This window comes from Pinus tabuliformis, chromosome 4_2 (genome assembly GCF_031772625.1).
Source record: "Pinus tabuliformis cultivar Carrire ecotype Pingquan chromosome 4_2, CPIR1, whole genome shotgun sequence".
Classification (NCBI taxonomy): Eukaryota; Viridiplantae; Streptophyta; class Pinopsida; order Pinales; family Pinaceae; genus Pinus; species Pinus tabuliformis.
In genome coordinates, this window is record NC_142304.1 from 891,451,677 (window position 1) to 891,595,855 (window position 144,179).

The following is a 144,179-nucleotide window of genomic DNA, read 5'->3' on the forward strand; positions in this document are numbered from 1 at the left end:
TCTGGATCTCTGGGATGAGGGATCCATATATAGATATTTGTAAGGGAGATGAGTCAGCTTGTGGTTGGATTAGTGTCTTCCCTCTAATAGTTCTTGCTTCCACTTGGAGATTGATGATCTCTTACTCATCCTTGGTCGAATTCAAAATGGCAAGTGTCACAGGAGAAGTTTCTATAAGATTCCACGCTTCTCCACCTCGCGGATTGACACTGCCATTTGTCTCTTCTCGCCCATCGCACCCCATAGAAGGGCTTTTTGAAATGCAATGCACCCACTGAGTGTACTTAGGTGAGATGCAACACACTTTGCCTATGGAGCAGGTGAAGTGATCCTGTTTTGACCAGTTCTGAGTGTTTTTTCATGGAGAACTTCTGGGAGAAGTTGTAATCAGTTGACCTTGTTCCTTTAGGGGTTGGAACAACACTTTTGGGGACTTAGGAGCCCTTGGTTTATGGACATTTTATGCTTGGGGTTGCAGTGCCCAAAAATGTCTATAACACTCAGGTTGCATTAGTATTCACTGGTTCACTTGACAGTTGATCCTGTTGCTTCTAGTTGATACCACTCCACCTTATATGTTGCAGTCATTCACGACGACATTCTATATGCTGGCACCTGAGTTTGCAGTGGAGTACCATCTTACCCATCATGTTCATTTGGTACTTGATCCACCTGGATCAGTACTTTTGGGATTAGTCTTGGATATCAGTGATCCGCTTCATCCTTCAGCATCATTGACATTCTTATATGTGATATTCAGACATGTACTTGTTCGATCATGATCAAATGATCCATTATGTATTTTCCAGTCTTTTATAATTGTATACTTAGTGGATCTTCTTGTACTTGATATGCATACATGCTTTAATTTCTCTAAGCATGGTTATGCCTGCCTCAAACAATGTTTCTTTCTAATCTCCTTTTGTGGCTTGGCAGGCTGAACTCTGGTGAAGTCCTTCTTAGTTTTTGACAGGTTTCCTTTCCATGCACTTACTTAATACATTTCAGCAATCATGTACCCCTTCTGACCTCATATATTAGGGGGCATCTGTTATAGCTCCAAATCTCACTTTTGATGTTTGTGATGCTACACTCATGGCCTAGGGCAATCCCTCCTTCCAGACCTGGTCCAAATACTTTAAAAACAGTGTTTTACTCCCTATACGCGACATTTCCCTGAGCTAAACGCGTGTGTACGCGGGTCTGTGTATACCCAACCTGCGTATATGTCTTAAAACACTTAAAAAAATTAAATCTCCTTAATTTCAGGCAGAGATCATGGGTTTTACCTATTTATTACCTATTAGTGCTTGTGGCCCAACTGTTCCCAACAAGAAGTATAAAAAGGCTTCAATGGGAAGGCCTAAGGGAGAGAGAGGAGAGAATAGAGAGAAAAATCACTCTGTTGAGATTATCCCTGATCAGGTCTGAAGATCCTTGTGCTTCTAGTACTTCCCCCATTATAGAAAACCCTTGTTTCTTGAGTTATGATGCCTCACCATTGATTGAGATATCCTTGAGTGAGCCATGGAAGGAGTTTTTTGAAGGCTTGAGATTGGACGAATCCAGAGGACGGTTTCGCTTGGAGCCTGCGAAAGGAAGACTCAGGTGAAATCATTCCTTACTATATTTTAGTTATCTATAATAAAAGAAACACTTGTCTTGTTCCTGATATTAATCTTCTTCATGCTTATGAGATCAATGTTATGATTTACATATGAATGGTTGTTTCAATTGTATAACTAACTACCTTTCAATATGCTATGAAGTTGATTTTCTTATGATGCTTGGTCCATGTACTGCTATGCTTCCTTGAATTGATTGCCTTGCAGGTTGAAGGATCGAAAGGAACTCCGAGAGGGTTTGGACCCTGGCTGGATCTACCCAAATGAAGGACCCCCAGGTGCACCTCTCTTCGTGTAGTTTGTTTATATTAGTATCATGGCTGTATGGAATGCTTGTTTTTCTTTATAGATAACCCCCGCTCTGCTAGGGTATTAACCCAAGACCCTAGGGGACCTTTGTCCCTAAACAGTAATGCCATGTGGTCCAGGAGGACCTCCCTGAATTGTAGTTGGTGCTGACGACTTTGCAAGGTAGCGTTGCTACTTGTCTTTCTCTATGTTTTACGTTGTTGGTCTTTTAAGGTTTCATTGTCTTGCTAGTCATGGTTTTATACATTTTGTTGGAATGTAATTTCAAGGAGGCTCTCTAGTTTCTCCTTCATGAGTAGAAACCTCCCCACATCTATCTTCATCTTTTATTTTCCCTCTCTTAGGCCCATGTTCATGGCCAATCACTATTGAGATCTAATTCTCTAATGAATGTAATTTTCGTAACTCTATTGTAATATAAAGTCCCCTTACTTACAAATATAATAGAGGAGTTACACCTTCTTTATTAGATTACAGACAAGTTCCTGTGATGCATTAAGGGCATCCTTGTATGTGTTGGACAGTTGGAATTGCTTAGATGGCTAGTAGCAGAGAGCGTGTTTGCATTAATGTTAAGAGCCATGGGGGAGATGTGTTGGAAAATTAACATTTTCTGATTGGTAGTGACAACAAGTGTGTTTGCATTGATTTAAACCATACTAGTATGGATGATGGTGGCAGCATATGTGCTAGCATTGATGTCCATTGGGCTAGAATTGATGTGCTTGGCGTGTCAAGCTCAGGGGGAGTCCTATGGTTGTTGCAGTCTCTAGTAGAGAACCATCATAGTAGCAAGCTTATTGAAGAAGCTATAATAATATGACTATGATGGATTGGGATTATTAGGCTTTAGAGGCACTCAAGGGGAGCTCTATGGTTGCTAAAATCTCTTGTAAAGAATCATCATCATAAAAGGCTTATTGGAAAAACCAAAATATAATGATTATGATGGTGGGGAGTCCCAAAATTTGGAGGAGATTATGCCTTAGGAGATTAGCTTAGATGATCTTGTTTATGGCATTGTTGGATAGTTCTTGGAAATATATTTCCAATGGTATGTTGAAGTCAACAAATGGCCCCTTGGATCAAAAGTTATTTCTAGTAAAAGTAAGGAGCTTACAACCATAAGAACAATCCTCGAAAGAACGAAAGCTCAAAAACTTGGAAGCTAGCTGATAGCAAGTGGAGGTTGCTTAGAAGCTTGAAATCCCGAAAGTTTAGAAGCCCAAAATTTTATTTAAAAGAGATATGGGATAGCATTGAGTCAGGGTAGCAATAATAGTGTCCCGAAGCCAGTTGACAACAAGCAGAGGTTTCCTGGAAGCCCGAAATCTTGGAAGCCAGTCAACAACTAGCGAAGGTCAGAATCCAGGAATGCCCGAAAGATCAAAAGCCCGTAAATTTATTAAAAGGTGATCTAGGATGGAAAGCTGCCAAGCTAGCAGGGGACAACAATTGATGGACCGTCATTTGACGAAACCCATAACATAGATTTCTTAGAAGGTTTGGAAGCAATTTCAATTAAGTGTCGGGTAAATAGGGCCAAGAGATGAATATTTTGTTGGCAGTTGACAGTTTTGTCAAATAATGAAAGACACACCCAGGTCTAGGTTTTTTGGTGGTTTCATGTGTTTTGGTGACCAAGGAACTTCAAGCTATTAATAAAGCAAAACCAATGCAGGAAAGCGTTTAAAGGATTTCGAGATAAATATAAAGAAAAGGGTATCAGGATAGGCTAACATTGGAAGTGGTGAATACTAGTGGGCCAGTGTCGAGAAGTGCATAAGCCCATAAGTCTTATGAGATGTTATTTAAGAAAAATTTACGGGCACAAGGGCATCCAGGCCTCCAACTCAACAGTATATGCATTTACAGTGGGACCTAGTGAATGGCTAAGTGCTAACATGAGGTATCATGTAGCGAAAGACCAAGGGCGCGAAGCATGTTATAAAGAGAATAAACCCTCGAGGCTATAATAAGGAGAGGTGCCTAGGAGCTATTTTGTGGTGGTTTCATATGTTTTTTGTGATCAAAGGCCATGTGATAATAACAAAAGGAATAACATCACGGGTGTATGGTTTAATGGAGACTATGGGCCATACCGGGAGCCTATAGCTCAAAAGTTTGAAGGATTGCTTTCTATAAGAGGTTATGCGCATGCGGGCCTCTGGGTTCATGTTTTATGTTGTGATATGTGTTTATTGGATGAGTGAACAACTCTTTGGCCTATGTGTCATACTTGGAAATGTGCCACAGTCATGGATGAGTTGACAGTTAGATATGCAAATTGATGGCATTTGTGATTGTAAAGAAACACCAAGTCAAGGCAGTAAGGACCATGACACGCAAGAGTAAATCAATGGAGCCTAACTTGAAATAGAGTTAGCTATCCTTGATATTTCTTACATCCTAATGAAGAACTAAATGGAAAAGATGGCTAAGAGCAGAAGCTCTAATTACAACTCATAAAAAAATGTCTTCAGTACACTTAGAGTTCTGTGAGCAATTAATAAACACAGAGTGCCTTTCTATAGAATACATATTTGATTGAGACTTAATTTTCAGTATGAAGAATGATCAAGTGCCCATCCTCATGTTTAATGCCATTGCAGTGGCCTTGTAATTCGATGTAACAACAACATGGAGTGCCATGAAAAATATTCTCTTGGACAACGTGAATGGCAGATTGATGGCTGAAAGAGACAACATTTATCACTATGTTTCAGTGAAACAAAATCCATGATGGTAGTTGGGAAATGTGGGGAATGCAACATTGTAATGAGCTGAGTGGAGAGCTCTAAGGGGGTGTGTGCTGCTGAGAAGAGGCCAAGTGTGCTTGGGTTGCAGAGAGAGGCCGAGAGTGCCTGAGCAGAAGAAGAGGGTCAAGAGTAGAGAGCTTTGTGTGAGAGTGTATGTTACTACAGAGTGGATAGAGTGCAAATATGGTTGTGTATTAGTGAATGTTGATCAGAAAAACAATGGGCTATTGCAGAGTGAGTAGAGGACAAAGGATGTTGCATGGGCCAAGGGTAGAGGATAACAGAGAGCTAAAAATAGGCAAAGAGGCCACCATATATAATGAGTATTAATTCCTTATTGAGTGTGGGTTGGAACCGACAAACAAGGGAGTTGGTGCTTCCATCTTAGTGGGTGTATGAAGACAACTTGGGGGTTGGTTCCTCCTACAAGTTGGTGCTTGTGTAAATCCAAGGAGATGCAAGTTGGTGCTTTAGATGTTTCTTCTGGTAAGATGGTTAGGTGTCTACAGAAGGAGGGAGTTGGTGCTTCCTATACTGGGTGTTAGCAAATAATCAAAGGGGAGTTGGTGCTTCCTGTGAGAGGTGGCTCACAAACAATTTTATGTAATAGAGTAGGAGATATTATTACATCAAATAACAAACAAGAATTGATGGTGTTTCTCCAGGAAGGGTTTCCATGTTAAACCTATGTGTCCATTGTGTATGTTACTCATGGTGCTTGTGTTTATGTGATTATTTATGTTGCTGCACATGATATATTATTAATTTATCACATGAATGGTTGCCATATTTGAATGTTAAATATAATTTGGATTTTTTTTTTAAATAGCCTTAATATTGATTCACCCCACTCTCAGTATTAACATTGTTTCCAACAATTGGTATTAGAGCCTGGTTCCTTCAGGAACAACTTAACTCCTCAAAGGTGGATCAAAGGGAAATAATGGCTAATAAAACTTGGTTTACATTAGAAGGCATTTCATTTTTAAATGGATGAGACTATGAGCTATGGAGGATTAGAATGGGAGCCTATTTTATGGTCAATAATGAAAATGTTTGGTTGCTTGTAGAGTATGGAGAGAAGAATGAATTCAATACAAAATCCAAGGAGGTGATCATGAAAGGGCTATCAAAGCTATATGCTGATGAAGTAAGGCATTGTGAGACAACTAAGGAAATGTTGAATAGATTCTAATGTCTACATGGAGGAGAAAGTTATACAACTCAAAAGGAGGTTGAAGAACCTTACTGCTCAAGTAGTTAACTGAACCTGTGAAGGCTGTTGATAATGAGAAGAAGAGAAGGAAGAAGAAGAAGAAGGTATCACAAAGGAGAGATGATCAAAGGATTGAATATCCTTCTTCCAGTGAGAAAGATATTGCGTAGAACTCTCAAGAGGATGGTGAAGACTCAGAAGAGAGGCAATGCTGCTCAGGAGGCATGCTATTTCTCTCTAATAAATTTAAAAAAATAGGTCAATCATTACCTAGATGTTCATGTGAATCACTTGAAGAAGGAAATAATGATGCATATATTAGTAGTAATGAATATAGGCCTACTTTATTAGCTATATAAAAAGATGGATCCTCTAAAGAATAAGAGAGTACATCCCAAGAAGAGAACAGGAGTACCTTTGGGAGTGAAGAATATGGAATACTCCTTAGACTTATGGAATATTCCATGTACACAAAGAAGAATTTAGATCATTGTGGTGGTTCAAATAACACCTCTGAAAGCGAAGAAAAGGATCTAGGTGAAAGGATCTACTTTAGAAAGAAGTTGATCTATAATCTAAAATAGATCAAGGAGTTATCAGAACCAAATCTCACTCAGAAGGAGAATTTGCAAGAATATGAGCTTGAGAATGAGAAGTTGAGCAAAAAAATTGTAGATTTAAATGCTTAACAATAAGAGGATGAAATATTGAATGGGATGTTAACCAATCAACTGAATGAAATAGAATCCCTTTGTGAGAGACTACAAGCCAAGGTTGTCTCATGGAGACATGACCTAGAAAGGGTAAGCAAATATTTATCTCAATATAAGAAGTTGGAGGAGAGTAGAAAGGATTTGAATGAGATGCTTGTTAAACAAAGAGCCCCTCTCATCAACGTTAGGTTAGGTTTCAAAGAAGATTCAAGCTCCAAGAAGGTAAATAATGAAGCGTCAGATTCCCAGGTAAAGACAATTGGAGGTTCCAAAGACAACAAAGGAAAAGAAGTTGTTGGACCACAACAATAGCGAGGAAAGAAACAACAACAAGAGAAGAACATACAATAACAAAATGTTAAGCAAAAACAACGAGAAGAGAAAAACAAGAGAACTAAGTAGTTGTAAGGAAGAATGCAAGGAAAAAATATAGACAACCATGGAAGGCACATGAAGAAACAACATAGGTCCTTTCCTCCTCAAGGACAAAGTGTTATAGACATTTTTGGGCACTGCAACCCCAATCATAAATGTCCATAAACTAAGGGCTCCTAAGTCCCTAAAGGTGTTGTTCCAACCCCTAAAAGAACAAGGTCAACTAATTACAACATCTCCCAGAAGTTCTCCATGAAAAACTACTCAGAACTGGTCAAAACTGGACCATTTCACATGCTCCATAGTCAAAGTGCGTTGCATCCCACCTGAATACACACAGTAGGTGCGATGCATGTTGAAAAAACCTTCTATGGGGTGAGATGGTTGAGAAGGGACAAATGGCAGGGTCAATCCGCAAGGTGGAGGAGCATGGAATCTTCCAGAAACTTCTCCTGTGACACTTGCCTCTCTGCATTCGACCAGGGATGAGTAAGAGATCATCAATCTCCAAGTGGAATCAAGAACTATTAGAGAGAAGACACTAATAAGATCTCAAAAGCTGACTCATCTCCCTTGCAGACATCTATATATGGATCCCTCATCCTAGAGATCCAGAGGCTGGAATTTTGTATCTTGTAAGGAAGTGCTGTTGGTTTCTTGGTGTAACTTCATACTGTTGGGTGATCTAAGCTTTTCATGAGGTGAAGAAGGGCTTTCTTGCTGAGAGGATGATGCTGGGTCAGAACAATTGGTTTTAATCCTCTTTTCTCTTTCTTGATTATCAATAAAACTATTCAAGTTTTCCTCCACATTCTTGTATGATTGATGATTTATGCATTTGTGTGGTCAATATACATCTGGTCCTGTATTGTTTATGATAATAGATCTATGTTCTTGGATAGTGTTATGCTGCTTTGATTCTATAGGTACTCTTTGAAGCTGGGTAGACAAGGAAGTGAGTGGAAAAGACCTACCAAAAGAGAGAGGAACCGAGCAAGGAACCAAGCGCAAGACAAAGGTTGGTCTCCTTATTCTTCTCTTATCTATTTCTCATAAAGGAAAAGGAAAGTAGTTTTTAGTTTGTTTGTTTCTAAGGTAGCTACCAACCTTAGTGGGACTAGCAGCTCTGCATAGACACTAGTTTTCCTGATAACAAAATGGCGACTCCGCTAGGGAGCGAATTGATTGATTGTTTATCTACATTTGTTTACTTTATAAACTTACAGATGGAACCTGAAGTCAAGCCATCTAGCCTTCGAACTGCATTTTCTATGCAAGTGCAAAGTAGATCAACGCTGCTTCAGTCTATCTCTGGGTTTTGTTTATGAATTAAACGATTGATTAGCAAGCTCTCTAATTGCCCTCGTGGTGGCTCTAGTAACCTCCTTAGATCTACCCCTGTGATTGATTTACTGATTACTGCTTGCTCGGCCTAAATCCCTGAACTGAACTGCAAACTGTGACCTGGAATCCAATCAAAGTCTCGTCCCTGGTCCAACGCACTGTCTGTTCTGTGAACTTCAAATGCATCGCACTTCCCGAGTGTAGTAGGTGCGTTGCATTTCAGTTTCACTGTGTTACAGGTGCGCTGATCAGACAAGGCCTTGTTCCTAAATTTTGGTTTCTGTGTTCACTCTTTTCAGCTCTATTTAGGAGTTTTGCTGCCTGTAGTCAGTACACCTCTGTTTAAAACCCTTTCCTTGTTGTTATTCTGCCTCCATTGTGCAAAGAACTGTAAATGTTTTTATGTATTTTTGAGTCATTTTTAGTTCTCCTTTACAAAGAAGTAGCGTAATTGTATTGTCATTTCTTGATTTGAAAGTGTCGCAAGTGTCATTTTCAGCCATAGAAGAGAATCTGATTGTTCTTGATAGTTGATTACACTGTTACTCTTGTATTTTATTTGAATTAGTAGTTTTTTAAGTGTCGAAAGCAAGTTTTCAATTCAAAATAACAAAGTGTCATCATTGTCCTCATTTTGTTTTGAAAAGAAACTTGATTAGTAATTTTCGCTTTGAAAAATAATTCAGATTTGTGCTTAGATTTCTTTTTATCATTCACACATTAAGAAGGCTGAAAACAAATACATGCATGTGCATTTGCATTTAGACTGTTTGTTTGTTTGATTTAGGATAGTGCATATAGTGTGTGCTCTCTGCTCTTTGTTGAAATAACGCCATTTCTCTTTCCTTAGTAGTTAAGATTTTCATTGCAAAAAGAAGATTAAATGACTGTTTATCATCTTAGATTGCATTTTAGGAATTGTACATCTACATCACACGGTGAACCCGAAAGGCAAATTTCTTAAGCAAGATCAACCATAAAATAAATTTAATAATCTAAAAACGCTTTGGAACCTAACGCACAACATTTAGAAGTCTAGGCTAGAGACGTATTCCGGCATCGTAAAGCCTGGTAACTGTTGTTTTCACTGTTGGTTGGGTGATTCCTCCACTTTTAGACGATAAGTGACAGTACGGACTTGTGCTCCCACGTACCGTTGAGTATATTTTGGGAGACCACAATAGGCTTAATCCTTTATCCATAGGAAGCCGTGTCTGCTGCCCTATCAATCGCAATGCACTGAACACAGCATTCGGGAAGATTGACTGCCGTACCATAAAAAGTATTCTGTAGTTTTGCGATTGGTTTGGTAATCCCTCTGTCTAGATTTCCAGAGTAGTCCCTTTCGTTCCTTTTCAAACTCCTTAACGAAAAAGGTCCATCTGAGCACTTGTTACTTCAGGCTCATTAAAAATCGAAGGCGACTAGAGTCATCTTTTGTTTTTTCTCAACTCTTAAAAATTGAAAAAACAAGTTATGTCAAAGCGTCTAAAATTTATTTTAAACGGAATAATCATCCCCTTTCCTACGTTGATCTTAAGTTGAGAAAAATAGAGTCCACCAACCAAGGAGTTCCCCTTGGAGGAAATCCTAGTCCCTTCTCCTCTTGGGGAGATGTTGGTGCACCCCATATGGCCACATTGTCTCTTCCAGGATTGACAATCGGCTTGCCCGTACAACTCTTCTCAACTTTTGTCGTTCAGAACACCGTGATTCCTGAACAATCAAGTCAACAACTAAACGATATTAGAGTTACCCACCAACCCTCTACTTCATCCAATTCTTCCTCTCCACCTTCCTCTTCACTTGATGAAGCTGGTAAACCCCAAAATCAAGTAACTGAGAAGAAGAAGGAGAAGAAGAAGAAAGAGAAGAAGAAGAAGAAGGAGCCAAAGGTGAAAAGGGGCAACCAAGCGTCGTCTAGTGAAAATCCACACACTGCACTGACCAGGCCTAAATCGCCATGTGTCATTTGCAAAGGAGACCACAATCATCGAGATTGTCCTTGCATCCCTCAGATCTTAAGGAACTGGTCTCCTCGTTTGCACAATCCGGTGTCATCAACCTCTGACGATCATGTTGAGCATACACCGTCAACTAGTGAAAGTGAAGCCCCTGGACAAAAAGGAAAATATAAATTTCCTTGTAAATTGTGTGAAGGCGATCACGCCGTCCACCGTTGTACCTTCTTAGATGAAGCTAAAAGAGTTTTGGATGACCGTCCGGTTTCACCGTTATGGCTTCCTTCTGGATATAAGAAACTCTTTCCGAGTCCATCACTAGTTGCAAATCCGACTGACATGCCCTTGTGGTCGGCCGAAGCGTCTATCATTGAAGATAAGCCATCTGAATCCATACCAGATGAAATTCAAAAGGTCGAGGTGGCAGTTGACCCGGTCTTGCCTTCAAAAGGTACATCTTTAGATGATACAGTCACCGAAGAGAACAAGAAGTACACCGTTCAAATTCTCTTCGTAAGCACAGACTCCGATGAACATCGGGGCAGTCTACCCGTTCCTTTACCACAGGAAGGAAGTTCGTCAGAGTCATATTCATCCGTCTATTTGGTCCCACCTCCAAGCAACCTGGTTGTTTCCTTTGACTGGAATCTACTAGGCAGACCCCGTTTACCGGCTAGTGTACCATTTTGAATCATTGCTCAAATATATAGAATGGTCATGGCCGGTACATCATAGATGAAGGGGCTTCTGTGAGTATCCTTTCCTCAACTGCTTGGAAAGCTCTTGGTTCGCCATCGCTTTTGCTTGAGATGAGAAATCTAACAGGTTTTGACAAAGGAACCCGTCAACCATTAGGGATCCTTCCCGATGTGCCAAAAACATTGAGAAGGAAAACCATTCACATGAACGTAATGGTAGTCCAAGGACCCCTGGATTATAATCTAATCCTTGGATGAGACTATATTTATTGCATGGGAGCCATTGTCTCCTCACTCTTTAGAGTAATGTGTTTTCTGTATGAAGGAAGAGTGGTCAAGCTCGTAGACCAACTTTCATTCCCTGGTTCACACATAGCAAATAGTCATACACCAACCCTGAATGGTCTTTTCACGCAAGGAATGTCTCATCAATCCCCAGTCTGTCCTCCTGATGAGCGCGAGTGATTCGGAGGATATGACTGAAACCCAGGAGGCATGCACCCTGGTCTGATTCGGCAGGAAAACCTTGGGTATAGGGTAGGTTTCCGCGGAGGATATATGACTAGTCTGACACACCCGTCCATTTAGGAAAATGGGATTAGAGCGAAATAAAATACCTTCGTTAGAAGGTAGGCCTTTCCCGATAGAACAAATGTTTTCTCTACAAATTGAAGGGTAACCTGGAAAAGGTAGGCCTTTCCCGATAAAACAAATGTTTTGTCTGCAAATTTAGGGGTAACCTCGAAACTCTGCTTCACTATACTTGGGGGCATGCAAACCTTTTGGCATGCAAGCGAAGAGCGACCATTTATTTTTTTAAATTTATAGGTCCTCTAACCCTTTAAACTTGTAGGATTGGTCATTTTATAACTTGCATAAAGAAAGGATGCGGGGCAAAGCTTTGAAAAAATGCTGTTTTTATATGAGACATCCTTATTATATGACTGGATCGAGTAGTTTTAACGCGGAATTCAAGCTCGTTAAAAAATAAACATAAGCAATGAGCAAGTGTTCCCCCCAGCGTTTAAGCTCATTAAAAAATGAACCAATTTCCGGTAAATAACCATCGTGAATGTATTAATTCAGCCTTTGAAGCCTTGGTCGTGTTTTCATCATCACCTCCACTCTGTATTGGCCGATCATTCACATCCACTTGATTGTTTACCCCTTTTGAGGAACAACTGCGAAGAGTGATCTTGTTAGCCATCCTTGTGACACTGCCGTGACTGGAAAATTCCAAACCTTACCTGGAATCAGCTGCTACCCGAATCTATCACTCGTTCCTAAAAAACGAGTCTCCTTTAAGGTCTTTTCAACTGACTCGTAAAATATGAAAAGATTACCGAGACATTGGCCTCTCCAGCTCGTTAAAGTGACCGGAAGTGCTATCCCTCTTTTATATTGAAGTGCTATCCCTCTTTTAGATTTTAATATTTTTGGACCTGAGGGATTATTACACAAAAAGATCGAGCGCTTGTTTTGATTCGGCTCGTTAAAATTACCAAAAAATCATCCCTTTTGTATTATTTTATACTTTTTCAGACTTAAGGGATTAGATGACGAAAAAGGATTTTTGGAGTTTCCTTTACGTCCCTTTTGAGACTCTCTAAAATCGAAAAGGACCGAGTTATCTTTGTCGTTAAACTCGTTAATATCTAATAACGACAAACTTGTCCATGACAGATAAGAACGAGTTTCACTATCGCTAGGCTTGTTAAAACATAGCGATGGGTTTGCCCGAAGGGAAAATTATAGAACAAGCATATGTTATCCTCCTCAATCTTGACAAAAATAAAGAGGTACTTGTCAGCAATGACTGGGGAAAAATTAGGAAGAAAACTTGAAGAAACTTTGTTGGTAGCAAGTCGCTCTTGAACATGAGACTTTCATTTCGCATCCGAGTCGGGTTGGGTTATTCCATTCACTAGTCACATCACCATGGTTCCATCACACCATCCAAATTTGGGGTTAATGCTACCAATCCATCATGTCAGTGTCGCCGATATGTTCAAGAGAAGTCGCTCAGAGAATTCACCTGTGTCTCACCCACTATAATACATTTTCGCTCCATTCTTTCATGATCGCCACCCTGAACCTTATATCGCCAGATCGTTTTCACCTCCATTAAAGTCATTTTCTCCATTCTGTGTCATTGATGTGGGATTCACTAAGGCCCTCCTATGACGGATCGCTTCTTGTCGACATTATCTCATTATCCAAGAAGTCGATCTAGGAACAACCCTTTCAGTACTTTGAAGCTTGCATACCTCAATGGCAAGTTTCTCACTTCCAGCGACAGGTTTACATCAATGGCCTTCGACCGAAATATTTTGCGTGGTGTTTGACGCCAAGTACCTTATTCACACCACGTGAATTGTACTGTAGTACCTTGAGGGTCATCATCATTATCGGTGATTCCTCTCGCGCTTGTTAACAACTTACATAATTGACTGGTAATCAGGCGATGTATTTCCATGTTCGACTCCAGAACATCTCTCACATGGATCGACTCGTACTTTGAGTGAAGATCGAACGAGATTGAAGACCCCGGATCTAGTTTCATCCATCCGGGCTGCGAAATATATTAAGGAAGATAAAGACATCAAATGTACATCACTATTGCACAACTAAGCATCCAATCTAAGGGATGATGGCTCTACCAGAATCATTAGTCTACACTCAAGATGATTGTCTGTCCTATGTACATGAAAATGAATTTATAAAGCTAAGCATGGGAAATTCACGCCTCAGCTAGATCATGAAAATATTATGAAGATAATGTATTGTATTGTATCTTATTACAGGTTGCCTTCCAGCTTGAAAAAACTTCGGATCCTCATGATAAAGCATTTCACCCGACATCAAAAGATTAACGACCTCATGCTTTAGGGGGCAACTGTTATAGAAATTTTTGGGCACTACAACCCCAATCATAAATGTCCATAAACTAAGGGCTCCTAAGTCCCTAAAGGTGTTGTTCCATCCCCTAAAAGAACAAGGTCAACTAATTACAACATCTCCCAGAAGTTCTCCATGAAAAAATACTCAGAACTAGTTAAAACTGGACCATTTCACATGCTCCATAGTCAAAGTGCATTGCATCCCACCTGAATACACACAGTAGGTGCGATGCATGTTGGAAATCCCTTCTATGGGGTGCGATGGGTGAGAAGGGACAAATGGCAGGGTCAATCCACAAGGTCGAGGAGTATGGAATCTTCTAGAAACTTCTCCTGTGACACTTGCCTCTCTGCATTCGACCAGGGATGAGTAAGAGATCATCAATCTCCAAGTGCAATCAAGAACTATCAGAGAGAAGACACTAATCAAATCTTAAAAGCTGACTCATGTCCCTTGCAGACATCTATATATGGATCCCTCATCCCAGAGATCCAGAGGCTGGAATTTTGTATCTTGTAAGGAAGTGCTGTTGGTTTCTTGGTGTAACTTCATAGTGTTGGGTGATCTAAGCTTTTCATGAGGTGAAGAAGGGCTTTCTTGCTGAGAGGATGATGCTGGGTCAGAACAATTGGTTGTAATCCTCTTTTCCCTTTCTTGATTATCAATAAAACTATTCAAGTTTTCCTCCACATTCTTATATGATTGATGATTTATGCATTTGTGTGGTCAATATACATCTAGTCCTGTATTGTTTATGATAATAGATCTATGTTCTTGGATAGTGTTATGCTGCTTTGATCCTACAGGTACTCTTTGAAGCTGGGTAGACAAGGAAGCGAGTGGCAAAGACCTACCAAAAGAGAGAGGAACCGAGCAAGGAACCAAGCGCAAGACAGAGGTTGGTATCCTTATTCTTCTCTTATCTATTTCTCATAAAGGAAAACAAAAGTAGTTTTTAGTTTGTTTGTTTCTAAGGTAGCTACCAACCTTAGTGGGACTAGCAGCTCTACATAGACACTAGTTTTCCTGTTAACACAAAGCCCCTAAAGAAAAGGTATCTTTAGTCCTCAAAAGTCCTTTTATGGATATTGTTTTTCGTGCAATAATTTTGGACATAAAACCATAGATTGTAGATGGCATGAAAGAAAACAAGACATGTTGGATAGCAACAACCTAAGAATGCACAAAGGGCCCACGAGAAAGAATGCTAGCCATGAGAGAAGGATTGACAATAATGCTGGCAGATATAGCAGAACAAAGTCTACTTCTCAGGAAATGAAACAAAATGTAGCATCTCAGGGTTTGAAGACAAAAAGGGATGATATAAGAGTAAAGGAAGTTGAGTTTATATACAATGCTTTGTGCCAAAGGGACATGCTAAAAGGAGGAGGAAATAATCAAGGAGTTTATGTTTCTTTGAAGGAAAAATAGAGAAAAATTAAAAAGGATAATCCTCATATATCAGTAATGAATCCCTCTATAATTTCCAGCTGTAATGAGCGCAAGTCTCAAGTGATGAATGGGAGAAACAACCCAATCAATTCTTCCTTAGAGATAAAGAAGAGAGGAAATTCAAAAAAGACTTGGGTAATGCAAGAGGAGTTAAAGGAGAAGTTCCCTCTAGCCTTGCGCAGTCAAGATAGATCTCAAACAAGGGCAAGGAAGAAGCTGGAAGGTAATTCTCCTGTTAGGAATCAACCATTGAAGGTTTGGAAGAAGAAGGAGGATGATCTGATTAGGGAGATTAGATCCTCCTTTTCTCTTCATTAAAAGAAGAGAATGGCATCAAGAGATGACGAACAAGTTAGATGCAATAAATTAGAAAAGGAATGAACGAGTCCCTATGCTGATTACAAGAATAAATTGGTTTATTTTGAATATATAATCATTGCAAAAGGAAGGATGATCCAACCAACATGGTCTCAAGGAGAGTGGACAACAATACTCTATGTTGTGAAGAAGACGAGCTGCAACAAAAGAGTGGTATGACAAGTGGCTCATATTCAAGAATTGGTGGTCTAGGTTTATATGGAGTAATCTTTTTGTGTAAATGGGCATTTCATTTTTAGGAGGAGCTATTAGAAGTTTTCTTGCTATATTGTCCAATTTGTATCAATATTTTGGTGCAATTGATATCATCTAAGCAAAATTCCATATTTGGAGCAATATGATCTTAGGATAAGAAGTTGTGACTATTAAGATGCTTAGGAAAAGCGAGCACAGTATCAGTAGCAACAAAAATTATGAAGAACAAGCTCGAATGCATCACTAATGGTTGGTATTTGCATGAAACAACAATACCATGAGAAATTTTATTTGTTATTAGTTTCTTTTAATTGGCACAAAAGATGCATTGGTAGAGAAAGTATTAAGACAACATCCTAAGGCATCCAAAAGTAGAGGATTATTCAAAGTAGAAAGCACATCAACAACCAGACCCTTTGTCATTGACAATCAATGGTTGTAAGGGTGAGAAGAAGCAACTTGTAGCCCTATTCCATTGATGTGAAAGAGGGATAGAACTTTATTGGATATGTCATGATGGCCGATGCGGAGGAGAGAAAACCATAGGTGGCTCATGCAAAGAGATGTGTGGAAGAAGCATGATGGTTGGCCATCAATGCCAAAGGGTGAGATTGTTGGACAATTGACATTTCCCAAATGGCTAGTAGCAGAGAGTGTGTTGCAATTCATGTCAACAACCATGGGGGTATGTGTTAGACAATTGACATTTCCTAATTGCTAGTGACAACAAGTGTGTTGGCATTGATGTAAACTAGACTAGCATGGATGATGGTGGCAATATATGTGCTAGCATTGATGTCCACTGGGATAACTTTGATGTGCTTGGTGTGTCAAGCTTAGGGGGAGTGCTATGGTTGTTGCAGCCTCTAGTAGATAACCATCATAGTAGCAGGCTTATTGAATAAGCTATAATACTATGACTATGATTTATTGGGAATCCCAGGCTTTGGAGGCACTCAGGGAGAGTCTTATGGTTGCTACAGTCTCTTGTAAAGAATCATCATAGTAGCAAGCTTATTGGAAAATCCATAATATGATGAGTATGATGGTGGGTGTTTTTCAATTTAATTGTCTTAAATTACTACATAAATTATCGACAGACGACGATAAACTTGTGAAGTGAAAGTGCACTATATATGCTAGAAGCCTTCAAATTATTAATGTGTATGATTGAGTTATTGAACAAATATTTCTATGGATGTTTTGTGTTCCTATTTTAATCTTTAAAGAAAATAAAATTAATATATTCAATCTCAATTAGATTCCTTCTCACTTCTTTCTAATGAAATAAAAAATGCTCTTCACACTTGCAAAATGAAACTAAAGAAAACTCATACTATCTCATTAAATTAAGAGAACTTAACCAATCTATTGCAACTCAAATTTAATCTCTATAAGCATAATTATTCATCTAATATTCTCGCAATCTTTTGCATAAAAACGAAAATGAATTTCACTTCTATTTAAAAAGAAAACTACACATTTTCTTATTATCAATCACTCATGCTTTGAAATGAAATATTGTAAAGAAATCACTCATGCTCTGTAATGAAATAATGTAAATAAATCATTCGTGCTCTGAAATGAAATCATAACAAAATTTGTGAAAAGCGATTACACTACAATTAGCATCATTGTAAATCAACTTGAAAATAATGATTAGTGAAATCTTGCTACCGCTACCTAATTGAAATCAACCCTGCAAAACGATTCTAAAACATGTAAATAATTGCAACAAATGATAAAGAAAAGATATGAAAATGAAAAACCTTCACTGTTTGCAGGGGCCCTCCACAAACAAGTGGTCACAAAACTTTAATCGAACAGTCAGCTATGCATCAAAACTTCATTCTTCATTAATAGGTAAAAAAAAGTTTAAAACAATAATGTTGCATATATAAATTAACCTCATGTTCATGTTTGCTGCACTGTATTTATAAAATCCTATGTCAATAACTATTCGAGGCTTTTACACCTACCCTAGCTAACATAGTTCTAATTTTAGCTTCTAACAGATATCAAAATATCGTTTTCTCATGATTTTCTATTTTGCAAAGCAAATCATGAAGCGCAATGATTTTAGACTCTCGCTCGCTTGTTCAGCAACATGTTGACTTTTACCCTTTGACCATGCAATCAAACACTCCTTTGATTATCTGGTTCGTATGAATAGGAGGAAATCATTAAAGGGATCAATATATACCTGTTCATATCTTTCTCCTCTTATATTGATCTAGATATTAGGGGGAGGCCCTCAAGATCTAAAAGATTGAAATGGATCTTGGGGGGAGGCCCCCCAGATCTGAAAAATTGAATTTTCCAGAAGAAAAAGAGTAGGATGCGAAAAAAAAACCTACATATTTTTTTTATTAAAACAGATAATAATTGTAAGGACTACATTGTGGTGGACAATCTATCCTTTTAAAAAATGCGACTTGTCACTTATAGTATTTTTCAATTACAATACCACGGGTGAAAGAATACCATGGGTGGATGTCACAATACCATGGGTCAATTCCATGTGTGAATGAATACCATGAGTGGATGTCACAATACCATGGGCAAATACCATGGGTAAATTCCATGGGTGGATGAATAACATGGGTGGATGAATACCATGGGTTGATGCCATTTTCCATTTGGATCATTCCTCCCTCCTTAAGAAGCAATGGTCCCCATTGTGTGAAGTTCCCTCCTGCAAAGCCTTTGTTGAATATGAAGAGCCACTGAAGAGAATGGTTTTATGTGGTTAACCCATAACCATGATGAACGAAGATCCGAGGATAGAGATACCCTGTAATGCTTGTGACCAACTGTGATAATGGCAATGTGCAACCTAGCAAATGGACTTCGATGAAGTGTGGGTTTGTGGATGACCCATAACCATGATGAACAAAGATCCGAGGATAGAGATACCATGTAATGCTTGTGACCAACTGTGATACTGACAGTGTGCGGCCTAGAAAATGGAATTCGATGAAGTGTGGGTTTGTGGATGACCCATAACCATGAAAAATGAAGATACAAGGATAGAGATACCCTGTAATGCTTTTGACCAATTGTGATACTAATAATGTGCGGCCTAGAAAATGGACTTCGATGACAAGGATTTTGTGCGGTTGACCCATAACCATGATGTTGGTTGTTAATGAAGTAAAACAAGTGCCTACATAGCCTGGGGTTGGAGGGCACGCCTCCAAATAACCCAAGCCGAACACTGCTATGCTGAAACTGATGAATGTGAAGCAGGTGCCTACTAAAGTGGGGTGGGAGGGCACGTCTCCAATGGGAACCCGCTCCGAATGTTGCTCCAGTATTAAAATGGACATAACTCAGTCAATATAACTCAGAATATTTACTATAACCTGTTTTTGGAAGGATAAGGACCCTTTTTCATCTTCCCATGTGTTGGAAATCCTTATTTGGACACTTTAGAATCTTAGATTTATGCTGCAATTTTTCCACTGTCACAAAAATTCTGAAAAAATAGTTGATTTTAAATCAACAATATCTCCCATATTCGAACTCCAATTTGACCCATTTTTATTTTGAAATTGGGTGATTTTTCAAGAGGAGCTAAGATTTACAATCCTTTTTTTATGAAATTCTGCAACTTTTTTTTCAAAAAATGATAGAAGAGTCGTCGTCCACTAGTTCTTGTCAAAAAACAATTCTACAACATAGCTGATTTTAAATCACCGATGTCTCCCTCATCCAAACTTCGATTCAACCAATTTCTTTTTTTGGTTTTTTTTCGCAAGGAATCCAGATCTGTTATTTTTTTTTGTAAACATTGCACCAAATGTTTTATATTTGATCTGCAAACTCACCGCCCAAAAAAAAATTCCTGCAAAAAAATGAAAAAAAATAAAAATTTCTTGCTTGGCCCAAGAAAGTGCTTTGTGGAGGTCACAACACGTGCCTGAATTTTGTTGAGTATTGCTACAAAAAATTGAAACTGAAATATGCATGAAACCCTCATTCCCATGGAATCGTAACCTACTCTGATACCACTGATCCAGATCTTGGGGGGAGGCCCCCAAGATCTAAAAGATTGAAATGGATTTTGGGGGAGAGCCCCCCAAGATTTGAAAAATTGAAATGCCAAAAGAAAAAGAGGAGAATGTCCAATAACCAAAACCACAAAGATTGTTTTTGGAGAATAACTGTAAAAGCTACATTGTGGTGGAAAAACCATCCTTTTACAAAATGTGACTTGTTACTTATAGTATTTTTCAGTTACAATATCATAGGTCAATTCCATGGGTGAATGAATACCATGGGTGGATGTCACAATACCATGGGTCAATTCCATGTGTGAATGAATACCATGGGTGGATGTCACAATACCATTGGCAAATACCATCGGTGAATGAATACCATGGGTGGATAAATACCATGGGTGTATGCCACTTACAATAACATGGGTAAATTCCATGGGTGGATGAATACCATGGGTGGATGAATACCATGGGTTGATGCCATTTTCCATTTGGATCATATATGGCAGCTCAGATCCTGCTAAACCTTGGAATCGACTACAAAAACATATATTAGTTGTAGAATTGCATGAATTCAATAGCTAATACAAACATTAATTCAATAATAAGGACCATTATTAAATATGAAAGATAAGATAATTAAATACCTTACCATACCAAAAACCTTGTAGTTTGATGCCTTTTAAGTTGATGATGATGGTCAAAGAGAGGAAAAATTGGTAAGGGAGAGTGTCCAAATGAAGCATTCATGAGGCTCTATAGTGGGGAGTCCCAGAATTTGGAGGAGATTATGCCTTAGGAGATTAGCTCAGATTCTCTTGTTTATGTCATTGTTGGATAGTGCTTGGAAAGATATTTTCAATGGTACGCTGAAGTAAAAAAATGCCCCACTGGATAAAAAGTTATAGCCAGTAAAGTAAGGATCTTAATGCCATAGGAATAGTCCCCAGAATCCCGGAAGCCTGGAAACCCAAAAACCAATTGATAGCGAGTGGATGTAGCTCAGAAGCCAAAAAACCTGAAAGTTTAGAAGCCTAGAGGTTTATTTAAAGGTGATCCCGAATAGCATTGAGTTGAGGTAGTAAGAACAATGCATGGAAGCTAGTTGGCAACAACTAGGAGTTTCCTGGAAGCCTGAAAGCCCGGAAGTTAGTCGATAACTAGTGAAGGCCGAACACCTGGAAGGCCTAGAAGGTCAGAATCCCGGAAGCCCATAACTTTATTAAAAGATGATCTGGGATGGCAAGGAGTTGGGCTAGCAGAGGATAATAATTGACAGGTTGTGAATTGACATAACTCATAACAGAGATTTATCGGAAGGTGGAAAGCCCATAAGTAATTTCAATTAAGTGTCGGGTAAATAGAGCCGAGAGATGAAGATTTTGCTGGCAATTGATAGTTCTGTCAAATGACGAAAGGTGAACCCAAATCTAGGTTTTGCGGTGGTTTTCATGTGTTTTAGTGACCAAGGGACTTTGGGCTATTAATAAAGAAAAAACACCACGGGAAAGCGTTTAAAGGACTTCATGCCGAATACAAAGAGAAGAGCTCTAGGACAAGCTAAAATTGGAAGTGGTGCATAGTAGTGGGCCAGTGCCCAGAAGCCCGGAGGCCCCTAAGTCTTATGAAATTTTATTTAAGAAAAATTTACGGGCATTGGGGAATCTGAGCTTCCAACTCAATAGTATATGCATTGCTAGTGGGACCGAGTGAACAACTAAGCACCAACATGAGGATTTATGGAGCGAAAGATAAAGGGGGTGGATAATGTTATAAAGAAAATAAGTCCTCATGTCTATAAACAATGTAAACTTTGGAACAAGAACTATAAAATCAAAACAAGGTCTCTAGCCAAAAAACCCCCAAAAAACATGAAAAACAATGCTAAAAACGAAAAGTGTGTATACTGGAATGGTGGCTTTTTTTAGGGTCAATTTTCAACATTTAAAAAAAATGGCAACATAGCTGATTTTTGTGTGCAAAATATAACTTTTTTGAGGAAAAAACACACACTAATGTTTTTGGTAGAATAACATTTTTCTTTCCTAGGAATAATTTCAACATTTTTTAGCAATGACGACAAAGATAAAATAATGGGATCTGAAACATATTAAAATTCTATTAGTTTTCATCCATGTTGTTAAACATATAATAACATGACACTAAACATTGCTAAAATTCTAATTGTTTTCAACCATAACATTAAAGATAAAAAATTTTGGAAAATTTTCAACAATAAAATTAAAAAACCATGACATTATGAACAAATTACATGACTAAATTAATCAAAATGTTATTACTTATAGATTGAATGAAACATACAATATATCTCTACGTTATTGTTGCATTGTAGATATTTTAAACAATAAAAATCATCATAATTAAAACATATAATCCAACAAACATAAAAATGACTCATAACTTCATTTAACACCATATGGAAATTAAATTTTTTGTTTCAAGATATGATGCAAACATCAGTTGTGTAAGCTGTCTTAGACAATTATTCAAAATCATTCATATTTTCTTACACACCATCAGAATTCACATCTTCAGATGAATGACTGGATGTAGATGAAGATGTTCCATATTCTTCTCTTTCAATCAACTAGTGCCCCATTTGAGTCCACATGCATGCCCACCATTTCAGTTTTCAAAATTCTTCTAGATCTATGACTAGTTTTAGTAGACTCCCATCTCAACGTTGTTCCTTATGGTAACAACCTCTTTAGAATCTCTATCGTCTTGAAGAGAAGAGTTCCTCTATTTGTTAAATTGAACTCATAAACAAGTATGTCAACATACTCCAATTTTAAGAGGTCTTTGCGGCGACGATTTATATTTGTACCCTTTCTTTTTGTCTTTCTACCTCTTTTTTATCAACTACCATCTCTGGCTTATACACACCATTGAATGGGTGTGTATTTGTGACATACCAATGTACTTCAACACCTACAACATATTCATTTTCTGTAATGACCTTTATAACCTTAATAACCCAGAATGGATAGCCATTAGGATCTCCATCTGCTAGCATTGCGATCATGCAACCCTCCTTAATATCCTATACTGAACCCATGTAAAAGTCTTCCATGGCTTCACGTTGTGCACAATGTTTCTTTCTTCATGTTCATTTGACACATTTTGTGGCCAAATAAATGAAATTTTCAAAGGTATATCTTCATTTGTTGTTCTTGAAATGATATCACTTTGATTATTGAGAAAATACTCCCACAAGACTGAATCAACAATATCAAAATACTCATATGTATATCTAATACATTTTTAAATTTCTTCTAGGCAATCAGAATAATTTATATCTCTATTATGCCTGCGTGCATTATGAACTTCAACAAATGATTGTAATAATAATATGTTTGATGCAAATATTGGATGATTTGGAATGAACTTCAAAGATGCCAAACCTGATGACGGTGCCCATTCTGCAGTAGTTGAATACTTCTTGCCCCATATTAGTGTTTTCCCATCAATTTTTTTGATATGAAATTGATGTTGGAAGCTAATGTCATTAAGTTGTTCAATGCATTTCTCCTCACCATGTGATCCTTGATTAAACCTTCGCATGTCAATAGTTTCCCCCAACACAAAAGTAGGCTCTGGCATGTATGATTTATTAATACATTCAATTAATGATGACAAGGTCCCAACTTCCTTCCTCCTCAATGTGACTGAAAAACGGCTGAACATCTCATCAATATGGCCATGTTATGCCCAACAAGAAGGAAACCAGCCTTTACCTTCTGGAAAATTCTCAATTCAACAAGCATGTTTAGATATCCAAAAACAATATGATTTTTGTTTTCACGACAAGTGTTGTCCAATTGTAGATACAAAACTTCAGGAATATTACCAAACCAATGAGAAAGCACATCATGAATTATGGTTATTGCCAGATTTGCATCATTATGAATATTTGGAGCTGTGAATTATACCCTTGGCAACATTTTCCCATTGAAGTCCATACAATCGACCAAATGATATTGAATAAAATTTTCGTCTTGTAAATTTTTGTGTGTGCAGAAAAAATGTGGTAGAAATGTTTTCTTCTGGTCCATACCATCAATTATCAAACCCAAATATTTATTTGGATTATCATAACACTTCTTTTGATGCTTGTACAACTTTTCCTTTCACTTGTTTGTTGTTCACGACGCTCTTGAAGTGCTTTGACAATGGAATCTACACAACATAAAAGAAAGTCATTAAGAAATATTTTTTCATAGTTAATGACTGTACAATTCTAAAAGTTAAAGTTATGAATGCTTACCTCTTTTTGACCCTTCACATTTATCCCTTTTTGATTTAAGAGAATCACATGTACTACAAATCCCCATCCTTGTATTCTTAGGAATACAGACATTGTTGAATTATTTCTTCCATATCTTCACAAAATATTGATATGTAATAAATCGACCATGTTCCTCAGCACCTTCTGCATATTCTTTGTATAAGTTGTAGATTTCTCGTCTTGAGAAATTATCTGGAATACGTATTGTCTCTCTATTTGGCATACACTCTCCATGCTTTGAAAATAAATATTTCATCCATGACATTGCAATATTTGATAATGTCCCAAACTGCCGTTTATGATGTACTTCTGAATAAAATGTGGGGTTGATCTGGGTCCAGGTGTGACAAAGGACCGTTCCAAGACCTTTTACTTTCGTGATGTGTTAAATTTCATTTTTAAAAGAACATAAATCAATGCATCTGTATGTTGTAAAGAATAGGAACATATCAATCATCAACACATGAAAAAATAAGCCGTTGATAATGGAGTTCGTCTAGGAGGGACTACGTCTCTGGGCTCTAGTGTCAAGATGGTGTAGGCCATTGCATTAAGTGTTGTCAATAGTGATGATGTACATAAGAGATGATGTCGCTATCATACAAGGAAAATGCCCTCATGCAGGAGTGGCTCCAAGATATGTTCCACTACAGGAACTCTCAGTCAAAAGATTCCTATCAGTATGACACAAACTCATGCATGATGATCATGAACATCCCACCGACATGACATAAAAGGGATTTCAATGCAATCATACATGGCGACACATGAGCATCCCATCAACATAACAACAAAGGGATCTCAAATAAACATGATGACTCATGACAACAAGTACATCTCACAAATGATTCTGCGTCACATCAAGTAGGAATCATGAAGCAAAGAAGAAAACAAGATCCCACATCAAACATCAAATAGGGATTTGTGCAGGACAATGCATAGAAAAGAAGTACATGAATAAACTGCGTATACCTTACAATTAGGGGCCATCTAGAAAAGCGAATGTCAAACTGATGAAGCTACTTGGACCATCAATCTCATGACATCAATCGCATGGAAATGGTTGCTCACACATGAATGTTGAAACCTGCATTCCACTTAGAAAAGTGGATAAATAATAGAATGAGAAAATGAGAAATTTAAACGCACCATCAGAATTGTGGTGCCGAATAGTGCAAAATCGACTGTCAAATTTCTGAATTCTGAGAAGTTGAGAATGTGGGCTCAAGGAGTCTTTTAGATTGCCCCTGGATTCCTTAAAGATTCTGCGCCATGGGTGGATTGGAAATCTACAACTCAAAAGGCAGTTCTGAACTTGCCATTGAGATCCCTGCGGAAAACCATGAAAAGCGATTGTAAACTTGACTATATTCCGACATGGAGAAAAATTACCTCCTCGGGAAAATTTCATGGATCATGGTTCCGCTCCCTGTTTATGTAGCAGTCATGGTTCCACCCTCATACAGAAAATGGCCGAAAAGTGCAGAACCTTGATGGAGACACGGATAGTGCCATTGCATTCATGGCATTGAGAAGTGCTGAAACCATATAAAATTTGTCAAAATCTGACAAAATGAAATTTCACCCCTCCTGCAAAACGCAACCTCGAACTACATGCCAAGATTCTGCCTGCTCTATCTCGAAATCTGTGTCCACTCCTGGTTCCTCCATCTGTCCCGTGCACTGTGAAAATGAGGTTATATATAAATTACAGGGCGGATTTATCAACGCTAGCCCTCGTGGCTCAACGGTGGCATTCTATGTTTGGTGGAGGTCACAAGTTCAAACCCCCCTCTGCCCTTCCGTTGCACTATTTTTGGATTTATGTTTTGTCTTGTATTAATTTTGGGGCCACCCGCTTAGGTGCTGGCCACGTGGGCTAGGCGGGTTCGATCCCCACCGACACCCTTATTGCCATAATGGTGTCTTAAGTATGTTGGGGCGGGGTTCCCGGTCAACCGGACCCCGACCCCGTTAACATATCATTTGGATGGTTATGGTGGTGGCAGGGTTTGACCACCTACCACCATATTTTAATATCTTTGTTATGGGAATTGAGGGGTGGCGGGGGTGGTGGCCCGCCACCATATTTAATTTTTTTTTTTCTTATTTTTTAAAAAGGGGGCCTTTAAAATTATTCGAATTTTTAGGCCAAAGGACACAAATTAGCCGGGCCAAAAATTTGCCTAGAATCTAGCCCAAGTTGGCCAGAATCCGGTGGCCAGTTTCTGTCCAAATTGTGGCCTCCTTAAGCTTGCCCAGTCAACAAAATTCAACCAAACTTTGACTGCTTCTAAATTTCACATATAGACTTGGTTTGACAAACCGTTCACACCACCGCGATAAGGATGACGAGATCTACACTTTGGTCCTGGGTTGAGCATAATCCAAACACTTTGATTTTTGAGCTTTCCTGAGTCCTCTTTGTCCTGCGTGTATCTCTAGAGTCACCTGGATCAATCCTCCCCATTGAGGAGCTTTTGGTCCTCCAAAAGCACGAAAACACTCTACAACTTTTTTGTACCTTGTCTACATCACAAGCGTCCTGAAAGGTCTTGCTTCCATCTCCTTCACCTTTGTTCTTCGGAGCCTTAAGCGATAAGCCAACACTTGCCACTCTTCAACCTATAGTACTTTGTTCTGCAAATTACATGCTTGACTTTCATGACCAACTAATGACCCAAGCGTCCTACGCTTGCCACAAGTTTATAACACATACTCGATAGTCAAGTTTACTTTAAGATGGACACAATACCCCAGCTACGAAAACAAGGCCAACATATCATTGTTGCTTCAACGAGTGATAGAAAACACATCATCACTACAACACATCATTTACAATCATAAGCCCAAAAACTATTGTCTTGACAAGTGATGGAAACATGACATCAATTTCACAGTTCAACATGCGACACAAAATAAGACCAGACATCATTGTTGCTGAACAAGTGATGGAAACACATCATCACTTTTACATTTTAAAATGCAACAAAGATTTACAAAAGCATGACCATGAAACACTAACATATCTAGAAACCATTTTTCACTTATCAAGGTGAATGGGTCACCTCCTTGTGGCGATTTTTCTTGTCGAACAATGGTCTCATCTGGTTCATGCACTGACACTTTGTCTTTAAGGTGCTGCTCTGGATAGAGCCTCCAACAAGTGGATTTTTGATGGCCACCTTTGTCGCCAAGTCTGCAATACTTTTTCTTCCTCCATATCTGCTTAACACGTTTCTTTACATGCTGTTGAGAGGGTCTTTCATGCCTCATCCTTTTGTGTGCTGCCATTCTTTTCCAACACTTAGAAAATGTATGGTTATGTAATCCACAAAAGGTACATGTTTTTCAATGCCAAGTTTTACGTTCATCATTAAAAACATGATTATAGTCTAACTGAACATTTGAATGTCGAGAGTGGTTATACATTTCCTTGATGTCTCTGGTGTAAGTATGGTGATGAGAGCTTGCCTTAGCTCTTTCCATGCAATGGAAACTGCCATGGGATGATGGGGATGTTTTCCCATCATTCTCTTTCCTCGATGATTTCGACAATGCCTTGAACGAATCTGACACCTTTGAGCATTCTCCTTTAGTGTATCTCAAGCCTATAAATTGAGGTCTCTGCACAACCTCCAATGGTTGAGTTACGCGTTGGTTATTAACACCAAGTTTTCCTTCCTCCTCGTGCCTCGTCCTTGTAAGGAGCCTCATGTTTGTCCCTTTAATAGGGATCTCCAAATCTCCAACGAAAATCATACTAATGTGAAGACAAAACTGAAAGGAAATCAACATATTTTGCCTCCTTTGTCGATTTGGAAAGAATTGATGAAGGCTGCTCATCATCTGTTATTGGTGGTTCACTAGCTGTCTCAGCACATTCCCCAACTTCCTTTCTAACATACACAAGTCCTGTTTGACACGGTAATTCCTCTACTTTGATTGGGTTAACAATGCCTTGGCCATTAATGCCCAAGCCTTTCCCTTCATACCCCATTCTCTTCAATAGTTTGGAGCCAATTCCTGTGGTATGATTTTCAAAAACAACGAAATCATCATCAGAAAACCTACGTGAATTCAGAGAATTACTTTTTACCTCACATATTTCACGCTGCAGCTTTCCCAAGGCCTCGTCCTTTGCTTGTAATTGTTGTAGAAAACTATGTTTCTCCTCTTTCTCTTCATGTAGACACATCTTCAATTCAACGTTCTCTGTTTGAAGATTTTTCTTGCTGTGTGCTTTAGTTCTTCCAGGGCCTCTTCCGTGGCTTGCAACTGAAGCTGCAATCACTCCTTTTCCTCTATCTCTTTCTGTAGAGTTTCATACATTATTTCCACTCTTTTGGAAATTTTGAGCATGGTCTCGTACATCGCTTTTTCATCCTCTGTCACTACACATTCCATTGTTCACACTGCAATTCACATCAACACAAAGACCGCTCTGATACCACTTGATTTAGGTCTGGGGGTGACAAAGGACCCTTCCAAGACCTTTAACTTTTGTGATGTGTTAAATTCCATTTTTAAAAGAACATAAATGAATACATCTGCATGCTATAAAGAAGAGGAACATGTCAATCATCAACACATGAAAACATAAGTTGTTGATAACGGAGTTCGTTCAGGAGGGACTATGTCTCCAAGTCCTCGTGTCAAGATGGTGTAGGCCACTGCATTAAGTGCTGTCAATAGTGATGATGTACATAAGAGATGATATCGCCATCATACAAGGAAAATTCCCTCACGCAGGAGTGGCTCCAAGAGATGTTCCACAACAGGAACTATCAATTAAAAGACTCCTATCAGTATGACACAAACTCATGCATGATGGTCATGAAAATCTTGTCAACATGGCATAAAATAGATTTCAAAACACAACATGACAACAAAGGGATCTCAAATAAACATGATGACTCAGACAACAAGTACATCTCACAAACGATTCCGCGTCACATCAAGTAGGAATCATGAAGCAAGGAAGAAAACAAGATCCCACATCAAACATCAAACATGGATTTGTGTAGCATGATGCATAACAAAAGAAGTACATGAATAAACTAAATATACCTCACAACCAGGGGCCATCTGAAGAAGCGAATATCAAAATGCTAAAGCTTCTTGGACCATCAATCTCAAGACATCAATCGCATGGAAATGGTTGCTCACACATGAATGCTAACACCTGCATTCCACTTAGAAAAGTGGTTGAATAATTGAATGAGCAAATGAGAAATCTGAATGCACCATCAGATTTGTGGCGTCGAATAGTGCAAAATCGACAGTCAAATTTCTGAATTCTGAGAAGTTGAGAATCTGGGCTCAAGGAATCTTTTAGATTCCCCTTAGATTCCTTAAAGATTCTTCTCCATGGGTGGACTTGAAATCTGCAACTCAAAAGGTGGTTCTGACCTCACCATTTCGATACCTGCAGAAAACCATGAAAAGTGATTGTAAACTTGACTATATTCCGACATGGAGAAAAATTACCTCCTCGGGAAAATTTCATGGGTCATGGTTCCGCTCCCTGTTTCTGCAGCAGTCATGGTTCCACCCTGTAGGTTTTAACCCCGTACAGAAATTACCTGCATATGAATTATAAAACACAGAAAATAAACAATGCGAGAGCATAACACATAAAACACATATACATAGAGATTTCCCCTGGATCCCAAAACTGGGACTACCAGCTTGATTTTTCATTATATTCCTTTCAATGTTACAATACATATTTATAAATGCCGAAGCATCCAATACTATGGACTGAAAACCATAGGCAGGTTCGCCCAACCTAATATAGGGTCCAAAAAACGTTTTCCTAGGGCACTACCCCTGACCCTGTAGAGGGGGGCTACCCACCCCGTAGAGGGGCGCTACCTGCCCCCCTCAAACCCCCCAGACAGGGGGGGCTACTGTACCCCCTGTGACCCCCTCACTGGGCAATTGGTGCAACGAAGGGGAGGCTCTGGCCCCCTCTAACCCCCAGTTCACTACATAGGTTAGTCATGGAAAGAATATAACACAACCCAACATTCTCCCACTTGTTGTTTTCTTTCCACAGGGGGGCACAAGAGAACTTAGTCATTTTTCCAGCCCTAAAACGCCCATTGTTTCTCTACACTAGGAGAACTTCTTAGAGCTCACAAATTTTTTCAATGCATCTGCAGTATTCTTCTAAGTGTCCACCTTTACTAGTAACATCTTTTTGTCTTCTATCATATCCCTCAAAAAGTGATATTGAACATCAACGTGCTTTTGTCTTTGAATGATAACAGGGTTTTTTGCCAAGAAAATTGCACTTTGGTTGTCACAGTCTATCCTTATAGCTCCCTGTACTAACTCCATACTTGAACACAATATTTGCAACGAAACTGCTTCCTTGCTTGCATGAGTGGCTGCCATGTGTTCTGCCTCTGTAGTTGATAGTGCCACTACAGATTGTTTCTTACTCATCCAACTGATTGCAGCTACAAATAGGTTAAACACATACCCACTTGTAGATCTTCTCTGATCCAAATCTCCAGCCCAGTCTGCATAAACAAAGCCATGAATATCCAAAACTTTGTCCAATCCTGGTCTTCCTTGGTATCAAAAACCATAATCACTAGTGCCACGCAAATACCTGAAAACCCGCTTCACTGCTGTCCATTGCTCCTTCCCTGGTTTTGACATAAACCTGCTCAATACTCCCGATGCATGTGCAATGTCTGGTCTATTATAGACCTTTGCATACATCAGGCTACCGACTGCACTTGCATATGGAACATGGGACATATCCTCTTCCTCTTCTTATGTCTTGGGACACTGTTCAACAGATAACTTTACACCTACAGGAATTGGAACCTTCACCGGTTTACTATCTTGCATATTAAACCTCTGCAGTATTGTTTTGACATACTTCCTCTGGTTTAACTAGAGCTTCCTCTTTGCTCGATCTCTTTTAATTTCCATGCCCAAAATATAGTTTGCAGCACCAATATCTTTCATGTCAAATTTGGAGGACAATTGGGTCTTCAAATCCTGGATAATTTCTTTGTTATTTCCAACTAGCAACATATCATCCACATAAGATACCAGATAAATAACACGGTCACCAATTAATTTAAAATACACACAGTGATTTGCTTTGCTTCTAGTGAAGCTAAGTCCCTGTATAAATGTATCAAATTTCTGATACCACATCCTTGGTGACTGTTTTAACCCATACAAAGACTTCTTTAACTTGCATACCAGTTCTTTCTTACCCTTCACCGCAAAGCCTTCAGGTTGCTTCATGTAGATCTCCTCTTCTAGATCCCCGTGAAGAAATGATGTCTTCACATCCATCTGCTCTACCTCAAAATCAAAAGCAGCAACAACAAATAAAAGTAACCTAATAGAAGTTACCTTGGCAATAGGAGAAAAAATATCACCAAAATCAATTCCCGACACCTGGGAATAACCTTTTTCTACCAACCGAACTTTGTATTTCTCCACCTTTCCGTTTGCATTTGTCTTCTTCTTGAACACCCATTTACTGCCAATGGGTTTCCTTCTAGCTGGCAACTCCACTAGATCCCAAGCCTCATTTTTGTGCAAAGATGCCATTTCATCAACCATGGCCTCTTTCCAGAGTTTTCCATCCTCTGAATCTGTTGCTTCCTTCACAGTTTTGGGATCATCATAAATAATAGATAAAGAAAAATTTGAACAGAAAGTAGATGGACTATAACTTTTTGGCTGCCTTCTTTCTTGAACTGATCTTCTTCCACTCGGAGTTTGTGGCTCTTCATCTTCTAATTTCTCCTCTGCCGTAGAGTCTGATTTTTCCTCCTTTAGCTCAAACTCTATCTTCTTAGGTTCCTTTGGTTAGACTTCATGTTTAATAACATCTTTCACCTCTTTGAACACCACATCTCGGCTGTACACAACCTTCCTTGTTGTTGGGTTCCAAAGCTTATAACCCTTTAAACCATCCTTATATCCAATAAAGATGCACTTTTCAGATTTACTATCCAACTTGGTTCGTTTCTTCTTTGGAACATGTACATATGAATCACATCCAAATATCCTCAGATGTGAAAGAGAGGGTTTCTTACCAGTCCATACCTCTTGTGGAGTCTTATCCTCCAACGCTGATGAAGATGATCTGTTGACTAGGTAACATGCTGTCTCCACCACCTCTGCCCATAAATCCTGTCCTAACCTGGCACCACTGAGCATGCTTCTTGCCCTTTCCATCAACGTCTTGTTCACTCTTTCTACAACTCCATTTTGCTGAGGTGTATATGGAGTAGTCTTCTGCCGTGCTATACCACACTTCTTACAAAATTCTTCAAATTCCTTACTGCAAAACTCTCCACCGTTATCTATCCTCAACACCTTTATCTTCTTCTCTGTCTGGTTTTCCACCAGAGCCTTAAATTCTTTAAACATATCAAAGACTTCAGATTTCTTCTTAAGGAAATATATCCATGTATTCCTTGGGAAGACATCTATAAATGATACATAGTACACAGACTTACCCAGTGATGGAACCTTCACAGGTCCAAACACATCACTGTGCACAAGCTCTACTATCTGTTTCGCCCTCTTACCACCAGAGGGGAAACTCACACGATTTTGCTTTCCGTATACACAATTTTCACAGAAATCAAAATCCTGAGATCTATTACTCATACCTTCTACCATACCTTTACCATGAAGTATTCAAAGGCCCTTCTTTCCAATATGTCCAAGCCTTTGATGCACAATCTTCTCTCCAGAGACCACTAGATTTTCAGCTCCACTTTCAGGAACCACAAAACTGTTGCACCCATCAACAACAGTGCTACCTTGCACCTTGTACAGAGTTCCAATCCAAACTCCCCGCATCAATACCAGTGCTCCCTGAACCATCTTGCAGGTATATTTCTCGAACACTGTCTTTACACCTGCATCATCCAGCTTGCTTACAGAGATCAAATTTCTAGCCAATGCAGGAATATGTAGAACACCCGGAAGTGTTCTAACCCTTCCACTGTGCAACTTCAACTTTACTTTTCCACGACCAACGATTCTAGCCTTCCTATCATCCCCCAAGAAGACATCACCACCATCGTATTTCTCATACTTGCAGAACCACTCTCTATGGGGAGTGAAGTGAAAGGATGCACCTGAGTCAATCAACCATGGCTCATGATCTACATGTGTACTTGAAGAAGCCAAGTACACATACCCACCTTCATCTGAGGTGGTTTTCGCCTCTACAAAAGGCACATCATCAGATCCCTTTCCTTTATCAGGAGCTTTAGATTTACAGTCCCTTTTGAAGTGCCATTCCTTTCCACATTTCCAGCACACCACCTTTACAGGTTTTCCTGGAGATTTAGATCTCCCTCTAGATTTAGATCTCCCACTCGATGACTTATTATTGTTTATATTTTAGGACCGTCCTCATACAAACAAGGCATCACCATTCTGGCTCTCCATATTTTTCTGTCTCATCTCCTCCGTCAGCAAGGCTGAGACTATTTCATCAAACTGCAAGGCAGTTTCATTGCTACCTATTGCAATAACCAGACTATCCCACGAATCTGGTAGAGAACACAACAAACTGATGCACTTATCTTCATATGAAATTTTAATATCAACAGACACTAACTGACTTACCAAAGTATTAAATGCATTCAGATGCTCTGTCATCGAGTCTCCATCTTTCATCCTCAGGTTATATCACTTTTTCCGTAGGAACAGTTTTATTCACCAGAGACTTAGATTGGTACAAAGTCCCTAATTTGTCCCATAAAGCTTTCGCTGTAGCTTCCCCTGATACATTCAACAATACTGAATCTGAGACACACAATCGTATTGTGCTCTTTGCCTTCCGATCCAACTTCTTCCATTCTTCATTGGACACTCCCGTTGGTTTAGTACCTGGATCTACCGCGATCCACTAATCTTTGTCCACCAACAGATCCTCCATCTTGAGCTTCCACAACTCAAAACTCTGACCATTAAATTTCTCGATCTCTAGCTTTCCACTGCTTGCCATATTCTTTCACCACAAAATTGATCCCGCAGATCTCCCATTGAACTGGGTCTACCACAGGCCCGAGTGAAACCCCTCAGCAACAAAGGTGTCCCCTTGAAGCCAAAACAACTCCGATACCAAATGTAGGTTTTAACCCTGTACAGAAATTACCTACATACAAATTCTAAAACACAAAAAATAAACAATGCGAGAGCATAACACATAAAACACATATACACATATATTTCTCCTGGATCTAAAAACCAAGACTACTAGCTTGATTTTTCATTATATTTCTTTCAATGTTACAATACATATTTATACATGCCGAAGCATCCAATACCATGGACCGAAAATCATTGCGTCCAAAACCATGGACCGAAAACCATAGGTAGGTTCACCCAACCTAATATAGGGTCCAATTTTTTTTTCACGGGGCACTGCCCTGGACCCCATAGAGAGGGGCTACCCGCCCCCCTCAAACCCCCTGGACAGGGGGGCTGCCAGCGCCCCTATGCAATTGGTGCAACAAAGGGAGGGGTTTTCCCTCCCTCTAACCCCCCGATTCACTACATAGGTTAGTCATGGAAAGAATATAACACAACCCAACACACCCTCATATGAAAAATGGTTGAAAAATGCAGAACTCTGATGGAGACATGGACAATGCCATTGCGTTCGTGGCGTTGAGAAGTGCTGAAACCATATAAAATTTATCAAAATCTAACAAAGTGAAATTTAACCCCTCCTGCAAAAAATGCCTCGAACTGTGTGCCAAGATTCTGCCTCCTCTATCTCGAAATTTGTGCCCACTCCTGGTTCCTCCATCTGTCCTGTGCATTGTGCAAATGAGGTTTATATATAAATTACTGGGTGGATTTATCAACGCTGGCCCTCGTGGCTGAATGGTGGAACGCTATGTTTGGTGGGCAGAGGTCACAAGTTCGAACCCTCCTCCACCCTTCTGTTACACTTTTTTTGGATTTCTGTTTTGTTTTGTATTAAGTTTGGGGCCACTCGCTTGGGGGTCGACCATGTGGGCCGGGTGGGTTCGACCCCGCCAACACCCTTATTGCCATAATGGTGTATTAAGTATGCTGGGGTGGGGTTCCTAGTCAACCAGACCTCAACCCCGTTAACATATCGTTTGGATGGTTATGGTGGTGGTGGGGTTTGACCACCAGCCACCATATTTTAATATGTTTGTTATGGGAATTGAGGGGTGGTGGCCCCACCATATTTTTTTTTTTAATTTTTTAAAAAGGGGGGCCTTTAGAATTATTCAGATTTTTAGGCCAAAGGAGACAAATTAACTGGGCCACAAAATAATATGGAATTTGGCTCAAGTTGGCCGAATCCGATGGCCGGGTTCTGTCCAAATTGTGGCCTCCTTAAGCCTGCTCAGTCGGCAAAAGTCAACCAAACTTTGACTGCTTCTAACTTTCTCATATAGACTCGGTTTGATGAACCGTTCGCACCGCCGCGATCAAGACGACGAGATATACGCTTTGGCCCTAGTTCAAGCATAATCCAAACACTTTGATTTTTGAGCTTTGCTAAGTCCTCTTTGTCCTGTGTGTGTCTTTGGAGCCACCTGGATCAGGGATCCTTCCAAATTTTCTTTGATTCTTGACAGATGAATATTACCCATTGAATGAAACATTTTGAAAGCCTTTCTATAGATAAATAAAGACCCAATATGATAATCACAACCTGACAATGTAGATTGCATGCGCCCCACTAAATATGAATTTTGCATGCTTTTATTCATTGACAAATATCTCTTCCTTTTCTCTAATGCAAACTTGAAATCCATATGTTTCAAGCAACATTTTTGACAACATTCACTTGAAATGAGAGCACTAATAGAACTTCTTCTCATCAGATATTCTTCTCTACCCCTTGTATAACTAGAACATCTTAGATTGATACGAAAATGTCTGCTCCTACTCCTCGATAAAATATATTTCTTGGCAACATATCCATCATTGGATCATCATTTGTATAAGCATTTTCATCATCATTATGAGGAATGTTATCCTCACTATGATCATATGTGCTTCTGAAATACTGACTTGGAGGATATTCTTCATCCGACCCTTCTTCAGTGCTACCCTCATAGTCCTTAGAATTATGACTAAATGGAAAATTTGACTCGATGTTTATTGGATATTCTTCATCATGTGCATTGTCAGTGCTGCTATCATAGTCCATAGGATTAGGACTACGTCGAAAATGTGACTTTACTTACTGAAAATTCTTCATCTTGCCCTTTGTCACTACTGCTCTCATAGTCCTTAGGATTAGGTCTAGGTGGAAAATGTGACTCAATTTATTGGAAATTATTCAACCTGGCCTTCATCATTGCTGCTCTCATAGTCCATGGGATTAGGACTAAGTGGAAACCACGACTCTTTATTTATTTGAAAATCTTCATCATGATCTTCATCTTTGCTCCTCTCATAGTCCACAGGATTAGGACCAAGTGGACACTGTGACACTCTATTCATTTGAAAAGATTCATCATGTTCTTCATCACTACTACTCTCATAGTACATAGGATTAGGACTAAGTGGAAACCATGACACTCTATTCATTTGAAATTCTTCATCATGTTCTTCATCACTACTGCTCTCATAGTCCATAGGATTAGCACTAAGTGGACACTGTGACACTCTATTCATTTGAAAATCTTCATCATGCTCTTCATCACTGCTGCTCTCATATTCCATAGGATTAGGACGAAGTGGACACCGTGACACTCTATTCATTTGAAATTCTTCATTACTGTTGCTCTCATAGTCCATAGGATTAGGACTTACTGGAAGATTTGACTCTATATTCATAGTGGAAGAATTTCCATTATATTCATCAATATGAATAGAGTTTTTATGCGACGAAGATGTTGATGCTTCACAAAGCGAAATTTCACTATCAGAAGAATCCATGCCTTTCAAATAGAATAGGTTGAATGATACAAATACACTCTCTCCTAATAATAATATATAGCTTAAAGAATGAAAGTTTCCCTCCAAAGTTTCCCTCCAAAAATTTCGTTTCATGTATTTTCCTCCATAATTTTCTTCTACAATTTATTGAAAATTTTTAACTAAAATTTTCTTATGAAATTAATCTTTTAAACTAAATCTTTAAATTAAAATTGTAAACTAAATCTTTTACCTAAATTAATTTTTTACTTAAACTATATAACACTTACTAGAAAATTGGATTATTTTATTTTATTTATTTATTTTTATCACACATTTAAAATAAATTGCTATATCACCATAACATGATTTATATGTTAAGTTTTTATAATAAAAAAAATTAATACAACATTCGCCATACTGTAAAACAATTCCATAATGTTCACTTTATCATAATTTACTATATCGCCATAACAAGATTTATATGTTAAAGTCTTTATAAAAACAAATTAATCCCACATTCACCGTGCAGTAAAACAAATCCGTAATGTTTGTTTTATCATAGTTCCCTATATCGCTATAATAAAATTTACATGTTAAAGTTTTTATAAAAACAAATTAATCCCACATTAACCATGTTGTAAAACAATTCCATAATTTCTGCTATATCATAAATTTCATTATCACTATTCCTCACATCACATCAAGGTTTTTTGAGGTTCATTAAAAGTCTTGGAGCGAATTTGTGGAGCAACTATAGTGTTATCAACAACATATTCAACGAAACATTATCGCATTTGAAAGGTTAGTTTCCCTTTTGCTGTGTGCAAGTTTTAAAATTCAATAGGTTTAATGTTTTTTTTTAGAAATTAGAAATTTGGATGAGCCAAATTTACCCGACAAACTCATGTCAGGCAGAAGGCCACTATGTCCGCAGTGGGCGTGGTGGGCCTGATCATGCTCGTCGACGACACTCAACCCCGTGGACCAATGGGTCCATGGGGGAGAGGCGGGAGGGGGTTGGACACAGGCCCTCCCGCCCCACCCTGGCGACCCAATGGGCTCGTTGGGCCACTAGGGGTGGGGCATAGAGGCTGGGCCATGGGAGTGGGGCAAGAGGGGGCTGCATTTTTTTAATTTATTATTTTTATTTTTTTTAAAAGGTTATGTTTTACAAAATTATTTATCATTTATCATTTTGTTTGTCAATTTAAGCTATTATTTTTTGTAGTTTACTGATTTATATATATGTGTATTTTTTTGCAAGAAAATGGAATCAAAGAAGATTTTTGTGAATCTTTCTGGGCTAAACATTGCTAAAATTAAAGGTGGATTCTCAAAAAGCACTGTTGAATGAACCAAACCTGAGCTGATAACTACAAATCTATCTAGTTCCTCTAACGATAAGAAGATGATTTCATACTGGAAGAAATAAAAAGAAGTGAAGATTACAGAAAATGTATGGTATGTGAAAGATAGATAAGGCGAAGATGTGCATATATATCTATATGTTGATATCCCTAACGATAGTGGAATTTATGAGGTGTTGGGAAAGGTCATAAACATGTGTTTGATACTAGACACTAAAGTTGTCTATGTACTTACAAAACTGCCCAAGTCACATGACAATATTAAGTATTAGTTATCATTGTCATTGTATGACACTGCAAAGGAATCTACAAAGTTGTGTAAACAAATCATAAATGAGATTGCATAATATATCGTAAGTATTGTTATTTATATATATTTTTTTGTTATTGTAACTGTCTCATTATATTTTTATAACTTAGTTTTTATTGACATATGTTATTTTGTTTGACAAAATTTTATTGAAAAATTTTCAATTATGTTGGGAGGCATTCATTTCATAGAGCAAGACATTATGAATGTTGTTTGCATTTTCTACTCAGGGTTAGAAGAAGATATGGCAAACAAGAAAAAAGTAGAAATTCATGATGCTACAAAACTACATCCAAGGGATAAAAAAATGCCTATAGTAGATAAATCTAGCAAAGGTAGACAGGTTACTTTTGAAGATGAGGAAGTTTGAAACTGACGCTAAATAATATGTTGCCATTACTGAGGATGATATTAGAATTGATGTTAGAAAGGAGAAGAGCCATAAAATACCAAAAGTAACAATGCCTAGGAATGTCTCTGTTCTAGTTAATGATGAGAATGTTAGGAGGAAGAAAATTAATGTTGAACATTCTCAAGTAGTCATTGCCAACAGTGAAGATCCTAGTGAAAATTCAAAAGAAAGCAAGGAAATAATTACACCAGGAGTTGATTAAGAGGATGGAATTATTAAAGCAAAACAAAATGCCATTCGATAGAACTTGACCAAGAGAAACCTAATTGAGGGTGGTCATACATTTTAGCTTAATGTGAGACAAATCTATAAGCCAATTGAAGGAAAATGTAAATATCAAATCAGAAAGCCACACCACCTACATGTTCACGACTTGAAGACATTTATGAGGTAAATCCATATGCTCATTTGCTTAATTATATGCTTCTTGTTGATCCAGTTCAAATTCCTAACAAAGAAACATTTGATAAGTCAAAATGTTTTGAATACAACTACTATGTGGTTGGGGGGAACCATTCTCTAGAAGCTTAAAGGCAATTGATGGAGGAATATCCTAATAACCCACGTTTTGAAACAATGAAATGTATCATTTATGATGGTTTATCAGATACAAAAGCAAAGTTATTAGCATGGGATCATAATTTAGATAATGGATATAGGATGTCTATGACTTTCATCCAAAGGGTTAGATTTATTCATAGTGAATTTGAAGAAAAATGTGGTGGGGATAAGATAAATGTTACTATAGAATTCCGAAAGGAATGTTGTATGGAAATAGGCTATCAAATTGAGGAAAAAATCAGTTCAGAAGGTAGTAAATGCTGATATATTCAAAAATATTGATGACGTTTTCCATTTGGCATTTAGAACTAGAGAGATATGGGAATTGACTAATGATATTTTAAGTATGTGGGAGAACATTGGCATTAAAAACTAGAAGGTCAAAAGGTCTAAACCATTGATATGTAGCAACAGTAAATCAGGTCTTGAAATGAAGCAGTTTCCAGAAGATATGACTATCACACCTTGGAGAGCATTGCAAGGAGTGAAGGATGAAAAACTTGTCAAAGTAATATTATCTCGTGTGAGGTCAGGGGAATTATCATTGGATGAAATGTATGAAGAATTTCAAAAGTATGTTTGTTGAATTATTTTTCTTATTTCTAGATTATAATTTTCTTTTAAATATAACATATTGTTCTTAGTAGTATTTGTTATACATATCATAATATTAACTTTTTTTACTTTATCTATTCAATCACAAAGTTTACATGAAAATACAAGAACAAATGGTTAAATTGTTGAATGAAGATAGTTGGGATGACGTTGTACGCAACTATCCAGATTCAAGTTCTACATCAACACTAAAATATTTTTATCTGGAATTTAAAAAGGTATGTTGATTTATACATTTTTATTTTTTTATTTGTATACTATTTTTATTTGATAACTTATACATATATTTTCTTATTTTATTAAAAATGAGGAAGGATGCAAATGGAGCACCAGATAGTTTCAGAACTTTTATTGAAAAAATTAAGACCGAAAGACTGAAGAAGCAACGTCTTAGGAATGTTGAGCTTGATCTAACTCTTACTCATTTGATTTGGAATGGGATTGAACCTATTCAATATCAAGTAATACAAGGTGACTGTGAAGACATTTATCAACTCATACCTAAAAGGGATTATTCCCTAATTATTGCAGATATTCCCCATGGTTTCAATATCCCAAACATTGACTATGATAGTGACCCTTATACTTATCAAGCTATTAGTAAAGTGGTTGCAGGATTTGTAGAAGTCACATCATCACCATTATGGATATTTGTGACATTTCATTCAGATACACAATTGACAACTTCAAGGGGAAAAAAAATCAAGGATGCAACTTACATGGTAAGACGTTGAAAATGTATGTTTGATTAATGTTAAAAAATTCATTTATATACTAATTAGTTGAACTTTTACTATTTCATGTTATAGGTAAAAGTCAAATCTTCTTAACTATGAAGATTAACCATTTATAAATGATCGTTATTTCATCCCTATTGATAGTTAGGCAAAATATGATAGCTATATGTCTATACTTTTTAATCAGGTAGATGGAAAGAGTCATAACCAAGTACTGGTTTATGATGCTGTTGTGAAAAAACTAACATATGAAGACAAAGAAGCAAAAGTAGAGAGTTAAAATTTATCAAAAACCACAGTGATTGATTAACTATCTTATAGACATATGTTCAAATCAAGGAGATTGGGTTCTGGATTTATTTTCTGGCTCATGTAAGTTTTATTATATAGAATTGAATTTCAATATCTTCTTTCTTAATTTATATGCCATTATACTATTTTATTTCATTATTTCTTTTGTGCTTGATAATTAGGTGCAACACTAGCATGTGGCCTACAAAAATGAAGAAATTGCATTGCCATTGAAAAAGATCCAATATAGTGCAAATTTATTCAACAAAGAATTAATGCTCTTCAATTTCTTCCAGATGCAATGGAAGAAATTGGGTTGAAGAAAGGGGATTTTAGTGAATCACGTGTGGCAAAAAAGGTAAAGGAACTGTTAGCGCTCAAATCTGCCTCAGGCTGAGGAAGGAAAAACTCAAGGCCACATCAAACCAAGCTCAGCCTCGTAGCTAGCCCTACGAGGACAGGAGAGGGCTCTATCCGGGTCTATCTCGATAAAATGAGCAATAGGGTGCGAGATGACTCTAGAATGGGAACTGATTTTAGGCTAGTAAATTGATAGAAAGTTTGTTTTAGATTTTTGATTTTTTTGTCGGAGAAATGGGAAAAACAATTTTGGGTGCGGGGATTGAGGTAAGATCTTTGCAGAAATCGAGTTGGGGCGAGGTAGGCAATAGTCTTGATGCCTTTGATCAAGTGTATGGATGGATCAGAATGACAAGGAGCTGAAGAGGGCAAAGGAGAACATGGATCCTCTCCAAACTGATGAAAACATGTAAAACTAAACAAATTTTAAAGGAAGAGCACTGTGAACAATGAATTCAACCTCATTTACTCATTCATTTAGTTTCAGAAGCATAAGAAGGAATGGAATACATGTAAACATGAATAAAATTACAATAACTGAGAAAAAACACCATCAAGAGCTGAAAGCCACAAGAATCCCAACAGGTGCTGCAAAATCTCTGATCTTTCCTTAGCCAAAATATGAAAAAATGTGTACAATAGTGTGCCAAAATCTTCCCAAGAGTCCAACTTGTGCTACTGATTGAAAATTTACATATATAGATCAAGCTAACCTCATTCTCTAACCTCTAGGGGTCGAGCTCCTCCTTCTAGGAGCAATTTCAACAAATTCTAAACATGGAGCAGGAATCTAGGTGACCAAAACAACCTGCCTCTAAAAAGAAGGAAACTGATTCATTACATTAATTTCTTGCTAATTTGTGAATGAATCATCTAGAAGAAGGTAGATAGGTGCCATGTTACCTTACATACATCAAATTACATCATTTTGGGTCAAAAATCACATCAAGGAGTGAAACTGGTGAAAACTGGCCGAATTCCTGAGCTGGAGGATGAAAACTGGACCAAAAACCCCAATGCGTAGTGCCCTGGTCCCTATGCATAGTGCACCTTTCAGTCTATTTTTGAGGCACTTCCCGACATCCAAATTGAGCTCATGATAGCTCGTTGGAAAGCCCTATATGTCTACTTTCCACCCCAAGTTGAATTTCCCAATTTGGAGCTCATTTTCCCCCTCAAAATTGCATTCTCCCAGAAGTACTTCCTGCTGTTGCAAAAGGTGGTGGCAAGGTGGTTTTCATGGTGTTTTTAGGCCTTTTGATCATCCAGAACTTGATGAAATTCCTTGGCAATAACTGAGCATGTATAATTCACCATGAAAAACCCAAAAATATAAGGTTTTTCTCCAGCAAGTGTCCCAATCAAAAGCGAGCGCGCTGACGCGCTACCCATAGAGCGGAAAAAACTGTTTTTTGAGACCAAAAATTTCAAAATGACAAAATTTTCTCCGAATTTGCTCAAATTCAGAGCGAAGACCCTCCATCATGTGTCATGCTCAGCCAGTGAAGCCTCGGCCAAAACTCGAAGTGGATCTAGCCTCTTTCGCCGTTTTAGTGCTTTGCTCAACCTCCTTTGCAAAATCTTCATTTTTGCTTTGCCAACATGCATGCGAGCCCAATAATGATTCTTCATGTGACGAAGCATGTCTTTGTCTCTATTGGCCTTCACCAACAACTCCTCCAGATGTCGATTGACTTTCTCAAGCCAAAATTTCCGCTCAACAGGTGTCAAATCACCAGGTCTTTTTCGGGCTAGCCTTCGGTCCTCACGGATTTGTCACAGCTCTATAAGTGTGTGCTCATCCTCTAACTGTTTATTGCACTGCTCCAAGTATTTTATTAGACATTCTGCCTTCAGCAACTTCTCATTCAAGCTATCAATCTCGGTCTTTTGCTCTTGGGTGATCTCTTTCAGTTTCGAGCTAGGAGAGCTCTTATCCACATCACCCAATGCAACATCAATATCATGACCACCTGAATGGCCCTCCTCATAAATTGGCCCCTTGCCTCTGTCCTGAACCTGTACCTGTTCTGAAGAAGAAGGCGAGACCCCTTCCACACCATGTGGAGATAATACTCCCCGCGTAGCTGCAAATAAGGCCCTGTGGCCTCGCTGATATATCACACATGCTGGATCATTGACATGCTCGGTCTCAGGAATGTCAAACTGATGTGAAAGCCCTCCCTCATCATGAACTATCTCGGGAGGTGGCTGTGGCACTGTGAAAAAGTCACGAGAAATGAAATCCTCCCAAGTAATGCCCTGCTGTACCAACTGATGAACCACTATGATCTTGATCAGCGCATAATGATAAATACTCCTATGCTGCTGTGCTGGGGTCTTCCTTTGTACTAAAACAACCATCCTCTCTATGTTGCGAAACATGAAGTATGGAATGTTCATCAGACGTACCCTTGTAAAATGCATCAACAAACGGACATGGTACGCATAAAGACGGGAGAATCTGCCCTCACAATTGAAATACTGAATGATGAGTTTCATCAAAGATGCAAACTAATCATTCAGGTATTGAAAAGGAAAAACCCGGCTCAAGTGCCTCATATACCCAGGTTTGATGTATGGCTCATAATAGGATTTCTCTAGCTCCTGACGCTTATTCCATTGCTCTCCAATATTTGGTATCCCAGTGGCCTCTGCAATAGTTTCTGGTGACAAAATGAAATTAACTCCGGCGAGGTTTACATGGCCATCATGTAAATGTAGAACAAACAAGCGAGCTAATTCACGATGATGCTGAATTTGTGAAATTAGCTCACAATAGTGATAGCATGACTGATGGCGAAAACAATCCATTGCAAGCGGGCAAGCCTGCAATTGAACCAAAGAAGTGGGCTCTTCTTTGAGATGCTTTCCACCTTTTCCACCTCTGTGAGGCCTCCGTGGCACATTACCCTCTGTTGTGGAATCACTGTCATTCTCCTGCTCATAAACTGAATCTGTGACTGACATGGCTTTAAAAACACAATGTCTGCAATATGTATGGTGTTTGCACGATTTGGAGGCGATTTGATAAGATCTGGCCGTATGAACAAAAATTTCGGTGCTGTGACTGAGTGCGTAGCGCGCGAACCCAACGCGTAGCGCACACGTCAGTGCGTAGCACCTGTGTATTTTTACACTGGACAGTGAGGCCCAATGCGTAGTGCTCAGCTCAGTGCGTAGCGCACACCTCCAATGCATAGCACACACCTCCAACGCTGTCCACGGGGTATGTAATCACTGTTTCGGCCTTCTAACACTTAAACACGATTTCACCTTGGGAATTTGTGAACAAATGGACTTGGTTTCCCTTTTATATACAAACAAAATATCTCACCAAATCTGATTTGATTTAAATTGATTCAATAACCCACTTTGTAATGTTTGGCACTTTTTCACCTTTGGTCTTTTAATACAATACTGCTTTTTGATTTTCTCATGCTTTTCTGAGGTTTTGGACTGATCATATTTTGTTGATTTTTGCAGGGATCTGGCATTTTGGCTTTGGAGAAGATCAGAGGCTTGCTCTGAAACCCTTTGAGATAAAACAAATACAATTATTTACAATAACAATTTTTAGGTCCAAAACAGAGTTTTGGACTAAAAATGTTTTAAAATGCTTTCTGAAAAACTATTAAATAAGAGTCTATTGAAATCAACCTCATGGCCTGCAGGCTTGTATTATGTATATGCAAAGGACTAACAACCCTAGACCCTAGGACTTTTTAACGAAACAAAACTTTTATGACAATGAATGCATGATTATGGACTTCAGTGATTTTTGAGAAAATTTGTTTTTTCACTAACCCTGCAGGGACAAACATGAGGAAACACAAGACAACAGACCCCCTCATCAGTCAATGGCATGCTCCTAGCAGAATGCAACGAAGTGGAACAAGCGAGACACCTAAAATGATATGCAAAAGCGAAAAGATCTCTGACAAAGGGCTGTAAGGACTGACTTTAACAGGAACCTCGACCACCATTACATGGAATGATTGGAAAGACATGCATTGGGAGATTCACATACATCAAAGATCCATTAGAAGAGGAAAATGAGGAAAATGAAGCAAAAAATATTGTGGAAGAAGACAATGATGAAACTCTAGAGGATGAAGAGTTTGGATTACATGATATTGTTGATTAAATTTAAGTTATGCTTGGAAATCAATCTCATTTTTTGTAACTATTAATTATTTATACTTGTAATGTTTTGACTTTGACATTTTATGAGAAGAACAAGCATTCAATTAATGTTTTTATGTGTTCAATATTTGTATTATGTGATTTTCGCTTTAATTTTTATGTGAATCATTATTTTTTGAAAAAACCAATGATTATTATTATTTTTTGACATGAAATTAATAAAAAAAACTATTATTTAACCATTTGTGGTTAAATTTTTCCTATAAAAATTGTGATTTTGACATGTTATTTCTAGCAGAAAATTATCAAAATGTGTAAATTTTTAGTTGTATTTATGTTCAAAATGGTTATTTTTATGTCAATTGTTAAAAATTATTGCTTTTTTTAGAGACAATTATTTGATGTGCATTGAAAAATTAATTAACGTAATATAAATATGTAGAATATCAAAACTTTAAAATATCGACCTTCTTCTTTAACTATGTAAAAAAATAAAAACCTCACTACAAAAAGAAATTAAAATAAAAACAAGAAAATATGATGAAGAAGGCCGCTTCAAAAATTGTTAAATTTAGAAAATAATTATTCACATTTAATACATTAGAAAATTTAAAGTAAAAAAATAGGTCTTTTAAAGAAAGGGCCTGATGCAGAATCAACACTTTCTAAAATCAAGATGCAAATCACTTACATTCTAAAAACTAATGTACATAAAAAATTTAAAGTGTCAAAAACTATGCTAAAAAAAATATGTGTACTCTGCATCACCCCTTTTAAAAATCGGGTCACGTTTTTGCTACCTCAACGAAACTGGTAATCGCATCAGTTCCCATTTCAAACTTTACATTGTTTATAATAAGGAGAGGAGCCCATGAGCTATTATGCAATGGTTTCATGTGTTTTTTGTGACCAGGTGTCGTGTGCTAATAACAAAATAAATAACACTGTGGGTGTATGGTTTAATGGAGAATGTGGGCCATACCTGAAGACTATAGCCAAAAAGTTTGAATAATTACTTTTTACAAGAGGTTAAGGGCATACAAGCCTCCATATTCATGTTTTATTCTGTGATATGTGTTTATTGGATGAGTCAAAAACTCTTTGGCCTATGTTTCACATTTGCCAATGTGCCAAATTCATGGATGGGTCGGTAGCTAGATTTGCAAACTGATGGCATTGGTGACTGTAAAAAAAACTGAGTCAAGGCAACAAGGACCACGACATGTAGGAGTAAATCAATGGATCATATCTTGAAACAAAGCTAGCCATCCTTAAGCTTTCTTACACTCTAATGAAGAATTAAATGGAAAAGATGGCTAGGTGCAAAATATTTGATCACAACTCAGAAAGCCATGCCTGTGATACACTTAGAGCTATGCGTGTTGAAAATGCAACAAGAAAATCTCAGTTTGACTTTACCTTGGTCAAACCAGAGAAATTTCGAATTTCTATTTCACTAGAAATCTTGGAGGTATTTAAATAAAGTGATATGGCACCTGTCACTCAGTTAACTTAGTTAATTCGAGTTGGGGAAGCTTGAGTTCAATTCAATATGATTGATTGATAATTTTTAGCAATTTGTTTCAGTTAAATTGAGTTATGGCTAGTTAAACTAGTTCTAACTGTTCAAATAAATAATGGAGGTCAAGTTATGGAAGTGGAACTTCAACCATAGTCAGTGATCAACTAGTTAACTGATCATTCAACCCAAAATATTTGTTGCATGCAGAGAATTCAAGTTTCCTTGTTGAGATAGAGATTCTAAGTCAATGTACTATCAGTTGTAGACTATTCTAATGTGTATAGGTGCTGCACGTAGTCATAGGAAGGACCTAGAGGAATTGTACAATCCAATAGAGGGAATTTCATAAATAATAATGACTAGTTTTCTCAAGGAACAATACAAGGAAATAAGAGCTTGGAGGGCTTGAAAATTGGCTAAGTGTTGGCTAGAGTTAGCGCATTAGGTAGAGGGATAGACTATACACTTGCAGGGTGTGCTTAGGATTGAGAAAGCATATGTATTCGATATCTATTCTCTGATTAATGCAATACAGATAGGAAGGGGTTTAGAGCAATTGATTTCCTTTTGAAAGTCTATGATTTGTGTTCTAGATTGTGAACTAACTTTCATAGATTAGTAGAGTATCTTTGGGTCTTTTGATTTAGTAAATTTCATGAGAAGTTATTAATATACACATTAATTTCTACATGGTATCAGAGCAGGATTCGTAATAGAGCAGAAATTTCGAAGTTGTTATTGTAGGAGGATCGGATTTGTAGGATCAATTCTTCAAAGCTAGAAGGATGGATTTATATGGACTAAGACTCAAGTATGCCCTTGAGGGAAGCTAAAATTATGTTGCTTGGAAGGACTGCATGGAGGTAGTGTTGGAAGATAATGGATTGAAGGAATTCATTGATAATGATATCCCGAAACTAGCAGCAGTTGATGCTCAAGATCTAGCAAAATGGCAGAAGTGTTTAGCCAAGGAAAGGGAAATCATATTGGAGGGAGTAGAAGACCATATTGTATCAAATATACATGGGAAAGAGACTCTGTATTTAATGTAGCAAGCATTTAAATATTAGTTCCAGAATAGTAGTGACCGCAGGAAGCTAACACTCAAGGATAAACTTCGAAATATCAAGATGCAGAAGAACAAGACTCATTCCGCATTACTTGAGGAGGAGCACACAATGTCGTGATGAACTTGGTCAAGTTGGTGTTACTATTTCAGAAGATGATTTGGTAAGCTTGGCCCTTCTAGGCCTTCCTAAGAGTTGGCACAACTACCAAGATTCGATGAATGGGAGGGATAAACTACCAAATTGGGAATGCCTATGGTTCGATTTGATACATGAGGAAATAAGGCATAATACCAAAGACGAGACTTAATCCAAGGATGAAGAAGAGGAAAAAATGTGCCTTGGTTAGAAAGAAAAAGAAGAGGAAATGGAATAAATCCCAATCCAAAGCAGAATCTAGTCAAGGGGGTAAGAAGGACTTTTCCAAAATCAAGTGCTTTCACTGTCATGAATTTAGGCATTGTGCCATGAAATGTACACACAAGAAAACAAGCATGAAGACCTCTAGAGGAGCAACACATGAAGCTTTGGATTCACAGTTTGAGCTTTACTTCACTCTCATTGCATGCATGTCCAACATAGTGATGGGTAGCATGTGGTACTTGGCCAACGGTACCTCTTCCATATGAAGGAGAACAAAGAAAGTTTTAGTGATTTGGAGGAGAAAGATCTCTAGATGCACATTGAAATAGGATATGATGGATGGTACAATGCGACTGGGATTGGTATGATCACATTTCAAAGGGATTCAGGCTCCCCTCTCAGACTCAAGGATGTGATGTTTGTTCTAGGTCTAAAGAAGAATATTGTCTCCGTTGTAGTTTTGGAAGACCGTAGTTATGACGTGATCTTCAACAAAGGAAAGGCATTCCTGAGACACATAGCCATGAGATAGGTGAAGTAGATTAGAGTTCGTATGAAGAACCTCTACAATCTTGATGTGGAGGATTGTGCTGCATTGGGCACAAAGGCAAAGAAGGTGCATAACTTTGATGCCAGTGAAATTTGGCATAGAATACTTGGCCATTTGCATCATAGCGCTTTGAATATCATGCAACAGATAACCACATGCCTCCCCATAGGAGCACTAGAAGAGTAGGATACATGCAATGGGTGTACCTTGGGGAAGTACACAAAATCCACTTTTCATGATCGGGATAACCGAGCACATGCAGTGTTTGAAAGGATTCAATCTGATGTCTGTGGACCTTTCTCGACAACATCCACTTCTAGGTACAAATATTTTGTCATTTTTATTGATGAATTCTCACAAAAGTGTTGGATCTTCTTCACGCAAAAGAAGGATGAGACGTTCTCCAAATTCATAGAATTCAAAGCACTGGTTGAGAAAGAAACAAGCAAGAAGGTGAAGGCTCTTAAGAGCGATAATGGAGGTGAGTATGTGTCGAATGATTTTTTTTTTTTTTGCAAAAGAAGGCATTCAACGAGAGTTGATAGCACCCCATAACCCACAACAAAATGGGGTAGCTGAGAGGAAGAACCGCATGGAACACAACAATATATTTATAGAACAAGAGTCCTCATAAGATTCTTGGCATGATTACACTGGAGGAGGCTTTCTCGGGGAGAAAACCGGATGTGTCACACTTCAGGATTTTTGGAGCCTCTCTTTACTTCCATGTCTGTTATGAAACCAGCTCAAGAAAAGATAGAAAAGATAGATCAACGCCTTAGAATTCAGCCTCTTTGAGGGGGCAACCTCCTTTACGTTACATAAATGAACAATTCTTGGATGATACAAATGAAAAGACCTCCTTTCTATATATAGGAGTCTAAGGGGTCATAACATAATCATAGCTGACATAACAATAATAATGTAAGGGCACAATAATAACAATAGTGGGCTTTCATGGGTCACATTAGTAATAATATGGGCACTACATGGGTACATCAATATAATAAGTGGGTTTTACTAATAACAATAAGGGGTTACACTAGTAGTATAGGGGCCTAACATGCCCCTCTCCTTCAAAAAGCATTGTCCTCAATGCTTGAGTAGTTCTTGATGCTTCTGTATAAAATTCTTGTCCTCCCATGTGGAATCTTCAGCAGGTAAGTTCTTCCACTTGATGAGATACTCTGAAATTGATCGATTTCGTAGCTGTCGGGTTCTTGTTTCTGTGACTGCTCCAGGTTCCAATATGATTTTTCATTCCTTTTCAATATCTGGCAATATTGTTTGAATTGGGATCTTTTGCAACTTTTGAATAAGTGGCCATACTTCTTTGTCCTTCTTCCATTGATCCCTTGCTTCGTTTATCCAATCTAGTTGGATAATAGAAATAGCACAAAACAATGCTTCCACATCCTCATCCTTGAAGAGTCTTCCCATTTGGTAAGGTCACCATTTTTTAAGTGCATGTAGTATTGCCAACATTTCCTTCTCATAAATAGCTTGCTTTAGATGTAGCAGTAAAAATACCCAGTCGCCTACATCAAAACATTTTTCACTATGATGTTGATCTACCTGTTGTTTCATTTGATTTTGCACTGAAGTGGCGTTATCCTTTAAAAGTTGGAGAACTTGTTGTTGATGCTCAATGTGATCTTTCACTGCTTGAACCTTTTTCTTCTTGATATGTCCTTCTATCTTTAGAGTTTGAGGAGTGGTAATTTCTTCCAATCCTTTACAAGATATGGTCGGATTCATTTCTTGACGCTCGCTGTGATCTTTCACTTCTTGAACATTTTTCTTCTTGATATGTCCTTCTATCTTGATAGTTTGAGGGGTGGTAGTTCCAACCAGTGAATTACAAGATATGGCTGGATTCATTTCTTCTTTCTTGATGTGATCTTTCACTTCTTTCACCTTTTTCTTCTTGATATGTCCTTCTATCTTGAGAGTTTGAGGAGTGGTCATTCTTTCCAATAGTTTACAAGATATGTTCTGATTCATTTCTTCTTTCTCTAGGGTGGGGTCCTGGCGTATATCTTCTTCTTTTTTTGTTTCTTGATCCTTTTCTTCCTCCTCTTCATATTCTATGTAAAATAATTTCTTCTCAGCACACTTATGACCTTTAGTGCATTTGCTATCACAATTGTAACAAAGCCCTTTTTCTCTTTTTTCTTCCAATTGTTGTGGTGTAACCCTTGTAGGTTGTGGAAGGCTAGGAGAAACAACACATCCATCTTTATAGTTGTGAGGGGTAGACTTCCTGGTTTCCATAATTTTGCTTTCCACTATGTCACAAAGCCCTTTTACTCTTTCCAATTGTTGTGGTGTTGCTCTAAAGAAGGTGTTGCTCTTTGTATCCTCATAATGTGCTATCATTTCCTCCATGAAAATTGACCACGTAACAAGTTGTTTACAAGAACAAAGCCCTTTGTACCATAAAAATTGATCTGTTTCTAAATATGAAGATGCAATACATACCTTTTGTAACAGTTGTACACCATGTATATCAAAATATTGCTCCATATGAAGTATCCAATTTATCGGATCCTTGCCATCAAACTTCCTCATCTTGCTTTTTCTTGATTTTAGGAGCTCTACCTTGAAACGCCTGTAACTCTGTACTTTCGGATCTTTAAGTTCTAAAATTGTGACCTGTAGTAGCCCTCTATTTCCTCTTTCCAATGCCACTAGTATGATCCAAATTGGATTCTCCAAGAAAGAGTTATGCACAATCTCCCAAGATGACCTGATTATAGACTAGTTCAGTAGAGTGAACTTGTACGACGTGCCACGAGTCACTGTTTCCACCTTTGGATCTGAAAAATGCATACAAGAAACTACAGTCCGTCATCTTTCTATAACTTCTTACGAAATTTCAATCCAATTCCCAGAGAGAAAGTTATGACAATTTTCCCCAGGTCATATGTTTTGAATGTAATTCAGGAGTCTGCAAAAAGACCAACTTCCTCAGATCATATCTCCGCAAATATCGTGCGAAAAGCTCTAAAATTCGGACCCAAGGTTCAACGCGATTTCTTCTCAAATGGGTTTTTTTTGCGACTTCTGAAACGTCACAAAAAAAAAGTTATAGCGAAAATGCCATGATGACCTGTTTGGAGCAGCGAAACCCTAGAATCCAAAGCTCTGATACCAAATGTTATGAAACCAGCTCAAGAAAAGATAGAAAAGATAGATCAACGCCTTAGAATTCAGCCTCTTCGAGGGGACAACATCCTTTACATTACATAAATGAACAATTCTTGGATGATACAAATGAAAAGACCTCCTTTCTATATATAGGAGTCTAAGGGGTCATAACATAATCAGAGCCGACATAACAATAATAATGTAAGGGCACAATAATAACAATAGTGGGATTTCATGAGGCACAATAGTAACAATATGGGCACTACATGGGTACATCAATATAAAAAGTGGGTTTTACTAATAAAAATAAGGGGTTACACTAGTAGTATAGGGGCCTAACAATGTCTCCAAAGAATCAAGGAAGAAGTTAGAGCTGACAAAAGAATTGGTTATATTTCTGGGTTACACAAAAACTTCCCACAACTACCATGTGTACATGTCATCCATCAGAATGATAGTTGTGCCAAGGGATGTAAAATTTGATGAAGAAATAGCCATGCGGTTCTCTCTTAAGAGGGAGCTTCAAATCCCACAAGAGGAGGAGATTTTAGTTCCAAAGGAGGAGCCTCAAGATGTTGTGGAGCAACCACAAGTTGACGAGAAAATAGTGGCGACAACCACTCAAGCAGAACCATCTAGAGAAGGTAGGAAAAGGAACAGGGAATCTGAGAGACATGTGCAAGATGCGAGGGAGAATGTGGGTGCTCCTTCAAATCAACACAGGAAGAGAAAGTCACCAGATCGGTACACTGACTATATGGCTATAATGCTTGATCTTGTAGAGACCGAGTCATATTTTCGAGGAAGTAGTAGAGAAACCTATATGGGTTGATGCAATGGTGAAGGAGCACAAATCCATTATAAATAACACTGTTTGAAACAAGCGTTCGTCACCCACGATATGAAGTTTTTGCAAGTATTCCTCGCAGCCTATCCTATGCATGAAATGCATAAAATGACTACCAAAATGAAGAGGAGGGACAAATATTTTACTTGCAACAAGAGACTCGATAAATGGTGTCCCAAATTGATCGTGCTCCTTACTTGAAAATTGAGGTAAAATGAGGTAAAAATGCTCTCATAATTGCAAATTGGTAAAATGGTAAAAATACTTTACATTTTTCCCTATTTATAAGTTTTAAATAACATTTTTACCAAATTAGGGCATATTTCACTCATTTTTAAATATTTTTCCTCGAAATCGGTAATGTGCATTTCCTTGTGTAGCAATAGGTCATATATTCTTGGTGATGGTGATTTATCTTAACTGATTCAACAAGTTTTATTTTATCTCTTTTTTGGAGCGACCCCTTGTAGTCATCTTTAAGACCTTATATGACTCTCAAAAAATTAAACTATTGCTGGGTACTTGTCGTTTCTAACTCATAAAAGTAAATAAAATGACATCTACTCAGTATAAGTTTACCCTTTTGCGGACTGAGATAGACTATTGTACGAAAAAGGAATACCTTATTCGAACATGGATAAGAGGTTCTCTTGGATATTTATTTCTACCTTTTCATGTTCAAGAGATGATTTACGAAAAGGGACCTTTGGAGTTTTATTTTTTGCTTCTTTTTCAAACTCTCTAAACATGAAAAGGATGTCGAGTTTCACCTCCGTCGGACTTGTAAAACTTGAAACAACGCAAGACTTGTCACCATGACGAGACCTAGTTTCTCCTTCCTAGGACTCGTAAAACTTACTAGGATGGATTCATCTAAAGGGTGAACTTATATGGCAAGAATATGTTATCCCCTTCAAGCTTGCGATACAAAATATATGGGGTACTCGCCATAAATGGTGGGGAAAAATGAAAGTGAACATCTCTTGTATTTTGTGTAAAGGAAGCACATCGTTCTTGAACTTGACACTCGTTTGTTACTCATGTTGGGTTTGGGACATCCTCACTTAGTCACTTGCCTTCCTAGGTTCGGGAAATCCATTTTGCCTCTCATTTGATTATACCACTTCGTCATCGAGACCTCTGATCCTATGTTGAGTCAAATGTTGCCAAACTTTGGATTTGTGTCGTCGATATGTTCAAGAGAATTCCTATCTGAAGTTCTTTAATACTTATACACTGTCCGACTTTCTATGACAGTCCTGGATTACACTTATCTACTCCACTACATCCTTTTGTTTCATGTCGATGATGTGGGATTCATTATGGCCCTCATTCGATGGATCACTTCCTGTCGACTTTAGCTCATTATTCAAGAAGATGATCTAGAAACTCCCTTCCAGTACCTTAGAGCTTGCATGCCTTAATGGAAAGTTCTTCACATTCGACGATAGGTTTACATCATTGACCTTCAATCAGATGATTCCATGGGTGTTCGACTTTAGCTTCATTATTCACATTCGTGGATTGTGCTGATTATACCTTGAGAGCCATTGTCATTATTGGTGGTTTCTCTTGTGCCTGTTAATGATTTAAATAATTGATTGGTAATCAGGTGGTTTTCTATCATGTTCAACTTCGACACATATATTCACATGATTATAATTCATACATTGATCGGGTTGAGATAGAGCACAAGACTGGTTTTTTCTGATACAATCCGGGTTGTGTGGAGTTATGAGTTATTCATGATTATACACATGTTTCCTCTGGACACATGGCTGCAACCATACCGTGGTTCCATATTCACGATCCTTTTTATTCTGATGGCTGTGACCATACTGAGGATATTTGCACATGATCTCTCCTATTCAGATGGTTGCATTGACACCACAAATTCATGTATTGTTAGATGCATATTCATGTATCATTAGGCATGATCATCAAAGATGTTAGATATGTATATGTATCTGTCTATGCTAGATTTGTAGGTCTCATGACAATGTTTTTTTCCTCCTTGCACTGAATTGTAAAGCATCTCAACCATCACTTGTTCTGCCTTCATGCTTTAGGGGGCATCTGTGTTATAGACATTTTTGTGCCTTACAACATAGGGCATGAAATGTCAATAATCTAAGGGATCCAAAGTCCCTAAACATGTTGTTCTTACCCTTAGAGGAACAAGGTCAGCAAACCACAACACTGCAAACCAGTTCTCCACTGAAAAACACTCAAAAACAGGTCAATTTTGGATCAAAGCAGCTGCTCCACTAGGCATCTGCGCTGCATAGCAGGTACAACAAAGGCTACCTGCTATGCATAGCAGGTAGAACAAAGGCTACCTACGTTGGGCGTACTTGGACATGTGGAGGAATCTTTTTCTCAAAGTTCCAGTGCCCAGGAAGCTTCTAAAAAGACACTTGATCATAAGATTCGCCTAATGATGAGTTAAGAGCTTCTAAAACTCCAAGTGGAAGGCAGAAACTCTGAGTGAAGGACTGAAGAACAACTGGAGTTGAAGAGGACAACAAGTCACACATCAAGATGACTTATCTTCACTCCAAAACTCTATATAAGGATCTCATCCCATGGGATCTGGAGGCCGGAATTTAGCGCGAAGAATTGCTGTTGGTTTACAGTTGTGAGCATTGGGTGATTGCTTGAGGGAGGTGAAGAAGAGATTTCTCTCCGTCGGGAAGGTGATGCTGGATTGGACCTCTCATGGTTGTATCACCGCCTGAACCTTACTTCTATATATTAATAAAGCATTTGAGGTTCTTCTATTCGCATGTGTTTCAATAGTGTATTGTCTTACTTGCGTCTTTGATTTATGCTAATCCTTGAATCAGTTATGCATGCATGCTTCTTGTAGTTTCCTTTTCTTGTCTTATTTGCAGGATCTCGTGTAGCTGGGCCCGTGAAAAGACTTGGAGCTGGGAGCAAGCGGCAATCAAAGGAGATTGGATCGACCATTTGCGCAAGACATCGGTAAGTGGATCTATCCTTTTTATCTCTTGCATGTCATAAAGAAGAAACTTTAGATAGCTTTGCTTTCAGCTGTTGCTAAGGAACTGTCACCCTTAGAGTGGGTTAGGGTCATTCCGAGTTGGATACTTTCCCCCACAACAGACTGGCGACTCCGCTGGGGAGCGTGTCTTGTTGGTAGCTTGTGTTTCTTGCTATTCATTTCTTAAACAAAAGAGTACCGAATCGAACTGCATGCGAGTCCTTTGAATGCAAAGTAGAGGGCAGCTACTCTAGCCCAGTGCTGGGCGTGTTTATGGTTTGAAGAGATGATCCACAAGGACTCTTTTTAGCTCTTTGTGATAGTGTTCATCTTCCTTTAATCATCCTCTAGTGTATACTTGACTGACAGCCTCTGATTTGGCCAAAAACCGCTCATTTTTGAGCAAACTGTGACCCGGAATCTGAGAGAGACGTGACTTGTCTCATCAGTGCAGCTGCCACAAAGGCTACCTGCACTGCAACGCAGGTCCCGAAGGGGCTACCTGCGCTGCATCTCAGATTGACAGTGCAGCACCTGCGCTGATCCAGTTTTGCCTTGTGCAACTTGGATTCTCCACTGTCTGTTGCCCAGTTTTCAGTTTGTTTTTGCAGCCTGTTGTCAACCTGTATACCCAGCTGAAACCACTTCTCTTTGCCTTCATTCCGCCTCAGTTGTATGAAGAAGCCGTGATTGTTCTTATTGTATTTCTTTCTTTCATTCACAGTTTCCCATAGCGAAAGCGAACTAGTCTTGCTATGACCTCTTGAATCTAGACCTATGAGAAAGTGTCGGTGTGATTCTAAGAGTTAGTTTATTGCTGTTCATAGCTGCTTGAGCATTTGATTTCGTTATATGGTTCGAATCTCAGTATTTCTTGTGATTGAAATGAGTAAATCTTAATGTGTTCTTTTGATTATTGGACAATACTTGTTTGTTTTCGCTTGAAATTGAATTCGAAATCGTACAACAGCTTTCTTTATGTCATACACCAAACATTAAGAAAGAAGAAAAGAAATACTTGCATTGTGCATGTGCATTTTGACAGCTTGCATGTCGATTTAGGAAAAGTGCATCAGTGTGTGCTCTATGATCTGTTTGAAAAGATGATGTCTTTCTTTTCCTTCAGTAGTTAAGGTTTTCATAAGTTGAAAGAATTGAAAAAGCTTGCTTATCATTCTTAGACTGCATTTAGGAGTTGTATCATACATCACGTGGTGATCCATAAAGGCAAACTGCTAAGCAAGATCAACCTAAAAAGAACTGAATTTATCTAACAACGCTTTGAAACATAACGAAACACAGTAGAGGTCTAGGTAGAGACGTGAACCGGCATCGTTAAACATAGTGACTGTCGATCTCTACGAAGGTGGGTGATTCCTCCTGAGGGACGATAGCACTAATACGGACTTGTGCCCCCGCGTACCGTCGCGTATATTGGGGGACCCCTATAGGAACAAAGCCTTTATCCATAGGAAGCCGTGTCGGCCGCCCTACTGATCGCGATGTAGTGAACACAGCATTCACGAAGATCGACCACTCGTACCGTAAAATGTATTTTGTGGTTTCGCGAAAGGTTTGGCACACCCTTGCCTAGAACTCCAGAGTAGTTTCTTTTGGCCTTTTTCAAACTCTATAACTGAAAAAGTCCATCCGAGCATTTGTCACTTCAGGCTCGTTAATACATCGAAGGAGACTAGAGTCATCTTTAGCTTTTCTCGACTCTTAAAAAGTGAAAAAGCAAGTTGTGTCTAAAAGCATCGTCATATAAAATTCATCTTAAACGGAACATAATCACCCCTAATTCCTACGTTGATCTTAAGGTTGAGAACATGGAACACACCAATCAAGGGATTCCACAGCATGGGACCCCTAGCCCTTTCTCCTCTTGGGGAGAAGTTGGTGCGCCCCACATGGCCACATTGTCGCTTCCAGGACTGACAATTGGCCTGCCAATTTGGCTATTTTCAACCGCTGTAGTTCAGACCACCACGGTTCCTGAACATTCGAGTCAACAGTTAGACCAGTCTAGAGCTACCCTCCAGCCTTCCACTTCTTATGAGCCTTCCTTCGATCCTTCTTCTTCGAAAGGTCAAGCCGCCAAAAGCGGAGCTCCCATAGAAAAGAAGAAGGAAAAGAAGCAGAAGGAGCCAAAGGCGCCTGGGGGCAAGCAAAAGGCATCTAACGAAAACCCACACACAGCACAGACCGGGCCCAAATCGCCATGTGTCATATGTAGAGGAGACCACCTCCACCGTGATTGTCCCAGTATTCCCCGGATACTAAGGGACTGGTCCCCTCGTTTGCACGATTCAGAAGCGTCAACCTCTGACAACCAGGTTGAATGCTTACCGTCGACCAGCGAAAGTGAAGGTCCTAGACGACGAAGGGGAATGAGATTCCCCTGCGAACTGTGTGAAGGCAATCACACCCTTCGCCGTTGTCCCTTTTTAGACGAAGCCAAGAGAGTTTTGGAAGATCAACCGGTGGCACCGGTGCTACTTCCTCCTGGATATCAAAAACTCGTGCCAAGTCCTTCGTTGGTTGAAAATACAGCTGTCCCGCTCATAGGGCCAGCTGAAGTGTCAGTCACTGAAAGTGAACCTACTGAATCCGGACCGGACGAAAGTCCAAAGGTCGAAACGGCAGTTGACCCGGTTCTCCCTTCAGAAGTTTCATCTTCAAATACCACAGTCACTGAGGATTCATCTTCGGCTGACACCCTCACAGAAGAGAGTAAGGATGACACCGTCCATATTCTTTTCATCAACACCGATTCTGATGAACATCAGGGCAATGTGCCCACTCCTTTATCGCAGGAAGGAGCTTCGTCAGGATCATATCCGGCCGTATATTCGGTCCCACCACCAAGCAACCTAGTTGTGTCCTTTGATTGGAACCAACTAGGCAGACCCCGGTTACCGGCCAGTATACCATTTAGAATTATAGTCCAAATATACAAAATGGTGATGGCTGGAACTATCATTGATGAAGGGGCATCTATGAGTATCCTGTCCTCTATTGCTTGGAAAGCACTGGGTTGCCCGACGCTTTTGCCTGAGACAAGGCATCTCTCGGGTTTTGACAAAGGAACCAGTCGACCATTAGGGATTCTACCTAATGTGCCTATTGCACTGAAAGGGAAGGCTTTCAAGATGAATTTGACGGTCGTCCAAGGACCCTTGGATTATAACCTACTCCTTGGATGAGACTACATATATTGCATGGAAGCAATAGTCTCCTCACTCTTTCGAATAATGTGTTTTCCATACGAAGGAAAAATGGTCAAGCTCGTAGACCAACTTTCGCTTTCGGGGTCACGCATCGCAAGTAGTTACATACCTATCCTCAATGGTCTATTTGATCAAGAAAGGTCTCTGCCTCTGGTTCTTCTTCCTGATGAAGGCGAGTGATTCGGGAAAGGAAGGCCGGAACCCAGGGGGCATGCATCCTGGTCTGCTCTGGAGGCAGAAAAAACCTTGGGTGTAAAGTAGAATTTCCGCGGGAGAATATGACTAGTCCGTACCCCGTCCCCTCCTTCTTCTTCGTAAAACAGAAGAGCCAGGAAGAGCTCTCATGCAGAAGAAGGGGCTGTTAGGAATGGGGTTGTTCTGGAAAAAGATTCTTTTGTTAAAGTTATGTGTTTGGCGCCAGAGTCATTCACCCTTGTCTATTTCGGTAGACATTGCTGAGGAGGTGTTTTGTTGAAAAAATAACGAGACAATCTTTGGGTAACCTGAAAGAGGTAGGCCTCTCCCGGTAAAACAAATGTTTTACCTGCAAATTGAGGGGTAACCTTGAAATCGTACTTTACACCTGGGGGCATGCGAACCTCTTGGAATGCAAGCGCGGGCGGCTTTTTAGTTTTAGGTAGGACTAACCCCTCTAACCCGTAGGATGGGACGATACCCAGCTTGCATAAAGAGAGGATATGGAGCAAAGCGTAGGGAGATGAAGCTCCTTAAAAAATAGGGATCTTCCATGAGACCTTCCTACTTTATGACTGGTAAAAACGAGCAGTTTTGGCAAAGTTCATGCTCGTTAAAAAATAAACGCAAGAACCGAGCAGTTTTAGCGCATAGTTCATGCTCGTTAAAAAATAAACATAAGATTGAGCAGTGTTTTGGCGCATTCAAGCTCTTTAAAAAATGAACCCAGTACCGGTAAATAACCATTTGAGACCGTAAATTCATCAGCCATAAAAGCCTTGGTCGTGTTTGTGCACCGTCACCTCCACTTTTCATTTGGCCGATCATTCACATCCACTTGATTGTTTACCTATTTTGAGGAACAGCTGCGAAGAGTGATTTCACCTAGCCATCCTTGTAATACTGCCGTGATTGGAAAATTCCAACCTGTACCTGGAATCTGCTGCTATCCCTGTTTATCACTCGTTCCTCAAAAGACGAGTCTTCTTTGAGCTCTTTTCACTGACTCGTAAAAAAAAAAAAATGAAAAGTTTGCCGAGTTTTGGCCTTCCAGCTCGTTAAAAGGACCGGAAGAGCTATCCCTCCTCTAGATTTTAATCTTTTTGGACCTGAGGGATTATTGCACAAAAAGATCGAGCGCTTGTCTGGTTCGGCTCGATAAAGATATCGAACATTCATCCCTTCTGTATTGTTTTATACTTTTTCGGACTTAAGGGATTAGATGATGAAAAAGGACCCCTGGAGTCCACTTTATGTACCCTTTTCAGACTCTCTAAAAATGAAAAGGACCGAGTTGTCTTTGTCGCTGGGCTCGTTAAAAATATTAGATAGCGACAAACTTGTCTTTAGACGAGAACGAGTTTCCCTATCGCTAAGCTCATTAAAAACATAGCGATGGGCTTGCCCGAAGGGCAGGTTATAGATCAAGCATATGTTATCCTCCTCAAGCTTGACAAAAATAAAGAGGTACTGGTCAGAAATGACTGGGGAAAAATTGGGAAGAACCTCAAAGCTTAAATGGTAGCAAGTCGCTCTTGAACATGACACTTTTGCCTCCGTAAATATCGGGTTGGGTTATTATCATTCACCGGTCCCTTCACCATGGTCTCGCCACACCATCCATACATGGGGTAATGCTACCGATCCATCACATCAGTGTCGTTATATGTTCAAGAGATGTCATTCAGAGAGTGTCAACCGGGTCCCATCCACTACCGTACATCATCTTTCATCCTTCCATGACCGCCCCCCTGAATCATATTTCACAGATCGTTTTCACCATCATCACTAGCTCCGTTCCGTGTCACTGATGTGGGATTCATTAAGGCCCTCCTTTGACAGATCACTTCTTGTCGACATTAGCTCACTATCCAAGAAGTTGATCTAGGAACACCCCCTCAGTACTTTGAAGCTTGCATGCCTCAATGGCAAGTTTCTCACTCCCGGCGATAGGTATACATTAATGACCTTCGACCAGGAGACTTTGCGTGGTGTTCGACGTCAAATCCTATATTCACACCACGCGAATTGTGCTGCAGTACCTTGAGGGTCATCATCATTATCGGTGATTCCTCTCGTGCTTGTTAACAGTTTACATTATTGACTGGTAATCAAGCGATGTCTTTCCATGTTCGACTTCAAGAAATTCTCACATGGATCGACTTGTACTAAAGTGAAGATCGGATAAGTTTGAAGACCCCAGATCTAGTTTCATCCATCCGGGCTGCGATATATATTCAGGAGATAAAAACATAGACATGTGCAGCAGATGATCATCCTACTAAAAAAGAATGATAATTAAAAGCAGAGAATTATCAGTCTATTATCAGACGATCGTCTGTTTATGTATAGCAAATGTATTTATAAAGCTGAGCATGGGAAATGCCCGCCTCAGCTAGATCATGAAAAGAAAGTATGAAAAGATAATGAATTGTATTGTATTTTGTTACAGGTCACCTCCCGACGATTGAATGAACTTCGGATCCTCCTAATAAAGCATTTCACCCGATAAACGACCTCATACTTTAGGGGGCAACTGTTATAGACATTTTTGTGCCTTACAACATAGGGCATGAAATGTCAATAATCTAAGGGATCCAAAGTCCCTAAACATGTTGTTCTTACCCTTAGAGGAACAAGGTCAGCAAACCACAGCACTGCAAACCAGTTCTCCACTGAAAAACACTCAAAAACAGGTCAATTTTGGATCAAAGCAGCTGCTCCACTAGGCATCTGCGCTGCATAGCAGGTACAACAAAGGCTACCTGCTATGCATAGCAGGTAGAACAAAGGCTACCTGCGTTGGGCGTACTTGGACATGTGGAGGAATCTTTTTCTCAAAGTGCCAGTGCCCAGGAAGCTTCTAAAAAGACACTTGATCATAAGATTCGCCTAATGATGAGTTAAGAGCTTCTAAAACTCCAAGTGGAAGGCAGAAACTCTGAGTGAAGGACTGAAGAACAACTGGAGTTGAAGAGGACAACAAGTCACACATCAAGATGACTTATCTTCACTCCAAAACTCTATATAAGGATCTCATCCCATGGGATCTGGAGGCCGGAATTTAGCGCGAAGAATTGCTGTTGGTTTACAGTTGTGAGCATTGGGTGATTGCTTGAGGGAGGTGAAGAAGAGATTTCTCTCCGTCGGGAAGGTGATGCTGGATTGGACCTCTCATGGTTGTATCACTGCCTGAACCTCACTTCTATATATTAATAAAGCATTTGAGGTTCTTCTATTCGCATGTGTTTCAATAGTGTATTGTCTTACTTGCGTCTTTGATTTATGCTAATCCTTGAATCAGTTATGCATGCATGCTTCTTGTAGTTTCCTTTTCTTGTCTTATTTGCAGGATCTCGTGTAGCTGGGCCCGTGAAAAGACTTGGAGCTGGGAGCAAGCGGCAATCAAAGGAGATTGGATCGACCATTTGCGCAAGACATCGGTAAGTGGATCTATCCTTTTTATCTCTTGCATGTCATAAAGAAGAAACTTTAGATAGCTTTTCTTTCAGCTGTTGCTAAGGAACTGTCACCCTTAGAGTGGGTTAGGGTCATTCCGAGTTGGATACTTTCCCCCACAACAATCTGTTACACAGTATTTTGTCACACCCCCTGTTCACTTCCTGTTCCATATACCGAAGTGCCAAAATGTTGACTACTGTGCCACATATCCATTATGATATATCGACCAAAACCTCCCTGAATAATCAAAGGAAAATTGCCCTAAATCCATTCTGAAGAAGGTTGCCTAAAAACATAATTTTTAGCATCAACGCATTTTTCTCCATTGCCTGCCCTTGCTAATGGAAGGTTGCTCAGTTATACAGTCACACTTCCAGTGCGGGTTTTGATAGGAAAACCCACACTGAACCTCACCTGGGAGGTTTTCCCAAGCTAGAGGAGAAGCTTCGTGCATTAGAACCTTCGAGAACAACAAGTTGGATATTGGTTATTGTTGATAGGTCGAGCTCCCCCTTTTGTACCTCTTGATCTTATCATCATGGGATTTCCCCTTGATATGTGGACCTTCCTCCCTCTTTTGTGGATCCCTAACTCCCTCTCCCTTCCTATAAATTCACTCCCTTCCATCCCCAAAGGGTTGGTCATTGATTGCTGCATCCTATGCTGAGATTATGCTCACATGCTACCCGTTCTATCTTGGAGAAGGAGTTCTTAAAGAGTGTTTGCTTGGACTTGAACATCCACCAAAAGGAGGTCTCCAACATTAAGGCATAGGTTGTATGCTTTCATTGTTAGCTCATTAATATGTACATATGATTTTCACTTTCCATAATTGTATAAATGTTTATGGTATTATCTTAATGTTCCTTGATCTGTTAAGTAGTTTATATTTGATGTATGCAATATATGCTCTTGTATCTTGAGTAGTACTTTGATCTTCCTTGCTGGAACTCGGATGTGAAGAATAACTAAGGAGAGAGGCTTGGAGTGAAAGATTCAAATCTATCTGCAAGGATCGAGCGATTAGCATCAGAGAGAGGTAGGTTTCTCCTTCTCTCTACATTTGTCGAACACAAGTTAGGAAAGTGTATGTTAGTTTGTTAAATTTGTTTCTAGACCCACTCATTGGGCTAGAGGGATCACCTCTGTTCGCAGAGGGGATTTACCTTCACAACATTGGGAAATGGTCCCAAGAGTAGCAAAAAAATCACTTGTGGGTTCGAGATCTTCAAGGTGAAGCATGCAATAGATGGAAGCATAAAAAATTACAAGGCCATATTTTTGGCCAAGGGGAACTCTCAAGTTAAGGGGATTGACTGCGAGGAGACCTTTTCACTTGTAGCAAGTACTCATCCATCATATCAATCCTTTCTCTGGCTGCACAGATGTGGTGGAAGATCCACCAGATGGATGTGAAAACAAGATTCTTCAATGGAGTTATTGAGGAGGAGGTGTATATAGAGCAACCATAAGGCTTCAAGACTTTTGATCTTGAGTCTCATGTGTATAGACTCAAGCAAGCATTGTACGGTCTCAAGAAAGCGCCTTGTGCTTGGTACACCAGGATCGATAATTATATCACCAGTTAGGGCTTCACCAAAAGTGAAGTAGATGCAAACCTCTGTCACATTTTGGTAAAAGGTAAATTGTGGATTATTACCTTATATGTTGATGAATTTATTTTGACTGGTGATGAGCAACTGATCAGATATTGCAAGGAGGACCTTGTAAGAGAGTTTGAGATGAAGGGCATGGGTCTCATGCACTACTTCCTCGGATTGGAAGTATGGTAAGGTGATGGGGAACTATTTGTCTCTTAGGGAAATTATTCCAATGAGATACTTCAGAAGTTTTGCATGGACAGGTGCAAACCCATTAAGACTCCTCTAACGACCAACTAGAGTAAAGAGGATGCCACTTCAAGTGGGGAAGTGGATGCTACTATTTACCAATAGTTGGTGGGTTCATTAATGTATCTTGTGAACACATGACCAAATATATGCTATGCAATCAACCAACTGAGCCAATATATGGTTGGGGCAACCAAACTATTTTGGAGGGAATCTAAGCATGTTCTACAGTACCTCAAAGGCACTACCCATTTTGGAGTTTGGTACAGATAGACAGAGGGAGTGAAGTTGTGTGGCTTCAAAGAAGTAGATTGGGTGGGGAGTCCATCAGACCAAAAGAGTACATTAGGTAGAATTTTCAGTTTTAGGTCCACAACAATTTCTTGGTACAATAGGAAGCAAAGACCTATGGCACTCATCTTGGCAGAAGAAGAATACATGGCTATAAGTTAAGAAACATGTGAGGCATTTTGGATGAGAAAGATACTTGTTGGATTGTTTGGTTAGATGATGGATCCAACTGTGATTTACTGTGATAATTAGAGTTGCATCAAGCTCTTTGAAAATCATTTTTTTCACGATTGATCCAATCATATAGATATTTGGTATCACAATCTATGGGATAGTGTGCAGATATGGATAACATTGTTGCAGTACATTCTGACAGAGGAACAAGATGCTGATATTTTGACAAAGGCCTTGTCAAGAGGGAAGTTCGAGTTCCACAGGTGCAGGATATGGGTGGTTGATAATCCATTTCTTGCCGAGAGGGAGCATTGAAAATGCAACAAGAAAATATCAGTTTGAATTTGCCTTGGTCAAACTAGAGAAAATTCAAATTTATATTTCAGTAGAAATCTTGGAGATAGTTAACTGAGGTCACATGGAACTTGTAACTCACTTAAATCAGTTAATTGAGTTGGGAAAGCTTGAGTTCAATTCGGTATGGTTGATTGCTAATTTGTAGCAATATATTTCAATTAAATTGAGTTATGGTCAATTAAACTAGTTCTAACTGTTAGAAGAACTATTGGAGGTCAAGTTGTGGAAGTAGAACTTTGACCACACCCACCCAGTGATCAACTAGTTACCTGATCAATCAACCTAAAATAATTGTTGCATGTAGATAATTCGATTTACCCAATTGAGATGGAGATTCCAAGGCATTGTGCTATAAGTTGTCAACTATTCCAATGTGTACAGGTGGTGCATGCAGTTAGAGGAAGGACCTAGAGGAATTGCATAATCCAATAAAGGGAATTTCCTAAATAATAATAACTAATTTCCTCAGGGAGCAGCGCAAGGAAATAGGAGCTTGGAGGGCTTGAAAATTGGCTAAGTGTTGGCTAGAGTTAGTCAATCAGGCAGAGGGATAGACTATACACTTGCAGGGTGTGCTTAGGCTTGAGCAAGCATATGTGTCTCATCTCTATTATCTGATTAATGAAATACATATAGGAAGGGTCTTTGAGAAGTTGCTTTCCCCCAAATAAATATTCGTGCATGTGTGATGTTTCATTTTGCATGTCTATGATTTGCGTTCTATATTGTGAATTACCTTCCACAGATCGATAGAGTAGCTTCGAGTCTTGTGATTTAGTAATTTCATGAGTAGTTTCGAATCTACACATTAATTTCTACACTATGAGAAATTAATAAACATGGAGAACCTTTCTGTAGCATGTAGATTTCATTGAGACTTAATTCTTAGTATAAAGAATGATCAAGTGCCCATCCTCATGTTTAATGCAGTTGCAGTGGCCTTGTAGTTTTATGTAACAACAACATGGAGTGCCATGCAAAAGTACGCTCTTGGACAACGTGAATGGCAAAGAACTAGCTGATATAGACAACATCGATCACTGTGTTTTAGCGAAACAAAACCCAGGTTTATAGTTGGGAAATGTGGGGAATGAATCATTGTAGTGAGTTGAGTGGAGAGCTATGAGGGGGTGCGTTTCTAAGAAGAGGCCAAGTGTCCCTGAGTTACAGAGAGAGGCCTAGAGTTCCTGAGAAAAAGTGATAGAAAATTATATATTACAGAGCAATGGAACACATAAAATATTGAAGAAACATAAACACAGAAAATGCATAAAACAAGAGAGACACAAATATATGTGATTCACCCAATTTGGGCTACATCCATGGAGAAACAACCGGTCTTTCCTTTATATTATCCAGCAAAATGAAGAGATACAACCTACAACAAATCCGCTGTAATTTCCTCTTCCCTCAGACAATCTCCTCTCCCTTTCTCACTCAGAATACACATCTACTTAGCCACAATACATTTCCATCATATATAGTGAGGGGTTGCCTTCTAGGTAAAAAAAACCTAAATTAAACATAAATTCTATTGGCAGATAATCTGCCTAATGAACAAATCAGATTGACTACGGAATTACAATATTTTACAAGGCAATTTTAGAACTATTTTTAGCTTCAGGGGCAATGCCCCAGAACCCCCGCTAGGGGGGGCACTCTTAAAAATCACCACCACCCCCTGTGGACCCCCCTGTCAGCAATCAAATGGGCGACATTGTCGCCCCATTATGAACTGGGGTCCAATGCAGTGATACCTCTGAATAAAGAAGATAATCAGGCTCCACACCCAACAATCTCCCACTTGGACACTGATTATAACAACTCCACCGTTGCTTCATTTTCTAGACAATGACTCCACTTTGGACCAGACTGTTTCTCATCTTCATCATCATACTTGAAGACCAATTTAAATCGAGTAGAACCTCAGTTTCTCCCTGGTTACAACTTTTGTTAACATATTTGCAAGATTCTGGCTAGTGTGTATCTTTTCCAACTTCAACTCTACATCTTCCAACATTGACCGTATGAAATGGTACTTGAGCTGTATATGTTTAGTCTTGGAATGAAATGTAGAGTTCTTTGCAAGATGAATGGCACTTTGGCTATCACTGTATAACCTACCCATATCCTATTTCTTACCCAATTCATCCATGAACCTTTGCAACCAAATCATTTTTTACTATCCTCTATAGCAGCAACATACTTTGCTTCTATCATTGAAAGTGAAACAACACTTTGCATTTTTGAAACCTAACTAACAGTTGTTCAACCTACAGTAAACACATACCCTGTGGTGCTCCTCCTGTTATCTCTATCACCTGCCATAACTACATCAATATATCCTTGTAGAGCAATGTTTGAACCACTGAAGCATAATCCTTGATTTGTGGTACCTCTCAAATACCTGAGAGTCCAATTCATTGCTATCTAATGTTCTTTTCCTGAATTGTTCATGTACCTTATTGCAACTCCCACTGCATGTGCAATATCAGGCCTTGTACAGACCATTGCATACATTAAGCTTCCAACTGCTGATACATATGGAACTTTAGACATATAATCCATCTTCTCCTAAGTCTTGGGACACATCTCCTTACTTAGTTTGAAATGGATAGCCAAAGGTGTAGGAACTGGTTTTGAATTTTGCATATTAAATCTTTCCAACACCTTTTGTATGTACTCACTCTGAGACAATGTTAATTTGTGAATTTTCTTGTCTCTAGTTATTCTCATACCAAGGATTTATTTTGCAACACCCATATCCTTCATTGGAAATGAATTTTCCAATTTTCCTTTTAGCACATTTATTTCCTACGTGTTAGACGCTGCAAAAAGCATTTCATCTACATACAATAACAATATAATATAGCTGCAATCATTTTTCCTTTTGAGATAAACATAATGATCAGAGTGCCATCTAGTATAAACTTGTTTAGACATAAACATGTCAAATTTTAAATACCACTACCTTGGATCCTATTTTAAGCCATACAAGCTCTTCTTCAACCTGCACACTAGTTTCTCCTTCCCTTTAACCTCATATCCTTGTGGCTACTACATATAGATCTCTTCCTCCAAATCCCCATGGAGAAAGGTCGTCTTTACATCTAACTTCTCAAGATGCAAATATTCTGTTGCTACTAGACTTAAAATAGTTCTGATTGAAGTCATTTTAACAATAGGAGAAAATATTTCATCAAAGTCTATACCTTTCTTTTGTGCAAACCCCTTCACCACAAGTCTAGCTTTATACCTTTTTCTACCTCCATATTCTTCCTTCAACTTGTAAACCCATTTATTCTGCAATGTTGTTTTACTTGTAGGCAACCTGACTAAGTCCCAAGTCTGGTTATGTACCAAGGAGTCCATCTCTTCTTTCATGGCTAGCTCCCACTTCTTCCTAGTTTCTACCTGCACTGCTTCTTCATAACATTCTGGTTCACCAGAATTAGTCAACAATACATAATACAATGAAGGAGAATATTGTTTAGGGGTTCTACTTATCCTAGTAGATCTTCTAACGCAAATTTCAGGGTTTTGAGGTGCCTGTTGCTGTTGTGGTTGTTCTTGTTGTTCTGGCTGTTGATCATTATGGTTTTCAGGCACCTTTACTTTTTCTGTGATCTCATCAAGCACTGTGTATTCTCCATTTTATTTTTCCTGTTTCTTTTCCTATATCTAATCCTTATACAAAACCTCTTCATTGAATATGACATATTTTCTTCTAATGATTTTGTAGTTTTCATAATCTTATAAGCGATAACCAAAATCATTAACATAATATCCAATAAAGGTACATTTCTTTAATTTTGCCTCAAGCTTTGTTCTATTTTCTTTATTAATGTGGACAAAGGCTTCACAACCAAAAGTCTTTAAAAATGAGTAGTTTACATTTTTACATGTTGATGCTTCTTATGGAATACCTCCATCCAAGGAAATTGAAGGCTCTCTGTTTATTAGATAAACAAAAATATATACAACATTTTCCCAAAATTTTAAAGGCAATCCTGTATGCAATCACATGCACCTTGCACGCTCCATGATTGTCCTGTTCATCCTTTCTCACACACCATTTTCTTGTGGTGTTCATGGAACTATCTTCTCTCTGCAAATTCCATGCTCTGAATAGTACCTATCAAACTCTTTGCTGCAATATTCACCTCCATTGTCTGATTTGAGACACTTCAACCTTTTTCTTGTCTCATTCTCAACCAAAGATTTCCATTTCTGGAAAGTATCAAATACATCAGATTTATTTCGAATACAATAAATCCAGGTTTTTCTAGTTTCATCATCAATAAAAGTAACATAATAACGAGAGCCACCGAGAGATGATAGTTGAGCAGGTCCCCATACATCTATATGCACAAGCTCTAATTTTTCGCTCTTCTTTTCTTTCCAAACTTTGAGGAATCCGACTCTCTTCTGTTTTCCTTAAACACAATTATCACAGAATTCCAAATCAACATGCTTCAAACCTGGCAACAAATTTCTTGAGTGAAGAATATGCATCCCCTTCTCACTCATGTGCCCGAGCCTATGATGCCACAATGTTGTATTTGTTCCTGTAGACGTTAAAACATTAACAAAATTAGAAATACCATTGCATAAATACAATGTACCAACCTTTTCTCCTTTTTCTATTACCAAGCTCCTTTAGTGACCTTCCAAGTTTGATCTATAAAAGTAGTTACACAGCCTGCACCTCACAATTGCCATGTTGAACTTAGATTTTTCTTTAGATCTGGAACATGCCTTACCTCCTTCAATAACTATTGGTTTACATTCTGTTGTTTTATGAAAACTTTACCCATTCCAATGATTTTACAAGGTTTATCATCACCTAAACGAACTTGTCCAAAATATCCTTGAACATAATCATGAAAATGTTTCCTATTAGGTGTGGCATGGAATGAGGCCCTTGAATATACCAACCAGGCATCAATAATATTTTCTAATGAAAGAATCAAAGAATCTTGCAACACATCACCTGTCACATTTGCGTCATGATTATTTTCTTGCTGCGCGTATCCTTCTTTTCCATTTCGAAACTTCTAGTATTTCTTCAAGTGTCCATTCTTCCTACATTTCCAGCACACTATCCCTGATCTAGACTTGGATCTGCCTTTCCTTGACTTACTATGATATCTTGAGCTCTTTCTTCTTTCCATTTTTCTTCCCCTAGTCTCTGCAGTCAAAGCATTACCTGATGTCTCATTGGAGCTTTTCCATCAGATTTCCTCACTAAGGATTGCACTGAAAAGATCATCAAACTTTAAAGTGATCCGGAGATAAAATTACTAATGGCCATAACTAAACCATTCCAATTTTATGGTAATGAGAACAAAAGTAACAAAGCCCTAACTTCATGATTAAAATTAACCCCTACAGAACATAACTGACTGGTAACCATATTAAATTCATTTAAATGATCAACAACATATCCATCTTTTGTCATCTTCATATTAAATAAATGCTTCTTAAGGAATACCTTCTTTGAGGCTGAGGGTTTTTCATATAGTTTGTCCAAAGCTGACATTAAACTCTCTGTTGTCATTTACTTTGAAATATTAAATAATGCTGACACAACTAGGCACAACCATATTGTTCCAAGTGCCTTTCTGTTGAGAATATCCCATTCTGTGTCTATCATACTCGTCGACTTCTTTGTCTTTCCTCTTAATGATAGGTACATATATTTCTGATACAAATAATCTTCCATCTACATCTTCCACAATTGGTAGTTTTGGCTATTAAATTTCTTGACCCTAAACCTACCATCTTTCGCCATTTCTCCCACTTGAACCAGGGAAACCTTCTCTCCTGCGAGTTTATCAGCAAAATAGATCTTCGGTTCTGATACCAGTTGATAGAAAATTATATATTACAGAACAATGGAACACATAAAATATTGTAGAAACATAAACACAAAAAATGCATAAAACAAGAGAGACACATATATATGTGGTTCACCCAATTTGGGCTACGTCCATGGAGAAATAACTAGTCCTTCCTTTATATTATCCAACAAAATGAATAGATACAACCTACAATAAATCCACTGTAATTTCCTCTTCCCTCACAAAATCTCCTCTCTCTTTCTCACTGAGAATACACATCTACTAAGCCGCAATACAATTCCCTCATATATAGTGAGGGGTTTCCTTCTAGGCAAAAAACCCTAAATTAAACATAACTTCTACCGTCATATCATCCCTCTAATGAACGAATTAGATTGACTATGAAATTACAATATTTACAAGGCAAATTTACAACAATTTTTAGCTTTAGGGGTAGCGCCCTCGAACCCCCGCTAAGGGGAGGTTCATAAAAACTGCCATCGCCCCCTTGGACCCCCCTGTCGGAGATCAAATGGGAGGCATTTAGACCCCATTACGAACTGGGGTCCAATGCAGTGATACCTATGAATAAAGAAAATAATCAGGCTCCACACCCAACTAAAAGAAGAGGGCCAATAACAAAGAGCTCTATGTGAGAGTGTATGCTGTTGTAGAGTGGTCATAGTGAAAAGAGGGCTATGTATTAGTGAATGTTGTTGATAAAAACAATGGGCTACTGCAAAGTGAGTAGAGGACAAAGGATGTTGTGTGGGAAAAGGGAAGAGAAAAAAATAGATCTAAAAATAAGAAGGGAGGTTGCCATATAAAGTGAGTATTAGTTGCTTATTGAGTGTGGGTTGGAGCCTGCAAACCAGGGAGTTGATGATTCCATCTTAGTGGGTGTCTAAAGACAACTTGGGGGTTGGTGCTTGCATAAATCCAAGGAGCTACAAGTTGGTGCTTGCAAAAAAATCCATGAAGTTGGTGCTTTTGGTAAGCTGATCAAGTGTCTATAAAAGGAGGGAGTTAGTGCTTCTTGCTAGTGGGTGCTAGCAAACAATCAAAGGGGATTTGGTGCTTCCTGTGAGTAGTGGCTCACAAACAATTTGATGTAATATAGTAGGAGCTATTATTACATCAAATAACAAACAAGATTTGGTGGTTTTTATCCTGGAAGGGTTTCCATGTTAAACCTTTGTGTCCAATGTGTATGTTTCTCATGGTGCTTGTGTTCATGTGATGATTTATGTTGTTGCACATGATATATTGTTGATTGATCACATGACTGGTTTCCATTTTTGAATATTAAATATAAATTGGACTTTTTTAAAAATTAACCTTATTACTGATTCAACCCCCCCACCGCCCCCCCCCAGTATTAACATTGTTTCCAACAGTGTGTGATTGTGACCAACCTAAGTCCAACACAACAAGGTTCCCCAACACTAAGCAATTAGCACATCTGTTCACATTGTTAGCAACAATTTGTGTTCTGTTATGTTTTATGTTCCTTGTTATATGCATGTCCTCTTTAGCTAATGGGTCAACGACTAAGAAGTCAAATTTATGTGTCATTTATATAAGTCACTTTTTTCTTGGCTAACATATTTTGATCAACCTATGTTACGTTGAAACCTCATATATTTTCTTTGGTCTGATTTCCAAACTGGTAGACTAGGACATTTTGAGACGTCGTATCTATGTATGTGATGTAAATACTTTCTAAATTGATAATAGAATTTGAGCTTACACATCAATTGGTGTTATCTTAGGTGGTTGAGTGGAATATTTGTTATTCGCCACCCACGTTCATAATACCTTGATGATTGATGAATATTGTTGTAATGAATTCAAGCCTTGTGAAATATTAATTGAGTATGCCTATGGATTGGCTTGGTACCAACAACCTCACTTGTTATCACCCAAAAATGATCACCTAGCCATTTCTTACTAGGTATATTGAAATACACCATGTAGGATTACTTTTACCATGGAAAATTCACTTTCACCGTAGGAAATAATTTAGTGAACCATTTTTCCTAAAGTATTTCTCCTTAAAATCCAAAAACCCCATGAGAATAATTAAATAAATCAATATTTATTTAATATTCTCTAGAAATAATTATTTGATAATTATTTCTGGTCATCTTTGACTTAATCACCTTGGAATAATTAAATAAATCACTATTTATTTATTATTCCTTATTTTTCTTTTTTGGAATAATTTTTAAACCATTATTTAATAATTATTTCAAATTTACACTTTTTCTCAATTCTCACAAAGTGATTAATAAATCATTTTTATTTTTTAATTATTTCAACCACTTTCTAAATAAAGATATTTGACCATTTTGAATATCTTTTCCCTATCAAAAATATAATAAAATATTCTCAATGACCGGATTTTGATTTGGTCAATAATATTTTATTATTTTCTAATTCCTAATTTAGCTCAATACTTTGTTATAAATTAGAGGGATTCCCATTCATTCTTGACCTCGATCATTCTCATTGTCACCATTATCACCTCATCATATTTGAGCTCCCACTTGAGTTCAAGCTATTTTTGTTTGTTTTTTAGAGAGATAAACATATCATTGAAGCACAAGGGCATTAAAAGGAGCCATTCCATGGAGGGGGATCTACAAACCCATGTTGAAAATTCTCCTCTTCAGGTGTTTTAATAAAATTATTATTCATTTAAGTCCTCCATTGGGTTATTGCACTTTATTTTCTTGTTGTTATATGTTTTTGTTTGCAAGATCTACTTTGTTGCAGGGTTTTTATCATATTTTATTGCAGATTTGAGACATAAAAGCAACCATATTTTGTTGTTAGGGTCACTTGTCACCAATGAATTAAGTGAAGCATTTTTGGTACACTTCTCTAAAACATTTACACTAACAAATGACGACTCCACTGGGTCTTTAGCTACATAGTCGTTAACAAATGACGACTCCACTGATATAGTAATTTAGAACCTTGGTGACTACATTTTAAGCTATCTTTAGTGTTTTTCTATCTATTTTTAGCCGTCTCAATTTCTATTTTTAGATCTCCTTTGTTTTTTGGAAAAAAATCTTTTTCTGTTGGGGTTCTACATCTTTTTGTAGGTCATAGGTACTATCTGAGTAGGAGATGACACATTCTGGGTTAAATCTGCCAAGTGAGAGAAGTGGGAATATAGTGCACTTTTTGGCCCTTTTTCTGCATCGACAATGCACTTTTAACCCAAAAAATGGGCCAATGCACTTTTCAAGTCAGATTCTACACTTTGCAACTTTTCAGAAATTTTTTTCTTTAGATTTTTCCACTTTTGCTGATACTGTTGTGTGTGTGCTGGGAAGGGTTATTGTTATTTCCTGAGCCACCTCTAGTCCTGTATCCACTTATTAGTTTCTCATTGAGGAAGAAAAAACCCCCTTAGGGTTTAGAGTACACCTCCATCATTTAGGAAGAGAATTGTTGAGTTGAGGAGTCTAGTATGCAACATTTTTAACCACTATTTTTTAGGGTTTTTTCCACTGTTTTACAACCCTTTTGGATAGGTTTCTTCAACATTTTACTCCCTTTAGAGTTTGGTGTTTCCTTTCCCCCTTAGGATCCCCTTGTGTATCTTGGTTTTTGGAGCTTCTTGCCTGTCCTTTTCCAAAATTTTCACCTCTAATTTTTGTTAGTTTTCTGCACCATTTTCAACAACCTTTTGCCTTTAGATTCTAGTCCCTTAGACATTAGATATTTTGGCCATTTTTTTGTCTTTGTGTTTCTTGTTTGCCTTTACTTTATTAGTTGCTTGATAGCCTTCTTGGATGGGGGGTTGTGTGATTGAATTTGTTGTTTATTTTACTATCGATATTCCTGCGTTATTTACAATTTTCAAAACTTTATTTTCACAACGCATGGCATCATCAAAACATGCTTAATTAACTCATCCACTTGACACATTATTTCACACACACACACCCTAAGAGAACATGAGATTGGTTAACACCACCAAGACAAGACTTGAAACAAACCACCATAATAACTTAATTCACATAGATTAATCCGACCGGGGCACTAGGACCAAAACAATCTTCGTAGTTAGGTGTAGGATCAGTGGGATAGGCTTCCAATAAGACCCATTGATCTCTTACAATGAGACATAGAAAGTTGAAATATTAGGGATCTTAAGATACTTTACCATCCCACGGTCCAAAGCCAGAGTGCGTCAGAAACCCGATTCGGAGGGGCTTAGGCTAAAGCACAGTGTGAGCGGTTCTCCTTTGGGTTAGGTAATTTTGTGTTATGGTTGATCACCAAGAAGCTCAAGAATCGAACACCCACATGGGACAAAGGTAACCTTAGTGGACAATCTTAGGAAAACACTTTATAGGAATGACTGTGGGTAAGTAGCTGATCCTCTACCCCATCTTTATCTAGACAACTCTGCTTGCAGGGATCAAATTCCATCAAATAAGAAGTATTTCGGAAGGCCATATGAAACAGTAGAATTAGGACTTGTTTAAGGATTTAGATTACATTTAGGATAGATATTGTTTTTTCTTTGATAGGACATGTTTTCTTGAATTAAAGTAGCATATCATTATAGTTAGTTTACATTGAACACCACTTCACTAGGTGTTTGCTTGTTGTTTATTTCTCTTTTTCTCCTATCACCACTCTTTAGTCTCTTGAGTCATCTTTGTCTTGACACCATCGCGCCCCATAGGAATTTGTCACAGAGACTTCATTGTCTTCAACCCAAGTTTCCTTTAGGAAATCTTATTCCCCCTCGTCGAGTTAGAATTCATCCTCCTAGTCCTCAATTGAGTCCCCATACTAACGACTCTAGTTCTTCTAATTCCTCTAGTTATTCGTCTAATTTTGCATCTTGCCATCCCCGTATTGCCACCATGTCAGATGACAATGTGGGTGGTGGAAACTAAGGGGGTAACCAAGGTCCTAACGAAGGTAATCCCACTGGCAGAACCTCTACCGGTATGACCACTAATTCTCCCTTGCTTACTTATAAGGTTGGTTTGAGCCTCCTTGATTTGAGCCAGCTCATCAACGATCCTCTTCTCCATAACCCTAGTTGGACTCCTATGCCTACCAAGCTTCCTTTTGACATTCCCAAGTTCGAATGTAATTATGGAGAAGACCCCACAAATCATGTTCGCTCTTTTCACGTGTGGTGTTCATCAGATTTCATTACCGACAACTCCATTCGTCTTCATCTTTTCCAACACACCCTAACAGGAGCTACTACCAAATGTTATGTGGACCAAATTCATGCCTCCTGTTAGCCTTGGAGGCAAACGACCTAAAAATGGATCCAAGTATGCTCCAGAATTCTTCAAAATCATCTTAAGGGTCGTTCGAAATCAAAATGGTCGAAGGAGGAAAGCCCTTAAAGGGGAGGAAATACACTATCGAGAGGCGGGAAACGCTTAAAAGCCTTTAAAATTCAAAAATCACAGGCTCAAAGAGAGAAGGCACAGTAGCCGTTAGATTTGGCCGACCAACAGTCCAGATCTAATCGGCGGGTTGCATGGGCGGAGGAAAATCGGCGTAGAACATGGGGTGATGGCGATGGCGATTGGTGATTAAACGAGGTCCGTCAATCGCATACACGGATCAACGGCCCAAATCACATCAACGGGGCCTTTACATATAGCGATATGCAATTGCGATAAGATCGCATCGCATTATCACATTGGTGCTGACCAAAAGGGTGGGGCCTTTACATATTCCTATGTGCAATGCGATAAGGCTAGACTCGACGGCATTGTGAACGATATTCCATAATATTTCAAGTCCGCACCCAAGCATTTTGTAACAAATCCTCCATATATTTCATTATTGAACGAAATACACAGGAACCTTGGCAGTGCTAATAGTGAAGAAGTCCGGACCTGATGTGTTTTAGAGGTGAAATATATATATGTTTTCAGGTCCATAAAGGCCGGTTTTTTCCTGTTTTTTAAGGTTTTTGCCATATTGCAAAAACATGAAGGGAAAAAAGGGACTGGGCCATCTGCGATAGGTGACAGCGACCCAAAGGTAGATCCGATGGGTAAATAAATCATTTTTGAGGACTTTTAAAGTCTGAAAGGAACAAACATTTGTAGGAGTTTACAACATTACAATGGTTTCTGTGTAAAACAGAAAACATTCATTATTAAATAGTTTGAAGAGAAAACGAGGCTGAGAAGCATCTACAGTGCAACAGAGAATTCCCACACAGCTTGAATTAGATACATCATGGGGCAGCACAACACGACACAACCGAAATCAACAGAAGAGATTGTGGGCATCTCTGTCAAGAGAGAGCTCCCTGCCAGTGCACCCAAAATATTTGAATGCAGTTATTCCTCTATCAGAAAGAGAAAAACCTCCAAGCCATGCCCGCCTATTGAGGGAATCAAATAGTTAAGGGACAAATTAGACAAGTTTAAGACTCCGAGCCTTCTAGAGAGCTCAAGAGCATTGTAAAGGGCCTATAAAAGGCATAAAACTAGATGTAAAAAGGGTTCAACTTTTGGAGATTATTGCTCCTCTATTCATTCAAGATTCTCATATCCATTCCAACAATATAAGCTTCTTTTGCTATTATATGTTCAATGTTCATTCTCTTTGCTGTTCTATGCTTGCACTTGAACATTTTGTTCATGTTTTCTATGTGTCTGAGGCCAGATAACTGTCATCTTATCTCTGCTTCGATATATTAGAGTTGCAAGCTTCTTTGCTGCCTGTAGCTAGCCATTTATATGTGTTATTATATATGCATCTACCAGTACAGTCAGTAAGCTCATTTGCTGCCTATAGCTAGCCATTCACATATGTTCATGTATGCAATCTACTGGTATAGTTAGTATTCTCCATCTATCCATTAAATCTACAAACTATTGAGCATTAGTGGTCTAAAGCCTTGTGTTGTTGGGGGTGTTCATGCATGTCTTGAGTGAGAATAGAGCTGAAATGGTTATCTAACTTGATCCAAACCATCATCCATTCCAGTAGTTCAGAGAACAATACTGAAGATTATATGTTACCAGGCATCTCCGAGCTGCAACCTAGGAGAGTTTCCTGGAGTGATAACATAATTGGCGCTGTTGCCGGGGAGAGGAGATTGAAGCTCAACTTCCCTCGGAAATGACACAAACCAAGCTTTGATGATAGACAAAGTTTGGGCACATTTTTGGTTGTAATAATCTATCTAGCAACTCTACTGGAGGCTGAACCTCTTGGTGACTCCACTTCATAATTCTAGCTCAGTTTGTGAGGCATACTCAGAGAAATCCTCAGAAATCACAAGTTGACCCAGTACTTGACCCTGAAAAGACCATTAAAGAGAAGAAACTATTATAGAAAGGAGCATCAGGTTCTAGTAAACCTAAACAATATTCTACATCTCTTCAATAAGATCATGCAATAGAACAAATACATGTTGAGAATATAGATTCCAATACTAGCAGTGAAGAAAAACTCTCAGAAATTCATAAAGCTCCTTATTCTTTAGTTTCTTCTTTTGTTGTCAGCCCAAAGGGAACCTCACCTCCTATTCATCATACTCCTTTGGTCTCATTAGTCACTCCTCAGCCTTCTGTCATTCAGACTCTTAGTACTCTTTTAGTCACCACAGCTATGGTAGGTGCATAAGAACCCACCAAAATGGAAAGAATCATAGCTTCTAGGTATGGAACTCTAATACTTCCCACTCCTTTGAATGCTATACCCACTGGAGAATATCAGAAGTATATGCCTAAGTTCACTGGGGTTGAAGGTGTTACTGTTGAAGAACACCTTGAGTCATTTTATAGCTATGCTAATAATTTGGACATTAGTGAAGATGATGTGTGGATGAGAGTCTTTGTCCAAAGCCTAGATGGGGAGGCTATAAAATGGTTCAGAGAACAAGCCCCAAGATCTATAGCAGATATTGAAGCTTTAGATGATGCATTCCTAAAACATTGGGGGGATAAGAAGGATCTCCTCTACTACCACACTAAGTTTGGAAACTTGAAGAGGGAAAATGGGGAGCTGCTGTCTGATTTTAATAAGAGATTTAATCGCATGTACAACAAGATACTGGTGGAAGTAAAACCTACCACTACCTCTGCTAAACTCACCTATGCTAATGCTTTTGATTTTGACTTTTTCCTACTTTTGAGAGAGAGGCGATGTGATACTTTGGCTAACATAAAGGATGCAACCTTGGAAGTAGAATCAAACATTATGGCTACTGAAAAACTCAAGGGAAATGCTGATAGAAGAAGACAGAGGGGCGAGTCTTCATCATCCTCTGATCCTAAGATAGGTAAAATGATCAAAATGATCGAGTCATTAGCCTCTGAAATTTCCAAACTAAAGGTTGAGCAGTGACCGGGGAAAGGAAGAATGCCTAATACCTTTGCCCCAAGAAATCCAAATCCAAATCCATATAGAAGAACGAATGAGCAGTTGTAGATTTTGCAAAGAAACAAAAATGCAAATGAAGACGAAAGGGTGAAGGCTCCTTTTCAAAATGCAGTCATGGAAGAAGAGCAGTTCAAAGAAGATGATGAGATCCATTGCCTTGAAGACAAAGGCAATGCTTACTTTTTGACCATAGCTGCCTATGAAAAGTCATTATGCAATGACCAGACTAACCAAGAATGGGGTGGTGAAGCTGTTCTGCAAGCTGAAGATCAGCGCAGATATAATCTGCGGTCGAAGATGAATAATGCCAAGGAAACCCTTATTCAAAGAGATGCTGACCCTGCAGTGCAACAAGCTAATAAGAAAAAACAACTGGTAGTTGATCCTATCATCCTCAAAGCTCTAGCTCATGAGGTAAGAGGCCTTGACTATAGGCTCTAGTGCCTCCTTCCTTCAACTATTGTGTCATATTTGTAAATCCTTCAATCCTATCCCAAGTTTTTCTTAAGGGGGGATGTTAGGATATTCCGACACATAGGAAATAGTTAAGTTCAACTTGGTCTAGTATATAGTTAGGTATAGAGTTAGGTAAAGTGTGTTTCTTTATCGTTGTACATTTTGTAACTTACAATCCGACGGTCACGATATGTAGTGATCCGACGGTTCACTCTCTTCTCGGTATTACCGACACTTGATCTGTGGCTTGACACCCGATTGGTCCATGAGTTCTATTTAAAGCGCATGGAGGGTCATTGTTCGGGTAATCCGTCTATGAGAGAAAGCTTATGTAAATTTTCATTCTTTGATTAATAAATTGCCTGAAGTGGCCACGTTGGCTCAAGCCGTGGACTGTTTCCCTCTTTGAGGGTTTTAACCACGACAAAAATACTGGTGTATTGATTTGAGATCTGGTTGTGAGCGGTGTCCTTTTGGTGTTCTTTCTGAGGAACTTACCCTGTAAATTCCTACATGGTATCAGAGCTATTTGAGGGCCGCGTCCGTTGGTGATCCAAATCTGAAGCCAGTAGAACTGCATGCGGTTGTCGTTTCCTAGATCTACTGTTTCTGACTACTTTCGGGCCGAGAGGACTGCTCTGTTGTGTTCGGAGCATCTGTTCCAGTGAGGAACCCCTTTCGTTTCACGCGAAAAGGTTTTCGGTAGCCCTATCTGCGTCATTTTTAAGATCTGGAGGTATACAATGTTTATCTGCAGTTTACTGTTATTTTCTCTCTGATTATTCGGTTTCTGTTTATTTAGCTTTTTTTATTACCGGATCTATACCTTTCATTTCTGCGTATGCTCTTTGCCCTGCGACTCTGTGCGATCTGGGCAAATCAGAAATAGAAAGGAAGTTTTTTTTCTCATGCGTATGCTCTTTTCCCTGCACCTTAGTGTGATCTTGGAAAATCAGAAACATTGAGAAAAATATGTAGTTTCCGGCTAAAGCTAACTTTGAGCCGTAAGGTTCATTTTTCTTTGCATATTCGTGTTGGGTTTTGTGTTTTTCTTTTGTAGGAAAAAAGAGCTTTCTCAAGGCAAGCACGCAACCCAAGCCCCCCCCCCCTCTCTCTCTCTCTCTCGCTCTCAAATTTTTTGTATAGCTCAATTGGTTCAAAGCTATTTTAAGAGAGTAGAGGTCTTGGGTTCAAATCTCCATTTTTTGGGGGCGTTTTTTTTTCACTCCCGCACATTCGCGCACTTTGCCGGCAACTTCAACAATTTTTTTTTCAAAAAGCCATAACTTCTTCATCCGGAAGCCTTTTTCAGAGCCGTTTTTTTTAAAACAGCCTAATTTTTCAAGATCTATCCATTGGAACACTTACTTTCAGCATCTTCAGCTTCAGTTTTAAAAAAAAAAAATGGAAAGTCCATGCCAAGTCATTCTTGACAGCAATAACTACTTCCAATGGATAGCCTACATGGAAGATTTACTTAGAAGTAAAGGTCTCTACAGAATAGCCACAGGCTAAGAGAAGAAACCAAAAGATGAAGACAAGGCTGCAAAATGGGAAAATAGACAAGATCAAGCACGTGGTTTGATAGGGATGTCTATTTCTCCTGATCTTAGATTCCATATTGCAGAACTTGATACTCCTCATGAAGCATTGGAACAAATCACTAAAGTTTTTGGGATTAAAAATGAAATTAGAGCCCATCAACTTGAAAATGAGTTGCTTACATTGGATCCTAATAATTTTTCTTGCATTGAAGATTTCTTGTCCAAATTCAAGACCCTTAGATATCTCTTGGAAGGTGTTAAGGTTAAGAAAGAAGATAGTAACCTTATTTATTCCATCCTTACTAAGTTGGGACCAGCCTACTCTGTATTTGTTTCCACCTTCCATTCTACAAGGGAAGCTTTCATTTGTCAAGGAAAAGACTACAAGGCCCCTTCCTTTGACTCTTTTTGTGATTCTTTAATAAGAGAACAAGAAAAACTCTTACACCTTGGTCTTCTTAATCTTGGAAACTCTTCCAAGAAAGCGTTAGCCGCCCAGCAGCAACTAAATTCAAAGAATCCTAAGAAGTCATATCCTAAAAAGAATGGTCCTAAACCAAACAAGGGTCCTAAGCAAACTCAGCCTCAAAATGAAAGATCATTTCAGCAAAATGATAAGACCAATAAAAACAAATGGAAGAAGACTGATAGACATTGTAACTTTTGTAATTGAGATGGCCACTTAGAATCTAAATGCTTTAAGAAGATGGAAGCCTTGGAAGCCGCAATGAAGAAACATAACATCCATGTGGAGCATTCTTCAACTTCAACTTCAACTTCATCTTCAGGAATGGCACTTTCTGCATGTCGTTGTCAATCATCTCAGTCTGGTTATGCATTAAATGTATCTTCTTCTTCTCATTCTCATGAGTGGCTCATTGATTCTGGAGCCTCTTATCACATGGCCAAAAACAAAGCCATGTTTTCTTCTTTAAATGATTGTAACACCAAAAATATATATGTTGGTGATGATAGATCTCTTAATGTTGTAGGGACTGGAACTGTTCATCTAGACAATGGTCAGTTTAATGATGTATTATGTGTTCCAACCTTATCCTACAACCTTCTATCTGTATATTAGATAACTCATTCAGGTGAAGGTAAAATTGTTGAATTTTCACCTCATGATGTTGTAATCAAGGATCTAAGAGATCCTAAACAGATTCTAGCGACTGGTATTGCTGATGATTCCACAAGGTTGTATAAGTTTCACAACTTTGGGTCATCAAATCTTCCCTCAGTATTTGTTGCTCATAATGATGAAGTGAGCAAACTGTGGCATGAGCGATTTGGTCACTTAAACTATCGCTCCCTTCAACATCTATGTAAAGAAAATATGGTGACAGGTCTTCCTATGGTATCTTGCAGAGATGGTGTTTGTTCCGGATGTGTACTCGGAAAACATCATCGGGACAGTTTTGAAAAACGTGCCTCTTGGCACGCCTCAGCCCCTTTACAGCTTGTGCACAGTGATTTATGTGGTCCACTTCCTGTTGCTTCATTCTCTGGCTGCAAGTATTTCTTAACTTTCATTGATGATTTCTCCAGACGCACTTGGGTATACTTCTTAAAACTCAATAGCGAAGTATTTAACACCTTTTTGGCCTTCAAAGCCTTTGTTGAAAAACAATCTGGACATCAAATTCTTAAGCTAAGAACTGATAATGGTGGAGAATATATTAAAAACACATTCATCAACTTTTGCACTGAAAATGGAATTCAAATGCAACATACTGTTCCATACACTCCACAACAAAATGGTGTAGCTGAAAGGAAAAATCACACCTTAAAGGAAATGGCTAATTGTATGCTGCAATCTAAAGGACTCAGTCTTAGTTTTTGGGCCGAAGCAATTAATTGTGCAAATTATATAATCAATCTCACTCCTACTAAGGTTCTAAAGAATATCACTCCAGAAGAAGCTTGGAGTTCCATTAAACCAGATGTAAGTCACTTTCGTGTTTTTGGAAGTGAAGCATGGGCCCATATTCCAGATGAAAAGCATAAAGCTTTAGAACCTAAGAGTGAGAAATGTACTTTTGTTGGATATTCTGAAGATGTAAAAGGTTATAGACTTATTCCATTTAAGTCCAAAAATGTTATCATTAGAAGAGATGTAAAATTTGATGAAAATAAATCGGCCTGCGAGCCTAGTCTGGCGGATGTGCCACCTCTTCATATCTCTTCTACTTTTGAAAACATTTCTTCTTCAGATGATGAAAGTGAGGATGACAATCCTCCCCCACCTTCTCAGGATCCTCAACTTCCAAGATGGGTCCGTGCTACTCGGGATGCAGCAGGTGATCTTTCCGGTGATCCTACAGATCAACGACGTACATGTTCCCAGTTTGAAAGAGCCTCTTCTTTACTGGCTCAAGCTCCAGTAAATCATGATCCTGACACTTTTGCAGAAGCTTCAGGCCATCCACATTGGGAAGCAGCTATGAATGAAGAATATCATTCATTATTGGCAAATGATACATGGGATCTTGTTCCTCTACCAAAGGGACGCAAACTTGTTAGATGTAAATGGGTTTACAGAACCAAGTATGGACCAGATGGGAAAGTAGATAAACATAAAGCTCGTCTGGTTGCTAAGGGCTTTTCACAGGTTGAAGGCATTGACTACACTGAAACCTTCTCCCCTATTGCCAAAATGAACTCTATCCGCCTTGTTCTTTCCCTTGCTGCCTCTTTAAAATGGGAAGTCCATCAGATGGATGTTAAATCTGCCTTCTTGCATGGGGACTTGCATGAAGAAATCTATATGGAACAACTCATTGGCTTCATCCAAACAGACTCTAGCCTTGTATGTCGACTTAAGAAATCCCTTTATGGTCTCAAGCAAGCTCCTCGAGCTTGGTATGCCAAAATGGATAGATTTCTTTTAAAATCTGGCTTTTCTAGGTGTTATTCTGACAATACTGTCTACACCAAGAAAGTGGGCAACTCTCTTATCATCCTTGTTCTTTATGTTGATGATCTTATTCTCACTGGTAGTGATCCCAACCTTATAAACCATGTGAAGTCCAGCCTTAAAAAGAAATTTGAAATGACAGACTTAGGACACTTACACTATTTTCTCGGTCTTCAAGTCTTGCAATCCAAGGAGGGTATTTCCCTTTCCCAGTCCAAGTATGCTTGTGATATTCTTCGTCATTTTCACATGGAAGACTGTAAGCTAGCCCCTTCTCCCTTTCAGTCTGGAGTCAAACTTTCAGTCTCTTGTACTTCTCCTAAAGTTGATGCCACCTTATACCGTCAACTTGTAGGAAAACTCTTGTATTTAACCCATACTCGTCCTGACCTTTCCTTTGTTGTTGGCCTTGTTGCTCGTTTTATGCAAAACCCCCGTGAAAGTCATTTGAAAGCAGCTAAAAGAATACTTCGTTATGTTCGAGGTACAGTACAGTTTGGGATTCATTACAGTGCCAAAGAAGCTCCTCTATTAGTTGGTTTCACTGATTTTGATTGGGCTGGTGACCCCGATGATCGGAAGTCTACTGCCAGTTATGTCTTCACTCTTGGTTCAGGACCTATTACATGGGCTTGTAAGAAACAGGCTGCCATTTCTCTTTCATCAGCAGAAGCAGAGTATCGTGGTGCCGTGGAAGCCAGTAAGGAAGCCTTGTGGATTCGTCAGATCCTATCAGAGTTTGGCTTTGAGCAACAGCATCCAACCACACTTTGGTGTGATAATCAAAGTGCCATTCAGCTATGCAAAGATCCAGTCCAGCATCAGCGCAGCAAACACATTGAACTACACATGCACTTCATCAGAAAGCTCATTCATGACCATGTTCTTGAAGTGCAATATTGTTCAACAGATGATCAGGTTGCAGACATCTTCACAAAGGCTCTCACAGAGGCGAAGTTCACTAAACTTCGATATATGCTTGGAGTTCAGGAAGTTGTCACTAAGGGGGGATAGGCTCTAATGCCTCCTTCCTTCTCCTATTGTGTCATATTTGTAAATCCTTCAATCCTATCCCAAGTTGTTCTTAAGGGGGGATGTTAGGATATTCCGACACATAGGAAATAGTTAAGTTCAACTTGGTCTAGTATAGAGTTAGGTAAAGTGTGTTTCTTTACCATTGTACATTTTGTAACTTACAATCCGACGGTCACGATATGTAGTGATCCGACGGTTCACTCTCTCCTCGGTATTACCGACACTTGATCCGTGGCTTGACACCCGATTGGTCCATGAGTTCTATTTAAAGCGCATGGAGGGTCATTGTTCGGGTAATCCGTCTATGAGAGAAAGCTTATGTAAATTTTCATTCTTTGATTAATAAATTGCCTGAAGTGGCCACGTTGGCTCAGGCCATGGAATGTTTCCCTCTTTGAGGGTTTTAACCACGTCAAAAATACTGGTGTATTGATTTGAGATCTGGTTGTGAGTGGTGTCCTTTTGGTGTTCTTTCTGAGGAACTTACCCTGTAAATTCCTACATTGACAAGTCCTGTTCTCCTTTCAGTTTTCAATCAGAAATTCAAAATCTAAGAATACCTATGCCTCTGATTGAACTAGTGAAAAGTGAGTCTTTCAAAAGATCCATCCTCAAAGCCCTTGAGCCTAAAGCCATCTAAGACTCCACCGACTGTGTAAATCTACAAGATGACAAGCGAGTTGTTGTCCTCAACCCAATGATTGAAAACTGTGAAGACAGCTCCCCATCATTCTATGTCTCTCTGACTATTCATGATAAAATACTTCACAACTGCCTTTTGGACACTGGAGCCAGCCATAATCTAATTCCCAAGGCTTTCATGGATGAGTTGGGTCTTGAGATCACTAAGCCTTATCATGACCTGTTTTCTTTTGACTCCAGAAAAGTGAAATGTGTAGGTTTAATCAAGGACCTAGCCATCACTTTGTCTCAGCTGCCTATGAAAAGCATGATGATGGACATTGTGGTAGTAGATGTACCTCCCAAGTTTGGCATGTTACTTTCCAAAGGTTGGATCAAGAGATTAGGTGGATCATTACAAAATGATCTGTCCTATGCTACTGTCCCAGTTTTCGGAGGTGAGAGCAAGAGATTATACAGAGAGGCGCAGTTGGCTTACATAATCAGCGATGAAAAGAATCCCACAAATCATCCCATATATGCTATCGACACTGGTTTTGGAGCTTGTATCCTTCATATTGAAGAATCTCAGTTGGCCTCCACGCAGCTCAGGAAACCCATTTGCCAGATTGCGAAGGCAGAAAACCCACAGATTTGGGATATGTTTTTTGATGGGGCTTGCTCTAAAGAAGCTGTAGGGGTAGGTGTGGTCCTTGTGTCCCCAACATAGGAATACATCCATTTATCTTGCAAATTAACCTTTCAGGTCACCAACAACATCGTAGAATACGAAGCTCTAATTTTGGGCTTAAGCGCTGCTAAAGAAATGGGCATCAAAGATCTGAGAGTGTTTGGAGATGTAGACCTCATTATTCAGCAGGTGAACAAGACATTCCAAGCGAAGCATCCCAGGCTAAAGGCTTACAGAGATGAGGTATGGAGGCTCAGGGACTCTTTTGATAATTTCAGCATTTCTTACATTCCAAGAATGAAGAATCATCTTTCCAACTCCCTTGCTGTGTCTGCTAGCACGTTTATTCCTCCCTTGCCTCCTAAATTAACGTATGAAGTTTAGGTAAAATACAGACTGTCTCTGCCTGACAATGTCAAATATTGGAAAGTTTTTGAAGACGATGAGGAAATTAACAGGTTTTTGCAAGTCATGGAGGAATTCGCTGAAACACACATCGACCAAGAAAATGAAACCCAAGAAGAAGGCAGCCAGTCCAAGCTAAAAAACGAGATCGGTCGAGAAAGCATCGTCCAGTTGCCTAGTAATCACATACCAAAAGGATTGGTGCCTCTAGAGAAGATTTTTGACCAAAACGATGTGCCATATAAGCCCGCCAAAATAGAAAATGAGTCTGCTATTTTGCAACATAATATAGGGAGCCCAACCCATTCGAAATTCATCAATCTGTCTACTCATTTGTCTTCTGCCCAGAATTCCGATTATTGCACCCTCATGAAGAAATTCACTAGTATTTTTGCCTAGGAATACAACAATCTTAAAACCTATGACCCAGAAATTATTCAGCATAGGATCCCACTGGAAAAGAATATGACCCCTTTTAAGCATAAATTAAGACCTGTTAGCCCTCTCTTACTGCCTTTGATCGAGAAAGAAATCAAGAAGCTGTTGAATGCCAAAATCATAATTCCCCTAAGGTATTCAAAATGGATAGCCAACCTCTTGGTGGTAAGGAAGAAAAATGGAGAAATTAGGCTTTGCATCGATTTCAAAAATTTCAACAAGTGCTCTAGAAAAGATAACTATCCCCTTCCCAAGATGGAACACTCGCTGCAAAAGGTTTCAAGGGCTAGAGTCATGTCTTTCTTAGATGGATTTTCAGGTTACAATCAGATTACTGTACATCTTGAAGATCAGGAAAAGACCGCCTTCACTACTCCTTGGGGTTTCATGTACTCCAAGATGCCTTTGGGACTAATGAATGCTGGGGCCACGTTTCAAAGGGCCATGGACATAGCCTTTGTGGGAGAGAAGGACAAGTTTGTCCTTATTTATCTTGATGACATAATGTTATAGACATTTTTGTGCCTTACAGCATGAAGCATGAAATGTCCATAATCTAAGGGATCCAAAGTCCCTAAACATGTTGTTCCTACCCCTAGAGGAACAAGGTCAGCAAACCACAGCACTGAATATCAGTTCTCCACCTGAAAACACTCAAAAACAAGCTAATTCTGGATCATGTCAACTGTTACACTGGCTACCTGCACTGAATGTCAACTGCTACACTGGCTACCTGCGCTGAATGTCAACTCCAACACTAGCTACCTGCGCTGAACGAGTTTGGACATGTGGCAGACTCATTCCTCAAGGTGTCAGAGCCCAGGAAGCTTCCAAAGTGACACTTGCATCAAGGAATTCGACTGGTGATGAGTAAGAGGGTCTAGATCTCCAAGTGGAAGCAAGAACCTCCAAGTGGACTCAAGAACTGAAGAATAACTAAAGTGAGAGAGGACACTAGTCAGCTTCATGCCAGCTACAAGCTGACTCATCCTTTCTCCAAAACTCCTATATATAGAGCTCTCTCATGAGGTCTAAAGGGGCGGGAATCTTGTGAATGTAAGGAAGTGCTGTTGGTTTGAGTATAGAACTATTGGGTGATTTGCTTGAAGGAGGTGAAGAGGAGATTTTTTTCTGCTGGGAGGTGATGCTGGATTGGGCCTTTTATGGTTGTATCACTTCCTGAACTTTACTTCTTCCATTAATAAAGCATTTGAGGTTCTTCTATATACATGTGTCTCAATGGCGTATTGATACTTGTATATTTGATTTATTCTAATCCTTGAATCAATTATGAATGTATGCTTCTTGTAGTTTCCCTCTCTTGTCATTTTCCAGGATTTTGGTGTAGCTGGGCCAGTGAAAGAGCAAGAAGCTGGGAGCAAGCAGCAAAGAGGGAATATTGGATCAATCATTAGCGGAAGATAACGGTTAGTGGATCTCTTTCTCCCCTCTCTTACATCTCATAAAGAAGTAATCTCGAATAGCTTTGATTTGATTGTTGCTGAGGTACTATCACCCTTAGAGTGGGATAGGGTCATTCCGTATTGGATACTTTTCCCAACAACAAATTGGCGACTCCGCTGGGGATCGTATCTTGTTGGTTGTTTGTGTTTTTGCTATTCATTTCATAAACACAGGGAGTACCGAATCGAACTGCATTTGGATCTTTCAAATGCAAAGTAGAGGGCAGCTACTCTAGCTCAGTTGCTGGGCAAGTTTATGATTTGAAGAGCTGATCCACAAGGACTCTAAATAGCTCTTAGTGATAGCTTTTCATCCTCCTTTTCATCCCTTAGTGTGTACTTGACTGATAGCTTCTGATTTGGCCAAAAACTGTGAATTTTTGAGCAATCTGTGACTCGGAAACTGAGAAAAACGAAAGTTTGTCTCTTCAGTGCAGGCACTGTGAAGGCAGTCTGCATTTCAGCGTAGTTCCCGAAGGGGCTACCTGCGCTGAAGGTCAAACTGCCAGTGTACTACCTGCGCTGAACCAGTTTTTCCTAGTGCTATTGGGGTTCCCTCCTGTTTATTGCCCTGTTTTCACCCTTGTTTTTGCAGCCTGTTACCAGTCAATGTACCTATCTGAAACCAACTTTCCTTGCCACTATTCCGCCTCGGTTGTATAAAGAAACTGTATTTGTTCTTTGTGTATTTCTTATATCATTTGCAGTTTCCCATAACGAAAAGTGAACTAGTCTTGCTGTGGCCTCTTAGATCTAGACCTGTGATAAGTGTCGTTTTGATCTTAAGAGTTAGTTTATTTGCTGTTCATAGCTGATTGAGCTTTTGCTTTCGTCATATGGTTTGAATTTATATATTTCTAGTGTCGAAACAAGTAAATCTTAAGGTGTCTTTTGATTTTGGACAAGCTTGTTTGCTTTCACTTGAAATTGAATTCAAAGTTATACAACAGCTTTCTTTTTGTATTGCACCAACATTAAGAAAGAGAAAAGAAATACCTGCATTGTGCATGTGCATTTTGACGGTTTGCATGTCGATTTAGGAAAAAGTGCATTAGTGTGTGCTCTATGATCTGTGTGAAAAGATGTTGTCTTTCTTTTCCCTCAGTAGTTAAGATTTTCAAAGTTGAAAGATTGAAAAGCTTGCTTATCATCTTAGACTGCATTTAGGAGTGTTACTATACATCTCGTGGTGATCCATAAAGGCAAACTGCTAAACAAGATCAACCTTAAAATAAATTGAATTTACATAACAACGCATTGAAACATAACGCAAACACATAGAGGTCTAAGCTAGAGACGTGTTCCGGCGTCGTTAAACGTGATATCTTAGCGTCGAGTGGTTGGGTGATTCCTCCACGGTGAAGCGATAAGTATAAATACGGACTTGTGCTCCCACGTACCGTCGCGTATATATTGGGAGACCCCTATAGGAACAAAGCCTTTATCCATAGGAAACCGTGTCGGCCGCCCTACTGATCGCAATGTAGTGAACACAGCATTCACGAAGATCGACCACCCGTACCGTAAAACGTATTCTGTGGTTTTGCGAAAGGTTTGGCACACCCTCTGCCTAGAACTCCATAGCAATTTCTTTTGGCCTTTTTCAGACTCTATAATGGAAAAAGTCCATCCGAGCATTTGTCACTTCGGGCTCGTTAAAACATCGAAGGAGACTAGAGTCATCTTTAGCTTTTTCTCGACTCTTTAAAAGTGAAAAAGCAAGTTGTGTCTAAGCGTCGTTAAAATTTATTTTAAACGGGATAATCATCACCATTCCCTCGTTGATCTTCGAAGTTAGTCTTTTGGCATCGTAAGTCCTTGTAGAATCGCTAAGAAATCTTTTGGATAGACTAGATACGTCTGAACAACCGTCGACATCTAGGACTGTGTCGTCCGACACAGCAGCAGCAGAGCCTCCTGCTGCTACTCCTACGATGTTCGCTGGTATACCATCTGTCCCGGCAAATTGTCAACAACAAGCCGGAGTCCAATTAGGGACGACGACATGGTTAGTTCCTATTTCTTCATCCGGATTATCATCTAGTATTTCTTATGTTGAAACTCAACAAATTGATCCAATGTGTCTTCAAAGGCCAATTTACCCTTTAAGTACTGGATTTACACCATATGGAGGGTAGTACGCTCTTTCATTGTTCCCTCCCAGAGAACAACCATATGGGAGTTTACAACAAAGTTCAGGTCAAACTGGAATTACATCCAGTGGTTGGGTACCAATACTGCCTCAACAACCAGGGGTTGTATATTCAATGCAACCAGTACACCCTGTGTCGAATATTCCCACCATACCTGCTATAGTGAATGTGTCACAAGTACAAGCTCCACCTGTTGTATGTCAACCCCAAGTTTCTCAGGTTGCAATACAACAACCTCTTGTCTCAACGACTCAATCACAATCTCAGGGTAGTGCCTTCTTATCTGGAGCGACTCAGGCTCAAACAAGTACTGTGACTCCTCATCCTGGTCAATCATCCAGTATTGGTCAACAGCAAATGGTCCAACAACCAGAGCTGGTTCAATCTCAACAACCGCCATTCCAGCAATCATATCAAGGACCTGAGCAACAAGTCTTTGTAAGTAATGGGCAACCATACTATAATGGTTATGCCCATCAACCTTGTCAAAGTTGCCAGCATTATGCTAGTTTGCAAAGACCCATTGCTCAGGCGATCCCATCTAATCATGGGTATGCTTCACCTAACCTGAATCAACAGTTGCCCTTTGTAGCAACCCTAGAATTAGCAGATCTAAACCGGCTGACGAATGATCCAATTGCTTATGCCCCTTGGTGGCCAGTGATTCCACATAAACTTCCATCAGATATTCCTAAATTTAATGGAAATCCGGGTGAAGACCCATCGAATCATGTGATGACATTCCATCTATGGTGTTCATCGAACACCTTGAATGATGATTTGATAAGACTTCACCTCTTTCAGAGGACGTTAACGGGTCCAGCGGCAAAATGGTACATTGAATTGCCTAGAGCTTCGTTCGACAACTTCAGTACCTTAGCCACAACCTTTTTAACCCATTTTCAATTACCAATAAGGTATGAAACGGGAACAGAACTCCTTACCAACTTCAAACAGACGACCGCCACCCACATATCTGATCATGTACATGAGTGGCGACGTCGTCGTAGGATGGTAAAAACATACGTTCCTGATCAGCTATTAGCTGAATGGTTTATCAAGTCATTACTTCCTGCCATCACGGAAGATGTGGCAAAGGGGGGAGTCGTAACGGAAGAGCAAGTTATCGCTCGTGCGCAATATCTGGACTTGGTCTATACTCAGTCCGGCACGCTCTACGATAAAATACCTGACGCCCCTAGACCGGAATTCTCAATTCCTCCTCCTACTAAATCAAACAACGACTCTCGCACCGGCGATGGCGTGTTTGGCAAACACAAAATTTCTAGTCAAAATGCAAATGAGGAACTTCTTGCCTCGGAAGTAAATGCCATGTCGACCGACAAGGGCAAACAACTGAAGCAACCAGGGGGCAAGAAGAAAAAGAAAGGGAGAAAAAGGAAACCCCCAGCAGGGTGTCATATATGCGATGAGGATCATTGGACGAAAGATTGTCCACATATAGCTGAAGTTAAGAAACTCTTTAAGAGTTAAAAAACCCCAGCAGTATTGACTGATCCGTTTCCTAATCCAGGTCAAAATCTGGTTGCTAATCAAAATGCTTCCCGATCCCAAGTGCTTATGTTGTCTGTATCAAAGCAGCAAAATAATGCTTTGACGAAGAATATGGATTACAGGAATCCAAAGCTGTCGAACAACAAGGCTAATGAACGACCTAGTAGTTCGACAACAACTTTGACCGAAGTTGGGCCACCCATCATTCCTGAACCGATGATAAAGTCGCCAAAGGGAGTAGTACACAAATCAACATTTAATTATAATATAATAGAGGACCTGGCCCAAACGCCGTCCGCTATGTCGACACCTGAGGTACAGCAAAATTGCCCCTCCCAAGAGCAAGCTTTATTATCAGCAATAGGTGGGATTGGCCCAATGGATTCCAATCTTGTGGCCTTTGATCATAAAGGATATGACCCTCAGTTACCAGCTCAACTAGCTTTCCTTATTCAAGTGAAAGCCCTCAACAAAACTGTTCATCGAACAATTATTGATGAGGGAGCATCTACATGTCTTATGTCGATGAGTTGCTGGAAAAATTTAGGCTCACCACCCCTGTCGAAATCATCAACTGTGTTAAAAGCATTTGATGGATGATCATACACTCCATACGGGATTTTAAGTAACTTGCAAGTTGAACTGGGGGGCAAAACAATAGGAATTGATGTTGAAGTAATTGATGGAAACCTCGATTACAACATCCTACTGGGAAGGCCCTGGATATATGCCATGGCCGCAGTTGTGTCGACCTACTTCAGGAAGATTGCATTTCCCTTTCAAGGAAGAATTACAGTCGTTGACCAACAAAGTTTCCTCCCCGACAGTTCACAAGTTACGGGAAGCATTCCAATGATCCATGGAAGCGATCATTCGCTTCAAAATATTGGGGTAGGCCTCCTAAAAGACCCTGCCTTAATGGGTACTTTCAACCTACCGCCTCCAAGTAATCTGGCGGGAGTGGCCACGGTGGAAACCTACAAAATGAAATCTTCTGTATCTAATGGATTTGGAAGATTCCTAAATATTTTGTCGGCATGGATCATCGCCCTAATAGAAATACTGTAAATACAGTGGGCTCCAAGGACGGTTCTTACCTCGTGTCAACCTCGTTAAAAAATGAAACAAGGAGTCATGAGGATAGTTCTTTTACTGTGTCAACCTCATTAAAAAATGAAACAATCCCCTTTCCAAATCTCAAAAGGAAAACGTTCATTCCAACCACCGAGTTGAATGCAATGAAGCTTGGGGGGCATGCACCTCGATTTGCGTTATTATGCTGGGGGCATGCAAACTTATCATCGAGTAGTTTTAGCATAAAGTTCATGCTCGTTAAAAAATAAACGCAAGATCCGAGCAGTTTTAACGCGGTCTTCATGCTCATTAAAAAATAAATAAAAGCAGTGAGCAATGTTTCCCCCAGAGTTTAAGATCATTTTTAAATAAAAAATGAACCTATTCCGGTAAATAACCTCTGTGATCGTAAATTTATCAGCCATAAAAGCCTTGGTCGTGTTTGCACCTGCCACCTCCACCGTCATTTGGCCGATCGTTCACCCCCATATGATTGTTTACCCATTTTGAGGAACAGCTGCGAAGAGTGATTTCACCTAGCCATCCTTGTGACACTGCCGTGATTGGAAAATTCCAACCTGTACCTGGAATCTGCTGCTATCCCTATTTATCACTCGTTCCTCAAAAGACGAGTCTTCTTTGAGCTCTTTTCAACTGACTCGTAAAATATGAAAATATTGTCGAGTTTTGGCCTTCCAGCTCGTTAAAGTGACCGGAAGAGCTATCCCTCCTCTAGATTTTAATCTTTTTGGACCTGAGGGATTATTGCACAAAAAGGTCGAGCGCTTGTTTTATTCGGCTCGTTAAAGTTATCGAAAACTCATCCCTTCTGTATTGTTTTATACTTTTTCGGACTTAAGGGATTAGATGACGAAAAAGGAATTTTGGAGTTAACTTTCTGTACCTTTTCAGACTCTCTAAAAATGAAAAGGACCGAGTTTTCCTTGTCGTTAGACTCGTTAAAATGATTAAATAGCGACAAACTTGTCTTTAGACGAGAACGAGTTTCCCTATCGCTAGGCTCGTTAAAAGATAGCGATGGGCTTGCCCGAAGGGCAGGTTATAGAACAAGCATATGTTATCCTCCTCAAGCTTGACAAAAATAAAGAGGTACTGGTCAGAAATGACTGGGGAAAAATTGGGAGAACCTCAAAGCTTTAATGGTAGCAAGTCGCTCTTGAACATGACACTTTTCCTTCACCGGTCTCATCACCATGGTCTCGCCAAACCATTCGTATTTGGGGTAATGCTACCGATCCATCACATCAGTGTCGTTATATGTTCAAGAGATGTTGTTCAGAAAGAGTCAACCGTGTCCCATCCACTGCCATACATTATCCTTCATCCACCCATGATCGCCACCCTGAGTCATATGTCACAGATTGTTTTCACCTCCACTAAAATCATTAGCTCCGTTCCGTGTCACTGATGTGGGATTCATTAAGGCCCTCCTTTGACGGATCGCTTCTTGTCGACTTCAGATCATTATCCAAGAATTTGATCTAGGAACACCCCCCTCAGTACTTTGAAGCTTGCATGCCTCAATGGCAAGTTTCTCACTTCCGGCGACAGGTATACATCAATGACCTTCGACCGAAAGATTTTGCATGGTGTTCGACGCCAAGTCCTTTATTCACACCACGTGAATTGTACTGCAGTACCTTGAGGGTCATTATCATTATCGGTGATTCCTCTCGCGCTTGTTAACGGTTTACGTCATTGACCGGTAATCAAGCGATGTCTTTCCATGTTCGACTTCAGCGCAATTCTCACATGGATCGACTTGTACTTAGAGTGAAGATCGAACGAGTTTGAAGACCCCGGATCTAGTTTCATCCATCCGGGCTGCGATATATATTCAGGAAATATAAAGACATTTGACATGTACATCATTGCAGCAGATGATCATCCTTCTCAAAGGATGATAATTTCAGCAGAGAATTATCAGTCTACCATCAGACGATCGTCTGTTATATGTACCAAAATGAATTTATAAAGCTGAGCATGGGAATGCTCGCCTCAGCTAGATCATGAAAGCAGAATGAATAATAATGTATTGTATTTTATTTTATTACAGGTCGCCTCTCAACGATTGAATGAACTTCGGATCCTCCTGATAAAGCATTTCACCCGATAAATGACCTCATACTTTAGGGGGCAACTTTTATAGACATTTTTGTGCCTTACAGCATGAAGCATGAAATGTCCATAATCTAAGGGATCCAAAGTCCCTAAACATGTTGTTCCTACCCCTAGAGGAACAAGGTCAGCAAACCACAGCACTGAATATCAGTTCTCCACCTGAAAACACTAAAAAACAAGTTAATTCTGGATCATGTCAAATGCTACACTGGCTACCTGCACTGAATGTCAACTGCTACACTGGCTACCTGCGCTGAATGTCAACTCCAACACTAGCTACCTGCGCTGAATGAGTTTGGACATGTGGCAGACTCATTCCTCAAGGTGTCAGAGCCCAGGAAGCTTCCAAAGTGACACTTGCATCAAGGAATTCGACTGGTGATGAGTAAGAGGGTCTAGATCTCCAAGTGGAAGCAAGAACCTCCAAGTGGACTCAAGAACTGAAGAATAACTAAAGTGAGAGAGGACACTAGTCAGCTTCATGCCAGCTACAAGCTGACTCATCCTTTCTCCAAAACTCCTATATATAGAGCTCTCTCATGAGGTCTAAAGGGGCGGGAATCTTGTGAATGTAAGGAAGTGCTGTTGGTTTGAGTATAGAACTATTGGGTGATTTGCTTGAAGGAGGTGAAGAGGAGATTTCTTTCTGCTGGGAGGTGATGCTGGATTGGGCCTTTTATGGTTGTATCACTTCCTGAACTTTACTTCTTCCATTAATAAAGCATTTGAGGTTCTTCTATATGCATGTGTTTCAATAGTGTATTGTTATGCTTGTGTATTTGATTTATTCTAATCCTTGAATCAATTATGAATGTATGCTTCTTGTAGTTCCCCTCTCTTGCCATTTTGCAGGATCTTGGTGTAGCTGGGTCAGTGAAAGAGCAAGGAGCTGGGAGCAAGCAGCAAAGAGAGAAGATTGGATCAATCATTAGCGGAAGACAACGGTTAGTGGATCTCTTTCTCCCCTCTCTTACATCTCATAAAGAAGTAATCTCGAATAGCTTTGCTTTGATTGTTGCTGAGGTACTATCACCCTTAGAGTGGGATAGGGTCATTCCGTATTGGATACTTTTCCCAACAACACATAACAGTCTTCTCCAATATCCATGAATACCATTTAAAACATTTGAAGAAGGTCTTCCTAAAGTGCAAAAAGTTCAGAATTTTAGTCAACCCAAAGAAGTCACAGTTTGCTCTAGAAAAAGGCAAACTTCTAGGACATATTGTTTCTGCTGAAGGTGTGAAGATTTATCTGACCAGGGTTCAAGCCATTCAGACATTGTCCATCCCAAGGTAAAAAAGGGACATTCAATCCTTCTTGGGTAAGATGAACTTTGTAAGGAGGTTCATTCCAAACTTTGTAGAGTTATTAAAGCACATCACTTCCATGCTAAAGAAAGGACTAGAGATAAAATGGACAGCTACTTCAAGAAGCTCTTTTGAAGCCATCAAGCGAGCTATCATGGAAGCTCCCACTCTAATCAGCCTAGACTACACTAAGGAGTTTTGTATCTTCTCTTTTGCCTCTTATGATACACTAGTAATAGTTTTGTTGCAAAAAAATGATGAAGGCACCCCATGGCCTTTTTAAGCAAAACTCTAAGGGATGCCAAAATAAGGTATGACCTTATTGAGAAGAAAGCTTATGCTCTCATAAAATCTTTGAAAGCATTCATGATTTATATTCTGCATTCCAAAGTAATTTCGTATGTGCCCTCAGCCTCAATGAAAGATGTCTTAACTTAGCCAGATATTGATGGAAAGAGGGCAAAATGGATTGCAAAATTCATAGAATTCGACATAGAGGTGAATCCCACTAAGCTTGTCAAAGGTTAGGGCTTGGTTAAGCTCATGACCGAATAAAATTGCAGCTTATTAGACATAAATTTCATGGGTCTAAATTCAGATGATGAGCAGACAAAGGGAGAATTACAAGAACAAAAGCAGAATAAGTCCTCGGCTGAAAATCTAGCCACATGCGAATGGTATTCCAACATAGTTCATTTCTTGCAAAAGTTGGAAGTTCCTCCAGGGTTTAGCTCAAGTCAAGCTTGTACCATTAAACTCAGATCAGCCAAATTCTACATTGACAAAAATCTAGTTTATTGGAAAGACCCATTAGGAATCCTTTTGAGGTGTTTAGATAAAGAACAATCTATAGAGGTCATACACCAATTCCGTTTTAGCATTTGTGGTGGGCATTGTTATTGGAAAACCATAGCTCACAAAATCTTGGGGGATAGGTATTATTGGCCTACGCTGTTCTCTGATGTGTTTTCTTTTGTAAAATCTTGTGACAAATGCCAGAGGTTTGTAGGAAGATAACAGCTAAAATATCTGCCCTTAAAGCTAATACATGTCAATGGTCCCTTCCAATAGTGGGGCGTGGACTTTATAGGTGGGATCAACCCCCATTCTAGTGGCCAACACAAATGGATCTTAGTATCCACTAATTATTTTACCAAGTGGATTAAGGCTATACCCACTAAGAATGCCAGTCATCAAGTTGTCATAAAGTTCTTGAATGAGAATATTTTCACTAGATTTGGTTGCCCAACCAAAATAGTCATTGATAATGCAGCAACATTCAAGGCAAAAGAATTGATGGACATGACTGAATCCATGGGCATTCAAGTGGTGCATTCTACCTCATATTACCCTCAAGGCAATGGCCTGCCAAAATCATATAACAAGAGCCTAGTAAGGGTAATCAAAAAGCTGTTAGAGGACAAAAAAAAGAGCTGGGATTCCAAGCTGAAGTTTGCACTATGGGCTGACCGAGTTACCATCAAAAAGTCCATAGGTAATTCTCCATTCAAACTGGTTTATGGTGCTGATGCGGTTTTCCCCATCCAGCTCATCCTCCATGTGACTAAGTTCTTGCAAGAAGAACAAGATGAAGAGAGTGATATGGTAAGAAGAATGAATAACCTGGTTGAACTACACCAGCTAAGAGAGCAGCTGGTTGAGAAATCAAGGGCTCATCAGAAGGCAATCAAAGAAAATTTTAATAATAAGGCAAAAGTGGACAATTTCCAAGTTGGTGATTGGGTGCTTAAATGAGATGCATTTAAAGAAAAGAGAGGTAATCATGGGAAGTTTGATCCCTTGTGGACAGGTCCTTTTGTCATTGCTCAAGTTCGGCACAAAAATACATTCATCTTGCAGAATCAGGAAGGAGAAGGTGCATTTGGTCGACCAGTAAATGGGCGGTTCTTGAAACTCTATTTCATTTAAGGCCTTAAAGCCTTGGTATTGTAAATATGTTTTTCTTTCAGTTTTTATTTTTATGCTAAAAAGAATCCATGCCCAATGGGACACAAGAAGGAAGCTTTAAATTCTGTTTTTACAAGAAAGGCATTTATCTGCAGTTCTTGAAACCTCACAGGGAGGCTTTCATCCCTAGAAGGAGCCAGTGTTAGCCTTGGAGGCAAACAACTCAAAAATGGATCCAAGTATGCTCCAGAATTCTTCAAAATCCTCTTAAGGGTCGTTCGAAATCAAAATGGTCGAAGGAGGAAAGCCCTTAAAGGGGAGGAAATACACTATCGGGAGGCAGGAAACGCTTGACAACCATTAAAATTCCAAAATCATAGGCTTAAAATGAGAAAGCACAGTAGTTGTTAGATCTGGCCAATCAACGGTCCAGATCTAATCGGTGGGTTGCATCGGTGGAGGCAAATCAGTGCAGACCATGGGGTGATGGCGATGGCGATCAATGATTAAACGAGGGCCATCAATCACATACATGGATCAATGACCCAAATCACATCGGCGGGGCCTTTACATATAGAGATATGTGATTGCAATGAAATTGCATCGCATTATCGCATCGGTGCTGACCAAAGGGGTGGGGCCTTTACATATTCCTATGTGTGATGTGATAAGGCTGGACTCGATGGCATTGTGAATGATATTCCATAATATTTGAAGACTGCACCCAAGCATTTTGTAATGAATCCTCCATATATTTCGTTATTTAATGAAATACACAGGAACCTTGGTAGTGCCGATAGCGAAGAAGTCCAGAACTGATGCATTTTAGAGGTGAAATATATATATATATTTTCAGGTCCACAAAGGCCGGTTTTTTCATGTTTTTTAAGATTTTCACCATATTACAAAAATACGAAGGGAACAAAGGGACTAGGCCATCTGTGATAGGCGATAGGGACCCAAAGGGTAGACTTGATGGGTAAATAAATAATTTTTGAGGACTTTTAAAGTCCAAAAGGAACAAACATTGGCGGGAGTTTACAACATTATAGTGGTTTCTGTGTAAAATAGAAAACACTCATTATTAAACAGTTTGAAGAGAAACTGAGGCTGAGAAGCATCTACAACACAACAAAGCACGCCCACATAGCTCGAATCAGATACATCATGGGGCAGCACAGCATGACACAACCGAAATCAACAGAAGAGATTGTGGGCATCTCTGTCAAGAGAGAGCTCCTTGCCAGCGCACCCAAAATATCTGAATGCGGTTATTCCTCTGTCAGAAAGAGAAAAACCTTCGAGCCATGCCTGTCTATTGAGGGAATCAAATGGTTAAGGGATAGATCAGACAAGGTTAAGACTCCGAGCCTTTTAGAGAGCTTAGAAGCATTGTAAAGGGCCTATGAAAGGCAGAAAACTAGATGTAACAAGGGTTCAACTTTTGGAGATTATTGCTCCTTTGTTCATTCAAGCTTCTCATATTCATTCCAGCAATATAAGCTTCTTTTGCCATTATATGTTAAATGTCCATTCTCTTTGTTGTTCTATGCTTGCACTTGAACATTTTGTTCATGTTTTCTGTGTGTCTGAGGCTAGATAATTGTCATCTTATCTCTGCTTCGATATATTAGAGTTGCAAGCTTCTTTGCTACCTGTAGCTAGCTATTTATATGTGTTATTATATATGCATTTGCCAGTACAATCAGTAAGCTCATTTGCTTCCTGTAACTAGCCATTCACATATGTTCATGTATGCAATCTACTGGTATAGTCAATATTCTCCATCTATCCATTAAATCTACAAACTATTGAGCATTAGTGGTCTAAAGCCTTGTGTTGTTGGGGGTGTTCATGCATGTCTTGAGTGAGAATAGAGCTGAAATGGTTATCTGACTTGATCCAGACCATCATCCATTCTAGTAGTTTAGAGAAAAATAATGAAGATTATATGTTACCAGGCATCTCTGAGCTGCAACCTAGGAGAATTTCTTGGAGTGATAACACCTCCCATTCCACCTTCGTGACTCTCTCCAAATATTTTCTTTCCTATTTCTAGTTACCTCTCCAATACGACACATGTACTAAACTCTTGACCTCTTTTCATTAATTTTTTCTACCCACCTTTCTGACCATGTATAAGAATGGCATGGAAGGAGGAGATTGTGTAGAGCCATGGGTTTGCAGATTGTGTCTATATGGATTGGTTTTTAAGAAATATTTTGTCCCCCATAGGTAGATATATCACCTCCCACTTCCCTCAGACTAAGGAATAATCTCTATAGATAGCCTTAAAATACGATCTGATATATGCCCAGTCAGGTTATGTTTATACTGTCCTCCCCGATTTGCGTTGACTTGGTGTTGCTAATGCGCCATGGGCATCTCATATCGCTAACGGTATCGTTGGATATCTTTCCCACCCTCAACCATCACCATATCCTTAACCTCCTATGAGTTATGGTCAACCCCAAGGGGGACCAATTCCACTTACACCTATCCCCCTCCCGATCCTTCACATGTCAACTCTTACCAAGGTACCAGCATGTCATATGCATATCCCCATCTGCATCATCTGATGCTAGGGAAAACTGTAGCTCAACCTAGTTATTCACATGTTGTTGTGAATCCTTACCATCCTTATGCACCACCTAGTGCTCCAACCTCGCCGACACCAGTGCCTCAACCTCCCATGCCTCTCCCACCTCTACCAAAACAACAACCACCTCGTCAAGGTCAAGTGTATGCTTAGTAGAGTACTACTAATCCCTCCAACACCAAGAGAAGGAATAAGGGGGAAGGTAACCAAAACCAACAATCTCAAGATAACAAAGGAAATGAAGGTCCACAACCTAATGTCCCTAAGGGTCAACAACCTAATCCCATGACCCAACAATAGGGTAGAAAACCCAAGCAGAATAAGGTTCTTAGAACAAATAAACCTTGTGCTTGTTGCAAAGTTTTTTTCCATTATACTAATGAATGTCCCGTTTTACCTCAGATGTGACAGGTATGGGAAGCTCAAGAAACTTCTTCTAGAGGACCTCAACCCACTACTCCACCTCCACCCCTGCTACTTCATCACAACCGACAGTGCTTACTAATCCTTTTCCTCATCAAGGATATGTGGCTTCCCAACCCACACATAATACTGAAACCACCCAACCTTTACAATCTGGCCATAATAATTACCATATTCTCATGCTAAATTTTGAAGAAGTCAACACCGAACAAGTTTACCTCCAGATTCAGTTGTGCCAATATGACCAAACTCCTTCGAAGTTAGCCATTGAGTCATAACGCAAAGTTTCCACTAAGCCCCTATCATCACCAAATGACACCTTATTGATCCCTTCACCTAAGGCAGAGGTCCCTCCTCATATCCCCAAAGGTCCATTACATCAAAATTATGCACCATAAAAAGCTGCCCATACATATAGCATAACAGATGACTTGACATAGTCTCCTGCTGCCATGTCAATGCTAGAAGTCCTTTAGATGTGCCCATCACAATGGAAAGCTCTACTATATTCTCTAAGGGTTGTGGAACCTCTTGATGATCATTTGATTATCTTTTATGGTGATAAAGCAGAATACCCCCCTCTTCCTTCATCCGTTTCCTCTCAAATACTTGTCTCCATAAAGAATGCCACTATCTAGCAGTGTATCACAAACAAAGGTGCCTACACCTATGTGATGGCTGCTAGTGTTTGGAAGCAACTTGGTTCCCCTGACTTGTCACCATCCACTATCACTCTTCGTGCTTGGGATGGTCACCCCTCGTAGCCCCTTGGTTTATATCGCAACTTCCCCATTACCGTTGCTAGCAAGACGATCTTGATCGATATTGAAGTCGTTGATTCCCCTTTAGATTATAACATATTGGTGGGTCATAGTTACACTTATTCCATGTCCAATTTCGCATCTGTTTTTTTCCACAATATGTGCTTTTCTCACAATGGAAATATTATCACTTTCAATCAACTAACTTATAATGACCCTAAGTCTCAGACCTCTCCTCAAACCACTATTTCATCTATGATTGGAAATAAGATTGTTCCTATCTTTACCGATGTTTCACCTAGAATTTATAAATACTCCATGCTGCTTTGGGATTATTATGGCCCACCACCTACCCCTTCTGAGCCTAACTCTTGAGTGTTTGCATGATTTAAGCATCACGTGCCATTGCTAAGCCGTCTGATACGCCTTCATAGTAGCCATCCCCTCTACAACCCCCTCCTCTAGACTCAACTCATCCTTTAGGTACAATTCCTCCAGGCCAATTTCCTTATGTTGGTGTCTCTCTTACTCCTTTTTAACCAGGAACTGTTCCTCGAGGTTTTAACCATCCAAGAGAAGTTCCCCTAGGTCATTACCCCTCTGGTTAGATAACTTTCTTATTCTCGCCACCAAGAATATTTTCTACCCTTGTTATGGATACATTGAGTCTTCCTAACATCACCTTGGGGATCCCAATGTGGTACATTGATCCTCCCGCAAACACTCCTCCTAACCACATCAAACATTATACAACTTTGAATCTAGTTAAACCTGTTGTTCCTTCCCCTTCCTTTGCTTCAATTCCACAACAACCTCAATAGGAAGCCACTCCTATTGTGAAAGCATCTGGTGAGGGGGGAAAATCTCAGGAAAAGGGAAAGAAAGATAAGGCACCCCAACCAACTCCCACTCCTCCTAAACCTCCAAATCTTGCTCCTCCGTGTGATTTGTGTGATATTGTTGGGCATGCCACCAATAATTGTCCTTAGCTTCCTCATATTAAGAATGTAGTCTCTGATGCCTTCCTCAACTCTAACATTCCTAAGGTCCATGTCACTTTACCTGAGTCCACCAAGAAGAAAAAAAACTTACGCATGAACCAACCTGGTGCATTGTGTGATAAGTATGTCCATTCTTCCCATCATTGTATCTGTCTCGAAGATTTTCGTGACACACTTCAAGTCCTTCATGAGTTATATTTTGCTTGTAGTGATTCCACTTCCCCTCTACCTATGGGTTCAGGCCCCACTGCTTTACTAGAACAAGAGGTTTCCCAAACCACCATTATGATTCCCCCTCATGATGTCGAGATGACAGATAGTTCCACACGTATTCTCAACTTGTCGTCATCCATGGGATCGATCTATTCAGATTCTCTTAGAGTTTCCTATTGTCCTTCTTTCAAACCTTCTCCAAAGGAAACTTCGGTCTCAACATCGGTAGATGTCAAATCTACTAGTCATCTGTCCATCCCTTCCGATGATGTGCATGTGAACCTTCTCTATCATGATGATGATTAGTTCCAACACCCCTTACTTCGAACCACATCCACATTGTGGGAATCACGTTTCCATACAATGTGTGGGTGATGGGGCATCCATTTTTGAGAGTCCAGGAGAAGCAATTCTCCCCAAACCCTCCTAGCACATCTGGTAGTATCGACACTAGTACCACTATTCTTCACCATCCCGAAGAAATTCTAGAGTCTCATATCACTCCAGATCACCATGGGGATGATCCATTTAATTATCCATACTTTTTAAATCAACAACCCAATCCATCAGACATTGTTGTTGTCCAAACCAAAGTGTCGTCTAAGTGAGAATCTATCCATCATATCCGAAGCCATTATTTGGTATGGTGACACCATGTATGTGACCTAACAATTCAGTCCATTTGATATATGCAATGCCAAATGAGATTTATAATCCACCATTTCCTTTCTCTTACTGCATCCTTTATCCATTCTTCCCACAAGAAGCCAACCATAAATAACAAATGACGATGACTCCACACCATGCATAGCCATATTATGTACCTCCATAACATGTGTTTAGAGTCCACAATTCTAAATACATATGACATGTCCATACCATGCTACAACCATACATACAAAAATAGGGGTAACTTATGCCCCTACATCTACTTATCATCATCTGCAGGATCTCGTGCTAGTAGGGATGAATGCTTGAATCCATTATTTGAGCACTTGGACCACAATGACACTCCAAAAACTCATCCAGCTAGGGGCATCATTCCCACCTTTGTATACCCAATCAACCCCTTCTATCACATATGTTGGGGGGAAGTATCCCATGCTCGAGGCATGATGGTCCCCCCTAGCCACCTTCTCATTTGATCAATATCAGTCTTGACCTAGACCCCATTGACCTAGGTATGGTCAATTACCCTCTGATTCCTTGGATAGTTTGTCCTATCATCTCTCTGGCGAGCCATATGCATATCACATATCATAGATGCTTGATACCATATCTTCAAATATTCTACTCTATGTGATACCACACTTACCACCCAGTTCCCATGTTTGACATGGTGGGCAAGGATGATCATAGACCTTCTCTAGTAGTTCATTCATGTTTTCCTTTCTTACCTTAATTCTTTACTAGGAACCATCCTTCCATGAAGAATTAAGGCCATTTTTAGACAAGTAAGGCCACCCTCTTAAAAGTCGTAGATCTAAATCCATCGGTTAGTTTGTTTTCTATGAGCTCACCAAGATGTAAGGCATTTTCCTCCTCTACAAATTCTACAACAACTCAATGTGCAAATGAATTGGATTTGGGGGCAAGACACCATTTTATAGGAAAATCCCTAGTTTTTCCGTTGCCCATTGCGACCAAATCATAGCTTGGTTTGATGAACTATCAACACTGTTGGAAATATCTCATCGTGCTCTATAATGGGTCTCCCTTCTTTTTTGGTAGTTTGAAACTTCACCAAGAAGCCTATTTTTCCATGAAATCTCCCTTTGCTACCTCTCAAAACCAATTCTCTTCATATGAGTCGCTTGTGCTCTAGTACCAATTTTCCTGTGCACTTGTTGAATTATGTGTCGAGTTTTGTCACGGGTAACCATTATTTACTCGTGTTTTTATGTTCCCCTTTGGGCCTCCCCATGTGGCAACATCATCGAGTCACCCTTGTTCAGAGCATCAAAGATGAGTCATCCTTGCATCCATGGAGTCTTTTCAGAGTCCCATTAGGTCCTATTAGAGTACACCATTCTTCGTTGTGTCACATTCATCCCATTTCACTCATATTTGTTCTCCAACTTTTCTGATCTATCTATGAAAAGCCTTCGTCTGAGTAATTGACTATCCCCTCTAGAATTGAGTCAGTCACTTCCAGGTCAACCATGCATTATATGCTATGACAAGGGAAGTCATCAGTCTAGCATTCATATTATTCCCCCATCATAATCCTTGGTGTCAGTCCATTAGTCATATTACTATGATCCTCGTGCCTTTGTTGAGGAATCCTCATTGCCTCAACTCTGGCGGGCCCTCTTCCATCGACTTCAACACATTTATTCTGGGAGAGTGGTTTAGAGGGAGGTGTACCTTGGTTCCAAATTCCATCATTGTTCAGTGCCTCAAATCAAGCAAAGGGAATCCTCATTGCCCTTTGACTTGGTTTATTCTTGTGTGCTCGACTCCACCTCATTATCGCACGATTGAGAATTGTACACTTGATGATCCAGTGATCCAACAGATTGTACCAACCTTTCCTGAGTATGAATGATAGGTTTAATACCTCATGAGGGGGTGGCCCTTCAGATGGCCCCCCACATGCCCAAATGTCAGAAACTCATGATCCGGCTTTAGATGTAGTTCTGTAGATTTGACTGTCTCGGTTTCTTTCAATCGCAACATTTACAACATGGTCCATCTCCTTCAGATGATCCATTCAGATCTTCAGAGTCCTTTCCTGTTCAACAATGCTTCTTTGTTTGTGATCCCCCCCCCCCCCCCCACCATGTCAGCTTGAGGGGAATTATGTATCATGTAGTTAGATCAACATATGTTATTGTATTTAGTTAGGGCCTCCAGGCAGATTATCTATATGAGAATCATTATATCATGTATCATGTATCATGTATTGTGTACTTTGTTTCTCAAACCCACAATGCTAAGCACAACATTATTATTTGCACTCAATCATCTCAATGGGCATGGGTAGGCCTCCCTCTCCTCATTTGAGATCATGTACTAGAAAATAAAAGGAGACTTATATCATATTATTATGTCTCACCCCCTCCATTATTAGTCCTTCCTTGTGTTGAACCCAAAGATTGCCTCTTTTTGACCACCTTCTTACACTCCATCCTCCTTTTTGACTCTAATAACTCTATATTGGGCATTAGTATACAAGGTTTATGGAATAACATGTATCTAATCATATTTTTTTTTTCATAAGTGTCATGGTTCTTTATTATTTAACTTAATATTTTCATGAGCTACTGAATTGCACCAATTCTGTAGCTAATGATTGATTCTGCCGCAAAATAAAATGTTTGATAGGTTCTGAAACTCCAACCAAGGAACAAGACTTATGGCTAGGTGAAAAATAGCTGGCATAATGATTTGTACCTATCTTCATAACATGGATCGATAAGGAAATCACCGTAGAAGCTCAGTCAAAGCGAAAGTCAACCACTGAGGAAGGCGAACCAGGTGAGTGAGGAATTAGTGAATGCAGATATTCAGCCTCATGATTTGCTTCGCTAATAGAAAATCATGAGGAAATCACGTTATATTATCTTTTCATGTTAATTTTAGTCACTGTCGAGTAGGGTAGGGTCGTAATACTTTGAAACAATTATTCGCAAGAGATTATAAATTTGCCTCTCGGGATGACAGCCACAGACTTGGATATTGTTTTTAAACTATGTTTTTACAATTACAAACTCTATTTCATTTCAGATTTTTGTTGTGTGATTTATCCATCCGTATATAATCTTGTGAATGAGTCGTGCTGTCACCTACTTCTCACAGGAGGGCCCCATCAATTTGTGAAGTTTTTCTATTTACAATTGAAATAAGATTTCATTAGTTTATCTAATTGCTTAAGTTTTGGCTTTGAATGAATGTTTAGGATTTCTTTTAGGGCAAGATTTATTTAATCGCTTTTTTGTAGGAAGAATGAGTAAAGTCGAGATCTCTTATGCACATGAAAGTAGTATAACATGGTATGGATTGATATATATTTGCATTATGGCTTTGAGTTACATTGTAGTTGTGTGAATAAGATTTCAATTTAAGTATAAAGTTAATTTTTATTTCTTTCAGAGTAATTTACATCTAGTTTTATTATCAAGTTTTCTTTCAAGCAAGTGTGTGTGTAATTTAATTTCAAGCAAGTGTGATATTTTATTTCGAGCAAGTGTGTGTGTGATTTCATTTCCAGTAAGAGTGAAGCAAGTGTGATATTTATTCAAGAAGAGTGCAATCTTTCTTTTAAGCAATAGAAATAGTTTTGATTTCATATTTACTTTCATACTTGTTAAAGAAAACATGTGCATTTCAGTATCTCAATTTAATTTAGGAATTGTTTGAGTGATAAGGACTCCTAGCGCAGATAGTGCACATACATTTCATTAGTTTACTAGCCCTGGTTGATAATTCACGTAATTAATTTAACGCCAATTAAATTACCAAACATTTTGGTGCCATTGCCGGGGAAGTGTATATAGGAGTCTTTTTATTTTTCTTTTCATTAAAAAAATAAAAATAAAAATGATATGCATAGGGAAATAGATTCTAGGGGTAGATTTGTATGTAGAGGTAGCAGTTCGATTCCAACATCATCACTCACCCTACCAAGACCTTGTAGATACTCAAGAGGAAGTAATGCCAAATCAATTAGAACCTCTTTGTTTTATTGCCAAGAGACCATGGCAAAATCCACAATCGAACATGACTCAAGGTTTTAACACTCAAACACATGCACAACCATCACAATGTAATTGGGATGCACCCATGCCTTGGAAAACTTAGCCTCAATCTTGGGCACAAGGATGGAAAAATCCTTATGGAAAGTACCCTCAATATCCTCAATTTCAACAACCTTACCTTGTATTTTCACCACAATATTTTCCTTAGCCTGTTAAACCCTCTCAACCTCAAAATCCAAACCCACAACTTTCACTACCATTTCCAAAAAATCCAAATCAACTACCTGCTTAGTCACTTCCAAATCCAAATAATAAAAATTCACAACTTGTTTACAACATGGAAGGAAAAAATTTCCAAACTTACGTGATAACTCCATTAGATCTAAATAATGTCCAACTTAGATATGGTAGAGTATTGGAAAATAAGTCACCATCCGTTGTTATCCAGGAGTCTGAAAGGGATGACCTTTCTGAGAAAGAGACATCTCTTCATCAAGGGTAAAATTATCAAAAACAAACTACCGCTATACATTCTGATGATTCTCCAATAAACTCAACTCCCATTTTAGAACGACCTTAAGTTTCTATTCAAAATCCACCTTTTCCTGAAAGATTGAAAATTGAAAAAGGGGTAGAAAATAGATTGTGTTGCCTGATTATGATATGATAGACGAACTGAAGAATGTTTCTATAAAAATTCCTTTGTTACAAGCTATCAAAGAAATACCAATATTTTAAAAGACTATTAGAGAGTTAAGTATTAAAATACCAGGAAGAAAAAGGAAAGAAGTTAAAAGAATCCAATTAGTTGGAAAAATTGCAGATATCATGATGGGAAAGACAACAATTCAAAGATATATAGATCCAAGAAGTCCCATTGTGAAAACGCACATTAATGGTGTTGAGATTCCAAATACATTGATTGATTTAGGAGTAGCCATAACTATCATGAGTAAACAAACTATAAATCAATTGAAACTTCCTAATCTTCAATATACACGTACATTATTGCAATTAGTAGATAGATTTGTTATTAAACTTGATGGTGTGTTAAAATATGTATTTGTATCCTTATATTCTTGGGAATATCCTATTGACTTCATGATATTGACACCCAAGAATAATCTAGGAGGACACCCATTGATTCCAAGAAGACCATGATTAGCTACAATTGATTCTTTTATAAGTTGTAGAGTTGGTGACATGTTTATCTCTGATCGAAGTTCGACAAAGAAATTCACATTATATCCTCCTGCAACTAGAAGTGGAAAGTGAAGCATGGATAGAAGACGATAATGAAAAATTTGATATATGACCAATTTTTGCTACTTCACAAATAGATGAAGAAGATCAAATTTTGAATTTAATGGAAAATAGTGAATCTTCCTCATATTGTGAACAAAATCAAAGTTTTTAGGAACAATGTAATATTGAATATCTATCATCTTGTCAAATGGATTTACATTCTATGGAAAAATTTGGCAATTCTTTAATAGAAATTTTTCCAGGGAAAACTTTGAATATTAATGATAATCTAGAAGAATCTCAAAAGAAAGAATTAGTAAAGATGTTACAAGAACATTCCTCTGCTTATGCATGGGAATACACTAATATGAAAGGAATTGATCCTAACACTTGTATGCATCATATCTATATTGAAGAAAATGCCAGACCAATTTGACAACCCCAGAGGAGAATGAATCCAAATCTAAGGGAAATTGTTAAAGAGGAATTACAAAAATTGTTAAATGTGAATTTCATTTATCCAATATCAGACAGCCAGTGGGTTTCACCATTGGTAATTGTTCCAAAAAATAATGGAAAATGGAGAGTATGCATTGATTATATGTAATTGAATAAAGCTACTTTAAAAGATCATTTTCCACTTCTTTTTATAAATCAAGTCCTAGATACATTGGCAGGGAAAAAGTATAATTCAATCTTAGATGGTTTTAGTGGATATTAACAGATCTAAGTAGCTCCAGAAGATCAATATAAAACAACTTTTACCTGTCCATGGGGAACTTATGCTTATCGAGTACTTCCTTTTGGGTTATGTAATGCACCTGCAACATTCCAAAGGGCAGTTTTAGGCATCTTTTCTAATATAATTCATGATTGTTTGGAAGTTTACATGGATGATTTTACTGTCTATGGAAACTCTTTTGAAGAAGCTCTTAAAAATTTGGACAAAATTCTCACTAGATGTAAATAAGAAAATCTCTCATTAAGCCATGAAAACTATTTTATGATTTTCATTGAGGGAATTGTTTTAGGCCACCATATTTCAGGAAATCGAATTAAAATGGATGCATCTAAGGTAGAAGTCATTTCTAAATTATCATTTCTAACTTGTTAAAGAGATGTTAGAAGTTTTATTTCTTTTACTGGCTATTATAGAAGATTTATAGAAAACTTTACAAAGATAGCCTCTCCACTTTTCAAATTTCTTACAAAATATTTTGAATTCATCTGGAATTATGATTGCCAAAATGCTTTTGAAACATTGAAAGAAAATATTTTTGAAGCACCTATTTTAAGAGGACCAAATTGGAAACTACATTTTCACATTTTGAATGATGCCTCAGATACAAATTTAGGAGCTGTATTAGGAAAAAAATATTTAACTCCTTATGCCATTTACTACACAAGCAAAAATTTGACTCCTGCAGAGTTAAATTACACTGTAACAGAAAATGAGTTTTTAGCTGTTGTACATGCCATCAATAAATTCAGAAACTATATCACTAGTTATGAAACCTTCATTCACACAGATCATTTTAAAATTATATATTTAATGAATAAATCGATTACTGATGGTAGAATTACAAGATGGCTATTGTTATTACAAGAATTCAATATTACTATTTTGGATAGACTTGGAAAACAAAACATAGTTCCTGATTTTCTGTCTAGAATCCAAAATGATAATAATGATGTTCCTATAGAAGATAATTTTCCTGATGAATATCTTTTTGCAATACCTATTAAATCTCCTTGGTTTGCAAATATTTCTAATTATTTGGCTACATGGAAGTTACCATAATACTTGTCTCCTCGAGAGAAAAGAAAGGATATTCAAACTAGTGCATCTTATATATGGATAAATAAAAAATTGTACAAGTCAGGACCTGACTTAATCATTCGAATATGTGTTAGAGAGGATGAAGTACCATATTTATTAAAATATTTTCATGATGAACAACATAGAGGACATTTCGCTGATAAAAGAACTACTTATAAAGTCCTTCTCTTAGGATATTTTTGGCCTTCTCTTTTTAAGGGTGGCAAGGAATATGTTAAGAGGTGTGACAATTGTCAAAGAATGGGGAAACATGTTCCTCCAGATGAAATGCCTCTAAAACCTTAGGTACTTATTGAACCATTTGAGAAATGGGCTTTGGATTTTGTTGGTCCAATCAATGCATCGTTAAGACAAAAAAGGGCACATCCTTGTTTGTACAGATTATGTCACAAAATGGGTAGAAGCTAAAGCACTTCCTTTTGCTACTAAAAATGCTATAGTTTTATTTCTTTTTGAAAATATTTTTACTCGTTTTCGTTTCCCAAGGGAAAATGTGACATATCAAGGCATTCAATTTACATCCAAGTGGGTACAAAAGATAATGGAGGAGTACAAAATCAAACATCAGAAGTCAACTCCATATCATCCACAAGACAATGGACAAGTTGAATCTACCAATAAAGTAATTGAAGCAATTCTTACCAAGACTGTGCATCTGCATAGAAGGGATTGGGAAGAAAAGCTTCCAAAATCTTTATGGGCATATCATACCACATGGAGAAACAAAACATGACACATTCCTTATGAATTAATTTATGGAAAACAAGTCCTATTTCCTATTGAGTTTCAGATAGATACTTTTAAAACAACATCAAAGTTGGGTCTTGATTTATCAGAAGCCCAAAGATAAAGAATGGAGAAATTGAATGAACTTGATGAGATACGAAAATATGCTATTCATAGAACCAATATAGTCCAACAACAAAGATCCAGGTGGCATGATAAGTTTATCAAAGAAAGAAAATTTCAGCCTGGTGATTGGGCATTGCTTTTTGATTCAAAATTTAAAGATTTTCAAGGAAAATTTCAAACTCATTGGCTTGGTCCTTATGAGATTGAAACTGTCTTTGATAATGGAGCAGTCAGAATCAAAACCATTGATGAAAAAATAACTTTCCTTGTAAATGGTCATAGATTACGAATATATCATAAACCATTAACAAGGGAAGAATTCATAAGAAATATGCAAGATAATCTTGATTTGAAGTTGGTCAAGGAAGATTCTTCTTCCTCTCCAACTTAGCCTTCTACTTTATTTTTCAAAATAATAATAATAATAATAATAATAATAATAATAATAATAATTATTATTATTATAATAATAATAATAAATGTTTTTATATTTTATATTTTATTTATTTATAATAAACATGAAAACCAACATTGTTGGCATATTTATATAGAAAATCTAAGTTGAAAACCAAGAATCCTTGGCGGCATGTATTTTATTTTTAAATCCCTATTCTAGTCCCATTTTATTTTTATTCCTCTTTTCTCTTTTGAAAAATAATGCATCTACAAAATTGTCAACAATTTCTGTAACAAGCACGACATCCAACTAATTAGCATAGAATTTTTAAGAATTATGAGTAGAGACAACTTACTTGTGGCATGATATTCCTTACTTTTGATTTCAGAGTTAAATGCTGTTTGACTCCTGCTAATCACAAAAAAGTGTTGGGGACGACTCTCCACCCAACCGTAGGCTCAACTGCATATAATCTTTCTACAATTGGCCACCCAGAGCTCTCAATCAACGTACCACTACGAGGAAATTCTTTGTCTCACAACATTTTTCTCCCAAGAGAATGGATGATGGAATCATGGAATGATCTCTCATCTTCCTCACTGTTTATTAAATAGAGCAAACATTGGAAGGGGAATTGCATGCACACATTCCATGTGTCAACATGAAACTTTTTTTTTTTTTAAGATTTACTTAACTTGAATTTCTCTTAATTTATTTCTTTCTTATTTTATTCATTTTTACTTTTTGATAACTTATTTTTACTATTTTTATAGTTCTTTTAGTTAACTCTTTCTTATTTTATTTTACTTTTTGTTTACTTTACTTTTTATTACTATTTTATAGTTTTACTTTTATATCTACTTACTTAGAACTCTAGTATTGTTATTTACTATTTTATTTATTTGTTTATATTTGTTTATTATTTATTATCTATTTACTATTATTATATTTTCTTTATTGTTTATTATTTATTTGCTTATAAATAATATAATATATTATTATTATTATTATTATTATTATTAGGGGACATTACAATCTGCAGCTCTGATAAAATTCTGCAATTGACTTGGTAGATTACGACCAGGGCAAATGAAGATCATGGCTAAAGAAAATTCAATGAAGATTACAACTAGAGAAACTGAGTACAACCTACAAAAAGACAAATAAAAAATCAGTAAGGAAAAGATATAAGGTATGTAGATATTAGTTAGATAATAAAGGTAAAAACATTGAATTATGAAATAAAAGATGAATGACCATTGCTACTGCCATTCTGGATAATTATTACTCTCATTACTCACACATCTTTGATATTAATGAAAATATCTATGTCTTTTCAATCAAATTCGTCATGAAACCTTGATATAATTCACTCCCTTCTCTCCATATATCATTCCACCTCATGTGCAGTTCTTGCATCATGTCCATTTCACTCAACCTTGTTTCATTGTTGAAACCACCCCTTACCTAAATTCTGTCTCTCTGACCCATTCTATAACTAAATTTCTTGTAGAATGCTGTCAGAAGAGAAATTAGGGGCTAAGGCTTCTCCAATATGGGAGTCATTGTACGCTCAAAGCCAAATGGGGCTAAATTCCTTGAAGGATACCCACAGGTCAAACAACAGTTGCAGCAAGCGCAATGGTTAGAATTTGTGAAAAAAATTGATGGGAACGAGAAAGAAGTGACAAAATCCTTTGCTTAGGCATACGATGGCGTAGAGCCAAAGATTGGGGACTTGAAATTAGTTTTGACAGAGTAATTCGTAGCAGAAGCTATCAGATTGCCGAGAATCGGGGAAAGCTGGTTAAAAAACCAAAAGATCAAAGAGAAATATTGGGAAATATTCCTTAAAAACCCAGGTATAGATATCCATGTCTTTAAGAAGGGAATTTTGGTCACAACCTTAGAGAATAAAGGGAGGAATATGTTGTTAACTAAAAAATTCATAACTTGTGAGGGTAGGTTTGAGAACATGTTCTTTTACCATGCTCGCCTGATGATGAATTTTCTTGATGGCAATGAAATCAACCTAACTTACTTCCTACTTAATAGTTTGAGAAAAATGGCTGGAAATATTCAGAGGAAGATACAATCCATAGATAATGCCTTGTATCATCATGGATTATTGAAAATTTTAATTGAATCCCATATGAAAAGCAAAGGGGATAATTGGGAAGATTTTCTGATTAGAACTCATCTCAAAGAAGCTGAATCAAAAGAACATCTAGTGATAAGTCCAGGAGGAGTAGAAGAAAATTTACCTCAAATCCCAAAGAAAAATCACCTACATAAGAAACATAGCAAGTTTAGTAATTTGATGATGAAACCCCTCTTATAAGTGTGTTAGAAACTCTTAAGCAGAAGAATGTTAGAAGAAAGATAACAAGCAATAAAAGGGAAAGTTCATCGAAAGAAGAAATAGAGCAAGAAGAAATCAAAAAGCATTCCTAAACTACTGAAAAACCACCATCAACTGTAAGAAGAAGTGCAAGGCTTAATAAACCAATATATGCACAGTCTCAGCAATATCTGGAATTTGTCAATTTAGAAGAAGAAGAAGAAATCAGAGTTTCATCACCAATTTCTAGTCCAGCTAGGAGAACTGTAGAAATTGATCCTATCTAGCAAGAAATATATGACTATATAGAGTCTCTGGAACAAATAGCTATGGGAAATACTATTGAATGATCCTCAAACTGAGAAGAAATTATTCATTTTTATCATCCAAAAGAACCCCAAATTATAAACACTCTCAAGGATTAAATCTATGAATTGGAGGTACTAAATAGACATTTGAAGCAGGAAAATGACACAGGAAAGGAAAAAAATGAAATCCAGAGAACTCAAAATGACAATATCTTGTTACATCTTGGTTTATGGTATGAGAAAAATAAGAATGTGAAAACCAAAAATCAATTTCTTAAGAAAAAGGTCACAAGTTTGCAGAACAAAATCTTATTGAAGAAACCAAGGATGACAATAGTTAGAGTCAGGAAAACAAAAAATATTACCTTAGATGTCCTTACTTAGGCTTCTGAAGATGCTCAATGACAGATAAAGATCACAAACTTTGAAATTTTGCATGAGGATATGCAATGTCTTCTGTGTGGGGGAATGTTGAACCCCAAAATTGCCTCTTTTTGACCACCTTCTTACACTCCATCCTCCTTGTTTTTGACTCTAATAACTCCAAATTGAGCACCAGCTTACAAGGTTTATGGAATAACACATATCTAATGATATTATGTTTCATAAATGTCATTCTTCTTTATTATTTAACTTAATATTTGCATGAGCTACTGAATTGCACCAATTCTGCAACCAATGACTGATTCTGCAACAAAATTGAAGGTTTGATAGGTTCTGAAACTCCAACTGAGGAACGAGACATATGGCCAAGTGAAAAATAGCTGGCACAATGATTTGTACCTATATTCATAACTTGGACTGATAAGGAAAGCACCGTAGCATCTCAGTCAAAGCAAAAGTCAAACATCGAGGAAGGCAGACTAGGCCGGTGAGGAATTAGTGAATGTAGATATTCAACCTCATGATTTGCTTCACTGATAGAAAATCATGAGGAAATCACGTTATGTTATCTCTTCATGTTAATTTTAGTCATTGTCGAGTAGGGTAAGGTCGTAATACTTTGAAACAATTATTCGTAAGAGATTATAAATATGCCTCTCGGCATGACAATCACAAAATTGGATATTGTTTTTAAACTCTATTTTTGCAATTACAAACTCTGTTTCATTTCATCCTTTTGCTGTCTGATTTATCCATGTGTATATAATCTTGTGAAGGAGTCGTGCTGTCACCTACTTCTCGCAGGAGGGCCCCCTCGAGTTGTAAGGTTTAATTATTTACAGTTAGCATTTTAATTCTGTATTCTCTATAATATTTCATTAGTTTATCTAACTACTTAAGTTTTGGCTTTGAATGAATGTTTAGGATTGCTTTTAATGCATGATTTATTTAATCATTTTGCTGTATGAAGAATGAGTAAAGTCAAGATCTCTTATGCACATGAAAGTAGTATAACAGGGTGTGGATTGATATAGATTTGCAGTATGGTTTAGAGTTACATTGTAGTTGTGTGGATAAGATTTAAATTTAAGTATAAAGTTAATTTATCTTTCTGTCAGAGTAATTTAGATCTCATTTTATTATCAAGTTTTATTTCAAGCAAGTGTGTGCGTGTGATTTAATTTCAAGCAAGTGTGATATTTTATTTTGAGCAAGTGTGTGTGATTTCATTTCAAGCAAGAGTGATATTTATTTCAAGAAGAGTGCGATATTTATTTTAAGCAAGAGCAATAGTTTTGATTTCATATTTACTTTCATAGTTGTTAAAGAAAACATGTGAATTTCAGTATCTCAATTTAATTTAGGAATTGTTTGAGTGATAAGGAATCCTAACACAGACAATGCACATACATTTCATCAGTTTACTAGCCCTGGTTAATAATTCATGTAAGTAATTTAACACCAATTAAATTACCAAAGACCTTGTTTTGCTTCAACTCTCTCTCCCCCTCTATCTCTAACTCCCCTTTAGTGTCCCGTGACAGTGAAAGCAACAACATATTTTGGTCATACGATTCTCCTAAGACTCTTATGTTGGGGGGCAATATGTTATCACCCAAAAATGATATCCTATCCATTTCTAACTAGATAGAGCGAAATACACCATGTAGGATTACTTTTGCCATGGAAAATTCACTTTCACCATAGGAAATAATTTAGTAAACCATTTTTCCTAAATTATTTCTCATTAAAATCCAAAAACCCCATGAAAATAATTAAATAAATTAGTATTTATTTAATATTCTCTAGAAATTAAATCATTATTTGATAACCATTTATGGTCACCTTTGACTTAATCATCTTGATAGGAAAAAATGTACCACCAACAACAAGGGGATCTCCCCGGTGTAGAATCCCAACTAGACCCTACACCGTTTGGTTTAGGAGTCCCATATGGTATGTAGGCCTGACAACCATCATATTGCTTATAGTTCACTATGGAAGAAACAAACAAAAATCCCTATAGAACAAAATAAAACCTTCAATAAATGCAAATGAGTGACTTATGGAATTTAAATATGTGGAACGCTATGCATATAACAATGACTAAGTAGAATTGGCATGAATTCTAAGGGAAGTAGTGTTAGCAAAACCTCAAGTAGAATCCATCTATTCGATAGAAATTAATTCATTGATCATAAACAAGTTCATAATCAACAACCTCATGAAAGCATGTAAAAGTGCACAATCCCATACATAACATATATGCTTAAATCAATAAAGTAGTTTATCGACATAAACATAAAATAAGCACAACACATACCATCCGATCACCGCATAATAAATCTTACAATGATTGATGACACATGAAATAATTGCACACTTAGGCTCAAAGAGCTTCAAATATGAAATACTCATAACATTATCACATGAAAAGCGCATGACATCCATAAATAGAAATGCAAAATCCTCACTTGCATTCACAAAATATCTATTATCTCTCAACAAATATGCACCAATTCAATCCAAAAATAAAAGTCCCTTACATTGAGCCACAAAGGTATATTTATCAAGAATGGGGTGACCTTTCATCTGGCCCTATGACTCTTGAGTTACCCCATGAGTTTTCATATTCCCATGCGAATCTATACTCTACTCTCTATTCTACTATTAACAAAATACAAATTACATGAATATGAAAGAAATGAGATTCTCTCAATCCACTAATCTAGTAATAGAGAAGTTTGGGAAATCTAAATGTAGTTATTGTACTAGATATGTCCACCAAAGCTTGTACTCTCTTTAATACTGACGATATTAGGTTGTAACTCATAGCCATGTCTGTGAAGGTACTCTAGAGCATTTGGTAACAAGGTGGGCTTCTTACCTTTCATTTTATTTGATAGGGGCACGAGCTTAGTATATATCCTTATAGCTTCCACCGCATATTGGTTAATTTATCCCTTTGTAACTTCGAGGTCTTCTCTGGCAGCAACTTGCTTGATGGTGATCAAGTATGCTTGGATTTTTTTGCTTTACTTCTTCCTTCATCCTTGTTTCACCCATCACACCAATAGAAGGGAGCTTGTGCACTTCAACAAGAGATTCCAACGCATAAAGCAAGTGTTTATATGATGTTATTACACTATCCAAATCTCTGGCTAGTTTGTCAAGCGAATGCACCTTGATGTGCACTGCAACTTTATCATTTTTTGTTGTTATCCAATCTTTCTTGGGAATTACCTCAAGTGCATCTAGACATTGATCAATCCACTCATATATGTTCTCTATGGCTGCAGTGGCAAACTTAATCATTTCTCCTCTTTCCTTAGATTTCTTTTACATAGATGGGAACGATCACATAACTATTGAAAATTGGAAACTAAGGGATGGATTTCTTTGAATAGAATCTCATTTCTAGCTATTCTAGAGTGGCTTTCTAAAAATATAAAGTCATGCCTAACATCTCAAGTATGAAATTCCAAAAATAGTAAATCACCTTGCATCAATTGGTAATCCAGTATAGTTTATGGAAAGTCACTTAACTTATCATTAATCAATCCTAATAGTTCAATCTCAACTTAATAATCAACCATTATTATTATTATTACTATCATCCTCTTTATGATCTTTTTTCCCTTGGAAAAATTGTAATTTTATTCATTAAAAATGATCAAAATTACATGTTGTAGATGCTAATGAGCATATGCAATAATAACAGGTTTTGATTTCTCAGAAGCCATAAAAACTATCTATTCTTTCCTACCTTTCTTCTTTTCCACTTTTTGCCAACCACCAGTGTTGGGAGTGGATGTTACAATAGACATTTGGTTCTCATTAGTAGTAGTTTGACATTCTTTTTTAGAATCAAATCCCTCAGATCCATGGATTTGTTTGCTACCACTTATTTCTTTCCCTGTTGTGTGCTGCTCATTCTGTTGCATAGAGAATGTTGAGTTGTGATCTATCTTGTCCTTTTGTGGGATCTTCTGTACTATCTGTGAATTTTTGTCTGTAGTGTTTTCTGTTGTCTCTTCTTCATCTCTTGCTTCTTCTCTGATCTCAGTGCATTTCCAACCTTTTTGCTTTTGGGGTTGCTTCTTATTTCTTTTGGGGTCTTTTTTAGCTTATGGGCATGAACTATGTAGGTGGCCTGTTTGTTGACAGTTACGGCAATGGAATGCCGTAATTTCATAATCAAGTGGTTGAGTCCATTGTATATTGTTGTGGACCAGTATAATTGAGTCAGGTAAACCTTGACTCAGATCTACTTCGACACATATTCTGGTAAAGGTAACTATGCCTCTTGAAACTCTATCTGAATCAATCTTGAGAAATTTTCCTATTGAATTCCCTATTCCTTCTAATACTTTGTGATGCTAGAAGTGTAATGGAAGGTTTTGTATTTATACCCATACAAGCATTTTAAATACCACCACGGTGGTGGCATCAAAACTTGGGAACCAAGGGATCATGAAAAGTCCTACATTGCCCCAAAACCACAGTCCCTCGTTAAGTTAATCCTTGTCTTGGACTGTGTTGAATTTGACAATCAAATACCCCTTGGAACATAGATGAATATCATAATTCATTGTCCATGTAGATAAAATCCATTGGTGTAAAGCATCTGATTTAGGCCAAAAACCATTAAATCTACATATGACTACTCTGGCATTAAATTCTACATAAAGTTCATTTACCTCAGGTAGAGCGAAAGTCAAGTTCGATATTGTGATTTTTGCTCCACGATATATGGTCCAGGTAGTTCTGTAGGTTTTTGGTTTAGTTTGGGCTTCCTTCCCTTTGACCGCATCCTTGAAATATCTTGTGCCCTTTGAGCTAGTTCGAGAGCATCCCCTTCGTAGATGCAGATTGAGGATGATGGTTGATTATGAAGCAATGTCGTAGTCTTGTAGTGTATGATTATCTTGCAGGATTTGTCCTGAGTAAATCAAACTTTGCATACTTACTAATATGCTTAGTTGTTTTATTATACTATTTATGATATTATTATATTAAAAAGAAATCCAAGTCACTCAATCATGTCATATGTAACTCCCCTTAATTAATGCATATGTTACTCTCTCTCTCTTAATCGATATGTTTCACTCCCTCTTATGCACACATTAAAGACATGGCATATTCCTCTTACACTCACTGAAGGCATGTCATAAAATATTCATCTTACACACTCTTTAAAGCACATGTTACACTCTCTCTTAAATGGATAAGTTTTAAAGGCATTGATACCTCTCCTTAATGCTATTCATTACCCTCTCTCCTTAATGGCATGAGTTACAATTCCTAAAAGGGCATGATTTACACTCTTCAAGGCATGTGAGATTCCTCCATTGAAGGCATGCATTGCCTCTCCCCATAATGGCTTAAGTTAGTCTTCCCTATTTGGAATACAGGTTACTCTAAGGCATGCTCCTCCTTTATGGCATGAATTCATTGCTCCTCCTATATATATGTGCCTCATATCTTCTCCCCTCATTACTTGTGCATTGTGAAAGAAGGATTCAAACTTGAGAGACAGAGTTGGAGGGACTTGAAGAAGATTGTGAGAGAGAGAGAAACTTGGAGAGTAAGAGCAGAACTTGAAGGTTGATTAATTATTTTCATCAAAATTTTCTACCAATGATCTTCATATTACAACTTGTTCAAATTTCAATGAACTTACTCATTCTCTTGATCTATCATTGTAATTTGTATCTCTGCTAAAAAATGCATATCTAATAGAAGAAGAATCTGGTTGGGTTTTCCCCTTGTAGGTTTTCCCCTAGTCATTAGACCTAAATTCTCTGTGTCTCATTTTTTTCTTGGTTATCTTCTATCGTGCATTTGGTTTATGTTCTATCTACGATTTCTTAACTAATATTGCAGCTTAAAGAAGTTTTGTAATAAGTAATTGCTACAACATAGAACATCAAGATTTCAACATGGTATCATAGCTTTGGTGAATACAGGTCCAAGAAGTCAAGAGCTTCTCCCTTTCTCTTTTTATGCTGAAATATCTCTTGATTTACCTTGTATTTGCAACTCATTTTCTGCTAAGATATCTCTTGTTTTATCTTCTATTTTCATCTCATTTTATGTTGAAATATATCTTGTTGTCCCCTCTATTTTGCAACTCATTTTCTGTTGAATTATCTCTTGATGTCCCTTCTATTTGCAACTCATTTTCTACTGAAATATCTTTTACTGTCCATTCTCTTTGCAACTCATTTTCTGCTGAAATATCTCTTGTTGTCCCTTCTATTTGTTGCTCATTTTCTGCTGAAATATCTCTTGTTGTCACTTTTATTTGTTGCTAAAATATCTCTTGTTTTCCCTTCCTATTTGCTACTAAAATATTACTTTGTTGCTGAAATATTACCTGCTACTCCTACTTGTTGCTAAAATTTGTTTGACTTGGTCAAAATGTCTTTTTATTACTTTAAGAATGAAGGGAAGTTGGTTGATGCTTCAAATTTATTCTCTTAGAAGGCCAGATTGGATATTACTCTTGATGAACATGATGTATTGGAGTATGTTGAAGGAGAGGTAGCAGAACCAACAAAAAACTCTAATGCTGCCATCAAGGCTAGATACAAAAAAGGAGAAGTCAAGGCTAAAAATATTATCCTTGATTCTCTTCGAGACCATCTCATCACCTATGTATCCAAATTGAAGAAATCCAAAGAAATGTTTGATAAGTTTATTGAAATGTATCAAGTTAATAACTTGAGCCTAATTCTTGCTTTGAAGAATCAACTCAAGGATAATGAGATGAACAGAAGAGAGAACATTCAAGCATACTTCATGAGGATATCTAAAACTAAATATCAACTATCTACATTTGGTGAAATTGTATCTAATAAAGAGCTTGTGTTGATTATGCATGGAGGTATTTCTCCAACTTGGGAAAATTTTATTACTACCATTAGAAGTAATACAAGTTTCCTACATTTGATGAGCTCCTGGGAAAGTGTAGTTAAGAAGAGTCTTGAATGATTTCTAAAGGAAGAATCCCCAATCCTGAGGAGGGAGAGCCTACTGCATTTGTTTTCTAAGGAAAGAAGTAGAAAGGAAGAAGATTCCATCACTATTCAAGAAATCCTACTCCCAAATCCAACAATTCGTTTAAATGGAACAAAGACTTATCAAAATTCCATTGCTACAATTTCCATAAGCATGGCCATTATGGCCGTGATTGTCCAAGAAGCAGAAGAGCACCGAGATCCAATTACAACAATCGTACCAAAAAATTTGATTATAGAAGAAGAAGAGAAGCTCCTTGTACTCATAAATAAAGCTATTGTTCTTTAAGGAACCCAAGGTATGATAACAATGTAGCTAAAACATAATCAAAATACTTTGTTATTCCAACTCTTTCTAGTTCCTCTCATGCTGATTCTTGTGACAGTTGGTTGGTTGATGGTGGTGCCTCAAGGCACTTTACTAGTTATAAAGAAGTGCTCTTAAATCTGGTTGAGAGGGAGACAGATTTGAAAATCATTCTTGGAGATAATTCTACATATACTATAAAGGGATATGGTTCCGTTTCTTTCCATCTTGATCAAGGTAAAACTATATCAATTCAATAAGTTTTGTATGTACCTAGTTTGAAAAAGAATATTGTATCCATATATGATTTAGAAGATAAGGGAATGAAAGTTGCTTTCGTAAATGGTAAAATTCTCACTTGGTCGATGAGATCTAGCATGAGAGACGCCTTCACTCTGGTTTCAAGATGTGCATGTTTGTATAGATTCAATGGGAGACCAATTCATGTGATGATCCATGAAAAGAATATTCAAAGTGAACTTTGGCATCAAAGGTTCACTCATTTACATTATAAAGCATTACCTCACGTGAGAAATATAGTTTCTAAAATGCTGAAAATTAGAGCATATCATGATGGAATTTTCCAAGGATGCACAAGTGTAAAGAAAGTAAAGGGACCATTTCCTTTAAGAAAAAGCATAACCAGTCAGGTACTTCATCTTACACATTCTTATTTATGTGCACCTATTCCTGCGACTTCACTTGGTGGCTACTTATAATATATAATATTTGTAGATGATTTTTCTCGCAAGACATGGATTTATTTTTTGAAAAATAAAAGTCAAGCATTTAACATGTTTAAAGACAACAAAGCTTTGGTAGAAAAACAAATAGGAAAGAAGATCAAAGTATTTAGATCTGACAATGGAGGAGAGTTCACTTCCAATGATTTTATTGACTTCTGCAAAGAATATGGAATGAGGAAAGAGGCCACCATACCATATAACCTAGAACAAAATGGTGTGGCCGAAAGAAAGAATAGAATTATCATGGAAGCAACTGAAGCTATGTTGCATGATAATAAAGTACCAAAGTTCCTGTGGGGAGAAGCTACTAGCACAACTGTCTCTGTCCAAAATAGATCTCCTCACCATGCCCTAAACAAAAAGATTCCTAAATTATTCATTGGTGAAAAGCCTGAGGTTGGGCACCTGAGGATCTTTGGCTCTCCTGCCTACTTCCATGTGCCAAAATAAAAGAGGAACAAGCTAGAATCTTCAGGTAAGAAAGGTATGTTTGTTGGTTATTGTGATAATTCTAAAGGTTACAAAATATACGTACCTGGTCAAAGAAATATAGAGTTTAATAGGGATGTAACATTTGATGAAGATGCAACTTTTGGAAAGGAAAGAGAAGCTCCTCTTCTTATTGCCAACGTTGATATACAAGATGATGTATTTGAAATACAAGAAGATCTTGAGGCTAAAAATGATCTTTTTCATGAACCCATGGACCCCATGGATCCCTTGGATCCTCTTACTAGAAAAAGACTCTTATAGCTTCATGACACTATACAAGATGTTGATAAAAATGATGCCCCCAGAGGAACCTTTAGAGAAATAAAGAAAACATGTCGGTTATAGGGATATGTTGTAGCCATGAGCAACATTATTCAAGCTGAACATGCAGTTTTGAAGAAGCAGTGAAAGATCAAGTGTGGAAAGATGAAATCGCTGAAGAATATGAATCCATTATTCATAATGAGCTATGGGAAGTAGTTCCAAGACCCAAAGATAAGTTTGTTGTGTCTTCTAAATGGCTATATAAAATTAAGCATGATGCTAATAGAAGTATTGAAAAATATAAAGCTGTGTTTGTGCCTAGAGGTTTCTCTAAAAAGAGGGAACAAACTATGATGATATTTTTTCACCTGTTTCTTGATAAACCACCATACGATCTATTGTGGCTCTAGTTGCTAGCTAGGGATGGACTCTTCAACAAATGCATGTGAAGACCACTTTTCTGCATGGCTTCCTAAAGGAAGAAGTATTTGTGGCACAACCAAAAGGCTTTGAAGTACATGACTGAAAAAATCATGTTTGTAGACTAAAGAAATCACTCTATGGTTTGAAGTAATCTCCCAGAGCATGGTATGATTGCATTAATAACTTCTTGATGAAGCTTGGTCTTACTAGAAGCAATGTTGATCCAAATCTTTGCTTCAAAACAATCCATGGTATGCCTTTTATTTTGGTATTATATGTTTATGATTTATTGTTTTATTGGTGGTGAACCTATTATCCTCCAATTTAAGAGGGAGTTAGCTTTTGAATTTGAAATGAAAGACCTTCATTTGATGCACTATTTTATGAGCCTAGAAGTATGGTAGAGACTTGGTGAAATTTTCATTTCTCAAGGAAAATGTGTTTTCAAGCTACTAGAAATATTTGGCATGACAAAATGTAAGTCCATGCATACTCCGATGGAGATGAATTTCAAGAAGCTATGTGGTGAAGTTGCAAGACATGATTTGGCTAATCCTTTTGAGTATCAACAACTAATTGGGGTACTAATGTTCTTAGTGATGATTTTCTGAGCTCGCGCGCGCGCTGCCTTCGTGCCCTGCCCTCCTTCAGCCCTGCGGCCCTCTGCTTGCCTTCGCTTGGCAGCCCTGCTGTTGGGCTGCGGATCTCCCACGCCCTGTCCTCCTCGAACTGGTGTTTCTCAGGAGGCTCCGCCTGACAGCCTCAGCTTCTCGCTTGATCATCCTTCGTCTGCTCGGATGGCCCCTTTGGAGGCTCCACCAGAGCAGGCAGCGCAATAGAAAGCCTTTTCAGCTTTGATAAACTCCCTTCCTCCTCAGCGCACTCGCCCTTCGATCTCCAAGTTTGTTAAAAAAATTGAAGGGTTACAGGAAGTCTCTCTCCCTCCTACTTTGCCAAAAATGGCTGCTCTTGATCTTGCGGAAAAAGGAATTATAGGGCAGTTTACAGGTCTCTGGCCCTCACCAAAAACAGTTTAGAGGTGGGTGAAAAGGAACTGGACAGATAAAATACAAGGAAAAATTTCTATAAGATTTTGTGGGAAAGGTTACTTCACCTTCCAATTTGAGACAAAGGAAGACAAGGATTTGATTTTCTGCAACAGACCTTATTTCATGGATTCCAAAGGTCTGTACTTAAAAAAATGGACACCGGACTTCGATCCGGAGCTAGATATCCCAAATGCGGTCCCTGTTTGGGTTCGTCTCCCTCACCTCCCATTGCATTGCTAGGGAGACGAATCAGTCGGTGCCATTGGAAATGCGGTTGGGAAATACATTGATCGGAGTGAGCCAAGAGATAATATGCAGGCCTGCGCCTGTATTTGTGTTGAAGTGGATTTGGGCAAAGGTCTCCCAGAGGCCATTAAACTTAAAGTTGACGACTGGTCACACATTCAGCAACTCGACTACGAGCAGATCCCATTGAAGTGTAAGGTATGTCACAAGTATGGCCACTTTGCTAATCGTTGTTCTAAGCTTTCTAATGTTGACAATGATCCGCAAGAAGAACAATGGGAAATAGTTAAAAAGAAAAAAACAACCCCTAGCCACAAGCCCAATGAGGCTGGACCTTCCTTTCATAACCCTCCCATTTCACACAATCCTTCCGCCCCGCCCTCTTCCCCTCTTCCCTCCTCCCCTCAAGCACCGCAATCTTCTGCTCGCTAGCTGAATCCCCTTCCATCTTCTCCCTCCTCCAATCCCTTTCATGCTCTTTCCCTTCCTAAAGACTCCCCTGTTCAATATGAGCCTCCCTCTTCTCCCCATTCTTTGATCATTCCCTCCTCCCTCCCATCAGATCCTCCCCCTCTTAGAATCACTCGAAGCAATTCCAAGGACCATGGGTCCTCTCTAGATGGTCAAAAGAAGCCGGGAAGAAAGTCCTCCAAACAGCACAGGGATGAGAATGCGCAAAAAGACATAGCTCTAGGACTCCAGAACCCAATAGAGTCATACATACAAGGATCAATGGATAAAGAAACAACAAGCAAAGATAAGGGAGGGAGAGAAACTCCTCGAATCACAATTTTGAAATGATTAAAATTCTTTCATGGAACAACAGGGGACTAGGGCACCCCTCCAAAATCAATGCCTTAAAGGATCTTATAAATCAAGAGCAACCATCCATTATCTTATTGCAGGAAACAAAATAGAGAAAGTCAGAAATTGATAAGATCATTGCTCATCATAAGCGTTATAAAGGATGCTCATGTGAATCCAGAGGTGCCTCAGGCGGGATTACCACTATTTGGAACTAGGAAGAGTGGAACAGGGAAGCTGAAGTGATAGAACAGCATTGGATAAAGACAGTGTTGAGGAACAATATGAGTGTTAGGTTCCTATACCAATAGGTTTCATTTTTCATGATTGACAGTGGAAGTGCCAAATATTTTCATCTTTTCATGCTGCAAAGGTTCCATATTTTGTAAAAAAGGAATTAGTGGAAAGTTAAAAAATGTGAAGAGGGTATGCCCTAAAAGAATTATCAAAGGGAAAAAAGAGTAAACTGGTAAGAAAAAATGATAAAAATGAACCCCAAAGAAAGACCAGGAAAGTGGCTAGTTCAAATGCCACTACTAGTTTGATGGATGGCCCAACAGTTCAATCTGGACCATGCCATGGTTTAAATTGCTTGTTCTAGACTAGAGAATGAATATCTGTCCAAACAGTTCAAGCTTGGCAGATGAGTAGCTAGGTAGAGAAATTAAGGAGCCCAACTGCTTAATCTGGGCCCTTGGAAGAGATAAGGGTAGATTTAGATAGGAGGGCAGTCAAAAGAAAAGAGGATAATCAGGGTCTGCAAGTCTGAGTGCACCCATTCAAAAGAAAGAAAAAATGTTAGGTGTATTAGGCTGGGTAGGTAGTTTGAGGTTGCAGAAAGCAAGGTTTTGATCACCTGATGTATTGTCAATTACAACTTGTCTCATCAATGAAAGAAATGCCAAAGTAGTTTTTTGATGGCAGAATGATGGAAGCATGTCTAACTCCCTTTCACCCCCCCCCCCCCCCCTCAAAGTTTCTTACTAACACCCCTGAAGGACCTTGGGATCTGCCCAACCAGTCCTGTTATCACTTCATTTTTTGTAAAAATACTAAGTCAAGCTTTGACTTTCTTCAATGAAAAGAAGCCACATTTCTTGTGTAAAAATCATTCTATACTCCTTTCATCTTCATATCTCCAAGTTTTCATACTATGGACTTAACATTCATCTATTCAGCTTCAATCCATAAGCTCATATTAACTCCTAACTCTATTATCTAGCTCCCTAGATCATTTCCTTATCCCCTATTGTACAAAAAGTTATATAAACCCAAAAATAATACATATTCCCACCCTATGGCAGTATAGCCATATAAACATAGTTTAGGGAAATAATAATCCATCCGGGACTACTATTAACCCTTCCACGTCCTCACCCAGAGTTAATTTAACCTCTGGTTAAATTAATAACCACTCCCCTTTACCCTTAAACCCTACTATTCTACCCTTTTTGCGCTCTTTGTTAATATTGGGTGTTCAAATGTTTATTTAAACATTAAACACTTCCGATGCAAATAACCCGCAAAACCCACAAACCCAAAGTTTTGAACCCCCGCCATATAAACAAATGATATAATATTCAGCGGGCCCCGTACATTATCGTACCCACAGCTCGCAGTTCTGTCCACCGTCGGATCGGGCCCTCCCCATCCGACGGCTCTCATCGATTTCGGAGCCTCCCCTACGATCAAAATTTAGCCTCCGATAGCCTAGCGGTTTCTTCGCCGTACAAAAGACAGGTGTCCCATTTTGATTGTATCGGAGCCCCTCTGAGAAATACCACTCCCGTACAGAAGGCGGTCTGATAAAACCACAAACCGCCTTCTGTCTCTCCGCCCTCGACGTCAGTGCCACGTCGCCTCTTACGTCACTCTTGCATCAACCCACTATCGCCCCGTGTCATTGCCACCGCATTTGCCTCCGTCCCTACCCCGCCACCATGTCCTGTGCCACGTCGTCGGCCCAGTCAACTGCCACGTCACCCTGCCGTACCTGGGACCCACCGATGACGTCATGCTGACGTCATAACAAAAAAGCGCCAAAATGCCGCAAAAGCCCAAATTTGTGTTAAAAAGGGCAAAAATGTCGTTTTCGTTTGTTTTTTATGCAAACGAACGTTGCAAACTTTTGCATGCCACTTACGACCAGTGTGCATTCAACATGCCCGACAGTCACCAAGGCCCATTCGACTTGCAATCCGACCTGTTCGGTCTCTGCCCATAGCTATTCACCACAACGTTTCTCCAAGTGAACAGTTATTTACCCGAAAAACACCAGTAACCCTGCTTTTCATGATTTCTCTGCAAAATTAGCCAAATACACCTAAAATTCCACTCGAAACGCATTGACACCTGCAATTTCTTCTTCTCTGCCCCACATAACTTTATTTGTGGCCAGAACCTGGCATCTTTGCCCCCCTGATAAAACTGCCACCACCAGCTCAAATTGTAGCTCCAGTTCACCCACAGAATCACTAAGAGCAGGTTGATAAAGCCCTTTATTTTTCCTCTTTCCAGTGTACTAATTGCAGAGCCTTGCACAGTCTTCATTTCATTAAGTTTCACTCCTCAAAAACAGCTCTGCACAGAACTTGAAACTGTGAGTTCCTTGCCCAGAAAACCATTATCAGAACTTTGTTTTCTACTCAAATACAGGCCTAATCCAACTGTAATCATTGTCGAAACATGGAAGCCCCAGTTTCCCTTAACATTGCTCCACTAAATGCACCCCATAGACAACTAGAATGGCTTCCACTGGCAGATAGAGATTATCAAATTGATGATATGGAAGGAGTGAAGCCTCATCTTCAAGCCTTTTGTGAGATAAGGAATAAGTTCAGAAACAAGACTGATCCATTAAGAATATGGGAGTCCAACATGCCCATGTACTATTTGCCCTCAGTAAATGTTTTTCCTGATCTCATCCATCACTGCTATTCTAATTATGATCCTGTTCATAGGGCAGTGATGAGCCCTGCTGGTAAAGTCCTCTTCTACATTACTCCTCAGTCTATCAATGAGTTGTTGCAATTCGAACCAACTTAGCCATTGGTCCCCCTTACCATGAAGAATCTGATAGCATCAAAATTTCCCCCTGTAGAGATTGACCGAATTCCTAAGTTGTTTATACCCGCAGACTATTACTCCAGATTTACAATTCCTTATCTCCATGTTGCATTTACTGAGGAGGGAAAAATGATTATAGATATGATCTCCTACATCCTGGGATTCAGAACAAGTGAGATTGTAGACAGTACTATCTTTGCCTTGATGTCTATCTTCACTCCAGGACAACCCCCTGCTGTCTAGTATGATTATGCCACCTTCATTGCTGATAAGATTCATGAGCAATTCATGAGCCTAGAAAGGGAAAGGGTATTCAAATACACCTCATACATCTATCATTTTCTGCTGTATTATCAGTCTGAGAGTTTCCCAGTTGTCCTCAAAAAATTGGATGCAAGAGGGGAGAGGAGGTCAGTCATATTTTGGTCATCAGTATTCCATCATATTAGTTACTCCCCATACACATACTATGAGTTCATTGACCTGTTTATCTATCCAGCTACCTGCTTGTTGTCAACAGATCCTCCCCCCAGACTCACTGATGAGATGCAAAAGATTCTACAACTTTCCAAAAGCTACAACATTGGTGACTGGTATTTTTACCAAAACCACACCATAATCAGGGTCTATGGCTGTGAATTAGCCCCCTACCGACTGCCCAAATATGTCCCCATGAGACTATTTGCCTTAGAATACTTTCGGCAATTTGGTAATGCAGATATGGTGCATTTCTTTGGCAAAAGCAAAAAGGCACAGCTAAAAATAAAAAATCAATTGGGTCCCTTTATTTTCAACAAGAGGGAAGAAGCATGGAAGGATGCTTACTAGATTCTGAGGGAGAAACTCAAGCTAAAAACAAGCTTTTATTGGGCACCATATGACCCCAATCACTTTATAAGCCTTAGAAGAATCAAATACAGGCTTGCAGCATATGAACACTGCACTATCCCTCAAATTGAGCAATTTTCTAATCAACAAGAGTGGGTAAAGGGCACTCTAGTTGAAGAATTCACTGAAGAAGAAATAACAGAAAAAGCAATCAAGAATCTGGAAAAATCTGTTGACTTGGAATCTTGTGGACAGGTGTTTTTTACAGCTCCTCGGTACATTGGAGAAGGCACCTCTTCTGCCACGGCCCACCAGCAACCTGCCCAAGAAAGTACCTCACCTGCAGCAACAGATAAAGGAAAAGAGGTGCAACATTCAGAAGAACAAGTGCATGATTTGGGACAACAAGAAATAATGGCAGATCAGCCAGTTTCTACAGATGAACAAAGCCAAGGGCAAGACCCTTCTACACAAACAAGTGTGACAGAAGTTCCAGTATTGTAGACACCTCTAAATGAGGAAAGAGAGAAGAAGAGAGATAGGTAGGAAGAGACCCCTCCAGGGACATCTACAGAGCAAATAGGAGAGAAGAGACAAAGGTTAAATCCTTTTTCAGAGGAAGAAATGCCAGAGGGGCCCACAGAACAACAAATTCCCACAGGCATGGAGACATTGGCCAGCTCTTTTCATCAGGAGCAAGAGAGACAACAGGGGGTGGAAGTAACATCCACAAAGCAACATGGTAGACAACCCTCTGATATTAAAAAATAATTTACTAATATCAAGGCTAGGAATGAGCCAGTGAGACTACAGCTGTACAACCACCTAATAAGGATGGCCCCTACTAATCAACAAAGGCTAATGGCAGCCTATGACATCCAGGAAGGAAGAATGACCCTCGGTCACTTCAGACCTACAAATCAGCAACCCCAATTAGCTGCTGATTACAATAAAACTAATCTGGAAGTGTTTGCCAAGGATATCCATCCGATGGACCAGATTGAATTGCACAAGCAGACAGGGGAGATGGTATATTCTACTCTAGTATATAAGACATTGTTAGCCCATAGATTGCAAAACTCTTTGCACAACACTGCTGCCCAACTTGAGTTGGAGAAAGCTTCGTCACAGGGTAAGGATAATAGAATCAAGTCCTTGGAGGAGATTATCATAGAGCTGGGATATGATCCTCCGATCCTAAGGGTGTACAAGCCCTGATAAAAAAGAAGGATGAAGACACAGCTGCCCTAAGAAGACAAATCAGATTGTCACCCACATTGCATCCTTAAGCTACAGAGCTGGCACAACAAAAAGAGTAGTAGGATGTGGTAGCTATGCTTACAACCTTACATAAAAGGTTGGTGGAGACAGAGAGTGCCTTGGAGGCATCATTGCAGGGAAGACATGGAGAGTTGGCTTCTCAGCCAAGTCAAACAGCTCAGATTCTTACAACTGCTCCTCCCACGGCCACCACAACAGTCCCTCCCACTATTACAACATCATAAGCAGGCGTTTCAAGCTCAGCACCAATTTCAGCCACTACTTCAGCACCTACAGAGCAAGGCACCAGCTTGAAAATGGACAATATGATGAAGGAAATAGAAGCTCTGGAATTGCAAATGATAGAATTAAAGGAAACCAAGGAAAAGTTGGGTACAATTGAGGGAAAATATGACAACTCAAAGCAGGATGTAGCTGAGAAGACAAGAGAAGTCAAAGCCTTGGAAAGAAGAATAAAGGAGCTGGAGAAAGAGCTCACTTTTGATAGGACTCTAGCACATATCAAGAAAATTTTGTGGACCAAAATTGGCCAATCCATTACAGACCAATGGCAATCCATTGAAACCATTCATGAGAAAATGGATTTGATAAACTTGGATCAGTTTGAAAACCAAAAGGCTAGAGGATCTTTGAGAAATATGTCGGAGCAAGCAAATAGAATGATCCAATTTTTGAATACCCGCACCAAAGGGCAACTGACAGCATTAGGAATCAGTAACAGGACTGAAACTATTTTGCTAATAAAAAGGGTGTTAACCCTTAGGAATTTTGTGCAGGCATTGGACAGAAAATTCCAAGAAATGCAAACAGAGATGGATGAGTTCAAGACAAAGATCATGGCATTACATAGCAGAGGGCTACCAAGTTTATTAACCAGTGCTGGAAGACTGCTGTCACATGACCTTTATGCCAACAGAGTGAATAATTTTGTTGCCAAACAAATCACATCTTCCTCAAGTACTTCAGAAGATACAGGGCCTCCATCAGGACAGAGTGTCTTTGATAAATTAGAAAATCTATTCTACGTTGGACATGAGATAAATCACCTGTTCGAATTCCAGCCCACTTTCCATAGATGCACAGAAGCTGAGGAGACACTGATAAAGATACAAAGGCATCAGCTACCTACAGAAGATTGGTGGAACGGGATGATAGAGACATTGCTCAGGTGATTTTGTTTATTAATTCTTTTTGATCAAGCTACAGTTCAGCATATATAGATGACACGATACACCTGTCAAAGGTAAATCAGCATAAAGTAGAATTGAAGTGATAACTACAGCTCATCAAAATCCTAAGAAGCCGAGCACACAGGATGAAGACCCAGACAGCAACAGGCAGCGTACCAGCATCAGGGTAACACACGCGTAATAAATGCGCAGCAGGCAGCTGACTTATTCAGCCCAGAAAGTCAAAGTTTTCTGACAAAATAGACAACTAGCAAGCCAATATTAACTGTAGTGTTTAATGCTTCATTTACTCCCTAACAAGAGTTGGTGATATAATTTATTGCTTGAAGAGTCATCACCTAGATATTTTGTATCTTGTTTTTGTATATATACCTCCCCATAGAACGTATTTGGGGTTGGTTGGTTGATAATCCTCATTTGAGACTTGCGCTGTATATTTTGAGAGCTCTATAATCAAAGACTGCTGGAATGCTTTGGATGAAGAACTGACTGTTGTGTTATTTAAATGGCCAAAGAGTGACTGTGGAATTCCTGTGCTACTACATGGCTCAATAAGTGTTTTCCTACCTCTGTTTACAGTTTACATATGTTTATGCACCATTGTGTTACCATCTAAATAGCAAGAAAGAAGAATAGCTTAGGTTTTGCTTGACTGTACCCTATGCTCAGTTCTTGTTATTCTATATTTTTTCTTCAGAAATGGTTATGAATATGCATATTTAAATGATCATGTTTACCCTGTTTCTTTCACATATGATTGTTATTTAGGAATTCTTGATTGCTCCTAGACAAGCTTTCATTCACCTTCCCTCTCTGTTAGCTAATGAAAGATTCTTAGTTGCCTTTCATCTTTGACCTTCATTCCATCTTTATTCTAGCTTGATATTGTTCTATGTGTAGTTATCCTGCTCTATATTCCTCTTGTGACTAAGAAAACACAACAGCAAGCCCTAATCCATGACTCCATGCCCAATGGTTTGAACTTCTCACTCTATGCATCCCAACTCTGCTTGAAAACATCATCCTTCCCACCAAAATCAAAACAAAACCCATGTACACCATAACTAACCTAAAAATCAACCCAAAACAAAGTTAAATTTTAAAGAGAGAGCCCTCTCTGACTGCAGGTAGGCTAGAACCTACAGCCCAAAGATTGGTTTGTGGTTACCTTGGTCGTATCCCTTAAGGAGCCAAGGGACAACTTGAGTGATAACGTCATTGGCGACTCAACTGGGGACTGAATGAATTGTTGCATTCGCTGTCTATTCCTTAAAGCTACAGATGAAGCCTGAATGTCAGCCAGGAAGCCTTTGAAACTGTTCTTGGTTTGCATCTACAGGAGTAAATAAAAGCTGCTTCAATCAATATTCATGCTAGCTTTAAGCTACAGATAGCTGCTCCAAAAATTTTATTATTTCCTTTCTAAATTCCAAAAATTTCTTAGAAAATACCAAAAACAAATTCAGAAGCTGGCTCCAAAGAGGAAAACTCATTATACCAGGTCAAACCCTGACCAGATCCTCCAGCTATTTTTGACAATCCCAACTTAATCCCAAAGATCCTTAGGAAACAAGAGAAACAAGAACAGTTTGCTGATTCAAGCCCTGAAACAGTTCAGAAAAACTATATTCCAACCCATGTTAAACCTTCAGCTCATCCTCACACTGCTCCTTCTTCTCCTTCTTCCTCATCCACCTCTCAAATCACATTCTCCACACCTCCATCCACTGCACAAATTTCCATTTCTGTCCCTGCTGTTCCAGCTGTTCCATTCCTTCCTGTTGTCCCATTGATCCCTGTCAACATGGCAAATAGATATGCCCCTTTGCAGCTACCTGCAAATCCAGGGGCTATACCTCAGGATTACCAAAGTAAGATCACTTATTTTGATGGTACAGGTACTTATACTGCCCTAAAACATACAAAGAAAATGCAAGACTACTTTGAGAATTATGAGATAGACGATGATGATGTGAGAATGAAAATATTTGTCCAAAGTCTAACAGGTGAAGTAAGAACTTGGTTTAGAGCACTTGCTGCAAATTCCATAGCCAACCCAGATGCTCTTTACCAATCATTTCTCAACATATGGGAAAAGAAAAAAGATCCACTACACATTCTATCTGAGTATGACACCATAAAAAGAGGCCCACAAGAAACTGTCCTAGATTACTGTGCAAGATTCAATAATGTTTACAGTGCCATCCCTCAAAACCTTAGACCTCCACCTGACTTAGCCTTAATCAAATTACCTGATGGATTTGACTCTGACATGGCATATCAACTAAGGGAAAGAGCCTTGCCAACCTTAGTAGACATGCAAAACATAGCTGTTAGTGTAGAGGAAAACCTTATTGCTAAAAGAAATCGGGCAAGAGCTGAAAGAAGAACTACTTTTAAAGAAGAACCTTTAGCATTTGAACAAAAATTGGATGCAATCATCAAAGGTATGGACATACTTGGGGATAGGTTGGAAACCATCGAGAGAAAATCATCATGGGAAGGTCAACCAAGTGCTGCTAGAAAACCAAACTTTAGAAAGAATAAAAATCCAAATATTGGAAGGGCTGGTCTTGATCAGAACATCAGACCTCCTTTTCAAGAAAATTATGCCGAGGGCTCAACATCTAGTGAATCAATCGAGGACCCTCACATCAAATTGATGGGTTTGGATACTGAAAACCAAGTCTTTTTAACATAAGAGGATCAAGAGGCCCATAATTGCAACCAATTTCAAACCAAATCAGGAGAATCATTTGATTTTAGAGAAGGCTATGATGCAACAGTTTATGAGGTACATAAACAATACAAATTGTGGAGCAGAACCATAGATGTGCCTGAAACTATTAAAACAAAGGATGCTAAACAACCAAAGAAAGTAAAAGATAAAGTTGTTCTCCCAAAATCCTCTGATAAAACAGACCTACACCCAAGAGAAGTCACTGTGGAGGATATATCGGATGAACAAACCTCTAAAAATCAGCCATCCTCATCCCTCCCCTCAAAAGCAAGTTCAAACAACATTCTTGAAAATAAATTCAAAACAGATTCAACTCAAAATCATACCCATGATGAAGAAAAGGTCACTGAAAATTCAACAGAAAAGGAAAAATCTGCTGCCCATAATACAAAGACTCAGATAGAGAAACCCTTCAACTTGGAAACAGAAATAAGTAAGCTGAAGATAGCTGTTCCTCTTTCTGAATTGGCTAAACATGAAGTGTATAGACAGCAAATAAATAGGTCACTCCAAATATCAGACAATAGGGATGCTATGAATGTTCTAGATGATCAACCTGAATTACTGTTTGGTCCTGAGGTTAATGGAAAGACAACAAATGGAGGAGTTCCACCTTTCTATGTCAGTTTAAATATTCATGACAAGGTGTTACACAATGCAATGTTTGATTTGGGACCTTCACACAACCTAATGCCTAAATCTGTGATGGAAAAACTAGACCTCGATATCACAAGACCATACAAAGATTTGTTCTCATTTGATTCAAGCCAAGTCAGGTGTCTAGGCCTAATTAAAGATTTGTGTGTTTCCTTGGTCCAATACCCAACCAAAACAATTTTGATGGATGTGGTGGTGGCTGATATTCCACCCAAATATGGTATGCTTTTATCCAGATCATGGGGAGCCAAACTCCAAGGATCCTTGCAACTAGACATGTCGTATACCACTATTTCAGTCTTTGGGCAACCAAAGAGATTATACCGAGAAACACTAATGAAATATGTGGTGAGTAGTCAAGAAAAGCCCCAAAACTTCCCCATCTACTCAATACATTCTGATATGGACTCATTCATCTTATATAATGCTGATATGTGTACCAAAACTGATGCCAAATTACTAGTAGCAGCACAGACAGAGGGTTTGAATGAACAATCTGCTGCTCAAAATCAAAAAATTGTTGATATGATTGATACAACAAAGGAGAATGACACATCAAATCACTTACAAGAACCCAATCTTCCCATGGTGCAACTTCCTAAAAATCTCAAAGCAAACCTTGACCATGAAACCTTATGGTATTTAGAGTTTGATGGCTCAGTCAACAAATTAGGAGCAGGTGCAAGGGTTTGGATTCACAACATGCAAAATGACCAGGCTGAAGGTCATGCATATAGGTTAAACTTCAGATGCACAAACAATATGGCCGAGTATGAAGCCCTTTTGTTAGGTCTCAAACTCATCAAAAACCTAGGTGCAACCAAAGTCTCAATTTTAGGGGATTCAGATCTGATCATACAGCAGATGAAGGGAAATTTTGTCACAAATGATCTTAGGTTGAGGGCTTATAGAGGTGCAGCCATTCAAATACTTGACACCTTCTTAGAATCTCAGTTAACTAAAATTTCCAGAAAGCTCAATCTACATGCACATAGCTTGGCAACCTTTGCCAGCACATGTAAGCTACCCTTTGAACCCAACCACAGTTTCACTGCCGAAATCAAACATAGACCTGTTGTCCCTGATAATGTTAAAAATTGGCAGATCTTTGAAAATGATACTCAGATAAATAACTTCCTCACTTTGAAAGAGGAATTCTACAACATCAACATTGATACAAGCACTGTGGACGACCAAGAACAAAAGCACAAAATTGAACAAAACATATCAGCTGAAACAGCAAATCTGATGCTGCATCCAACTACTTTTGATCACAGCAATGTACACGAGCTGAAACAAAGTGAGGTTGATGAAATAGCTGAAGCAGAAGCTGAAGTAATCGATCTAAAAGAAAATTTTCTGCCCATAGGTTTAACCCCTTTGGAGGATTTGTTTGATTCAAATTATATCTCAAGGAAATCAAAAATGCAACCATTGAATGCTGAAATTGAAGACTGTAACATTGGAACCATAGAAAATCCTAAAATGGTAAGACTATCCAAGGCATTACCCGCTGATCAGAAGTTGAAATACATTGAATTGTTCAAAGAGTTCCAAGATATCTTTGCCTGGAGTTATGAGGACCTCAAGTCCTATGATACTTCAGTCATCCAACACACTATACCTTTGAAAGAGAATCAAAAACCTTTTAAACAAAAGCTTAGGAGAGTGAATCCTGTCCTCCTTCCCCTGATTGAAAAAGAAGTTAAACGTATGTATGAAGCTGGGATCATTGCTCCAATTAGGTTCTCAGAGTGGATTTCAAATCTAGTGCCTACTAGGAAGAAGACCGGAGAGATAAGACTGTGTGTGGACCTAAGAAATTTGAATAAAGTCTCTCTCAAAGACCATTACCCCTTACCAAAAATGGATCATATCCTACAAAGGGTAGTGGGAGCCTCTAGGATTTCACTGTTAGATGGGTTCTCGGGATTCAATCAGATTTTAGTACACCCGGATGACCAAGACAAAACTGCCTTTACAACTCCTTGGGGAACCTTTAAATATGTCAAAATGCCTTTTGGGCTTAAAAATGCAGGGGCCACTTTTCAGAGAGCAATGGACATAGCCTTTGCCAAAGAAATCCATGATTTCCTAGTAGTCTACCTTGATGATCTCACTGCCTTTTCAAAATCAGACCAAGAACACTTAGAACATTTAAGACAAGTGTTCCTAATTTGTAGAAAATATGGCATATATTTGAATCCAAAGAAATCACTGTTTGGCCTAGAGGAAGGCAAGTTCCTAGGTCATATAATCTCAAAAGATGGCATTAGGATTGACCCGGACAAAATTCAAGCTATCCTTCAAGTGCCTCATCCGAGAAACATCAAAGAACTACAAGGCTTTCTAGGGAAGATTAATTTTTTGAGAAGATTCATTCCTAATCTGGCCAAGCTCATAAGACTATTAAACAATATGCTGAAGAAAGATTCTAAAGTCAAGTGGACCATCGAAGCCAAACAAGCCTTTAAGGACATCAAAAGAGCTTTGAAAAACACACCAGTCCTCACAAGTCCTAGGTTTGATAGAGATTTCATCATTTTTTCCTTTGCATCTGAGCACACAATTGCTGCTGTCCTATTACAAAAAGATGACCAAGGGTGTGAGAAACCCATTGCCTTCTTCAGCAAAGCTCTTAGAGATGCTCCCTTAAAATATCAGATTATGGAAAAGCAAGCTTATGCCTTGGTAAAGGCCATCAAAGATTTCAGGATTTACATTCTATACTCTCATGTGATTGCCTATGTCCCAAATGCTGTGGTTAAAGACATTTTAACCCAAGAAGGAATTGAAGGAAAAAGGGGCAAATGGATTGCCAATATCTTAGAATATGACATTGAAATCAAGCCTACAAAACTGATAAAAGGACAAGGGCTAGCCAAACTGATGACTGAAACCAATTTCCAAGCCCTTGACATCAATGAACTGGACAACAAAGAGGAGATGGCGACTCCACAGATCAATCAAGCCTTTTTACAATCCCTGTGGTATGCTGACATATGTTTTGTATTGTTAAACCTGCAAGCTCCTCCAGGGTTGTCCAGAACCAAAAAGAGATTCTTGAAAATGAAAGCATCAAATTTTTGTATTATAGACAGTTCTTTGTTTTGGAAAAATCATGAAGGAATTTTACTTCATTACCTAACATTAGATGAAACTGACAATGTCCTTAAGGAATTTCATGCAGGTGACTGTGGAGGACACTTATACTAGAAATCAACAGCTGATAAAATCCTAAGGGCTGGATTTTATTGGCCCTCATTGTTTGCTGATGTGAAAAAATTTGTAATGTCTTGTCACAAGTGCCAAATTTTTGAAGGCAAGAGGAAGCTGTTACCTTTTCCACTTAAACCTATTTCAACTGAAAGACCTTTTCAGCAATGGGGTCTAGACTTCATTGGTGAAATCCACCCTTCATCCTCTGGCCAACATAGGTGGATTTTGACTGCCACAGACTATTTTACCAAATGGATAGAAGCCATCCCTTGTAGGCAGGCCAATGACTCAATCATTATGCAATTTTTAAAAACTAACATATTGTCAAGGTTTGGCTGTCCAGAAAAGATCATTACAGACAATGCTGCTGCTTTCAAATCCAAAAGAATGATCAACTTTTGCCATAAGTACCATATTACCTTAGGCCATTCCACAGCCTATTACCCTCAAGGAAATGGCCTAGCTGAGTCCTCCAACAAAAGCCTCATCAACATCATCAAAAAGATCTTGGAGGAGAACAAAAGGAATTGGCACAAGAAGTTGGTAAATGCACTGTGGGCAGACAGATTGACCACTAAAAGATCCATTGGTACAAGTCCATATGAACTAATTTATGGAATGGAGGCAAGATTCCCTTCATCTGTGGGAATCCTTGTAATCAAGTTGCTGCAATAAATACAAGCAGAGCCTAATGATATTCAAATAAGGATCAATCAGACCATTCACTTGCAGCAAACAAGAGAGGAAGTGTATCATAGAACCCAAGTACTGCAAGAGAAGCTGAAAAGGATGTTTGACAAAAGAACCAAAGCTGAAGATTTCTTCATAGGAAACAAAGTTTTGAGATGGGATTCTAGGAGAGAAGAAAAAGGGAAACATGGCAAATTTGATTTTTTGTGGAAAGGACCTTATGTCATTCATGTTGTACAAGGTAATAACACATATTTTCTGAAGAGTTTGGATGGCTCAAATACTGAAGAAGGCCCAGTCAATGGGCGAATGCTCAAGCATTATTTTGATTCCATATAATCAACATAACACCATTGTGTATTGTACATAAATATCTGTAATTCCAGCATTTTTATTTACAATGGTTAGATAAGGAACTAAAGGCAGCAAATTTTGAAGAAAAAGAAGGGAACTATTGCACCATTTTTTGATATATATTCTGGCTCTATCATAAGAAACCAAGAAAAGCACTTGTGAAGGCTAAAAATGATGATGAATACTCAGAGAAACCAGCAAATACAGAGCTGTAATTTCACAAGCAGAGCAGCTCAAAGGGTATTTCATACAAGTTACAAGGATTCAGATCAATGGTCTTGAACAGAAGGAAGGTTCAGACTGTAGCAAGAATTAAAAAACAAGGCAATCTGACCTACTGTTCTTGGCTTTTCATCTGGAAAAGCCATCCCCAAGTGGAGCCACTGTTAGGTTCCTATACCAATAGGTTTCATTTTTCATGATTGACAATGGAAGTGCCAAATATGTTCATCTTTTCATGCTGCAAAGGTTCCATATTCTGTAAAAAAGGCATTAGTGGAAAGTTAAAAAATGTGAAGAGGGTATGCCCTAAAATAATTATCAAAGGGCAAAAAGAGTAAACTGGTTATAAAAAATGATAAAAATGAACCCCAAAGAAAGACCAGGAAAGTGGCTTAGTTCAAATGCCACTGCTAGTTTCATGGATGGCCCAATAGTTCAATCTGGACCATGCCATGGTTTAAATTGCTTGTTCTAGACTAGAGAATGAATATTTGTGCAAACAGTTCAAGCTTGGCAGATGAGTAGCTAGGTAGAGAAATTAAGGAGCCCAACTGCTTAATTTGGGCCCTTGGAAGAGATAATGATAGATTCAGATAGGAGGGCAGTCAAAAGAAAAGAGGATAATCAGGGTCTGCAAGTCTAAGTGCACCCATTCAAAAGCAAGAAAAAATGTTAGGTGTATTAGGCTGGGTAGGTAGTTTGAGGTTGCAGAAAGCAAGGTTTTGGTCACCTGATGTATTGTCAATTACAACTTGTCTAATCAATGAAAGAAATGCCAAAGCAGTTGTTTGATGGCAGAATGATGGAAGCATGTCTAACTCCCTTTCACCGCCCCCCCCAAAGTTTCTTACTAACACCCCTAAAGGACCTTAGGATCTGCCCAACCAGTCCTGTTATAACTTCATTTTTTGTAAAAATACTAAGTCAAGCTTTGAATTTCTTCAATGAAAAGAAGCCACATTTCTTGTGTAAAAATCATTCTATACTCCTTTCATCTTCCTATCTCCAAGTTTTCATACTATGGACTTAGCATTCATCTATTCAGTTTCAATCCATAAGCTCATATTAACTCCTAACTCATGTTATGAAACCAGCTCAAGAAAAGATAGAAAAGATAGATCAACGCCTTAGAATTCAACCTCTTCAAGGGGGCAACCTCCTTTACATTACATAAATGAACAATTCTTCGACGATTCAAATGACAAAACCTCCTTTCTATATATAGGAGTCTAAGGAGTCACAATATAATCTAGCCGACCTAACAATAATAATATAAAGCCACAAAAATAACAATAGAGGGATTCTATGGGGCACAGAAATAACAATATGGGGGTAATAGGGGCACAACAATATAAATAAGGGGTATAACTACAATAGTAATGGGGTAATCAATAGTATTATAGGGACCCAACATGCCCATCTCCTTCAAAAAAGTGTTGTCCTCAACGCTTGAGTAGTTATGGATACTTCTGCATAAAATTCTCATCCTCCCATGTGGAATCTTCAGTGGATAAGTTCTTCCACTTGATAAGATACTCTGAAATTGATCGATTTCGTAGCTGTCGAGTTCTTGTTTCTGTG